Source organism: Dama dama, chromosome 15 (assembly GCF_033118175.1).
Source record: "Dama dama isolate Ldn47 chromosome 15, ASM3311817v1, whole genome shotgun sequence".
Lineage (NCBI taxonomy): Eukaryota > Metazoa > Chordata > Mammalia > Artiodactyla > Cervidae > Dama > Dama dama.
Genome location: NC_083695.1, coordinates 32,154,767 through 32,276,662, shown reverse-complemented (window position 1 = coordinate 32,276,662; position 121,896 = coordinate 32,154,767). Strand labels below are relative to the sequence as shown.

General features: G+C 36.7%; 1 protein-coding gene and 2 pseudogenes across 2 annotated transcripts; 2 read left to right on the top strand and 1 right to left on the bottom strand.

Moving 5' to 3' along the window:
• Nucleotides 1–592: 592 nt before the first annotated feature.
• Nucleotides 593–102,200, top strand: P4HA1 (prolyl 4-hydroxylase subunit alpha 1). 2 transcript variants are annotated; one of them, XM_061161778.1, is made up of 15 exons: nucleotides 593–771; nucleotides 23,761–23,868; nucleotides 25,074–25,170; nucleotides 28,288–28,439; nucleotides 32,660–32,797; nucleotides 55,435–55,674; nucleotides 58,555–58,748; nucleotides 61,105–61,281; nucleotides 69,814–69,884; nucleotides 79,996–80,099; nucleotides 92,211–92,260; nucleotides 94,805–94,870; nucleotides 99,127–99,195; nucleotides 99,695–99,791; nucleotides 101,097–102,200. In XM_061161778.1, the coding sequence occupies exons 2-15, from the start codon at nucleotides 23,793–23,795 to the stop codon at nucleotides 101,165–101,167; spliced, it is 1,602 nt and encodes a 533-aa protein (XP_061017761.1). In that variant the 5' UTR covers nucleotides 593–771; nucleotides 23,761–23,792; the 3' UTR covers nucleotides 101,168–102,200. The 2 variants fall into 2 exon arrangements, with proteins under 2 accessions (XP_061017761.1, XP_061017760.1); XM_061161777.1 differs by lacking the exon at nucleotides 69,814–69,884 and adding an exon at nucleotides 68,712–68,782 and having other exon boundaries at nucleotides 594–771.
• LOC133070564 (small ribosomal subunit protein bS18m-like) lies at nucleotides 40,061–41,826 on the bottom strand (annotated as a pseudogene).
• A 7,811-nt stretch (nucleotides 102,201–110,011) lies between the features above and the next one.
• On the top strand, nucleotides 110,012–110,988 carry LOC133070628 (transcription factor BTF3-like; annotated as a pseudogene).
• The last annotated feature ends 10,908 nt before the right edge of the window (nucleotides 110,989–121,896 follow it).

Genomic DNA, 121,896 nt, shown 5'->3' with positions numbered 1-121,896 from the left:
TTTTGCAGGAAACTGAGATACAGAGAGATCAATACCCATAGTTTTACGGGACTGAGCCAGAAATTGAACCCAGAAAATCTCCGGAGCGCGCAGTCCGTTATCTGCTGATTAAGTATAAAGATGTGCAATGGAACAAGATACAGATAAAATGAGTGTAGGTACAGAGGGAGCCTAAGGGCCAAGACAGAGAGACAGAATATACTGTGTTATTTCCCACCCGATACTTATTCTTTTCTGCTTTATTTTCTACGCTTCCATGTTCCTCTTCTCACATTTAAGACATTTTCTCGCTGGCGGTTTCGTCGCTCAGGCCTGATTGAGGGGCTGATCCCAAAATTCAGGCTCTAAACAACCTGTTGAAAGAAGCAGCGCAAATCCCAGGTAACCATGGAGACGGTGGCGTGGTGAGAGCCCCGCGCAGGCGCGTTACATCCCAGGCCCGCCCGCCGGTCCCTCCTCTCGGCCTCAGACTCCACCGGCTGGTGAGGAGTCCCGGGCGTGGGCCGTGGGCCACGGGTAGGGGCGGAGAGGGCCCGGGCTGGGCGCCTGCGCAGACGCCGGGCCGCTGGTGTGATCGAGCTCACGTAGCGAGGGTTGCAGTCGCCTCCTCCTCAGCGCAGCCGTCGCAGTCTCGAGGTTATAAAAGGGCTAACTGGCTCCCTCTGCTGCCGAGTCGCGCCGCCAGCGGGCTGAGGGAAAGGAGTAGGTAGCCGGCCGGGTGCAGGCGACCGGGTGCTGAAGAACGCGCGGCTCTCGCGTGCCACTTCCCAGGTGAGACGTTCCCCCGACCTTGGGGACTGAGGCTGCAGTCCTTGGGCAGCCGTGGCCTTTCTCGAATGACTCTGCTGGTCTGGTCCCTGCCCCCTCTCGTGGTATGGCTCGGGGGCGGGGGGGGGGGGGGGCGCTCCCCAGTTTACTACTGTTGCCTCAGTTCCTTCTCCTTTGGAGACTCGCCCTGAGCCCCGTTTCCTCTGGGAGCCCCAGAGGCCCTTTAGCAGTCCTCCGTGCTCCTCTTGCCACCGCCTCGCAGGTTGGCGCCCCCGGTCGTTGGGGCTGCGGGAGCCTCAGTCTCCGCCCCGGGGACCAGGACTTTCTTGAATATTCCTTCCTGGGGAGGAATCACCCTGTTGAGTTTTCCAAGCGCCTCGCCTACGTGAGTCCCTCCCGTCAAAACTGAGGGGTATGCAAGGGTTTTCGGCCTCCACAGCCGCAGATGGTTATCATGTGGCAACAGAGAGCGGTTTTTAAAGCTTAGACCTGACGCTGAAGCGCTCGAGCATTTTTATTCTGCCGGAGTCGTGGGGTCTGGGAAGCGGACCTACCCGGGAAAGTTCAGGTTTAACTCATCTGTTGCGCGCCGCGGGCTTATTGAGCAGCTGGAGGTAGCCCCGGGCGGCGAGTTTCGGGCAGCTAGGTTGAGGAAGTCGGCTGTCAGATCGTCCAGTGAACTGGGAAGCTAGTCTTCTTCCTTCCTTCTTCTGCCCCCAAATTTTTTTAAAGGCACATGAGCTTCTCCCCTCCCCCCCTGTTTCTCTCAGCCGAGTTTGCAGCTTTTAAAAGTCCACATCAGTAAATCAAATTCTGTGGCTCTGTGAGAAGTTTGAGTTGAGTTACATGGATGGCCCGCAGCTGCATGTTTTTAAGGGGTGGGGGGAATGGTTTCATAAGACCATTTCTTCTAAATAATCTTATATATTAAATGCAGTCAGGTCGTAGACGCTAGTAACTTAGGCGTTCCGAATAGAATGGACAGGACTTGGAATTTTGCACTGTTTGCTTTAAGAAAGGGATGAAGCAGAAGCTGGATCTCCTTTTAGGAAATTGATCTGAGAGGCCAAAGAGGCTTGCCAGTTTCAACTTAACTGTTTCTGGTTTCTCTTGAGAGCTGTGGCTCTTGGACTTTCCCTTGGAATGCACTCTGAAGGAATGGAATAGCCACTACTGAGCGGGGGAAGGGAAAGGACGTGGCAGCGGTGTTCTTTCATCAACTTTTGCCTCTTCTTCTTTTTTTTTTTTAATAGGTTCTGGCAAGAAACCTATTTCCCCTTTTAGATTTATATGTAGCTTATGAATGAGGCTAGTCTTTTCCTAAAATAATCTGATGAAATATTCAAGTCTTCATAGCGGGAATACTGGAATTTAATTTATGAAACACTTAAAAGGGATTTTTCTGATCAAATATCTATGGAAAAAATGGATATGATAAGCAAGAAATATTTAAGAAGCTGAAAGTGAACAACCTTGAATAAGGGTTTTTCCCTTGATTTAAAATTTAAGTAGACATTCAGTGATTTTTTTTTTAAACTTCTGACTTTTAGCCTGTGAATGTAATTCCTAATCTTAATGATGAACTTCATATTTTACCTTTCCCCCTCCCCGCCCCCATGGGAAGCGTACGTTTTATTACTTACCTTAAAACGTTTTTATTTATTTGTGGCTGTGCTGGCTCTCCCTTTCTGCCCATGGGCTTTTTTTTTTTTTTTTTTTTTTTAATGGGCTTTCTTTAGTTGTGGTGAGCAAGGACTACTCTCTAGTTGTCAGTACACAGGCTTTTTATAGCGGTGGCTTCTCTTGTAGAGCCCAGGGCTCTGCAGGGGTTTGAGTAGTTTGGCACAGGGGCCCAGTAGTTGTGGCACATGGGCTTAGTTACTCCTCCACACGTGAGATCTTTCCAGACCAGGGATCAAATCCGTGTCCCCTGCGTTGGTAATCAGATTCTCAACTACTGGACCACCAGGGAAGTCCTGTTACTTAGCTTTGAAAGTCCTGTCGGTTTTGGTTTTAGTACATTATGCCTTAAGTCCTGTCAGTATTTTAGATGGCTGATGGCAAATGATTCTTATAGATTTAACATAGTTACTAAGAAAAGGACTACTTTGTGTCTTTAGGTGAAGAATGCTATTTCCTTTGACAATGAGTTTTATTTTGAAGTACTGAAAATCAAGGATTTTGATAAGTGGATAATTATATTTGCCATTTTGGTAATTAAAATAGTGAAAAAAATGAAAATGTACTTTTAATTATTGCAGAAAAAATTAGTGTAAAAGACTAATGAAAAAAAAAAAGCTGTGTATACCAGAGTAGTGCAGGTTGTTGCAGGTGAATCTTGGCTTTTTGGTAAGGAGATGTTAACCTTTTCTATTACCTCGGAGTGGGTTGTATTCTGACAAGCAGTATCTTTCATAGGGCAGATAGGTTTGAGCTCCTGCTTTTATTTCTTGGATGCAGCCTAAAGCTTGTGAGCCTTCACTTTTGTGAATGGAATGCCCTATTTTACTTAGCAGTTATCAACTGGGAGAAATATAATTACATCACTTAGATTTGAAAAGTGTCCCTGTGGAATTCTCATAGTAGTAGTTCTCAACCTATTTTGTGGTCGTGAAGTCCATTGGAAATCTGATAGAAGGTGTGGACTCTGGGTCTGAAAATGCAAGTACACATATCAGTGTGGAGTTTTAATTACCATTTACAGAAATTCTCTCCCTCCGTAAGTGCATCTGTAAATTCTAAAAACCCTAACCCTGTTAAGAACTAAAAAGTAAAAAGAGATACAGAATAAAGGCATCTCGGTATCTTGAGAGAGGATTTCTTGAATATTTTTGAAAATAGATCTAGGCTTTTATGTCTGACTGGCCTTGACTGTATAGATTACTCTAATAAACCTTGGCTAAAAGAGTTTTTAGGGCTTCCTGGATGGCTCAATGGTAAAGAATCCGACTGCAGTGCAGGAGACAGGGGTTCATTTCCTGGGTTGGGAATGATACCCTGGAGGAGGAAATGGCAACCCGCTCCGGTATTCTGGCCTGAGAAATTCCCTGGACAGAGGAGCCTGGTGGGCTACAGTCCGAAGGGTCACGAAAAGTCTGACATGACTGAACAACTGTGCAGAGAAGAGTTTTAGCAAAGTGAATAAGTTGGTTGGAGAATTGTTGAATTGCTTAATTGCCTAGATAATTATACATCATGTCGGCCTCCCCTCACCCCCTTAAATATTATAACATATCTTTGGTTCTGCTCTAAAAGTGGAAAATGCTTGAAGGTAAAGAAAAGTGAATTGCATAGACCTTTGGCATTACACTTTATTGCTCTTCTTACAGTGAGATCTTGAATCTTTTAAAAAATATTTATGTATTTGACTGCACCAGGTCTTCATTGTACCATGCAAACTCTTAGTTGTGGTATGTGGGATCTAGTTCCCTGACCACGGATGGAACCCAGTGGGCCCCCTGCATTGGGAGCTTGGAGTCTTAGCCACTGGACCACCAGGGAAGTCCTAAGATCTTGAATCTTACAGTTACATTATAAGGTGCGAGTGTGTGTATGTATAGTAAATGAATATATGAGAGAACTCAAATAAAGTGCGTATGTGGTTTTGTGAAAGCTTCATTAGTTAAAGCTTTGTTTATGTTTCTACTCAATAAAATTTATTTGAATAAATTAAAGCTATTCTCTCATTAGTTTTTTCTAGCCAAATAATTGTGCTTCAGTAAAAACTAATGAAACTCAAAAGATTTCATTACATTTACTCCAACAGTTTTGAACTTGATATAATTAAAAACATTCCTTTTCCTGATGTTGTTTGACTGATCAGTGTGACTATTAGTACATTTGGTTGTGCACTGACAAAAGCAATAAAGTATAGAGATTCATGGTTCTTATATCGTTGTCATCAGTGAGCCTGGACTTCTTAAACTTCCTGCTTAGTGTGTTATATAAATGTCCATGTTTAGTGTCCATGTTTTGGTTTGCATATTTTTCATTTATATAGTGATATTATATCAAGTTAATATACTCAGTCTTTTTTTCTTGTTGGGCACTTGAGTTATTTCTTCATTGTAAATATTGTGAAGAGAAGCCTGAAATTTAGTGGTTTATTTTATTTTATCTACCTGTTTAGCAAAACCTTAACTAGTTTTCTTTCTACCTGTACTTTTTTTTATTTTGGAAAAGAAACACATGACAGTAAAAATTCTTATACCAGTAATTTTTTCTTCCCACTAAGAATTTTTTAGGGGATTGAATTGGGCTTTTTAAATCAGATTAAAGATTTTTAAGCAATCTGATAACAACTAAAGGACTTTCAGTTCAGTCACTCAGTCGTGTCCGACTGAGACCCCTCATATAGTATGTACTTGTGGTGGGGGGAGGATGTCTGGCTTCTTAAACTCAGTACTAGTGCTTTGAAATTCATCCATATTGTTATGTGTTCATGTCTTTTTATTGTTGGGTAATGTTATATTGTATGGATATACTGCAAAACTTTGTTTTTGTCCATGTTCTAATTGACGGCCATTTGGGTGGTTTTCAGCTTTTAACTATTATAAATAAAGCTACTGTGAGCATTCACATATAAGTCTTTGGAGGAATATATACTTTCTTTTCTCTTGCATAAATGTCTAAGAGTGGAATAGCTGCATATGTGATAGGGAAATATTTTTTCCCAGATTGTGGCTTGTTTTAATTCTTTTAACAGCATGTTTCAAAGGGCAGCAACTGGCTCTAATCATGGACAGAGTGTCTGTGCAGAAAATCTTTTTCTGTTCAGAAAGATTAAAAAAAACACCTCTATATCTAATAAGTGAATTCTGCAAGGTTGAAAGATAGAAAGTCAATATATAACAATCAGTTGTATTTCTATATAACAGCAAAGGACAACTGGAAAGAAAAATTTTAAAGTACCATCTCAATGGCACCAGAACTTATAAAATATTTAATATTAGCTTTACAAGACATGTGCAAGATTTGTATAATGAAAATTACAAGATACTAATGGAAGAAACCAAAGAAGACCTACATAAGTGGAGACAGACACCATATTCATGTATTGGAAGAGTTAATATTGTTAAGGTAACTGTTTGTCCTGAGCTCATCTACAGAGTCAGTGCAATTCCAGCCAGATCTCAGGAGGAGAGGATTTCTTATAGAAAGAAAGAAGCTGATTCTAAAATTGATATGGGAAAACAAAGGAACTAGAAGAAGGTAAAACAATTTTGAAAAAGACAAAAAAGTTGAAAAACTTGTGATTTCAACTTATTATATTACTGCAATACTCAAGAGTAAAGATAGAGAAAAGACAAACTTACAGATCAATGGAACAAAATAGAGAATTCAGACATGCAAAATGGTCAGTTTGTTTTGATGAGGGTATTAAGGCAATTAAGGATAATCTGGAATTGTTGGATGTTCATATATAAAAAACTCCATCTTATTTGGGCATCTAATATCCTCTGTTGGACACTGGGCAGCCCCTTGCTCAGGAATTCGTATAAATGTTGGAACAGATGACAGAAAGGCGCCAATGGATATGAAATAGGAAATAAGGTTTACTCACGGAGTCAACTGCAAAAGGATTCCTTAAGGAGAGGTCTTAGGTTTAGTCCAGACTGAAGCCAAAATGAAGGAGGGTGGTTGAGTTTAATTTTCATTGTGACTAGGAGTGTGATAGTTCCCATGTGTGGGATTTTCATGGTTTTAGCTTCCCATTGTTAGTGGAGAGAATGGACAGGCTTTCCTACTAACTTATCTAGATGTGGGGCAAAGGGAGAGGGAAGTGGGCTTTAAGGCAGTTAACCTTCAAACATCAAAATAGAAAATTTTTCTTTATTATAGCCTCAGCGCAAAAATTCCCCACTTTTGCCAGTCTATGCAAAAACTGGCTCAAAATGGTTCATAGATCTCAAAATAAGACCTAAAGCTAGAAAATAACTTGAAGAAAATGTAAGACAATCTTTTGGACCTTAGATTGAGCAAAGTTTTTTTTTTTTTTTTAATCAGCAAAAAAGTTAAACACCAAAAGCATGATCCATAAATGAATAAATCAGTACTATGTTCAACTTCATGAAAATTAAGAACTTATGCTGTCTGAAAGAGTGTTATGAGAGTGAAAAGAGAAGTCTCAGACTGGGAGTTAATGTTCTCCTATCACGTATCTAACAAAAAACTTGTATCCAGAATCTGGATACAAAAAACTTGTATCTACAGAACTCACAAAATTCAATAGTAAGTGAACAACCTAATTAAAAATTTGACAAAGGATTTAAGTAGAAACTTTACCAAAAAAGGAATATGGAGAGCAAGTAAATATACCAAAAGATATTAAACATCGTTGATAATTGAAGAATTTTAAGTTAAAACCACAATGAGAAACCAGTAGTGAGAAAGTTAAGACATTAAGAAAAATGAAGGAAGAAAGGAAAAATTAAAAAACCATACCAAATGCTGATGAGACCATGCAGCAGTTGGAGCTTTCATTTGTTGACACGGGCAATGAAAATAGTATAGTGACCTTAACATTTGGCAGTTTTTTATGAAGGTAAACGTATATATGGTTGGGCTTCTCTGGTGGCTTAACTGGCAAAGAATCTGCCTGCAATGTGGGAGACTGGGTTCGATCTCTAGGTTAGGAAGATCCCCTGGAGAAGGGAATGGCAGCCCACTCCAGTATCCTTGCCTGCAAAATCCCATGGACAGAGGAACCTGTCAGGCTACAGTCCATGGGATCACAAAATTCATGGCCAACAAAAGAGTTGGCCATGACTTAGCGACTAAACCACCACCACTATATATGCTTACCGTAGAACCTAGCATTCCTACTCCCAGATTTACCTAGTGAAATCAGAGTTTATGTCGATTTTTTAAAATAATTTTATTCATTGATTTTATTTTTGGCTGTGCTGGGTCTTTGCTTTGGGCAGGCTTACTCTGGTTGCTGTGAGCAGGGGCTACCCTCTAGTTGCAATGTGTGGTTTTCTTATTGCCGTGGCTTCTCTTGTTGCTTAGTTGCTCTGCAGCAGGTTTGATCTCGGACTAGGGATCAGACCTACACCCTCTACGTTGGCAGGCAGATTCTTATCCACTGTACCACCAAGGAAGTTCTTGATTTCTTTTTTTTTTAAACAGCTTTATTGAGCTATAATTCACATACCATATAATTTACCTCTTCAAGTGTACAATTCATGGATTTTAATACATCTACAGAGTTGTGTAACCATTATGACAGTCAGTTTTAATCCTTTTTAAAATAAATCACTCCAAAAAGAAACCCCAGATCTATTAGCAGTCACTCTCCTCTCCCTCCCCCAGCTCTAGGCAATCACTAATATGCTTTTTATGTCTGTAGATTTTTTTCATGTAACATAATGTTTTCAAGGTTTATTTGTGTTGTAGCATGTATCAGTACTTCATTTCCTTCTATGGGCAAATAAGATTCCATTGTATGGTTATATCAAATTTTGTTTATTCAGTCATCATTTGGACATTGGGTTGTTTCCACCTTTTTGCAATTATTAACAATGCTGCTATGAACATTTCTGTACAAATATTTCTGTGGATATGTGCTTTCATTTGGTTTGGGTATAGACCTAGTAGTGGAATTGTTGGGTCATATGGTAACTCCACGTTTAACTTTCTTAGGAACTGAAAAACTGTTTTCCAAAGTAGCCACACCATTTTACATTCCTATCAGTAATTTATGAGTATTCCAGTTTCTTCATATCCTTGTCAATACTTACTCTATTACTATAGCTATCCTAGGGGCTGTGAAGTGGTATCTCATAGTGGTATTTCATTTACATTTCCATAATGACATAACAGAACCTTGTGTGCACCAGGACCCTGGAGAAAGGAGCAGTGACCCCACAAGAGACTGACCCAGACTTGCCCAGAGTGTCCAGGAGTCTCCAGCCAAGGCATGGGTCAGTGGTGGCCTGCTGCAGGGTTGGGGGCACTGAGTGTAGCAGTACATGCATGGGATCTTTTGAGGGAGCTTGCCATTATCTTCATTACCTCCACCATAGTTTGGCCCCAGGTAAATACCAGGAAGGGAACACAGCTCTACTCATCAACAGAAAATTGTTAAAGATTTACTGAGCATAACCCCGGGCATCAGAACAAGACCCAGTATCCCCCTCAGTCAGTCTCTCCCATCAGGAAACTTCCATAAGCCTCTTATCCTTCTCCATCAGAGGGCAGACAGATTGAAAAGCACAATCATAGAAAACTAACCAATCTGATCACATGGATCACAGCCTTGTCTAACTCAATGAAACTATGAGCCATGCTGTGTAGGGCCACCCAAGATGGACAGGTCATGGTGGAGAGTTCTGACAAAATGTGGTCCACTGGAGAAGGGAATGGCAAACCACTTCAGTATTCTTGCTTTGAGAACCCCATGAACAGTATGAAAAGGCAAAATGATATGACACCGAAAGATGAACTCCCCAGGTCGGTAAGTGTTCAACATGCTACTGGAGATCAGTAGAGATATAACTCCAGAAAGAATGAAGAGACAGAGCCAAAGCAAAAACAACACCCAGTTGTGGATGTGACTGGTGATAGAAGCAAAGTCCAATTCTATAAAGAGCAATATTGCATAGGAACCTGGAATGTTAGGTCCATGAATCAAGGCAAATTGGAAATGGTCAAACTGGAGATGGCAAGAGTGAATGTCAGCATTTTAGGAATTAGCAAACTTAAATGGACCAGAATGGGTGAATTTAATTCAGATGACCATTATATTGACTACTGTGGGCAAGAATCCTTTAGAAGAAATGGAGTAGCCATCATAGTCAACAAGAGAGTCCAAAATGCAGTACTTGGGTGCAATCTCAAAAATGACAGAATGATCTCTGTTCATTTCCAAGGCAAGCCATTCAGTATCACAGTAATCCAAGTCTATTCCCTGGCCAGTAATGCTGAAGAAGCTGAAGTTGAATGGCTCTATGAAGACCTACAAGACCTTCTAGAACTAAGACCCCCAAAAGATGTCCTTTTCATTATTGGGGACTGGAATGCAAAAGTAGGAAGTCAAGAGATACCTGGAGTAACAGGGAAATTAGGCTTTGGAGTACAGAATGAAGCAGGGCAAAGGCTAATAGAGTTTTTCTAAAAGAATGCACTGGTCATAGCAAATACCCTCTTCTAACATCACAAGAGAAGACGTTACACATGGACACCACCAGATGGCCAACACTGAAATCAGATTGATTATATTCTTTGCAGCCAAAGATGGAGAAGCTCTATACAGTCAGCAAAAACAAGACGAGGAGCTGACTGTGTCTCAGATCATGAACTCCTTATTGCCAAATTCAGACTTAAAGTGAAGAAAGTAGGGAAAACCACTAGACCATTCAGGTATGACCAAAATCAAAACCTTTACAATTATACAGTGGAAGTGAGAAATAGATTCAAGGGATTAGATCTGATAGACAGAGTGCCTGAAGAACTATGGACGGAAGTTCATGACATTGTACAGGAGACATGGAGCAAGACCATCCCAAGAAAAAGAAATGCAAAAAAACTAAATGGCTGTCTGAGGAGGCCTTACAAATAAATAGCTGTGAGAAGAGGAGCAAAAAGCAAAGGAGAAAAGGAAAGATATACCTATTTGAATGTAGAGTTCCAAAGAATAGCAAGGAGAGATAAGAAAGCCTTCCTCAGTGATCAGTGCAGAGAAATAGAAGAAAACAATAGAATGGGAAAGACTAGAGATCTCTGTAAGAAAATTAGAGATACCAAGGGAACACTTCATGCAAAGTTGGGTTTGATAAAGGACGGAAATGGTATGGACCTAACAGAAGCAGAAAATATTGAGAAGAGGTGGCAAGAATACACAGAAGAACTATACAAAAAAGATCTTCACGACCCAGATAATCATGATGATGTGATCACTCACCTAGAGCCAGACATCCTGGAATGCAAAGTCAAGTGGGCCTTAGGAAGCATCACTATCAACAAAGCTAGTGGAAGTGATGGAATTCCAATTGGGTTATTTCCAATCCTAAAAGATGATGTTGTGAAAGTGCTGCCCTCAATATGCCAGCAAATTTGGAAAACTCAGCAGTGGCCACAGGACTGGAAAAGGTCAGTTTTCATTCCAATCCCAAAGAAAGGCAATGCCAAAGAATGCTGAAACGACTGCACAATTGCACTCATCTCACATGCTAGTAAAGTGATACTCAAAATTCTCCAAGCCAGGCTTCAACAGTATGTGAACCATGAACTTCTAGATATTCAAACTGGATTTAGAACAGGCAGAGGACCCAGAAATCAAGTTGCCAACATCTGTTGGATCATCAAAAAAGCAAGAGAATTCCAGAAAAACATCTACTTCTGCTTTATTGACTATGCCAAAGCCTTTGACTGTGTGGATCACAACAAACTGGAAAATTCTGAAAGAGATGGGAATACCAGACCCACTGACCTGCCTCCTGAGACATCTGTATGAAGATCAGGAAGCTACAGTTAGAACTGGACATTGAATGACAGACTGGTTCCAAATCAGGAAAGGAGTGTGTAATGGCTGTATATTGTCACCCTGCTTATTTAACTTAATGCAGAGTACATCATGAGAAACGCTGGGCTGGAGGAAGCACAAGCTGGAATCAAGATTGCTGGGAGAAATATCAATAACCTCAGATATGCAGATGATACCACCCTTATGGCAGAAAGTGAAAAAGAACTAAAGAGCCTTTTGATGAAAGTGAAAGAGGAGAGTGAAAAAGTTGGCTTAAAGTTCAACATTCAAAAACCTAATATCATGGCATCCAGTCCCATCACTTCATGGCAAATAGATGGGGAAACAATAGCTGACTTAATTTTTTTGGACTCCAAAATCACTGCAGGTGGTGACTGCAGCCATGAAATTAAAAGGCGCTTACTCCTTGGAAGGAGAGTTATGACCAACCTAGACAGCATATTAAAAAGCAGAGACATTACTTTGTCAACAAAGGTCCATCTAGTCAAGGCTATGGTTTTTCCAGTGGTCATGTATGGATGTGAGAGTGGGAGTATAAAGAAAGCTGAGCGCCGAAGAATTGATGCTTTTGAACTGTGGTGTTGGAGAAGACTCTTGAGAGTCCCTTGGACTGCAAGGAGATCCAATCAGTCCATCCTAAAGCAGATCAGTCCTGAGTGTTCATTGGAAGGGCTGATGTTGAAGCTGAAACTCCAATACTTTGGCCACCTGTTGAGCTGAAGAGCAAAGAGCTGACTCATTGGAAAAGACCCTGACGCTGGGAAAGATTGAAGGCAGGAGGAGAAGGGGATGACAGAGGATGAGATGGTTGGATGGCATCACTGAATCACTGGAGATGAGTTTGGGTAAACTCCGGGAATTGGTGATGGACAGGGAGGCCTAGCATGCTGTGGTCCTTGGGGTCACAAAGAGTCGCACATGATTGAGCAACTGAACTGAGCTGAACTAAATTGAAGCTCACCCTGGGACATTACTTGGATGTGCTGCCCCCTCATCAGGTATAATCTGTGCTGAAAGTCAAAGGACATCATTGGTTGACTGAGGAAGGTTAACAAGATACTAAGCCCTTCTAATGGACACACTGGACATTACCTTGGAGGTGTGCCATATCCTGACCCCAACAACTCTGCTCAGGGTTTGAGAGTGGAGACTTATTGCATCAGTCTATAGAGATCCTAGAACAAATTTACTTCAGTAGATCTAATCTTCTAGATGAGCTTCTTTACAGCCCTGAACTTGAATGATTCACTGATGGGACAAATTTTGTAGAAATAAGAACCCGACAGGCAAGGTATGGCACAGACAGTCTAGATGAAGTCACAGAAACCAAAGCCCTGCCACACCCCAGACATTAGCCCAAAGGCTGAACTAATTGCATTAATGTGAACTTTGCAATTCAGGAAGATAAAGAAATTTTTTTAATTGACTCTTAATATGGGTTCCACATACTACACAATCATACTGCCATTTGGAAAGAAAGAGAAATATTAACTGCTAGGGATAGGGTGGGAGGGATTTGAGAGGGGGGTTCAGGATGGGGGGACGCATGTGCACCCATGACTGATTTGTGTTGATGTATGGCAAAAATCACAATATTGTAAAGTAATTATCCTCCAATTAAAATAAGTTAATTAAAAAAATCAATCTTTAAGGAAGTTTCATTGAAAGCACTTCTTTTGGAATAGTTTGCTTTGCCACATGTTCCTTGTTGTTTTACTGGCTGTGCCGTGTCTGACTCTTTTGCAAACCATGGACTGTAGCCTGCCAGTCTCCCTTGTCCATGGGATTTCCTAGGCAAGAGTACTGGAGTGGATTGCCATTTCCTCCTCCAGCGGATCTTTCCCACCGTGGGATAAAATGCCAGTCTCCAGCATTGGCAGGTGGATTCTTTACCACTGAGCTACCTGGGAAACCCACATATTCCTTGTTTAAGTTTAATAAATCTAAAATGTGTATTGTACAAGATTTTATTTTCCACTTGTATCCTAAGGGTGGCAAAGACACTGATAAGTTGCCTTTTCAAGATTTTTTCTGTAAATCAGATATACATATGATTTATTTTTGAGCAGAAGGGATTGATGGTGGTATTATGCCCTAGTAGAGGTATGGAGTTGCTCATTTGAATTTTACTGACCCTATGATTTGACTTGATCATTCACTTCAGTGCTACTTTGACTTCATTTTTTAGCTTGCATATTTATTTATAGAAATACAAATTTTCTGTTAAAAATGTTTATTAAAATGCAGAAATGAATAAAGAGAATTGACTGTGATTCCCTCAGACAATTGTTAACATTTTTTGAATTCTTTTAATTACTGTATAAAGTTTTAAGCTTTTTACATGTATATCCAAGTATATTCTTTTTTTTTTTTTTTTCAAGTATATTCTTTAAACTTAGAAATTAGGCTTTAAACTTTCTCATGTTTATATTTAACACTCTCTAAACTAGAAAACAAAACTAAGGGTTTAAAAGTTTAAATTTCTAAAGAATTGCTATGTTTTATATTATTGCTGTTTTTAATATCCTAATCAGTATTTATTGATATTCATGTTATGAAACACATAGTTTCACTAACAGAGAAGTTACTGCAAATTTGTCAGATGAGAAATATATAGACTATGTTAATATTTGGAAATACCAGCATTTTTATAAGCCACAAGGAGAGCATGTATAATTTAAATTTTACTTCTTTTACTTCTTCCTTTCCACTGCCTCTGTCCACTTTTTTCTCCCACTCAGATTCCTAAATTATAAAGCCTGTGCATCTGTTTGCTAGTAGATTGGGCTTCTTGGTCCTTTTCACTGCCTTAGCCCAGGATTGAGGTTGCCTGGGCTCCCCACAATTCTCCAAGTCACCTCTTTTTCCATGTCCTTTGAGATACTCTTGGCAACAAATCCAGTTATTCTTGTGCTCTTGCCCCACATCTAAAAGTAACATTTCTTAAATGTCTTATAGGTGTCAAGCATTGTCCAAGGCACTTTCATCTGAAGTACTGCTGATTTTTTATTATTAGCTGGTGGTCAAGTTTGGCCTCATGAGATATCTTACCTTTTTGCTTATTCTGCTTCCTTTTAAAGGGACCACCAAATAAAAGTCAACATTACTGATGAAATTTTACTAAATTGCAGGACTCCTAGTCTTATGGTAATTTTTGTTTTTTTCCTGTTCTGAGAAAAAGAATCCTGATACTTTATCCTATATTGGGAAACGTATGCATTGCTAACTAAAGTGTTTGAAATAATTGAGAGGTATATTGTACAATTTAAAATACACAGTTTAAAAATCAGTGAAGAATGGCACCATTTTAATTATAAATAAGATTTGTTTCTTTCTCAAACTTTCCCCTCAGCCTACATTTATTATTAAAATGTTTCTGGTTTAGGGGAACTTGACTTTCCTAGTTGAAATAGAAACTTTAAATATTGAGCTTAGCTTCAATTGTGAATCCAGTTTAAATATTTTTTTTAAATGGATTAAAATTGTATTTATTCTTAAACTTTGTATCTCACATATATTCATTGAATTTCTAAAATTAAGAAAAACATTTAAAAGATCATTGAAAAATATTGCTTTTTGGTGATAGAGAATAGAGAGGAGTAAATATATGAGAATTACTTACCTTTTTTAGTTTGCCTTAAAGAAACAGGGTTGATGAGTGAAAGAGTGTGTGTGTGTGTGTGTGTGTGTGTGTTTTAGATCTGATGTCAGATCTTATTTATTTGTCACTCTTGGAACATCTCATTTTTGACTGGACTCAGAAGTTATCAGGATAGCCTCCATCTCTTGGTAATCTGTTATTGCCATTTTTTTTTTACTTCCTTCATTCTCTTGGCCAAAAGTTTAGCATATTCTGCAGCCTCTTCCTTATTTTTCTTAGTACACTGTTTCTTCAGAGCAATAGGCCAGCATATTTGAGTTGTAGAATACGTGGAGTAACATGATGCTGAATCTTGGGTGCTTTGGTAGTGGGTTCCTTACCTTCTTTGTTTAAGGGCTTTCTCACAATATATTGGTGGACATCTTTAGAGAGGAGAGAAAGTATATTAATTAGGACTCTGAGTTAAACAGAAATCTTAACTCATACTAGTCCATAATGGAATTTAAGAATTGTGGTGATAGGAAGTTGTCTTAGCAACAGAGATCAGGAGTATGATTAAATTTCAAGAATAATTGGAACATCAGCATGTTTTCTTCTGTCTCTTGTCTGTCTTCCTCTCTGTGTATGTGCATCATTTTAGAATCTTTCTAGATAAGCTTCATTCACTTGGTCCCTAACTTTTCCCTAGCTTTGTTTATAAAATAGTTCAGACATTCGAAGAGTGCCTGCCACCTCTTTTCTGAGTTTCATTTTCAAATTTTCTGACAAAGAACTTTGAATGGCCACTTGGTCAGGGAGAAGTATCATGCTATACAACATGACCGGTAAAACTATGGGAATGAATTAAAGGTGAACTGGGGCAGTTAAAAAGGTAGAAGGGGGCAATTTCCAGAAGAAAGTACGGATAATTGAGGTGCCATGTAGGGAAAAACAAGCGTGCGTTTTTGAAGTGATCTTATCTTCAGATTACTTCTGACAGGGAAGACTGAGCTTTGGAAGAACCTCTGAAAGACAGCCTACATAGCACTTTCAGTTAAGGGCAGTATCTTGGTTTAGAGGTCCTCTCCAATCATATCCTAACGTGCTGTTCCGTTGGAATGATGCCAAAGACTGGGCTCACTGCTCAAGTATAGAAAATTGTGGCAAAGAGGCTAACATGACTTCTGGGTTTTTAATTGAAAAGTTGGTCATACCATTGAAGCACTAATCCCAGATTTTATGTATGTACCAGAGATGCAGCTCACTCTCTTTGGGAGCAGAAGTATGACTGGGATTCTTAGAGTTAAGTTAAAGCAAATGGCAGTTCGCAGAGCGATTACAGGGAAGAACAGAAATATAACTGGTTCTATTAGCAATCACTCTTAGATGTCTTGGAAAATCCATCCTGCTTATATGAAAGAGACATTCTGTCTAGATGTATATACCACGTTGCAGTGGCCTGAATTAGCAGCTTGAATGTGTGTTGATCTTTTGCGCTGACCATAAAAACTGTCAGAAAGATTAAAGTCTAACACAGATGTCAGGAAAACCAACAGTTGAGTACGGAATTTGTATGAGGAAAAATAATCTTAAAGTTGGAACCCTCTAAAAGAAGGTTTGGAACAAGTTGTGGAAGATGTGGAGAGACTGTTAGAAGGAGCCCTGTGTAAAGTTTTTCATGTCAGAGAAAGATAAGAGTATCAAGCATTCTTTAGTCTGCCTAATTTTTGAGTGATTTGTTTGGGAAAGACAGACTTGTTAATGTTGCAGTTTTTTTTTTTTTTGGAAGAAAAATTTTAGACCAAAAGGCTAATAGAATTATTTGCCAGATGCCCTGTTATAGTAATCCATTGAATAACATACAATTCAGTGAATCCTGATAACTCAGAGTCATATTTACAATGTAGTAGAACTGTTTTAAAATCTATTCCCAGGTTTGGTTGATCTGTGAGTATGTGGGACTGGACTTTCCTAGAAGAAGGAATGTAGGAAAGTTTTAGATAAATAGTACACTTTGCATTTTATTTTTGTCCAGATCTACCAGAGAATATGTTTCCCAGGTTGTTGTTTCTTTATAGTTTTAAAAATATTTAAAATTATAAAAAATTTTTTAAATTTAAAAATATTCATGCATTTCAAAAATTATATGTAATATATATATAGATTATTTATAGATTAATAAACACTCATGAAACTGCCATCCAACCAAGAACCAAAATATTATGAGTAACTTATCCATACTGTTTCAGTAATAAATTTTATTCCTGTATAAATTTGTCTTTGTATCTGCCTCTTCTTTGTTTTTCTTTCCTTTCTTCCTTCCTCCCTTTTCTTCTTTTCAGTCTTTCTCTCATTGTGTCTTCTCTGGGATCTGAGATTTACCTTCTTTTGAAGAAGATTGCATCCTCTTTAACCCATTTAACTTCTATTTCAAGCTTGTTTGAGGATTTAGAACAGAAGGCATTTATGTCTTACTGTTTTTGATAATACCCTAATGTCTAAACTGAACTGAATGTCTTTTGGGATGCTTTACTCTTAGTTGTACATAATGATTGCTTTGCACGCTGCTAAATTAAAAGACGCTTACTCCTTGGAAGGAAAGTTATGACCAACCTAGATAGCACATTAAAAAGCAGAGACATTACTTTGCCAACAAAGGTCCTTCTAGGCAAGGCTATGGTTTTTGCAGTGGTCATGTATGGATGTGAGAGTTGGACTGTGAAGAAAGCTGAGCACTGAAAAATTGATGCTTTTGAACTATGGTGTTGGAGAAGACTCTTGAGAGTCCCTTGGATTGCAAGGAGATCCAACCAGTCCATCCTAAAGGAGATCAGTCCTGGGTGTTCATTGGAAGGACTGATGCTGAAGCTGAAACTCCAATACTTTGACCACCTCATGCGAAGAGTTGACTCATTGGAAAAGACCCTGATGCTGGGAGGCATTGGGGGCAGGAGGAGAAGGGGACGACAGAGGATGAGATGGCTGGATGGCATCACTGACTCGATGGACATGAATTTGAGTGAACTCCGGGAGTTGGTGATGGACAGGGAGGCCTGGCATGCTGTGATTCATGGGGTTGCAAAGAGTCGGACACGACTGAGTGACTGTACTGGATTAAACTGAACTGAAAAAAGGTGGTAATAAATGGAAGTGAGACATCGTAAGTAAAGAAACCATTACGTTTTAAAAACCTCTGATTGATAAGGATATGCTTGCCTATAAACATGCCACTTAAGGTTTCTGAAAGAATGTGCATGAGGCATAGTATTCAGACAGATTAGAGAAACCATTCCCTAGAGTAATTAGAAATTCCGTGACATGTTCTAAAAAGTAAATTGAAGTAAAATATATTTTAAAGGCAGAGAGCACCTTTTGTATGATTTCAAGAGGTAGTCATATCCTATGGTTCTCAAAGTGTGATCACCTGAGCAGCAGCAGCAGCATCACCTGAGAACTTGCATATATGATCTAGGTACTTCGACCTTTGGGTGACCTGATACAGCTAAAGTTTAGAACCACTGCTATGTAGGCTATCTTCATTTATATTAACTAGCTTAGGTTGGCATGGTAATTTGGAGTAATGCTGTGAGAGGGTCTGAATTTTCTATTGCAAGTGACAGAAATCCAGCTTAAACTAGTTTAAGAAAAAGGGAATTTACAGGCTCCCTCAGCTGAGTTGGAAGATTATTAGGGAAGTTCACAGGTTCAGAGCAGAAACTATAAGAATCAGGGCCATGGAGCTTGTAAAACTGCTTGTTTCTGCATAACTTTGTCATTTTTATAGGTTAGGTTCCTGTGTGTGCTTGTCAGGTGGCACAGATGGTCACAGGCAGCTCCTAATTCACGTCCTCTGAGCATAGCAATTCCAGAAAGAGCTGCTTTTTACCATTTCACAAGCCCACTCTTCAACAGTTAAATTCACAGGAATGAGGGTCAGTGACTGACTTAGCCTGGGTCATAAGTCTATTGCTGGGAGAAAGGAGCATAGAAAAGTGTGCCACTACATTGTCAGGAGTGGCACACTTTTGGGTTGCTTTCAAATAAGCTTAACAATCTTTGAAGCAGGGCAAGAAATCTAGAGGATTATAGAGTTAGAAAATGGAACATGCTCAAACATGTTAGCTACTTTATTGTATTAGAGTGTGGTTAACCACTTCATTAAAGGCTTACGGTGCCATAATATGGAAGTTGATATTTTAGGTGTCTTATTTTGTATAGAGTTAATTTGTGTCATTATAAAAGCAAATATAATTAGAGAAGTGCAAATGAAAACTACAGTGAGGTACCATCTCACACTGGTCATAATGGCCATCATTAAAAAGTCTACAAATAGAAAATGTTGCAGAGGGTGTATAGAAAAGGGAGCCCTTCTACACTGGTGGCAGGAATGTTGGTTGGTACAGCCACTGTGAAATACAGTGTGGCAGTTCCTCAGAAAACTAAAAACAGAATTGCCATATGATCCAGCAAACCCATTCCTGGGCATATACCCAGACAAAACTACAGTTCAAAAAGATACGTGCACCCCTGTGTTCATAGCAGCTTCATTCACAATAGCCAAAACATGGAAACATCCTAAATGTTCATTGCCAAATGAATGGATAACGGTGATGTGGTACCTATATAAAATATAGCATATTATTCAGTTATGAAAAAGAATGGAAGGCCATTTGCAGCAACATGGATGCAACTAGAGATTATCATACTGTGAAATAACTCAGAAAGAGAAAGACAAATATCCTATGATATCACTTATATGTGGAATCTAAAATATGACCCTAGTAAGCCTATCTACAAAACAGAAAAAGACTCACAGACAGAACAAACTTGTGGCTGCCGAGGGGGAAAGGGTGTAGGGGGAGAGAAAGACGGGGAGTTTGGGATTAGCAGATGTAAACTATTATATACAGGATGGTTAAACAACATGGTCCTACTCTGTAGCAGGGTACTGTATATACAGGGAACTATACTCAATATCCTGTGATAAACCATAATGGAAAAGAATATTTAAAAAAAAAGAATGTATGTATATACCTGAGTCACTTTGCTGTAAGCAGAGACTTGCACATTGTAAAACAACTATACTTCAATAAAAAATTAAATAATAAGAACCTATTACATGAGGAAAAAATAAGCCTTGAGTATAAAAGTAAATATACCCTGTGTTGTTGTTTAGTTGCTAAGTCGTGTCCAGCTCCTATGCGAGCTCATGGACGGTGGCCCACCCGGCTCCTCTGTCTGTGGGATGTCCCAGGCAAGAGTACTGGAGTGGGTTGCCATTTCCTTCTCCAGGGGTCTTCCTGACCCAGGGATCAAACTTGTGTCTCCTGTATTGATAGGTGGGTTCTTTACCACTGAACCACCAGGGATGCCTAAAAAATACACCTTTGACATCTGGAAAATACTGAGAAATAGGAAAAAAAAAAAAAAATCACCTAATGTTCTGCTCTCCAGAGACAACTACATTTTGGTGAATTTCCTCTGCATATTTTCTTGTAAAGTTATGATCATATTATAATGTTAAGTTTTTTCTTTGTTTTGATTAGTATTTATTTATAAATTTCTATCAGAGTATAGCAGAAACTTAATCATCTTCTTCAGTATAGATTCCACCAGGGTTGTATGGTGTTTATTTTTTTTAAGATTTAATTTTTTAGAGCAGTTTTAGCTTCATAACAAAATTAAGGGGATGGTATGGAAATGTCCCTTGTACTCCCTGCTCCCCATATGTGTTGCCCCCACCAGAATGGCATATTTTTTAAAATTAATGAATCTACATTGACACATCATAATTGCCCAAAGGCCATAGTTTAACATTACCCCTTCACACTTAGTGAAATTCAAATGTCAAATTCTGTGAAACTGAACAAATGTATAATGATATGTATTCATCATTATGATATTACACAGTATTTTTACTGCCCTAAAAATCCTCTGTGCTCCGTTTGTTCATTCCCCGTCGTCTTCTAGCAACTACTAATCTTTTTATTCTCTTCATAGTTTTACCTCTTCCAGAATATCATATAGTTGGAATTATACAGTATATAGCCTTTTCAGATTGACTTCTTTCACTTAGTAATATTTTTAATTCCTCCATGTTTTTTAATGGCTTGATAGCTCATTTCTTTTTTAGCATTGAATAATATTCTGTTGCCTAGATGTATCACAGTTTATCTGTTCACCTACTAAAGGACATCTTGGTTGCTTCCAAGTTTTGCCCATTATAAATAAAGTTGCTATAAAAATATCCATATGCAGGCTTTTGTGGACATAAATTTTCAACTCCTTTGAGTAAATACTAAACATAATTGCTGGATCATATGGTAAGAGTGTATTAAATTTTTTAAGAAACTGCCAAACTGTCTTCCAAATTGACTGTACCATTTTGCAATCCCACCAGCAATGAATGTTGTAGGATTGATGTTAATTTTTAAATCTTGTTTTTCATTTGAATTTACAAGTAAGGAATATGTTCATTTTAAGTTTCTTGACATATAGTACTATCATTAGGTATTTTAAATTTAGTTGTTAAATTTGTTTAATTGTTCATTTGATAGGCAAAAACTGGCTATCTTATTTCAACTTCTTGTGTCCTTGATTACTGATGAGTGAGTTTTTGTTTTGGTGGGTTTAGTTAACTATAGTTCCTCTTCTGTGGCTTTCTGGGTTCCTAACCCACTTATTGGGCTTCCCTGGTGGCTCAGATGGTAAACAATCTGCCTGCAATGCAGGAGACCTTAGTTCAATCCCTGGGTTGGGAAAATCCTCTCGGTAAGGGAACCCACTCCAGTATTCTGGCCTGGAGAATTCCATGGACAGAGGAGCCTGGTGAGCTACAGTCTATGGGGTCGCAAAGAGTTGGATGTGACTGAGTGACTTTCACTTTCAGCCCACCTATCTGCTGATGTCTTGGGTTTTTTATTGATTTGTAGGAGTTCCTTAAATGAGCTCTGTTTTCTTTAGTTTCCTAGTTTATAGTTTAGTTTTTATTAAAAAATATATAAACCTAAATTATTTTGTGTATTTTAATTCCATCTGGCTTTTGATAGATTGTCTTATTTTTAAGTTTAAAAATTCTCTTTTCAGAGGTCCAGTAACTTTTGTTGTTTTGTTTTTTGTTGATTATGACTCTTTATTTCATCTAGAATAAAGACATTTTCAAGCTTTTTTGTTAATTTCTGTAGGTGTTTCTTGATTCATTGTGAGGTTTAAGGACGATGAAAGATGACAGAGAAACTTTACTGACAAAGTACATTTTAGCAATGAAAAAAATGATAACTTCTTATCTGACAGATCTAAACTTTCTCATCAGAGTTAATGTTTAGACAACATTTCTGGTTAGCCTTCTCTTGGTACAGCAAAAGCATTTGTATTTGCCGGAAATAACATTCATTTATGAAGAAATTATGGCAGAAATCTGTTTAAACAGTGAGAAAATTCTAGACTGTTCAGACAGCCCAGGATTTTGAAAAAAGCTTGTGCGTTGGCAAGAGCACAGGAGAGGAAGTGTCTGCATCTGCCACATTCCAGAAGCCTTCCCAAAGAGTTACTGTGAGGCAGCCAAGAGAACAGTGCATTTCACTACTGTGTCGTTCTGGAGGAGGAAACTTAGGAGGACTTCCAGCATGTCAGCTTCTGTGGTGATCTATTTTTATTGATTCAAGTTAGGCGGAAAATGATGTGTGTGTGTGTGGTGTGTGTGTGTGCGCATGTGAGAGAGAGATTGGGAGTTTTCTAATGTGGCAAATGGTTGTGTGTGTGTGTGTGTGTGTGTGAGATAGGGAGTTTTCTAATGTGGACTTGAACCTGTTGCTTTCGGTGAAGTCTCTTGGGGAGAGTCAGAGGTGCCTGCACAAAGAGGAATAGGGTGACAAGTGAGAATAAGCAATGGGTGTCTGTTATTGGGGTAAACAGTATTGCAGGGTAACTTGTTTTCCTGTAAGGTAATAAAGAAGAACTTAAAAGTCCGTGTTTATGTGGTAAAGAAAGAGCAGGAGAAGAGTGCTAACAGGGCCTTTGGGAAAGCAGGGTAAAATCTGGTTAGTTGAAAATCTGCATCTGCCATGAAGAATCCATTCCAGAAAAGAAAGACAGACAGAGGGGCTTTGCTGCCAGTTTTTTTGTTTGTTTTTTTTTTTGCATGCTACAGCTGTGTACTGGGCTAAGGATTTTTTACATGGAACACAGTAGATAAGAGAAAAAACTCAACATTGGGTCCTTTGAGAGAGATTACTAGCCTAAATTGACAGCTTGCTGGCTTAAATACCACACTATTCACCTATTTAATGTTCATGATTGGTTGATTTTGAGTAGAGTCACAGTGTTCTTCAGCCATCAATCCCCACAGTATATTTTGGAACATATTCATCACCTCCAAATCTACAGCTTTTAATTGAACTTATTTTAAAATTTAAAGCCATTGTAGGGAAAAGATGGACCAAGTTAGGAATTAAGGGGATTAATCAGAAAGCTCTGAAACATTTTGTCCCTTTAAATATATTCTAGCATTCTAGAATGTATTTTGGTAGTATTTAAATTAAGTTGCTATAATAAAGTGGTATATTTTAATGGGAAATTCATGGCTTAGATCTAGATCAGAAAGTAAACAATGAAAAAGTGTACTATTATCCAGTTAATCTAACTGTAGTAGTACCTAAAGAGAAAACAAACAGCATTTTTAAGCATATATTATCATGGTGATAGCAAACATGTATATTTTTCTTTTAACATGAACTATCAAGTGAGTACTCGTCTATGAAAAATAAGATAGTAGCTCTTACTCAGTTATTAAGTCAGTTTACTGGAATTAACAATGTTCTATGGGCAGTCTTAAAGTCTGACTTAAACATTTTATTCACAGGGAAAATAGGTTAGGAAATTTTCCTATCCTTCCTTTTTTTAAATAATGGCCATATTTCTCTTGTAGGTGTGTGAGCCTGTAAAATTAAACCTTTGAAGATGATCTGGTATATTTTAGTTGTAGGGATTCTACTTCCCCAGTCTTTGGCCCATCCAGGCTTTTTTACTTCTATTGGTAAGTCTTAATTATTTTGTCATTGTTTTTGTATTTAAAAATTTCCTTTTTTTCCTTCTTTTTTTCCTTCTTTTAAATCAATAAAAACAAATACATTGTATTCACAGGGACTGATACATTACTTCAGTCCCTACCCCTCTGAAAGTCTTTCTTTTAAAGTCATTTTTTTCCTTCGTATTTAAATATTTAATTTTTTCTGATTGCCAAAACTTAGTAAAGCATACAAAAGAAAATTCTCTGGTAGAGTCTACCTGGCAAATCACTTAATGTATATACTTAGTCTTTTGTATTTTCCTATATGCGTACTCTATATGTTTTAAAAGAGGTGTTTTCCTACATCCTGTTGACGAGTTTTACCCTTATGTGATTGTGGAGCTAAATAAAACACAAGCAAGTATATTTATGACACTTAATTTTGGGATGTAAAATGATGAGTTTTCTCATCCTATTGGGGCTTCCCTAGTGGGAGGAGCCTGGTGGGCTGCTGTCTATAGGGCTGCACAGAGTCGGACACAACTAAAGTGACTTGGCAGCAGCAGAGGCTCAGACAGTAGAGGATCTGCCTGAAATACAGACCTGTGTTCGATCCCTGAGTAAGGAAGATCCCCTGGAGAAGGGAATGGCTACCCACTCCAGTGTTCTTGCCTGGAGAATCCCATGGACAGAGAAACCTCGTGAGCTACAGTCCGTGTGGTGGCAGAGAGACACAATTGTGCAACTTTTTTCTCTCATCCCATTAGGAGTAACTAAATATGGATATTTGAATTTCAGTTGTGAAGTATACTTTTTGTTAGTGTGGTCTTTGTCAAATTGAATAAAAATTTAATTCTCAGTACTCTCAAAACCCAAAAAAGATGAGGGGAGAGGTAGGGAAGAAGAAACGTTGATCCTTGGAAAGTAATGTTTTGAAATTAAAAAATAAATTCTTCCATGAAAAGACAATTTGTCGATGTGGTCCAAACTTGCAGAATTAAGTAGCTTTAAAATTAGAATTGGACCACATGCTTAGAAAAGTTTGGGGCTTAATTTTTATTTATTTGGTTTTAAAAAGAAAAAAAAAATGGTGCTCTCTCCAACATATCTGGTTCATGCCAGTTAAGTCCTTTCATTAAATGAAGCATTCTCAATCATTCTTAAATTATTCTAGAAAACTTGTTTTGACAGTATGGGTATTTGATAACTTTCTTCTCTTTTCCTCCTTCTAGGTCAGATGACTGATTTGATTCATACTGAAAAAGATCTGGTGACTTCCCTGAAAGACTATATAAAGGCAGAAGAGGACAAATTAGAACAAATAAAAAAGTAAGCCAAGTGTTTTACTTATTATGACTGACTCCACCTGGATGTTTTCTTCCTGGTTAAAACATTCTTTAAGTGAAAATGAAAGCCCTCTGTCAGTCTTAGAAGGCCAGATAAGGGCTAAAATAGGACCACAGAAAACAGAAGTTAGGCCCAATCAAAGACTTCACGTGGAAGAATATGGATTGAGATAAGAGTGTAAATGGATACAGGTAATTGACTGACTTCTTTTTTTAAATAGTTGCTAATATCTCTATCCTCCCTAATCAAGCAATTTTCCACTGCTATTTATCCTTTAGTTTTATGGTTGCATTCTAGAGATTACAGTGGTAAGTATAGTATTATTTAATTGATATGGTTTTTCTTCAAATGCTAATTTATCTTTAATTGACTCAGGTTCATAGTTAATCCTGACCTGAGAGTTCCTAGCCTTTGTTTAATGAGTAGCTAAGTAGTCAGGTTTTTTTTTTAATATTTATTTATTTATTTTTGGCTGTGCAGGGTCTTCATTGCATCACTCAGGCTGTCTCTAGTTGCAGTGCACAGGCTTCTCTTGTGTACCTGGGCTCTAGGTGCATGGGCTTCAGTAGTTGTGCATGGGCTTAGTTGCCATTCGGCATGTGGGATCTTCCTGGTGTAGGGATCGAACCTGTGTCTCCTGCTTTGGCAGGCAGATTCTCAACCACTGGACTATCAGGGAAGCCCCAGTTTTTCTGTTTTAAAATATAGTTTCTAAGTACTGAGTACAAAATTTTTCTGTAAGTGTGATTTAAATGAATATGTAAGTGAATTTGGATTGGGCTGATTTGTACTTTGTAATAATCAATTGTTTGGACTTGTAGGGAAATAAATTTTTAGATTCTTACAGAGGGGTCCAATCAACTTTTACTAAGATATGTTATATTTACTATAACCATTTGGGAGAAACAACAAACTAAAAAAGTCTTATGTTTTAATTTTGCCAAAAATATTTCACGCAAACGGAGACCAAAAGAAAGCAGGAGTCGCAATACTCATATCAGATAAAATAGACTTTCAAATAAAGGATGTGAAAAGAGACAAAGAAGGACACTACATAATGATCAAAGGATCAATCCAAGAAGAAGATATAACAATTATAAATATATATGCACCCAACATAGGAGCACCGCAATATGTACGGCAAACACTAACGAGTATGAAAGAGGAAATTAATAGTAACACAATAATAGTGGGAGACTTTAATACCCCACTCACAACTATGGATAGATTAACTAAACAGAAAATTAACAAGGAAACACAAACCTTAAATGACACAATGGACCAGCTAGACCTAATTGATATCTATAGGACATTTCACCCCAAAACAATCAACTTCACCTTTTTCTCAAGTGTACACGGAACCTTCTCCAGAATAGATCACATCCTGGGCCATAAATCTGGTCTTGGAAAATTCAAAAAAATTGAAATCATTCCAGTCATCTTTTCTGACCACAGTGCAGTAAGATTAGATCTCAATTACAGGAAAAAAATTGTTGAAAATTCAAACATATGGAGGCTAAATAACACGCTTCTGAATAACCAACAAATCGTAGAAGAAATCAAAAAAGAAATCAAAATATGTATAGAAATGAATGAAAATGAAAACACAACAACCCAAAACCTATGGGACACTGTAAAAGCAGTGCTAAGGGGAAGGTTCATAGCATTATAGGCTTACATCAAGAAACATGTAAAGAGTCTTGCTTTTTAAAAATAGGCAAAACACTCTCTGACATAAATCACAGCAAGATCCTCTATGACCCACCTCCCAGAATATTGGAAATAAAAGCAAAAATAAACAAATGGGACCTAATGAAACTTAAAAGCTTTTGCACAACAAAGGAAACTATAAGCAAGGTGAAAGGACAGCCTTCAGAATGGGAGGAAATAATAGCAAATGAATAAACAGACAAAGGATTAATCTCAAAAATATACAAGCAACTCCTGCAGCTCAATTCCAGAAAAATAAATGACCCAATCAAAAAATGGGCCAAAGATCTAAACAGACATTTCTCCAAAGAAGACATACAGATGGCTAACAAACACATGAAAAGATGCTCAACATCACTCATTATCAGAGAAATGCAAATCAAAACCACAATGAGGTACCATCACACGCCAGTCAGGATGGCTGCTATCGAAAAGTCTACAGGCAATAAATGCTGGAGAGGGTGTGGAGAAAAGGGAATCCTCTTACACTGTTGGTGGGAATGCAAACTAGTACAGCCACTATGGAGAACAGTGTGGAGATTTCTTAAAAAACTGGAAATAGAACTGCCATATGACCCAGCAATCCCACTTCTGGGCATACACACTGAGGAAACCAGATCTGAAAGAGACACGTGCACCCCAATGTTCATTGCAGCACTGTTTATAATAGCCAGGACATGGAAGCAACCTAGATGCCCATCAGCAGATGAATGGATAAGGAAGCTGTGGTACATATACACCATGGAATATTACTCAGCCGTTAAAAAGAATTCATTTGAATCAGTTCTAATGAGATGGATGAAACTGGAGCCCCTTATACAGAGTGAAGTAAGCCAGAAAGATAAACACCAATACAGTATACTAACGCATATATATGGAATTTAAGAAGATGGTAATGATAACCCAATATGCAAAACAGAAAAAGAGACACAGATGTACAGAACAGACTTTGGGACTCTGTGGGAGAAGGCAAGGGTGGGATGTTCTGAGAGAATAGCATTGAAACAAGTATACTATCAAGGATTAAACAGATCACCAGCCCAGGTGGGATGCATGAGACAAGTGCTCAGGGCTGGTGCACTGGGAAGACCTAGAGGGATGGGATGGGGAGGGAGGCAGGAGGGGGGATTGGGATGGGGAACACATGTAAATCCAAGGCTGATTCATGTCAATGTATGGCAAAAACCACTACAATATTGTAAAGTAATTAGCCTCCAACTAATAAAAATAAATGGAAAAAAAATCTTTATAATTTTGCTTAAAAAAAATTTTAGGTATAGTTTTAACTCAGAAATCTCCAATCTGTTTTGAGTGCTTTACTAAATTATGTTCTTCCTCATTAAGTGTGTATATACTTTATGTACATTCCATTTATGTCTTACATTTTAGATGGGCAGAGAAATTAGATCGGTTAACCAGCACAGCAACAAAAGATCCAGAAGGATTTGTTGGACACCCTGTAAATGCATTCAAATTAATGAAACGTCTGAACACTGAGTGGAGTGAATTGGAGAATCTGGTCCTTAAGGATATGTCAGATGGTAAGTCAGATGGTAAAACTAACGAGCCAAAAAAAAAAAAGCATTTTTGGTACAACCTGTAGAAATGCCAAAATAAGTGATAAATTCAGTTCCCAGAATATCAGGTGTTCAGTATTATAACTGAATTATTGCTGAAATGTGTTTCATTTGATTAGGGTTAATTTAGCCTAGATCCTGAATTCTTGATTTAAAAAAAAATGTGAGTAAAACTGAAAACAAAGAGAAATAAAATTTTATTCTTAAAAAAGTAATTTCTACTCTTCATTTGCTTAACACTGGTCCTTTTTACTTTGAAACATACTAAAGTGAATCTATTATTGGCATATAGCTTTATTTCTGATGATAATCATTTGCATTTTAGGATTACCTTCAGATTTTAAAAATTTATGGCTAGTTCTTTATCTTCTAATCAATTATTAATATACTGGGAGTGGTACTGATAAGGGAAAACATTAGCTGTGTTTTACCTAGTCCTTTGAAGCTTAGGATTGTTTTGTTTAACATAAACTATAAATTTAAAACTGAGACTGCAAACAGTCGTAATGAATGTCCTTCTCAATGAAACAATAAAATTATAGTTGGAGTAATGAGATGTTTTAGATATTTAAGTAACATATGCAGAAAACTAAATCTGAAGTTTAAGGAAGTAAAGGTATTATTATGTTTAGTACATAGTATTTATTTGTTGAATGATTGAAGATGGCAGAAAAAAAAAAAAAAAAAGAACTGAGCCAGCTGTGTAGGTGAAATACTCCAAGGGGGCTTTCAAGTGTTTGTGAGCAGTAAACCAAACTATTATGCATAGGACAGGAAAACCTTGCTAAGAAATTTAAGGCAAGCACTTATAAATATTTTGACATGAGAAGGAAATACCTGTGGTCATTTGCTCTCATATAACACCATGAGAATATTTTTAAGGTCATATATATTCATATATATGTGCGTTTGTATACATATATACATGTTTATTTATTATTTAAAAAAAACCTCAAGTAACGACCTGTATGACCTAAGTGTTTTTAAAATAAGATAAGCCCTAAGACTTTGGTATTTTAATCCATGGTAGTACCCCATAATGCCATAGTAGATATACATTTTCTCTTATTGGAGAGGATTTTAAGCAACTTCTAGGAGATTTTTTTTGAGGCATAAAAAACATTACAGTTCTCTATAAAACTTGCTTGTAAAAATTGTGTGGATTTTGTGACTTAAAACTAAAGAATATGCTTAATATGAACTTAGACCTCTTCAACTAGTTGTTTGTTTATACATTTCAATTAACATAAAAATACCTGGCCTTTTGATGATCAGAGTATGTGCATAGTTGATTATAAGTAAATGAGAATGGAGGGAAGTCTCATACCTAACTTTGATCTGCAGATGATGACACATATATTATTCACATTTTAAATCACTTTTTGTTTCTGTCGTATTGGTTTATTAAGAGAGTATTTAGCACCCATTTTCCTTCGGAGTTATGTGTATGTCCTTGTGCTTAGTTTCCCAGTTGTGTGGGACTCTTTACAACCCTTTGGACTGTAGCCTGCCAGGCTCCTCCGTTCATGGGATTTTTTTCCTTAATATATATATTTTATTGAATTATGGTTGATTTACAGTTTTTTAGATACACAGCAAGGTGATTCATTTATATGTATGCATATATTATTTTTGGAATTATTTTCCATTATAGATTTTTACAAGATATTGACTATAGTTCCTTGTGTTATACAGTAAACCTTTGTTGCTTGTTGTATATCTGTATTTTTTAATTAGAAATTAAGCGTTTTATTCATAGTAATGAAAAGTATAATCAAAATGTCATATATTTTTTAATTAGGCAAAATTTCATAAGTTTTCTTAAAATATGTATATTATACATATGTATACAAAAACTTTACTACTATACTTGATAAAGCCTTGAGAATATTAAAAAAAAAAAAAAAGAGATGGGGAAATTGGAAAACATAATCTAAGTGAAATGGGAGCACTGAATATAAAATAGAAAAAGTGAAACAAACTAAATAAAAGTAAAAGATCATCACATAGTTCCATGGAATGTTTTTTAGGCAAGAATGCTGGAGGAGTTGCCATTTTCCTCCTCCAGGGGATCTTGCTGATCAGGGATCAAATCTCCTGTGTCTCCTCCTTTGAAGGCAAATTCTTAACCTGCTGAGCCATCAGGGGAGACCTAGGAGTTACATAGTTATCAGTAATTAGTTTCTGAATTTGATTTTTGCTATATTTTATGTAAAACATTTAAAAATTAATATTAGGATTTATGTAGAGCAAACCTTGATTGATGAACACTATATTTAATAAATGAGCTTAAAGAATTCCACCAAACTATATATTTACACATTTATGTGATATGTGGCACATGGAAGAAGAAAATAGAACTTTAAGAGCATACATTTTATCTGAAAATCTAATTTGTTGCCAGTAAATATGGTTTTCAAGTCTTTAAATCTGTTTGCTTGTCAAGCTTCAAGCTTAGCAGAGGCTATACTGTATAACTAAAACCTGTTCATATTGATATAATTTATGCAGTGACCTCAGATTACATAAAGTGAAGTCGCTCAGTTGTGTCTGATTCTGCGATCCCATGGACTGTAGTCTACCAGGCTCCTCTGTCCATGGGATTTTCTAGGAAAGAGTGCTAGAGTGGGTTGCCATTTCCTTCTCCAGGGATCTTCCTGACCCAGGGATCGAACCCAGGTCTCCTGCATTGCAGGCAGACGCTTTACCCTCTGAGCCACCAGGGAAGCCCTGTTGCCAGATTACATAAGCAACATTAAAAATGGTCTGGGGCCATATGACCCAGCAATCCCACTTCTGGGCATACACACAGAGGAAACCAGATCTGAAAGAGACACGTGCACCCAAATGTTCATCGCGGCACTGTTTATAATAGCCAGGACATGGAAGCAACCTAGATGCCCATCAGCAGACAAATGGATAAGAAAGCTGTGGTACATATACACAATGGAATATTACTCAGCCGTTAAAAAGAATTCATTTGAATCAGTCCTAATGAGATGGATGAAACTGGAGCCCATTATACAGAGTGAAGTAAGCCAGAAAGATAAAGAATATTACAGCATACTAACACACATATATGGAATTTAGAAAGATGGTAATGATAACCCTATACGCAAAACAGAAAAAGAGACACAGATGTACAGAACAGACTTTTGAACTCTGTGGGAGAAGGTGAGGGTGGGATGTTTGGAGAGAACAGCATGTATATTATCTATAGTGAAACAGATCACCAGCCCAGGTGGGATGCATGAGACAAGTGCTCGGGCCTGGTGCACTGGGAAGCCCCAGAGGAATCGGGTGGAGAGGGAGGTGGGAGGGGGGATCGGGATGGGGAATACATGTAACTCCATGGCTGATTCATGTCAATGTATGACAAAACCCACTGCAATGTTGTGAAGTAATTAGCCTCCAACTAATAAAAATAAATGAAAAAAAAAATGGTTTGGGAAGATATAACAAGTTAGAGGTATATGAAGTCTCATTCAGTGTATTTAATTTTTTCTTGTTACACATGATATAGTGGAAAATTATAATAATATAGATTAAAAAATCTTTATAAGACTTATGTTGGAAATTAAGTCTGTGAGGGTCTAGAGTCTTTTTTCTTCCTATTTTATTGAGATATAATTGACATATGGTACTATAGAAGTTTAAAGTGTACAGTACACTGATTTGACTTACACACATTATGGAATGATTATCACAGTTAATTAGTGAACATTCATCATCCCATGTAGTTATAAAATTTAAAAAATGGAAAAAAATGTTTTTCCTTGTAATGAGAACTCTCAGGATGTACTTTTTTAATGTAGCAGTGTTAATTATATTTATCATGTTGTACATTACATCCTCTGTACTTATTTATCTTATACCTGAAGCTTTGTGCCTTTTGCCTGCCTTCCTCCAAATCCCCTATACCCCTACCACCTGCCTCTGATAACCACAATCATGATCTCTTTTTGTATGAGTTTTATTTTGAAATATAACTGACCTACAACACTATGTTAGTTCCTGTTATACAACATATTGATCCTATATTTCTGTGTATTTCAAAATGATCACCATGAGAAGTCTAGGTATGAAATGTCATTACCGTTCAAATATATTACATATCAACTATATTCCCTACATTGTACATTTCAAACTTGTGTCTAAATCTTTTTTTGCTCCTCTGCTTTAAGGTTTTATCTCTAACCTAACCATTCAGAGACAGTACTTCCCTAATGATGAAGATCAGGTTGGGGCAGCCAAAGCTCTGTTGCGTCTCCAGGACACCTACAATTTGGATACAGATACCATCTCAAAGGGTGATCTCCCAGGTAAGAATTCTTGTAACCTATGAAAAAAATCCATCTCCTGGCTGCTCTGTTCAGTCCATTAGGACACTATTAATATAAGGAGACTCTAACTTTAGTTTGTTTCATAGCCTTTGAGGTCAAAACAACGTTTTCTCTTGTTCTTAATAGTTGTAGATAAGCTGCTAGCTTATTACTGTGAAAGCCTGTGTTTTAGGGACTAACTTAAGCAATTTTAGCATGAAAGAAACTATTTTTCTAAATGTCTTTCTTTAGAATACCAAAGTTTGTATGTAAAGTTATAAGGGAATTAATAAAGTTTGTATGTTTAATAATTTAAAACCAAGGCATGTTGAGTGTGCTGATTTTTAGTATTCTATAGTATGAAACATCCTGCTTTCTGACTTCTTTTTCACAAACACTTTTTAAAATACTTTATTTTTGGCTGTACTGGGTGTTTGTTGCTTCATGTGGGATTTCTGTAGTTGCAGAGAGTGGAAGCTGCTCTAGTTGCGGTATGCTAGCTTCTCATTGCAGTGGCTTCTCTTGTTGCAGAGCACAGGCTCTAGAGCACTCAGGCTTGAGCAGTTATGGAGAGTGGAATGAGTAGTTGCGGCTTTCGGGCTCTAGAGTGTGGGCTCAGTATTTGGCACACACACTTAGTTGCCTCATGGCATGTGGGATCCTCCTGGGCCAGGGATTAAACTGGTGTCTGTGCATTGCAAGGTGGAATGTCAACCACTGGACCACCAGGGAAGCCCCCAGACCCTCTTTTTTTAAGTTACAGCTGATTTCACAATAATCCATTTACATTTTTTATTGTGAAAAGAACATAAAAACAAAATTTACCATGTTAACCAATTTTAAATATGCAGTTTATGGCATTAGGTGCATTTGCATTTTTATGCAACTATTATTACCATCCATCTGCTTAGCTCTCTTCATCTCATAAAACTGAAGCTCTGTACTCATTAAACAATAACTCCCCAACCCCCACTTTCCCAGCCCCAAGCAACTGTCATTCTACTTTTTGTCTCTGATTTTGACTACTCTGAGTACATCATGTAAGTAGAATCATACAGTGTTTGCCTTTTTGTGACTGGCTTATTTCACTTAAGATGATGTCCTTCAAGGGTCATCCATGTTGTTGTATATGTTGAAACTTCCTTCATTTTAAAGACTGAATAATATTCCATTGTATATATCCATATTTTGTTATGCATTCATCCATCAGTGGACACTTGGGCTCCTTCCACATGTCAGCTATTGTGAATAATGCTGCTGTGAACAAGGGTATGCAAATAGCTCTTCAAGACACTGCCTTTCATTCTTGAGTATATACCCAGGAGTGGAATTGCTGGATTAGATGGTATTAATTTTTGAGAAGACACCATACTCTTTTTCATAGTAGATAAAGCATTACATTCCCACCAACAGTGCACAAGGGTTCCAGTTTCTCTAGACTGTTGCCTACACTGGTTATTTTCTTTTTTTAAGTTAATTTATTTACACAAATTTCATATATACAGAGAAGTATAGAGAATAACTTTCATGAACCTGCCACCTAGCATGCATATTAATATTGTACCTTATTTGCCACATAATTATGTATTTATTTATTTATGTTTAATTGGAGGATAATTACTTTACAATTGAAGAAGGAAATGGCAACCCACTCCAATATTCTTGCCTGGAGAATCCCCATGAACAGAGGGGTCTGATGGGCTACAGTCCATGGGGTCTCAAAGGGACGAACATGACTGAGCGACTTAAGCACAATTACTTTACAATACTGTGATGGTTTTTGCCATAAATCAGCATGAATTGGCCATAGGTACACATGTCCCCTCCCTTTTGATACTCCCTCCCTTCTCCCTTCCACTCCATGCATCTAGGTTTTCACAGAGCACTGGCTTTGGGTCCCCTGCATCAAATATCAAACTCCCACTGACTGTCTGTTTTACATATGGAAATGTATATGTTTCAATGCTATTCTCTCAAATCATCCCACCCTCTCCTTCCCCAACTGTGTCCAAAAGTCTGTTCTTTATGTCTGTGTCTCCTCAGATGCCCTGTACATAGGATCATTGGTACTAACTTTCTAGATTCCATATGTATGTGTTAATGTACAATATTTGTCTTTCTCTTTCTTATTTACTTCACTCTGTATGATACACTCTATGTTTATTTATCTCATTAGAATTGACTCAAATGCATTCCTTTTTATAGCTGAGGAATATTCCATTGTGTAATGTACCAGTTTCCTTATCCATTCACCTGTCTATGGACATATGGGTTGCTTCCACGTTCAGTTCAGTTGCTCAGTCATGTCTGACTCTGCAATGCTATGGATTGCAGCAAGCCAAGCTTCCCTGTCCATCACCAAACTCCCGGAGTTTGCTCAAACTCATGTCCATCGAGTTGGTGATGCTATCCAACCATCTCATCCTTTGTTGTCCCCTTCTCCTCCCACCTTCAATCTTTCCCTACATCAGGGTCTTTTTCAGTGAGTCAGCTCTTTGCGTCAGGTGGCCAAAGTATTGGAGTTTCTGCTTCAGCATCAGTCCTTCCAATGAATATTCAGGATTGATTTCCTTTAGGATTGACTGGTTTGATCTCTTTGCAGTCCAAGGGACTCACCAGAGTCTTCTCCAATACCACAGTTCAAAAGCATCAATTCTTCAGCACTCAACTTTCTTTATAGTCCAACTCTAACAGCCATACATGACTACTGGAAAAATCATAGCTTTGACTAGACGGACCTTTGTCGGCAAAGTAATGTCTCTGCTTTTTAATATGCTATCTAATTTGGTCATAGCTTTTCTTCCAGAGAGCAAGCGTCTTTTAATTTCAGAGCTGCAGTCACCATCTGCAGTGATTTTGGAGCCCCCAAAAATAGTCTCTCACTGTTTCCATTGTTTCTCCATCTATTTGCCATGAATTGATGGGACCGGATGCCATAATCTTAGTATTTTGAATGTTGAGTTTTAAGCCAACATTTTCACTCTCCTCTTTCACTTTCAAGAGGCTCTTTAGTTCCTCTTTGCTTTCTGTCATAAGGGTGGTGTCATCTGCATATCTGAGCTTAATGTTATTTCTCCTAGCAATCTTGATTCCAGCTAGTGCTTCATCCAGCTTGGCATTTCGTATGATATACTCTGCATATAAGTTAAATAAGCAGGGTGAACAATAAACAGCTTTGACGTACTCCTTTCCCGACTTGGAACCAGTCCGTTGTTCGATGTCCGGTTTTAACTGTTGCTTCTTGACCTGCATAAGATTTCTCAGGAGGCAGGTCAGGTGGTCTGGTATTCCCGTATTACCACAGTATGTTGTGGTCCACACAGTCAAAGGCTTTGGCATAGTCAATAAAGCAGAAGTAGATGTTTTTCTGGATCTTTCTTGCCTTTTTGATGATCCAACAGATGTTGGCAATTTGATCTCTGGTTCCTCTCCCTTTTCTAAAACCAGCTTGAACATCTGGAAGTTCACGGTTCATGTACTGTTGAAGCCTGCCTTGGAGAATTTTGAGCATTCCTTTGCTAGTGTGTGAGATGAGTGCAATTGTGTGGTAGTTTGAGCGTTCTTTGGCATTGCCTTTCTTTGCAATTGGAATGAAAACTGACCTTTTCCAATCCTGTGGCCACTGCTGAGTTTTCCAGATTTGCTGGCATATTGAGGGCAGCACTTTCACAGCATCATCTTTTAGGATTTGAAATAGCTCAGCTGTGATTCCATCACCTCCACTAGCTTTGTTCATAGTGATGCTTCCTAAGGCCCACTTGACTTCGTGTTCCAACATGTCTGGCTCTAGGTGAGTGATCACACCATTGTGGTTATCTGGGTCATTAAGATCTATTTTTGTATAGTTCTTCTGTGTATTCTTGCCACCTCTTCTTAATATCTTCTGTTTCTGTTAGGTCCATACCATTTCTGTCCTTTATTGAGCCCATCTTTGCATGAAATGTTCCCTTGGTCTCTAATTTTCTTGTAGAGATCTCTAGTCTTTCCCATTCTATTGTTCTCCTCTATTTCTTTGCATTAATCACTGAGGAAGTGTTTCTTATCTCTCCTTGCTGTTCCTTGGAACTTTGCGTTCCGATAGGTATATCTTTCCTTTTCTCCTTTGCCTTTTGCTTCTCTTCTTTTCTCAGCTATTTGTAAGACCTCCTCAGACAACCATTTTGCCTTATTGTATTTCTTTTTCTTGGGAATGGTCTTGATCACTGCCTCCTGTACAATGTCACAAACCTCCGTTCATAGTTCTTAAGGCACTCTGTCTATTAGATCTAATCCCTTGAATCTATTTGTCACTTCCACTGCATAATTGTAAGGGATTTGATATAAGTCATACCTGAATGGCCTAGTGGTTTCCCCTACTTTTTACTTAAGTCTGAATTTGGCAATAAGGAGTTCGTGGTCTGAGCCACAGTCAGCTCCTGGTCTTGTTTTTCTGACTGTATAGAGTTTCTCCATCTTTGGCTGCAAAGAATATAATCAGTCTGATTTCAGTATTCACCATCTGGTGATGTCCACGTGTAGAGTCGTCTCTGGTGTTGTTGGAAGAGGGTGTTTGCTATGACCAGTGTGTTCTTTTGGCAAAACCCTGTTAGCCTTTGCCCTGCTTCTTTTTGGATTCCCAAGGCCAAATTTGCCTTGTTACTCCAGGTATCTCTTGACTTCCTACTTTTGCATTCCAGTCCCCTATGATGCAAAGGACATCTTTTTTTGGTATTAGTTCTAGAAGTTCTTGTAGGTCTTCATAGAACCGTTCAGCTTCTTCAGCATTACTGGTCGGGAGTAGACTTGGATTATTGTGATATTGAATAGTTTGCCTTGGAAACAAATGGCGATCATTCTGTTGTTTTTGAGATTGTACCCAATGCAGTCCAAGTACTGCATTTTGGACTCTCTTGTTGACTATGAGGACTACTCCATTTCTTCTAAGGGATTCTTGCCTACAGTAGTAGATATAATGGTCTTCTGAGTTAAATTCACCCATTCCAGTCCATTTTAGTTCGGATTCCTAAAATGCCAATGTTCACTCTTGTTGTCTCCTGTTTGACCACTTCCAATTTGCCTTGATTCATGGACCTAATATTCCAGGTTCCTATGCAATGTTGTTCTTTATAGCATCAGACTTTACTTCCATCGCCAGTCCCATCCACAACTGGGTGTTGTTTTGCTTTGGCTCCATGTGTTTGTTCTCTCTGGGGTTATTTCTCCACTCTTCTCCAGTAGCATATTGGGCACCTACCAACCTGGGGAGTTCATCTTTCAGTGTCCTATCTTTCAGTGTATATCCATGTCATCTTTCAATGTCACACCCATGTCCTAGCTATTGTAAACAGTGCTGCAGTGAACACTGGGGTACATGTGTCCTTTTCAATTATGGTTTCCTTAGGGTAAATGCCCAGTATTGGGATTGCTGGGTCGTATGTTAGTTTTTTCCTAGTTTTTAAAGGAATCTCTGTACTGTTCTCCGTAGTGGTTATATCAATTTGTTTTCCCACCAGGAGTATAACAGGGTTCCCTTTTCTCTACATCAAACAACATTTATTGTTTGTAGATATTTTGATAGCCATTCTGACCAATGAGAGGTGATACCTCGTTATAATTTTAATTTGCATTCCTCTAATAATGAGCAGTGTCGAGCATCTTTCATGTGTTTATTAGTCATCTGTATGTCTTCTTTGGAGAAATGTCTGTTTAGGCCTTCTGCCTGCTTTTTGATTGGATTGTTTGTTTTTCTGGTATTGAGCTGCATGAACTGCTTGTATATTTTGGAGATTAAATCTTTGTCAGTCATTAAGTTTGCTGTTATTTTCTCCCATTCTGAGGGTGGGTTGTCTTTTCACCTTGCTTATAATTTCCTTTGTTGTGCAAAATTTTTAAGTTTAATTAGGTCCCAATTGTTTATTTTTGTTTTTATTTCCTTTCCTCTAGGAGGCAGGTCATAGAGGATCTTGCTGTGATTTATGTTAGAGAGTGCTCTGCCTGTGTTTTCCTCTAAGATTTTTATAGTTTCTGGTCTTACATTTAGGTCTTTAATCTATTTTGAGTTTATTTTTGTGTATGGAGTTAGGAAGTGTTCTAATTTCATTCTTTTAGTAACGTAGTTGACCAGTTTTCCCTGAACTACTTGTTGAAGAGACAGTTTTCTCCATTGTATATTTTTGCCTCCTTTGTCAAAGATAAGGTCCACTGGGGCATGGATTTATCTCCAGGCTTTATATCTTGTTCCATTGGTCTGTATTTCTGTTTTTGTGCCAGTACCATACTGTCTTGATGACTGTAGCTTTGTAGTATAGTGTGAAGTCAGGATGGTTGATTCCTGCAGTTCCATTCTTCTTTCTCAAGTTTACTTTGGCTGTTCAGCATCGCTTGTGTTTCCATACAAATTGTGAAATTATTTGTTCTAGTTCTGTGAAAAATACCATTGGTAGTTTGATAGTGATTACATTGAATCTATAGATTGCTTTGGGTCATATAGTCATTTATACTATATTGATTCTTTTTTTTTTTTCCATTTATTTTTATTAGTTGGAGGCTAATTACTTTACAATATTGTAGTGGGTTTTGTCATACATTGACATCAATCTAACAACATTGTATATCTTTCCATCTTCCGGTGTCATCTTTGATTTCTTTCATCAGTATCTTATAGTTTTCTGCATACAGATCTTTTGTCTCTTTAGGTAAATTTATTCCTAGGTATTTTATTCTTTTTATTGCAATGGTGAGTGGGATTGTTTCCTTAATTTCTCTTTCTGATTTTTCATTATTAGTATATAGGAATTCCAGGGATTTCTGTGTATTAATTTTATATCCTGTGACTTTACTATATTCATTGATTAGCTCTAATAGTTTTCTGATGGCATCTATAGGATTTTCTATGTAGAGAATCATGTCATCTGCAAACAGTGAGAGTTTTTCTTTTTCTTTTCCAATCTGGATTCCTTTTATTTCTTTTCTCTGATTGCTGTGGCTAGGACTTCCAAAACTATGTTGAATAATAGTAGTGAGAGTGGGTATCCTTGTCTTGTTCCTGATTTTAGAAGAAATGCTTTCAGTTTTTCACCATTGAGGATATTTGCTGTGGGTTTGTTGTATATGGCCTTTATTATGTTGAGCTATGTTTCTTCTGGTTTTGAATTTTGTCAAAGGATTTCTTTGTATCTATTGAAATGATCATATGATTTTTGTCTTTCAATTTGTTAATGTGGTGTATCACATTTATTTGTATATTGAAGAATATTTGCATCCCTGGGATAAAGCTAACTTGTTCATGATGTATGATCTTTTAAGGGTATTATTGCATTCTGTTCACTAGAATTTTGTTGAGGACTTCTGCATCCATGTTCGTTAGTGATTTTGGCCTGTAATTTTCTTTTATTTTGACATCTTTGTCTGGTTTTGGTGTCAGGGTGATGGTGGCCTTATAGAATGAATTTGGGAGTTTTCCTTCCTCTGCATTTTTCTGGAAGAGTTTGATCAGGATAAGTGTTAGCTCTTCTCTAGACTTTTGATAGAATTCACCTATGAAGCTATCTGGCCCTTGGCTTTTGTTTGTTGGAGATTTTTGATTTCAGTTTTGATTTCCAGGCTAGTGATTGATCTGTCCATATTTTATTTCTTCCTGGTTGAGGTTTGGAAGGTTATACTATTCTAAGAATTTGTCCATTACTTTCAAGTTGTCCATTTATTGGCATATAGTTGCTCATAGTAGTCTCTCAGGATCCTTTGTATTTCTGTGTTGTCTGTTGTAACTTCTCCTTTTTCATTCCTGATTTTATTGATTTGAGTTTTGATTTTTAATCCCTCTTTTTCTTGATGAGTCTGGCTAACGGTTTGTCAATTTTATCTTCTTAAAGAACCAGCTTTGCTATAGTCTTTCATTTCTTTTTCATTTATTTCTGCTCTGATCTTTATGATTTCTTTCCTTCTACTAACTTAGGGGTTTTTTTCTTGTTGTTCTTTTTCTAGTTGCTTTAGCTGTAAGTTTAGGTTGTGTGTTTGATGTCTCTCTTGTTTCTTGAGGTAGACTTATATTGCTGTAAACTTCCCTCTTTGCACTGCTTTTACTGCATCCCATAGATTTTGAGTTGTCATGATTTCTGTCATTTGTTTTTAGGCATGATTTCTTTAGTTATCTCTTGGTTATTCAGAAGTGTGTTGTTTAGCAACCACGTGTTTGTGTTTTTTTTACTGTTTCCTGTAGTTGATATCTAATCTTACAGTGTTGTGATCAGAAAAGATGCTTGGAATGATTTCAATTTTAAATAAATTTACCAAGGCTTGGTTTGTGGCCCAGGATGTGATCTAGCCTGGAGAATGTTCCATGTGCACTTGGGAAAATAATTAAATCTATTGCTTTTGGATGAAATGCCCTGTAGATATCATTTAGGTCCAGTGGGTACAATGTATAATTTTTAAATGTTTTTACTTTTTTTTTGTTTGTTTGTTTTTACCTGTGTTTACTTATTAATTTTCTGTCTAGATGATTTTTTTTTTAATTGCAAAATACGTTTATTGGTAATAACTTTATGTAATTTACTCCCTATATTTGATGTTACAAACTTTAGGGTCTTTGAGATAGGCAGGATCCTTGTATGTAACTGGCATAAACCCCAATATTTGCGCTCTCTTAATTGCTTTTGTGATTTCTTTTTGTTTCTTCCCACAAAGACCTGTTATGTGCCTTCCATAAATGCATCCAGTAAATGGAGAAATAAACTGGGATAAAAGCTGTACATTCTTATAATCTACACGTTTTTCACACAAGATACATTTTTTTCAGAGGCTCCTTATAAGGATTTTCCATTGGAATAGGCAGGTCCTCATTGCTGGTTACCTGTTCATATTGTGAACAACTTCTCCACAGCACTGCATGAGTCCCGGGATTTGTGAGGCAGACAAAAGCCACTGGGAAACGCGTAAACTTTCTCTTCCCTAGCTCCACTGCAGAGAGCTACCAGAGAAGCCAGGGTTCCTTGCTCCTCCCCTTCCTTTCCTCTTTCCAAAAACCTAGATGATTTTTCCAGTGGAAAAATCCCCCACTATTATTGTGTTACTATTTGCCTTATTTTTTGAGGTGCTCCTGTGTTGAGTGCATATGTATTTGTAATCATTATGTCTTCTTGAATTGATCCCCTGATCATTATGTAGTGTCCTTCTTTGTCTCTTCTAACGTTCTTTATTTTAAAGTCTATTCTGTCTGATATGAGCATTGCTATTTCCTCTTTCTTTTGGTCTCTATTTGCGTGGAATATCTTTTTCCAGTTCCTCACTTTCAGTTTGTTCATGTCCCTAGGTTTGAGGTGGATCTCCAGTAGACAGTATATATAGGGGTCTTGTTTTGGTATACATTCAGCCAATCTGTGTCTTTTGGTTGAAGCATTTAGCTCATTTACATTCAGGGTAACTATTGATGAGTATGATCCTGTTACCACTTACTTTATTGTTTTGGGTTTGTTTTTATAGGCCTTTTCTGTGTTTCTTGTGTAGAGAAGTTCCTTTAGCATTTGTTGAAAGGCTGGTTTGGTGGTGCTGAATTCTCTTAGCTTTTGCTTGTCTGTAAAGCTTTTGATTTCTCCTTTGAATGAGATTCTTGCTGGATAGAGTAATCTCAGTTGTAGGTTTTTGCTTTTTATCACTTTAAATATATCCTGCTATTCTGTTCTGGCCCGTATGAAAGTGGAAGTCGCTCAGTCGTGTCCGGCTCTTTGTGACCCCGTGGACTATACAGTCCATGGAATTCTTCAGGGCGGAATACTGGAGTAGGTAACCTTTCCTTTGTCCAGGGGATCTTCCCAATCCAGAGATTGAACCCAGGTCTCCTGTATTGCATGCAGATTTTTTACCAGCTGAGCCACAAGGGAAGGCCAGGAATACTGGAGTGGGTAGCCTATCCCTTCTGCAGGGGATCTTCCTGACCCAGGAATTGAACCAGGATCTCCTGCATTGCAGGTGGATTCTTTACCAATAGTTTCTGTTTAAAGATCAGCTGTTAGCCTTATGGGGATCCCCTGGTATGTTATTTGTTGCTTTTCCCTTTCTGCTTTTAATATTTGCTCTTTGTGTTTAATTTTTGTTAGTTTGATTAACATGTGTCTTGTTGTTTTGCCTTGGGTTTGTCTTGTATGGGACTCTCTGGGCTTCCTGGTCTTGGGTGGCTATTTCGTTTCCCATTTATTTTATTTTTTTTGGTAGTAGCCAACCTAGTACATGTGAGGTGGTATCTCACTGCAGTTTTGCATTTCCCTAATCACTGATGTTGAGCATCTTTTCATGTACTTATTAGCAGCTGTCTGTATGTCTTCTTTGAAGAAATATCTGTTCAAGTCCTTTGCCTATTATTTAATTGGGTTATTCATTTTTTTGTTGTTGAGTTTTAGAGATTCTCTACATATTCTGAATATTAATTCCTTATGAGATACATGATTTGCAAATATTTTCTCCTGTTTTATGGGTTGCCTTTTTACTCCATTGATAACTATATTTTGTATCCAAATTTTTTAATTTTTACAAAGTCCAGTTTTTTTCTTTTGTTGCCTGTGCCTTTAGGGTCATGTACAAGAAATCATTGCCCAATCCAGTGTTATGAAGCTTTTGTCCTATGGTTTCTTCTAAGAGTTTTACTGTTTTAGGTCTTATATTTAGGTCCTTGATTTATTTAGAGTTAATTTTTACATGTGGTATTTGGTAAGGGTTCAGCTTCATGCTTTTGCGTGTAAATATTTGGTTTTCCTGGCACCATTTGTTGAAAAGATTATCATTTTCCCATTGAATGGTCTTGCCACACTTGTCAAAAATCATTTGACAATTATACAAGGTTTTATTTCTGGCTCTCTATTGCGGTTGGTCTCTTAAGTCTGTTTTTATGCTGGTCTATAAGTTGGTTTTTTATGCACTACTTTATTATTGTAGCTTTGTATTAAGTTTTGAAATCAGGAAGTATGAGTTCTCCAGTTTTGTTCTTTTTTAACATTGTTTTGACTATTCTGGGTTCCTTGAGATTCTGTAAGAATTCTAGGATGGAGTTTTCTATTTCTGTGTTCTGCATTGAATCTGCAGATCAGTTTGGGTAGTATTGACATTTTAATAATGTTGTCTTCCAATCCATGAACATGGCATGTGTTTTTCATTTATTTATGTTGTCTTTCAGTAGCTTTTTGTAGTTTTCACTGCATGTCTTTCACCTCCTTGGTTAAGTTAATTCCTAAGTACTTTATGCTTAGATTTGTTTTTGTAATTTTTTATATTGTTCATTACTGGTACATAGAAATGCAACTCATTTTTGTGTGTTTTCTGTGCATCCTGCAACTTGACTGAATTAATTTATTAGTTCTAACAAGTGTTTTTGCGGGAGGATTCTTAGGATTTTCTAGTATAAGATAATGTTATCTGTGGGGAGTATCCTGATGGGAAAGGGGCTAGGACTCTGAGCTTTCACTGCTAAGGGTGCAGGTTCAATCCCTGGTTGGGGAACTAAAATCCCACAAGCTGTGTGGTGTGGCAAAAACAAAAAACTGTTATCTGCAAATAGAGATCAGTTTACTTCTTCTTTTCCAATTTGGGTACCTTTAAGCTTGTTCTTGCCTATTTGCTCTGGCTAGAACTTCAAGTACTAAGTTGAATACAGTGGCAAAAGTGGGCATCCTTGTTCTCATTCTCAAAGGAGAAGCTTTCAGTCTCTTACCATTGAGTGGGTTTTTCAAATATGTCTTTTATTATGTTAAAATATTGATAGTTCAACTTCTATTCCTAGTTTTTTGAGTGTTTTTATTATGAAAGAATACTGAATTTTGTCAGTTGCTTTTTTTGCATCAGTTGAGATGATCATATGTATGTTTTTTCCCCTTCATTCCATTAATGTGATGTGTTACACTGATCAATATTCATATGTTCAAACATCCTTGCATTACAGGAGTAAGTTCCACTTGGTCATGATGTGTAACCATGTAATCATGGTGTATAATCATATGCTGCTGGATTCTGTGTGCTAGCATTTTTTAAGAAATATTTATTTGACTTTGCTGGATCTGAGTTGCAGCACATGGGCTCTTTAGTTGCGGCATGTTGGATCTAGTTTCCTGACCAGGGGTTGAATCTGGGACTCCTGCATTAGCGGGGGGCAGAGTTGTAACCACTGTACCATCAGGGAAGTCCCTGGTTTTTAGTATTTTGTTGAAAATTTTTGCATCAGTGCTCATAAATGATGTTGGTCTGTAGTTTTCTTGTAGTGTCTTTTTCTGGCTTCGGTATGAGGATGATTCTGGCCTCATAGAATGGAGATAAGAAGTGTTCTTTCATGTCTTTTTGAAAAGTTTGAGAAGGACTGGTATTAGTTTTTTTAATGTGTGATAGAATTCTCCAGTGAAGCTAATAGTCTTCCAATCCATGAACAAATAAATGTTTTCCATTTATTTGTGTTAATAACAGAGCTTTTCTTTTGTCAGAAGACTGTTGATAACTGATTCAGTTTCCTTACTTCAGTTCAGTTCAGTCGCTCAGTCATGTCCGACTCTTTGCAACCCCATGAACTGCAGCACGCCAGGCCTCCCTGTCCAGCACCAACTGCCAGAGTCTACCCAAACCCATGTCCATTGAGTTGGTGATGCCATCCAACTATCGCATCCTCTATCGTCCCCTTCTCCTCCTGCCTGCCATCTTTCCCAGCATCAGGGTCTTTTCAAATGAGTCAGCTCTTTGCGTCAGCAGTTTCCTTACTAGTTAAAGGTCTATTCAGATTTTCTATTTTTTTCTTAGTCTTGGTAGGTTTTGTGCTTTTAGGAATTTGTCCATTTCATCTGGGTTATTCAGTTTGTTGGTGTGCAATTTTTCATAGAATTCTTATAATCCTTTGTTTTTCTACAGAATCTACTTTTTTTTTTTGATCCATGTAGCTAAAAGATTGTCAGTTTCATTGACAAAATTCTTTTCAGAGAACCAACTTTTGGTTTCATTAATTTTATCTATTATTTTCTATTCTGTGCTTTGATATTTCTTTTCTTCTGCTAGCTTTCGGTTGTTTCTTCTTGTTTTTCTAGTTTCTTAAGTTGTAAAATTAGGTTGTTGATTCGAGATCTTGTTTTTTTAATGCAAGAGTTATAACTATAAATTTCACCCTTAACACTGCTTTCATTGTGTCCTCTAAGTTTTGGTACATTGTAATTTCATTTTCATTTGTCTTTTAAGTATTTTCTAATTTTCCCTGTGATTTCTTTTCTTTCTTTCCTTTTTTTCTGTTAGCTGTTAAAGAGTGTGGAGTGTGTTGTTTACTTTTTTCAAAATTTGAAATTTTCCAGTTTTACTTGTGTTACTGCTATCTACCTTCACGTGATAGTTTACTATTGCCATCTTCATTTATTCTGTGAATATACATACCGTTACTATCTTCTTGTCCTTATCAATTGGAAAAATAAAATATGTTACCTTGTCTTCATACTGAAATTGACTTTCTCAGTGAGAAAATACAGTGGGATGAATGACTTAAGATGTTTTTCTTGCTTATCTTTTTAAATTTGGAATGAAGTAGCAAGTGGAAAAACTAACCATTAAACTGTAATGTAATTCCATTAAGTTGGACTTCCAAAAAAGTATACATTTGCAAATTTTATTTTCTATTTCTACTGTTGTAACAAGATCACAGCCTTGTTTTTTAATTTGCTTCTGGTTTAAAACATAATTTGTTTAATAGATATAAGCCATTTAGTATCTATTTAATATCTCTTTAACATAATAACCATTGTGTATAAGTATTAGAGATGCAATAATGAATAACACTGTTTTTGCTCTTAGGGTACTTATATTCTTATGCTATGGTATGATGAATGCCTAGCTGGAGATAGCTTAGGAGACCATGGAACACATAGACAGAAATCTAATTCCGAACCTGATAAATGAGAGGTGTAAAGTAAGACTTCCTGGAAGACAGAATATGTTAAAAAATTGAGATATAACAGACAAGGAATTAGTCAGGAAATAGGGCGTATGAAAAAAGTACTCCAAACAGAACATGTATATAGGCCAGAGAGGAGAGAATGTTTAAATCAGATAGCTAACAAGTAGTTTGTTTAAGAGCTAGGGGCATGAACTAGGGGCATGGGATGGTGTGAGAATAGTGAGAGATGATGATATATAGGTGAAGCTGAAGCCATCTCTTGAGGGACTTTGTAAGTTATGTAGAGAAGTTTGAACCAATTCTGAGTATAATGTGTAGTTATTGAAAAGTTTTAAACAGGGAAATCATACGATTTTCATTTTAGAGATATCATTCTGGCTACAGAATGGTTTGAGACCTGAAGGTAGAAACAAAGAAATCAGGGAGGAGGCTGTTGTAAAAATTTAAGAGATGACAGTGGTAGCTTAGGTTATTTCCAATTTTTGCAGGGCCAAGGTTTCAACAAACATTTTCATTATGTTTTCTTGTGTCCATTGCACACATGCAAGAGTTTCTCTGGAATATAAGGTTCTCAGACTTTACTAGATGTAGCCAGATTGTTCTCCAGAGCAGATGTACCCAATTACAGTAATATTCCCTCCAGCAATGTATGGGAGTTCTCTTTCTTAATGTCCTTGCTAACACTTGGTTTTGTCAGATTTAAAATTGTAGCAGTTGAGATGTGAAACCTCAAGGGTGAGGACTGGAGGGAAGGATGACTTGCCTTTTTAAATTGCCTCACCCCCCCCCCCCCAAAATCAGAGAAATGCTTTTCTCAGTGGATTTATATTGATGCGATGTTACTCCTTGATTAATTTTGTCTGTTTCTCCTTTTTGAGCCTACCCTTTGAAATGCTTTCTTGATGTTTTAATATAAAATCTGATAAGTTATATGTATTTTGGCATCGATGATGCCTTTACAGTTCATATGGACTGTTCCTTTAGTTTCAGGTTGTTCCTAACCCTAATTTGTTTAATAGATTCATAGCTTCCAGAGATATTACACTTTTGAGGGGGAGGTGGTAAAGTAGAAAAGAATGGTGGTATTGCTTTGATAGGCAAAGGGGACAACAGGGAGCTAATGCCCTCAAAACTGTGTGTCCTCTACACTTTTTTTGTGTGTAGAATATATCATATATAAAATCTGAGTTACTTCGGGTAGAAGTTGAATGTTCTTGTCGGTCATTTGCATCATTATCTTGGTGAACTGATAAGCTTACTACACCAAGCAGTAGATTCTCTGTACATCTCTGGAGTGCACTCAGCTATGAGTGTACCATATTGCCCCTGATGCAAGACATCAGCTTCCCAGGTATGTGCATTTTAAATGTATTTGTTCCTTACAAATCAAGTTTTTATCCAGTAAGTGTTCCTATAAAGTGTAAGAATTTTAAAATTAAACCTTGCAGTTTAAGGGTGAGCCAAAAATTTCTAAGTAAATTTTCCTATACTGTCTACTGTCACATATTATTATAGTTTATACTGTGATAGTAAATTTAAAGGACTTTTGTGTTTTAACTGTAAATTTGGGTTACTACATTCAGTTTTTTTTAATTGGAAGATAACTGCTTTACAGTGTTGTGATAGTTTCCGCTGCACAACATGGTGAATCATCTATAAGGATCCATATAGCACTTCCCTCTTTAGTCTCCCGCCCACCCCCGACCCCCGACTGCTAGGTCATCACAGGGCACCGAACCAAGCTCCTCTGTATTTACAGCAGCTTCTCACTAGTTATCTATTTTACACACGGTAGTGTATGTATATGTCGGTGCTATTCTCTCCAATTCATCCTATCCTCTCCTTCACTGCATTCAGTTTGACATGCTAATGTCAATCATCTGTGCCATTTCCTTTTTACCGAAAGAATTTGCCTTTTTTTGTCATCAAATTCTAACTGTTCATGCTTTGTATGAACACTTTTTATGGTTTTTTTCTGCCAACATCACTTCCTTTATGTCATTTTATTTGTCTTCTTGTCCATTACTTTTCCTTCTCATGTTCTCTACTTTGGAAGCAGCCTTCCCTTTCAAATGCTACATCACTTCTCTTTCATTTTCATTTTCTTTAATATAGTTCCCAGACATTTTGCCTTTGATAATTGTGAAGAGATCAATAGGTAAAATAACCAGAGATACTTTACCAAGGCAGAATAGCTCAAGATCCTCTACTGTCTCCACTATGCTTTCAAATAATATTGCCAGGATATAAGGTCATGTGAAAAATTTTACTGGTGCTGTCTACATTTATTAATAGCATACTGTCCTCTTGTGTCTTTTGTATGTCCCTGAGAAAAGACATTCTTAATTTCTGCATTGTAAAGCTCATCTTAGAACTATATTCCAGTTCTCGTAACTGAAAAATAACAGTCAAAATTCAGTATGTTTCTTTTGTTTCTGAAATTGCATCGTGTTAAACTATTAATAAGTTAGTTTGTTGGTATCCTTTTCTAGATTAGAGTGTTAAGTAGAGAGTAACTGTCACAATATGGATCTTTATCTTCATTTTAGTAATACACTGATAATCAGTTATGGACTTCACAGGTGGCACAGTGGTAAAGAATCCACATGCCAACGCAGGAGATGGAAGAGACTCGAGTTTGATTCCTAGGTTGGGAAGATGTCCTGGAGGAGGAAATGGCAACCCTCTCTAGTATTCCTGCCTGGAAAACTCCATGGACAGAAGAGCCTGGTGGGCTATAGTCCATTGGGTTGCGGAGTCAGACATGACTGAGGGACTGAGCATGCAACCATGATAATCAGTTACTATCCATAAGTGACTAGTAGGAGGCAAAAAATTATATAGTAAATGGAGGTAGTTGTATGATTTGAATATTTGATTGTATTGGTCCACGTGATCCTCCAGTACGTATACCTCCGTATTAGGACTCTGCTTTGTACTGAAATCTAACATCTTCAGAGCCTGTTATCGCCTAGACAAAGAATCACTAGCAAAATGTGTCCTTGATTTTATTTCTTCTTAATTTTTCATGAACCTTTTCTGCTAGCACTGAAAAAAAAATGTTGACATCATTGGGTAGATTAGAACTAAGTCTGATTCTAGTCAATATACTGATTTGTTGAAGTATATTCAATCAGAAGTTTTTAAGGAAAACACCGTTGTGTTCCTTTTTCTATCTATTTCCTTCGTGCTGTCTTCAGACATATTAGGCATGTGTTTCTTTTGGTTAAATACTTAGAAGTGAATTGGCTGGGTTGCATGGTAGGTATATATCTTATTTTTAAAGTAAAATAATTGGTAGGTATATATTTGATTTTTAAGAAACTAACAGATGGTTGTACCATTTTATACTCTTGTCATTAGTATATGAGCATTTCAGTACCTCCACGTACTTGGAAACACTTGTGAATAAGTCCTTTAATTATGTTCCTTGTTAAAATTGCTTTGACTATTCTAGATTCTTTGAATTTCCATATAAATCTTAGAATTTCCTTGGTAGTTTCTACAGAAATGTCTGTAGGAGTTTTAATTAGGTTTATTTTGAATCTTGGGGAAAATTTGGGCAACATTTTCATTTTAACAAGACAATTTTCTAATCCATGGACATGCTATATCTTTTTGTTTTGGTATAGGAGGTAAGATATTTTGACATTAACATTAAACCACTGAGAGCTTCACATTTATTGTTTGAACATTGGTATCAAAAGTTGGAAAATACTCCCCTCCTTTTCTTTCTCCCCTTCCGTTTTTCTTCTTCTTCTATATCTTTTTCACTAAAAGCAAATTTATCACCGGATTTTTTTTTTTTTAGATTTTTTTATTTACTTGGCTGTGGTGGGTCTTTGTGGCTGCACATGGGCTTTCTCTAGTTGTGGTGAGCAGGGCCTCGTCTTTGTTTGGTACACAGGCTTCTCACTGCAGTGGCTTCTCGTTGCAGAGCACAGGCTCTCGGGGCGTGGGCGCAGAAGTTGCAGCTCACAGGCTCTAGAGCATCGGCTCGGTAGTTGTGGTGCATGGGCTTAGTTGCTCTGTGTCTTGTGGGGTCTTCCTGGACCAGGGACTGAACCAGTGTCTCTTGCATTGAACTGGTGTCCCTTGCATTGCAAGGCGGATCCTTAACCACTGGACAACCAGGAAAACCCCACAGGCTCAGTTTTTAATTTATATCCTATCTTTGTCCTCTTCTATTATTAAAAAATTTAATGTTTTTATTTAAAAGAGGTGCCCAAATAAACTTTTTAAAAATTGAGATGTGATTGATATATAACTTTGCATTAGTTTTGGGTGTGCAATATGACTTGGATATGTATGTGTTGCGAGATGATCACCGCAATATGTTTAGTTAACATGCACCATCACATCATATCACATAGTTACAAAAATTTTTTTCTTTTAAAATATATCTACTCTTCCAGCAACTTTAAATATACAATACAGCATTATTAACTATAGTTAACATGCTGTACATTACATCCCCAGGACTTATCATATAATTGGGAGTTTGTACCTTTTGACCACCATCACCACGTCTCTTGTATTAGTTTTAGTTATACAGAATTTTTTTGTTCATTCAAAGTCCAAGTTGTATTAATAAGGTCCCCTTATAGAAGGTTGACTATTAACTATTTCTGTACTTCCCAGCCTGTTGCTTTCTTCTTCTATATGAACTACCACTTGATTCGGTTTTTCATTTCCACTGTTTCTTTAAAATAGAAGCAAATGTGTATATATATTCCTATTTCCTCTCAGCCTCAGCAGGGAAGGCAGCATAGTATACTTTCTGTATTTTGGTATTTTAATTTATTGATATGCTCTAGATATTACCTCATATGCTATGTAGAAATCCTCATTTCTTTTTACAGCTACCTGTTACTCTATTTTGTGAATTTACTATAGTTTATTTAACTGGGGCCCCATTGATATGGATACTTGTTTTGTTTGTAGTCTTTTACTATTATAAAAATAATATTGCCAATAACCTTGTGCATATTTTTTTTTTTTTTTTTTGCCAAGTGATCTTTGGGATATTTTTTCTAGAATGATGCCACTGATTCAGAGTAGATGTATAAGACATTTTGCTAATATTGTTCCAGTTTCCCTCCATAGTGGTTGTATCATTTTTCCTTCCAGTGATACATGAGAGTGCCTATTTCCCCACAGCATCACAAAAAAAATTTCAGACTTTGAAATTTTTGCCAATCTTTTCTCACTTTTGCTCACTTTTCTTTAAATATATACCAATTTCTTTATCTATTTTTTTTTTTTGGTACCTCAGACTTTTCTTTTGGAATTATTTTCCTCCTCCTGGTTGAAATAAATCCTTGAGAATCCCTTGCATGTACTTGGCTTAGGATTCTCTGTGCTTCCTGAATCTTTGGTTTCATGCATTCTAATTCGAGAAAATTGTTCACTGTTATTTCCTTAAATAGTGCCTTTTCCACATTCTGTTGTCTTCCTGGTTTTTCTTCCTTACCTTTTAACTAGCACTTTTTATGTATTCCTCCTCTCTGCTACATTCTGAGGAGTTTATCCCATGGTAATTTATTCAGTTCTTTCTTCTAGGTATGTTATTCTCTTTTTTGTTGTGTCTAACTTGCTGTTTAACTTGAGCAATGCATGTTTGTCTCATTGATAATATTTATAATTTCTGAAAGTTCTATTGTTCCTCCTACTCACATCTTCCTGGTCCTTTTAGGGTATCTAACATGTTCATATTTTCTTTTTTTAGAAATTCTTTAAACATTTGAATCATAGTTATTTTGTATTCTTAATCTGATAACATCTGAATATATTGGGTGATGTCTGATACTGTTTTTGAATAGTTTCTGCTGATTTTGCTCATAGTGGCTTGTTTCATCGTGTGCTTTGTGATTTTGAATTGTGTGCATTTCTTCAGATTGTGTGTGGGAATATTGCAAAACCTGAGGTGAGGGTGCATTTTGCAGAGTATAAATGTTGCTTCTGCCAGGTGTCTTTTGACCTTACCAGCCTCCAACCACTTTAAGTTAAATTCTTGGCTTTAGTTTCCCAGACTGTGGAGATAGCGTATATTTGAAATCGAAACCTCCCAGAAGGCATGCCCGGGGAATTCTTAAGAGATTGTTTCCTTACCTACATGCAGAATGAGAAAAATAAGTTCTTTTGTTGTTTCTCTTTGCCAGCTGACAAGAGTTTTTTCTAGCTCATTTTTTTATTCAAGATGTAGTCTTTCAAGGGTCTGTTCTGTCATTTTGCATGGGCCTGAGGCTTTATCTCCTATCCCTTTCTTTTTTTAAAAAAAAAATTATTTACTTATTTGACTGTGCTGGGTCTTCATTTCTGTGCAGGCTTTTCTTTAGCTATGGCAAGCAGGGCTACTCTCCAGTTGCAGTGCACAGGCTTCTCATTGAGGCGGCTTCTCCTGTTGCGAGCTCTAGAGCATTGGGGCTTCAGTAGTTGCAGCACATGGGCTCAGTAGTTGTGGCTCGCAGACTCTAGAGCACAGACTCAGTTATGGCATACGGGCTTAGTTGTCCCTCAGCATGTGAGATCTTCCCGGACCAGGGATTGAACCCATGTCTCCCACATTGGCAGGCAGAGTCTTTACCACTGAGCCATTAGGAAAGCCCTCTTTTATCCCTTTATCCCTTTCTTGATGGTTAAAAATCATGCTTCTAGTTTTCTCATCTGACAACTGCCTCCAGAGGAGATGCAGCTTCATCCTCTACTTACCTCTCTAGGTTTCAAGTTCCTTTTTGGTTTTGACCTCAAAAAATTTGCTTAATTCCTGTAAATCTGGTCATCATATAGATGGATAAATGGATAACTGTTACATTTTATCCAGCATTTCTAGGTAGAGTTAATCCTTCAAAAATGCTGGTGTTACAGCTGCTGAGCTCCTGAGCAGTTGAAAATCAGCATATAAATTTTGACTCTCCCTAGACTTAACTACTAACAGCCTACTGTTGACCAGGAGCCTTACTGATATCTTAAACAGTTGCTTATTAACACAATTTGTATGTTGTATGTGTTGTATGCTACATTTTTGCAATACAGTAAGCTAGAGAAAAGAAAATGTTATTTAGAGAAGCATAAAGAAAAGAAAATACATTTATAATACATACATGCATTTATTGAAAAAAATGCACATGTAAGTGGACCCATGCAATGCAAACTTTGTTGTTCACGGATCACCTGTGTTTTATATCAGAAGCAGTTCCCTTCCCCACTCCACTCCCAGAATATGTGGTCCAGATGTAATTTTCTCACTATTGCTTACTTAACATGCTATAAACAAAGAACAGCATAAAATACTCAGGCTCTTAAAGTCTCTACTTAACTCATCTGATTTGCTGTTTATAAAATGGAATGTTATATGGTTGCTATCATTCAGAGAATATTTTTTACATTTATTTCTTTCTGTAGTTCTTCATCTTTTCCTTATTCTTATAAAAGTAATGGTGATTATACAACATTTGAAACATAATTAGTCAGTAAAAAGACAACCAAGTTTTTAAATGGACAAAGGATTTGAACAGGCATTTTTCCAAAGATGATATATAGATGGACAATAGGCATGTAGAAACATGTTTAACATCATCAGTAGAGAAATAAAATTTAAAAACCATAATGAAATGCTACTTCATACCCTCAGTGGCTATAATCAAAAAGATGAGCAGTAGCAAGTATTGGTGACAATGTAGAGAAATTGGAACCCTCATACATTGCTTTATGTATGAGCATACATATAGGATTGTAAAATTGTAAAATGGTGCAGCCACTTTGGAAAACAGTTTGGCAGTTTCTGAACATGGTAAGCATAGTGTTGCCATAAGACCCAGCAATTTCACTGCTATGTATATACTCAAGAGTAATGAAAAAATATTTCCACACAAAAACTTGTACATGAGTGTTTATAGTAACATTATTCATAGAAGTCAGAAAAGTGGAAACAACTCAAATGTCTATCAACTGATAAGCAAAATGTAGTCTGTCCTACAGTGGGCTGGTATTTGGCAATAAAAGAAGACGTTATGAAGACATTGAAGACATTATGCTGAGTAAAGCAGTCCAGTCACGAAAGACTACCTGTTGTCCAATTCCATTTATGTATAATAGCCAGAATAGACAAGTAGATACAGAAAGTAGATTAGTGGTATCTAGGGATAGGGCAGGAAAGGGGAGATATAATGGGTAGGGACTGCTTATGGTTACAGTGTTTCTTTTTGGGGTAATGAAAATGTTCTAAAATCATATTATGGTAATGGTTGTACAGCTCTGCGAATATAGTGAAAAACTATTGAATTCTTTAACTGGGTGAACTTTATGATATGTAAATTACATATTATTAATATTTTTGAAAAGGGGAATGGTAGGGGAAGGAGTCAATAGACAGGTTTGTCTCTTTTCCATGTATCCCTTTATCCTAAGTTGTTGGTTAATAGTTAGATATATCTCACATGGTGATTCCCACTGTGTTGGAAAATGGCATACTTCAGCTTAATTGGTGCGTCTTTTTGGTATGATGACTGATAATTGAAATCTTGGATTCTCTAGGTCCTACGTCACCTATTAGCTGTATGATCCTTGCCATGTTTCATTACCTTGTACTTTGTTCCTTTGTTTATAAATCTAGGGTAATTCCTGCTTTTCCTACCTCAGAAGGTTGTTGTGAGGTTCAGATGAGAGTGACATAGTACTTTGAAAGCAGTATAGTCCTAAATAAACATATAATAGTATTAAGATTCCTAAAGTTCTCTGTATTTTCTTTCCATAGGAGTAAAACACAAATCTTTTCTAACAGTTGAGGACTGTTTTGAGTTGGGCAAAGTGGCCTACACAGAAGCAGATTATTACCATACAGAACTGTGGATGGAACAAGCACTGAGGCAGCTGGATGAAGGCGAGGTTTCTACCATTGATAAAGTCTCTGTTCTAGATTATTTGAGCTATGCAGTATACCAGCAGGGAGACCTGGATAAGGCGCTTTTGCTCACAAAGAAACTTCTTGAACTAGGTATGTTAGTTTGGCCTAATTCAAGGTTAAGGATATATTGGGGGATATATAGATATACTAATTATAATTGTGTGTGAGTATGTATATTTGTCATATAGTTTTGGTACTTTTTGTCACAAGTCAAGAGCTCATCTGTCAGACATACTTTATCTTTCTATTCATCCTCTAAATAAATGGCAACTGATTTTTCTCACCTAATAGTACTATAAGAGTAGCTGTGTTTCTCTGCTCTGTACTTCTTAGGAACTTCAAAATTGAATCGAACATAGCTAACTCAGTCAAAAATGTTTATTTGCCATGTTGCCATATTAAATATTAACCAGTATCCTTTGAAGGAAATTTTTGGTTTACTGAATTTCCTATTTGGAAATTTGAAAGTGATTTGAAATGTCAACCTAAATAAAAAGGTAAAATGAAGCAAACTCATAATTGTCAAAAAGATGAGTTTATTCAGGAATAGCAGAGGAACTGCATTTGGGACATGCAAGCTGTAGGAAGCTACAGGTAAGTCCGTTGAGGGTTTGGAGTAGGGCGGGGAATATAAAGAAGTGAGAGTTCAGTTAGAGTTTGTTGAAATCAGAAACAAATGGGGTCAGCCATTAAAAAGAGTTCATTTGAATCAGTCCTAATGAGATGGATGAAACTGGAGCCCCTTATACAGAGTGAAGTAAGCCAGAAAGATAAAGAACATTACAGCATACTAACACATATATATGAAATTTAGAAAGATGGTAACGATAACCCTATATGCAAAACAGAAAAAGAGATACAGAAATACAAAACAGACTTTTGAACTCTGTGGGAGAAGGTGAGGGTGGGATATTTCAAAAGAACAGCATGTATACTATCTATGGTGAAACAGATCACCAGCCCAGGTGGGATGCATGAGACAAGTGCTCGGGCCTGGTGCACTGGGAAGACCCAGAGGAATCGGGTGGAGAGGGAGGTGGGAGGGGGGATCGGGATGGGGAATACGTGTAAATCTATGGCTGATTCATATCAATGTATGACAAAACCCACTGAAATGTTGTGAAGTAATTAGCCTCCAACTAATAAAAAAAATAAAATAAAATAAAAATATTAAAAAAAAAAAAGAAACAAATGGGGACCAGCATTGAACATTTCCTAGGCAGACAAAACCCTCCAGTCATACAAACAAAGCTCGATTTAATTTACTTTGTAAGACCGTCTCAACCTGGGTCATTTCTTGTTCATGCCCCTGGAAACTGTAAGCAAAATTTCCCAAGATTGATATGAGGCCAACCCCTGACCAATTCCCTGAAATTTAAGAAAATTCCAATATTGTCAGTTTTCTGAAAATCAGGCCATTATGGGAAATCAGTCTCTCAGTCTTTAAGTTTTGTGTTCCTCAGGGCACATGCATGAGATTTTCCATTTAATATCTTCCAGTTCCATCGGAGATTGAAATTCTTTCACAGAAATAAATAGAATGAAAATATATTTGATTGTCATATTTAAATATTAGGAAAATGTGATACGAAGATTTTACCACTAGTATTTTTAACAGGGATGTAGTGTTTCTCCAAGTATGATCCAAAGGCCAATGATCAGAATTACTTGGATGCTTATTAGAAATGAAAATTCCTTGATCTCACCCCAAACCTACTAACTTAGAATCTGTGGTGGTGGAATTGTATGCTAAAAAAAGTCATGTGGCCTTTGGTATATAATGAAGCTTTAAAACTTAAATTCTTTTTATGAATAGGTAAATATGTGTATGTTAGGAGTCAAACAATTCAAAAGGATTGATCATCTGAAATAAGCTTTTGAAATTAGCTTATTTCTTAGTTGAATGAATTGATAAATTGAGATATTCATTTAGCCCTTTCCCCCCAGTATTTTAAGTGATTTTTTTCCTCCTGACTTAAAAATACTTCATTCATTTTAGAAAAAATTTTAAAAGTAGAAAAGGATACAGAAGAGTCACCATAAACCAATCACTCAGAGATACCTACCAATTTTTTTGTTTCCTTGTAGCATACCCTCTTCTCCCCCCATTTTTCCATTTCTTTTACAAAATTAGCCTCATATTCTGTACATCACAACATATTATAATTAGTTTCTCAAAGACAAGAAGTATTTTACAAATCTAAGGCTGGATTTTTTAAAAACACTTCAATTAATGTCACAAGTGAACTTCTGTGTCCTAGTCTGTCTTCTTCATTTGTGTGTGTGTGTGTGGTGGTTTATATTTTTTTCCTCCCAGATGGGTGGAGTAGTCTTCCTTCCCCCTACTAAAAGATAGCTAAAAGTTATGACTAGCAATTCTGAGGCAGTTAGTGGATTCTGGCTTATTTGAAAATTATATTTTTAGTTTCTCTTTTCTGTCTCACTTAGAATTTTGGGACTGAAATGCACTCAGCCCTCAGAAGTAGACTGTGTTCAGCATTTATAATATTATCTGTGGTCTTTAAAGGTTACCTTTGAACTGTATACCCTGTCTTCCCCATGGTCGTTACATTTCAATCTTCGAAAAATCTTTTCTCTTGTTTAAAATAAGTTTTATCAGTAATACTTTAAAATTCATTTGACATCAAATTGATCATAGTTCCTTTGGCTGCTTAGTAACTTGTCACATGGAACATTCTCAAAGTAAAGGCAATAGTTACTACTTCGAAATAGATGGCTGATTCCATCTCCAGAACTCTCTTTATATGTGGCAACTGTACATCTTGATTTGCTTGGGGCAGTACTGATTCACACCTGTTGTTTTGATATAATTTTCATTAATGCCTCCTTGCACTCTCATAAAGCAACCTGGTTTGGAAGGTAAATTACATGTTCCTCCACTGTATCTTACGCTCATGCTTGAACGATTGTAAACTTACTCATGGACATGCTTTCTTTCTTTTGTAATAGATCCTGAACATCAGAGAGCTAACGGTAACTTAAAATACTTTGAGTATATAATGGCTAAAGAAAAAGATGCCAATAAGTCTTCAGATGACCAATCTGATCAGAAAACCACACTGAAGAAAAAAGGTGCTGCTGTGGATTACCTGCCAGAGAGACAGAAGTACGAAATGCTGTGCCGTGGGGAGGGTATCAAAATGGTAAAGTGGAAAAGCCAATTGTGTGTGTGTGAATGTGCATGTGTGTTTGTACATAGTTCTGGAGAGATTCAGAATTCTTTTAAACTTTTGTGGTAAAAATCAGATTTATTCCTAAAGTATTACATTATGTCACATCACTTCATTGTTGGTATTGCACTTTATGTGTTCCAACTTCTAGTAAAGTAGCTTTAAAATAAAACTTGTGACTCATATACCATTACATGCATTTTTGGTAATTATTACCCTTTTCATAGATTAGAAGAGGCTTTGTAAGGTGAGGGATCAGATTATTTAAGAGAAGTGATACAGTTTTGTTTTTTTTTTTTGTGATACAGTTTTTTCTTATATCTTAATGCAAAAGAGATTTCAGCAGTCTTACATAGAAATAATATACCATTCTAACTTATCCTATGAAATGATGGATTTATCTATACAGTGATATCTTGTGGTTTTGCCCCTAGTCAGCCTGGGTAAGACTGCCTAATGTAATGTTTTAGTCTCTTTAAGAAATATTAAAAATGCATAAAGACTTTAAATAGATTTTGGCTTTATAACATTTTAAAAAATACTAAAATGTGTCTGTAAATATCCCTTTGTTTATTGTATATCTATATCATATATTTATACTCAGTTTACCAGAATACTAAAAAGGTAATAGGCCAAAAATAGTACAGTTCAAGCCTTGGGATCATAGGTCTTTTGTTCAGCTTTAGGACTTTTCAGATCCTTTTTATGATGATTATGAATGTGATATACTTTGTTTCTCAACATTAATTGATCATAGAACCCTTTTTATTTTTTTATTTTTTCTTTTTTTTATTTTTTTTTTATTTATTTATTTTTATTCTGCATTTTTTTTTTATTATTATTATTATTTTTTTTTTTTTTTTCCAGTGGGTTTTGTCATACCATAGAACCCTTTTTAAAGGAGTATCATGTGGTACTAGTGTTCAGTTGAATGCTAGTGTATATAGAAGGATTTAGTGAAGTTTTGGAATAATTTTAAGTGAAAGCATTTGAATAGTGTTTAATTTTTCTCTACTACTGATAAACTCAGGCTGGGTTTTATGTTTTGATATTGATGACTTCTTGATATTTGGTGATTTACTGTTGACAGCCTAACCTCTACCAGCAAATAAGTAGATCTTATCTATGTTGACACTTTTGGTAAGTTCATGGATTCCCAGAGAACATGTTTACTTTTGTTTTGATCTAATGAGTAAATACAAATTAGACTCATGAAACATTTTTTTAAAAATTTCACATGTAAATATTTTAGTGTGTATCATTTAAAGATAAGAACTTTTAAATGACCACAATACCATTATCATGATATTTCCAGTATCGTTAGTAGTTCCATAATATCATTAAGTACCTAGTCAGTGTTCAGATTTCCAGTATTGAGTGAATATTTTTTACTGCCCTTAGAAACTCTTAAATAAGAGAGCAAAATAGAACTATAGGTATATAACAGAAGTCTGTTAATTTGCCCGTTTGTTGATGTGAAACACATGTAAACTCAGCCCAAAATCAAAGGAGCATCCTTTTTCTCAGAATAGTTAAATTGGTCTTATCATCATATAAAAGATATATTTAAAACCTTGGATTTGATTCTTCATAAATAAAGAACAAGAATAAACATATATCATTATTAGTTCTACTTCATAATATGAAATATTTGTTTAATCAAGAGAAGAATCAGCAATGGCATAACATTGGATTGGCCAAAACATCCATGTGGAGTGTTTTTTTTTTTTTGGTAAGATCTTTTTGGCCACCCCCATATTTAGTTAATATGATACATAGGTGATTGAAAAGTACATTTGTTGATTTTTGCTGACTTTAATATCTGCTACTAAAAGCACCTGGCTTCTTTAATAACTAATTTTTTCTTTTTCAGAGCTACTGATTTTCATCTTCAAAAAAAAAAATCACTTAAATTTTTTAAAATTGGGAGGCACTTGGGAAAACCTGGTTAGGTTTTTTCCTTTAAGAAACTTTCCTAGGTTCTTCCCAGTTACTTGGTGAGGTTTGGAGCAGGGCTGGTCATTCATTTCGTATTTCTATAATCATTTTATTATTTTTTTTCATATTTACAAGGCCTGAACTTTATTTTGATGAGAGAAGGGTTAAAGAGAAACCTCACCATCTCTTCCAGAAAAGAATCATTAATAAAACTTTTAAAATTCTGAAGGTCCTGTTTGATGCAGAATATTTGCAGAGTACTATTTCTTTTGCACGTTCTTCCTCAAGTACTCTGTCTATACACCAGCATGATTATTGCTTCTTCATAGGAACAAGCATTAAAAATATTATTATTCTAATATATTTACAATTTTTTAAACTTTTTGTTCAGACTCCTCGGAGACAGAAAAAACTCTTCTGTCGCTACCATGATGGAAACCGCAATCCTAAATTTATTCTGGCTCCAGCCAAACAGGAGGATGAATGGGACAAGCCTCGTATTATCCGCTTCCATGATATTATTTCTGATGCAGAAATTGAAATTGTTAAAGATCTAGCAAAACCAAGGGTAAATAATTTTTTTCTTTTTTTCTCTCCTCAATTTACTTGTGTTTCAGCTTTTCCTTTGCAAGATTATAAAAATGATAATTGACATGACAATAACCCCATAGATAGTTTTAGATAGTATTGTTGCAAACTAATGGAATTAACTAAGCTCTATTTATACCAGTTTTTCTGTTTTTGTTATCAACACATATTGCGTACCTTGTATGTAACCTTGCAACTAGGTTTTAAGCACTGAATTATGAAAATCATAGGTGATATTTTTATTGACACTTAACAGATTTGTGTTTCAGCATCTTCCTGAAAAAGTTTCTATGTACTTTGGAGCCCTGTAATCTCAGAGACTAATCAAAGGCCAACTTTTTATATATAACTTCTATAGTTTTATCTGAAATAATACTTATCTGCCTAGGTACATTATTACTTAACTGGAGGATATCATTGGGCATGAACATCTTGCTAATCTGAAATAATGACATCATAGTTTTCTGGCTTCAATCTACATCATTTATCTTAATAAGAAAGACAATTTATTATAAACACAATCCTATAAGCTTTAGTGGTTAGCATAGAAATTCATCTTTGGTGAGCAAGAATGACCTTTATGCTCTTGCCTTTTTCCCCATCAGCTTGTTCTTAAAATCTGTTTGCTCTTATTGACAGCAAAATAAAAACTATGATTATTTTCATAAAGAGGCTGTTAAATAAACACTAGAAATATTTTTGCTCACTTACTATACAGGAGCTGGAAAATTTTTCTGTAAAGGTCCAGATAGTAAATCTTTTTAGGTTTTGCAGGCTATACAGTTTGTTATAACTACTCACCTCTGGTGTTGTAATGCAAAAGCAGTCATAGAAAATACATAAATGAGTATGGCTATATTCCAGTAAAACTTTTATTTCTAGAAGCAAGTGACTGGATGAATTCGGCCCATGGCCCATAGTTTGCTGTTCCTTGTCTGGATATCTGTACTGCAGAATAAACTTGAAGTCAGAATTTTTGTTGCTGTTAAGTTTTACTGCTTTTCCAAATGGGTACTTTTTGTTTTTTTACTAAAGATTATGAGCTTCTCTGGTGGCTCAGATAGTAAAGAAGTTGCCTGCAATGCAGGAGACTCAGGTTCAACCCCTGGGCCCAGAAGATCTCCTGGAGAAGGGCATGGCAACCCACTCCAGTATTTTAAATGAAAATGGATGTTGTCCAAGGGAGCACTTATAAATCTATTAAACAGATAAAAGATAGTGAGGTCATATTGTGTCTTTTTTTTTTTTTTTTTTGGATTTTAGTCTTTTATTTGTGTCAGTAAACCAAAATTATTGTGGTAGAATATTAATTAGGAATTCATTTCAGGTTGGAGACTGTCTTATATCTCTGAGTTTGGAGACCTCAGTCTTAAAAGGGATGCCTCAATTAGATTATTTGATCAAAAAACACAATGACAATGAAAATTTTATATTCTTGTTAACCTCCGAACCATCTTTCATTTTTAGAAAAAAGTTTAAAATCATTATCTTGGCTGTCGTCTCTTTCTGTGTTTTTTTTTTTTTTTTTAAATAACATTTATGAGTTCATCAGTCTTTGTGCTCAGTCTAAGATTTTTTCACTGTTTATTTGAAATATATGAGCAAATATCTTGAAGGAAGAAAAGATTGACCTTGAAACTGATTTTTTTCTTTTTATTTTTTTATTGAAGGATAATTGCTTTATAGAATTTTGTTGTATTCTGTCAAACCTCAACATGAATCAGCCATAGGTATACATATATGCCCTCCCTTTTGAACCTCCCTCCCATCTCCCACACCATCCCACCCCTCTAGATTGATACACAGCTCCTGTTTGAGTTTCCTGAGACATACAGCAAATTCCCATTGGCTATCTATTTTACATATGGTAATGTAAGTTTCCAGGTTACTCTTTCCATACATCTCATCTTCTCCTCCCCTCTCCCCATGTTCATAAGTCTATTCTCTATGTCTGTTTCTCCATTGCTGCTCTGTAAATAAATTCTTCAGAACCTTTTTTCTAGATTCCATATATATGCATTAGAATGTGATATTTATCTTCTCTTTCTGACTCACTTCATACTGGAAAATAGGTTCTAGGTTCATTCACCTCATCAGAACTGACTCAAATGTGTTCCTTTTATGGCTGAGTAATATTCCATTGTGTATATGTACCACAACTTTATCCATTCATCTGTCGATAGACATCTAGATTGCTTCCATGTTCTGGCTATTGTAAATAGTGTTGCAGTGAACAGTGGGATACATGTGTCTTTTTCAGCTTTGGTTTCCTCAGGGTATATGCCTAAGAGTGGGATTGCTGGGTCATATGGGTGGTTTTATTCCTAGTTTTTTAAGGAATCTCCATACCGTCTTCCATAGTGGCTGTGTCAATTTACATTCCCACCAACAGTGCAAGAACATTCCCTTTTCTCCACACCCTCTCCAGCATTTATTGTTTCTAGACTTTTTGATGATGGCCATTCTGACCAGTGTGAGGTGATATCTCATTATAGTTTTGATTTGCATTTCTCTAATAATGAGTGATGTTGAACATCTTTTCATGTGTTTGTTAGCCATCTGTATGTCATCTTTGGGGAAATGTCTGTTTAGGTCTTTTTCCCACGTTTTGATTGGGTTGTTTGTTTTTCTGACATTGACTTGTATGAGCTGCTTGTATATTTTGGAAATTAATACTTCATCAGTTGTTTCATTTGCTATTATTTTCTCTTATACGGAGGGTTGTCTTTTCACCTTGCTTATAGTTTCCTTTGTTGTGCAGAAGATTTTAAGTTTAATCAGGTCCCACTTGTTTACTTTTGTTTTTATTTCCTTTCTGCTAGGAGGTGGGTCATAGAGGATCTTGCTTTGATTTATGTCATTGGGTGTTCTGCCTGTGTTTTCCTTTAAGAGTTTTATAGTTTCTGGTCTATCTTTGTGTATGGTTTTAGGAAGTGTTCTAATTTAATTCTTTTACATGTAGCTGTACTGTTTCCCCAGCACCATTTATTGAAGAGGCTGTCTTTGCCCCATTGTATATTCTTGCCTCCTTTGTCAAAAATAAGGTACCCATAGGTGCATGGGTTTATTTCTCGGATTTCTATCTTGTTCCATTGGTCTGTATTTCTGTTTTTGTGCCAGTACCTTACTGTCTTGATGACTGTAGCTTTGTAGTATAATCTGAAGTCAGGAAGATTGATTCCTCCAGCTCCATTCTTCTTTCTCAAGACTGCTTTGGCTATTCGGGGTCTTCTGTGTTTCCATATGAATTGTGAAATTTTTTGTTCTAGTTTTGTGAAAACTGTCATTGGTAATTTGATAGGGATCACATTGAATCTGTAGATTGCATTTGGTAGTATAGTCATTTTCACAATATTGATTCTTCCTACCCAGGAACATATTTATGTTTTCTTTCATCAGTGTCTTACAGTTTTCTGTGTACAGTTCTTTTGTCTCCTTAGGTAAGCTTAATTTCTCTTTCTGATTTTTCATTGTTAGTATATAGAAATGCAGGTGATTTCTGTCTATTGATTTTGTGTCCTACAACTTTGCTAAATTCACTGATTAGCTCTAGTTATTTTCTGATACTATCTTTAGCGTTTTCTATGTACAGTATCATGTCATCTGCAGACAGTGAGAGCTTTACTTCTTCTGTTCTGATCTGGATGCCTTTTATTTCTTTTTCTTCTCTAATTGCTGTACTTAGGACTTCCAGAACTATGTTGAATAATAGTGGTGAAAGTGGGCACCCTTGTCTTGTTCCTTATCTTAGGGGGAGTGATTTTAGTTTTTCACCACTGAGAATAATGTTTGCTATAGACTTATCAAATATGGCCTTTACTATGTTGAGGTGGGTTCCTTCTGTGCCCATTATTTGAAGAGTTTTAATCATAAATGGGTACTGAATTTTGTCAGAGGCTTTTTCTGAATCTATTGAGATTATCATATGGTTTTTATCTTTCAATTTGTTAATATGGTGTATCACATTGATTGATTTGCATATATTGAAGAATCCTTGCATTCCTGGAATAAACCCAACTTGATCATGGTGTATGAACTTTTGGATGTATTGCTGAATTCTCTTTGCTAAAATTTTGTTGAGGATTTTTGCATCTATATTCATCAGTGATATTGACCTGTAGTTTTCTTTTTTGTGTGTTGTCCTTGTCTGGTTTTGGTATCAGAGTGATGGTGGCCTAGTAGAATGAGTTTGGAGGTGTTCCTTCCTCTGCAATTTTTTGAAAGTTTTAGAAGGATAGGCATTAGCTCTTCTCTAAATGTTTGATAGAATTCTCCTGTGAAGCCACCTGATCCTGGGCTTTTGTTTTTTGGGAGATTTTTGATCACAGCTTCAATTTCAGTGCTTGTAATTGGATTGTTGATAATTTCTATTTCTTCTTGGTTCAGTCTTGGAAGATTGAACTTTTCTAAGAATCCATCCATTTCTTCCAGGTTATCCATTTTATTGCCATATAGTTGTTCATAATAGTCTCTTATAATCCTTTGTATTTCTACATTGTCTGTTGTAACATCTCCTTTTTTTGTTTCTAATTTTGTTGATTTGATTCTTCTCTCTTTTTTTCTTGATGAGTCTGGCTAAAGTTTTGTCAATTTTGTTTATCTTCTCAAAGAACCAGCTTTTAGTTTTTATTAATCTTTACTATTGTATCTTTCATTTCTTTTTCATTTATTTCTGCTCAGATCTTTATGATTTCTTTTCTTCTACTAATTTTGGTGTTTTTTTATTCTTTTTCCAGCCATTTTAGGTGTAAAGTTAGGTTGTTTATTTGATCTTTTTCTTATTTCTTGAGGTAGGATTGTATTGCTTTAAACTTCCCTCTTAGAACTGCTTTTGCTGCATCCCATAGGTTTTGAGTTGTCATGTTTTCATTGTCATTTGTTTTTAGAAATTTTTTTATTTCCCTTTAGATTTCTTCAGTAACCTGTTGGTTATTTAGAAGTGTGTTGTTTAATCTCCATGTGTTTGTGTTTCTTACAGTTTCTTTTTTTTGTAATTGATATCTAGTCTCTTAACATTATGGTTGGAGAAGATGCCTGATACTCTTTCAGTTTTCTTAAATTTACTGAGGTTTGATTTGTGACCCAAGATGTGGTCTATCCTGGAGAATGTTCCATGTGCACTTGAGAAGAAGGTGTATTCTTCTGCATTTGGATGGAATGTCCCAAAAGTATTGATGAGATTCATCTCATCTAATATATCATTTAAGACTTGTCTTTCCTTATTAATTTTCTGTTTTGATGACCTGTCCATTGGTGTGAGTGGGGTGTTAAAGTCTCCTGCTATTATTGTGTTACTGTCAGTTTCTCCTTTTGTGTCTGTTATTGTTTGTCTTATGTATTGAGGTGCTCCTATGTTGGGTGCATAGATATTTACAATTGTTATGTCTTTCTCTTGATCGATCCCTTGATCATTATGTAGCGTCCTTCCTTATCTCTTGTAATATTCTTTATTTTAAGGTCTATTTTGTCTGATATGAGGATTGCTACTTCGGCTTCCTTAGTAGTTTGGGGTTGATCTTGTAGATCTTTTTCCTTCTCTTGTTTTTTTGACTATTAAGTCTGTTTAACATTTGTTGTGAAGCTGGTTTGGTGGTACTGAATTCCCTTAACTTTTGCTTGTCTGGAAAGCTTTTTATTTCTCTATCAGTTTTGAATGAGATCCTTGCTGGGTACAGTAATCTTGGTTGTAGATTTTTCCCTTTCAGTACTTAAAATATACCCTGCCATTCCCTTCTGGCCTGCAGAGTTCCTGAAGCATATGGGGTTTCCTTCATATGTTACTTGTTGCTTCTCCCTTGCTGCTTTTAATATTCTTTCTTTGTGTTTAGTCTTTGTTAGCTTGATTAGTATGTGTCTTGGCATGTTTCTCCTTGAGTTTATCCTGTACGGGACTCTTTGTGCCGTTTGGACTTGATTGACTATTTCCTTTTCCATACTGGGGAAATTTTCAACTGTAATCTCTTCAAAAATTATCTCATACTCTTTCATTTTCTCTTCTTTTTCTGGGACCCCTATAATTCAAATGTTGGTGCTTTTGATACTGTCCCAGATGTCTCTGAGACTATCCTCAGTTCTTTTTGTTCTTCTTACTTTATTCCGTTCTTCAGAAGTTACTTCCTTTCTTTTATCTTCCAGCTCACTAATTCATTCTTCTGCTTCAGATATTCTTCTATTGATTCCTTCTAGAGTATTTTTAATTTCAGTAATTGTGTTGTTTGTCTCTGAATATTTATTCTTTAATTCTTCTAGGTCTTTGTTAATTGATTCTTGCATTTTCTCCATTTTGTTTTCAAGGTTTTTAATCATCTTTACTATCATTATTCTGAATTGTTTTTCAGGGAGTTTGCCTGTTTCCTTTTCATTTATTTGGACTTCTGTGTTTCTCATTTGTTCCTTCATTTGTGTAGTATTTCTCTGCCTTTTCTTTATTTTTAAACTTATTGTGTTTGAGGTCTCCTTTTCCCAGACTTCAAGGTTGAATTCTTTCTTCCTTTTGGATTCTGCCCTCCTAAGGTCAGTCCAGTGGTTTGTGTAAGCTTTATACAGGGTGAGATTTATGCTGAGTTTTTGTTTGTTTGTTTTTCCTGTGATGGGCAAGGCTGAGTGAAGTGGTAATTCTGTCTGCTGATGATTGGGTTTGTATTTTTGTTTTGTTTGTTGTTTAGATGAGGCATCCTGCACAGGGTGCTACTGGTGGTTGGGTGATGCCAGGTCTTGTATTCAGGTGGTTTCCACTGTGTGAGTTCTCACTATTTGATACTCCCTAGGGTTAGTTCTCTGGTAGTCTAGGGTCTTGGAGTCAGTGCTCCTACTCCATAGGCTCAGGGCTTGATCTTGAGTTTTGTGTGGGTCTATATATTCTTTTCATCTGATCAGGTACTCCTGTCCACTCTCAGCTGGTGTTCTGCATGCACTTCTGTGTCTGAAGGTGTATTCCTGATTTATTCATGGAGAGAGATGTACTCCACGTCCACCTACTCTGCCATCTTGTCTTCAAACTGATTTTGAACATTAGCTTTGCAAACATTTCCGTCACTGAAAAAAATTAAAGCAAAAAGTTTGTAATGAGTTATTGAATTTATATAGCCATTCTTGTAACTATAAATTTACTTCAAATTTTAGAAATTTCTTTTCTTCATTTCACATCCTGTAACCTTTCAAGGAAATTTAGTTTCCAGTCTGTTTTGTTTGTGTACCCTCCATTCATGAAAAAAAAGTTTTTTTTTAAATATAAAAAATTTAAAAATTAACTGGCTTTCAGGGTTCAACACAGGTGACTGGAAGTTTATGGAGTTATTTTCTCTTTTTAGCCTCCTTTATAAAAATCCCAGATTTCTGACTGATTGGATAAATGTGATTCCTTTTTTTTTTTGTTTTGTAATGCAACTATTTTGATGGTTGGCTTCACAGCTGAGGCGAGCCACCATTTCAAACCCAATAACAGGAGACTTGGAGACGGTACATTACAGAATTAGCAAAAGGTAAGAGATGTGTATGCTGCATATTTTGCCCTCTAATGAGTGTTTTGTACATCCTACAGGAATCATTCATTTAAGGGAAGTAGGTCATTTTCAGTCTCCAGTCAAGTCACCGCCTATTTTTAAGCATGGAAAAACTGCTTTGTGTTTCACAGGTCTTTCTCTCTAACTAGAAGTTCTGTTTTTAATATTTAATTGATCTATTATTTTTAGGGAGTTAATATACTTTTCATCTCTCTTCAGGTTAGGAATCAAATGTCCAGGAACTGGCCTAATACTTGTTTTCTTATTCCTTTTTCTTTTTTCTTGCCAAAGATGGAAAAAAAAAAAAAAGGCAGCAGCCTGGATTAATCTGGGAGTAGTCTTTGTTTATGTAGTTCTCTCATATTCATAAATATGCTGCAGTGAATTCACATCATTCTTCATGATGATTGTGTTGGCATTTGTTCATGCATCTTATAAAATAACATTGTCATTATGGAGTAATCTGTATTTCTCCTGTTGGAGTTTTTATTTTAAAAAACTTGCTGACTTAAACGTTGGCAATGGAAAGAACAGAGTTATGCTTCAGATCTCAGTCTTCCAAATGCTATTATTTATGAGCTTAGTTGCCTTTTACTTTACCAGAGAGATTTAACAACAGTTATAGCTTGGTGAGAGTTTTAAAAAATGAATTTAAAGAGACTACTAATTATTCTTTTGCCAAATAATTTGGAGAACATTAAACTTCTAGATCTGAGAAAGCACCTGTGAAACCCAGTGCTATAAATCATTTACATACAGCTTCAAATGATTTAAAAAAAAAAAAGTGAAAGGACAATCTGCAACAAAAATCTGTCAACCCATTTTTTTCTTGATTTGGACGTGGCTTTTCTTATCGCCACTTTTCTAAATGTTTCTGCTGATTTGAAACCATTGCCTACCATCCAGACCAATCTGAACCCTTCCAATCACCTGTGGCTTGGCAAAACAAAACAAAAGCCCCAAATTGCCCGCTACGTGAGTAAGCCCTTGTCCTTTCTCTTTTTTTGTAGCTGAGCCGAGCTACAGTACATGACCCTGAGACTGGAAAATTGACCACAGCCCAGTACAGAGTATCTAAGAGGTAAGGGAGTAATGGGAAGAATTTTAGTCATATTTGGACTATTTTCTTTCTTGAGAGTCTAGTTTTCACAAAACCCATCTTATGGTTTCTAAGACCTCGGCTATTAGGCATAGGTATTTGATAGCTGTGCATGACTTTTCATGATGGACATGGTTATGGGGAAGTTGATAGAGGTTTTTCAAAGTGACTTGCTAGGTTTTAAAATGCCTGCTGAGATAGCCCACACACCCTACCTGGTAAGTGAAGTTGTGTTCTCATATTAAAGTAACAGAAGTTCCCAAAGACTCTCCATAGAACAAGGCCTAATTTAATTTGTAGTAAAGCAGGGGCTTAAAAATCTCAGGGTGACTCAGTAGCTATAGGTAGTGAGAATGACACCTTGAAAGGTTACCTAGAAAGTCCTCGTAAGTCAGTTGGTTTCAAATTCTTTGTTTTTAACAATATTTAAGAGAATCTTAAGTTATTGGCTGATAGGTCACCAAAATAATTTTTAATAAAAGATCACTATGAAACTTGTAACTATATATAACTTAATAGAAGCTCACAAAATAAATGATGTTATTTCAACAGAACTCTTTTTCCATCTACTTATTTGTATAAATAAAGTTTCTCAGCTCTCATGGAAATAGAAGTGTCATTGAGCTGAATTCTATCTCATTGTAGCAACAAGTAATCTTTATTCACATATAATACTTAATTGAAAATAAACTAAGCTTCATCTCCTTAGGAATATTTTAATATATTTTCATTTTTTACATTTGATGATGATTGTTTAATTATGCTCTTTAGATTGCTGTTGTTCAGTCGCTAAGTCATGTCCGACTCTCTGGAACCCCATGGACTGCAGCATGTCAGGCCTCCCTGCTCTTCACTATCTCCCAGAGTTTGCTCAAATTCATGTCCATTGAGTCAGTGATGCTATCTTACCGTCTCATCCTCTGCCGTCCCCTTTTCTTCTTGCCCTCAAATCTTTCCCAGCATCAGGGGCTTTTCCAGTGAATTGGCTCTTCACATTAGGTGGCCAGAGTGTTGGAGCTTCAGCTTCCAATGAATATTCAGGGTTGATTTCCTTTAGGATTGATTGATTTGACTTTATTGCTGTCCAAGGGACTCTCAAGAATCTTCTCCAGCACCACAATTCAAAAGCATTGTAATAACCCATTCTAGGAGACATGTTTTTTTTTTTTTTTTAAACAGTTAAGCCTTTATGTTACAGGAAATTTATCAGTTTACATAAATATTTTGTTGTGGAGAAGTATAATGTGGTGAATAAGGCCTTTAGTCATAAAAATATATCCCTCTTGGAGAGGGCTTCTCAGCCTCAGCACTGTTGACATTTTGGATCGGATGATTGTTGTTTGTTGACTGACCTGAGGCTTGTAGGATATTTAGCAGCATCTCTAGTGCCCGCTGAGCGCCAGCACCCTTCTGTCACCAGTTGTGGCAATCAAAAATGTCTTCAGACATTGTCACATGTCTCCTGGTAGGCAAAATTTCCACCACCATTCCTGGGAATTCTACCTCTCTACCCTTGTTAAGAACCACTGTTTTAAGATAGGAATGGAATGAAAATGCAAGTTCAAGGAAAAAAAGGGAAGACTGATGTAAAATTTTCAAGCATTTAAAAAATGCTTCATTCATGTATTTTCTTAAGTGGATGATGATGGGCATAAAATCATGGTATTTAGAGTCCACTGGATACATAAAAAAATAATCATTTTTCAGAAATTACCACTGTTTTCAGTATGACAGAATTAAATTTTTTGAAACTCTTGGGATGAAAAATTTCATTTGTCAGCTATAAATTGTGCAAAGGAGTACATAGATTTTAACAACTAATTTGGGAGGCAAACAAAAAATAGCATTGCTCTGTAAGTCATAGCAAAAGTACTATAAAGACTATACAGAATGCATTGATTTGTTTTCTTAATTACTTTTTTAAGGCAAAGCTTTATGTTCTTTATGTATTAACCTTCAGCATCCCCACATACATATTCTGGTATACTGTCTGTCCTATACCACTAGCTATCCCCTTACCCCAATCACATTCCTGTAATGTGATTTTGATGTTTGTTAGTACTAATACAAGGTAAGGATTTGCAATAATTAATTTGGATAAACATGTTAAACTATGATTATAATGCTTCTGTGCATTGTATAATAATTAACCCTCATTTGAAGTTAAGTACACTAATTTTCCATTTATAGAAACTTTTCATGTCTAAAAAGAGAGCTCATCTATTTTTTAAAAAATATAAATCCATTATATATTTTATTAGAGATTATTACATGGTTTTAGGCTTTTTTTTTTAAGTGTCATAAAGCTAGTAAGTATCTAAATTCTCCAGATTTGGATGTTTTTAGGAAGCACTTAAAACAAAATTTTATGAACTTAGTGTTTTCGAAGTCATTTTTGGAAATTTTCTATATATACAATGGACTTTTTGACAAAATATTCAGCCCACAGAGTCACTGGACTCTTACCAAAAGTCAAATTACTCTTGGAAAGGTGATCCAAACCTTTTTTTCCTGTCTTTGGAGCTAAATATTTCTAAACATTCTGAGCTTATTTTTGAAAATATTATAATTTCATAGCTCTGGATTTTTGAGAAAGGTATAGCCATACTTTATATTATATTTAACAACAGAAGATACTTAGCCAGTAACATTAGACACATTGAAAGAGTGAATAACACCACAGTAAATTCATGCAGACTTGGCAACGTATGCAGCATGAGTGTGTGTTTGTGTTCAAAACAACCTAGTAAAAAAAGAATTCCATAGCACAGTGGTTTTCATTTTTACTCTAAAGGAAAAATTTTCATCAGCCCTTTTTAAAAAATAAAATCTTTAAAGTGAGAGAGAGGTCTTAATAGTCAAGGAAGGAATTTGCTCCTGGAAATGTCCAGTACATTTCATATTTTAACAAATAAAAAGCTTTTACTATTTTGAAAATTTAATATCTATTGAGAGATTTTCTACCCATCACTGTAAATCTGAAATTTAGAGATTTCACAAGTGAAATAAGTGAGTGTTTTATGTTTCCTTCATATTTTATACCTCTGAAGAAGGCATCTCCAAAGCAAAATAGCAGAAAGAGTTTGTGTGTACTGATGTCAGTTAAAGAGGTCCCTTTTTCTCTGGGAACATCTGTATTTTGAAAGAGTCAGAAGGGAATTTCAAATATCTGTATTCTGAGACATTTCTAAATGATTGCATCATCATCTGTGGAAGTGAAAATATGTTCATGTTCTAGCAAATAGAATTTTCTTTGGGCAGAGTACGTGTGGAAATCCACTACTGTTTAAAAAACAAAATATTTCCTTTATTGACTACATGTGAACTTTTGGCAAATCATTTTTTGTCTTTCCAGTATATATATATATATATTAAAAAAAAAACACCCTAAAGTTTTACTGTGTGTGTGTGTGCTCAGCTGTGTCTGACTCTTTGCAACCTCGTAGACTGTAGCCTCCAGGCTCCTCTCTCCATGAAATTTTCCAGGCAAGAATACTGGAATGGGTTGCCATTTCCTCCTCCAGGGGATCTTCCCAACTCAGGGATTGAACCTGTGTCTCCTGCATTGGCAGGCAAATTCTTTACCACCGGTCCACCTCAGCTTGTTACTGGAGAAGCTAATAGTTTGGCTAAATCAAAGTAATGGAATTTTAGTTTTTGAGAGGTAATCATTCAGTTATAGGTGGTGCAGTGATAAAAGAATCTATTTGTCAATGAAGGAGATACAAGAGATGCAGGTTTGATCCCTGGGTCAGGAAGATCTCTTGGAGAAGGAAATGGCAACCCACTCCAAGTCTTCTTGCCTAGAAAATTTCATGGATAGAGGAGCCTGGTGAGCTACAGTCCGTGGGGTCACAAAGAGTTGGACACAATTGAGTGACTGAGCACACATATGCCCATACACATTCAGTTGTCTACTCAGAGAAGGCAGTTATATGAGTTCATAAGTCCAGTTAAAGTAATATATGCAAATAAACAGTTTATTGAGTGTGGTATTCTTTAATTCTGGTGGAATCTATCACTTCTTGGAAGTGATTTCATTTTTTACTTTGAAATACAGATTTCCTATAATATGATATCTTATTATGCTTAACATTTAATTTATCCCATGTTAAAAAGGAGCAAATGGAGTGTAAAAATGTATTAATATTTTTACAGTTTAGAGGCTAATGCAGACAGCCTTGAGTGATACCATTTTTTTTTTTTTAATTGGCATAGCTTGTAACAACAACATCCCCTTCTATTGGCTAGAACAGTCGTTCTCAGATTGAGATAACTGAAATGGATAGATCTAGATAGATCTATAGTGTTTTTGTATAATTGTCCCACTGAGAACCAAAGGGACTAGATAAATTCCAAGTCTAGATGATTAGCCTTTTTTTGTTAATTGTGAAGCACATAGGGAAGAGTTATTGAAAGTTTTGCCCTCTGTAACTTTGGGCCCTGAATTATATTTTGCCTTTGCTAAAAAAATCACATAGTGGTATGCAGATTACATTAATCATGTTTTCTTTTGGCAGTTTTGTAACATTCTTAACCTTCCCTTGTATCTCAGCTGGTAAAGAATCTGCCTATAGTGCAGGAGACCTGAGTTTGATCCCTGGGTTGGGAAGATCACCTGGGGAAGAGAAAGGCTACCCACTCCAGTATTCTGGCCTGGAGAATTAATTCCACAAACTGTACAGTCCTTGGGGTTGCAAAGAGTTGGACATGACTGAGTGACTTTCACTTAAAAACCTCCAGAGTGATGGTGTCTGTTTACTTGAGCATGTGTTCCTTAGTATTAGAAATATAGTCATGCAACATCAGACTGTTTCTTCTTACTTAAATAAAGCATTCCAGTAATGTTTTTTAAAGTATATATTAAAAGGATAATGAACTTTTTTACAGCAGAAACTCTTTAGAAATGAAAAAATATTAATGTTACTCTGCATGTACAACTTAACTCTCAGTTCCTGTCATTAAGACCAAAAGAAATATATTTTGGGTTATCTAATTATTAATGAAAAAAGAAGACACATAAAAAGAGTTCTGTTTTTCTCCTAGTGCTGAACTATTTTTTGTGGAAAAAACACTGTATAACTTAGTTGACATTTTCAATTATAATTGTACAAAAGATAAAGAATGTTCTTCAAATGATTTTTTTCCAGGTTACAGTAAATGCTATAATTTTACATTCTAACTTAGTTAAAGCACTGAATACTAGAAGAATGTTGATACCTGATTTATTTAATTTAATGTAGGAGTAAGACTTCTAGATCCTAAAGAACAGTTAACATATTACAGTATCATTTTCTTGTCATTTTTAGTAGCATTAAAACAACTCAGCTAATTTAAACTATCCAATAAGTCTACAATAATGTTCCTGAAGACAGATTAGCAGTATTGCTTTTAAGGATGGGATGAGTAAAATGTTTTAAATGTGTTCTCCAGCCTAGGAGAATCTTACTATATTTTGGAGAGGTTTCATATAAAAGTCAAATTAAGTGAAATAACCTCCTATGTAGAACTCATTTTCCTCTGCAGTGACTATAGCAGTTTCTTTTAAAGCTGTGGTTATCAGTGACTGTCTCTCATCTGAGGCTTAATTTCTAAACCTTCTATTAAGATAGTTTATGATATAGCAAGAAGTGCAAATTAAAACTTTTTAAAAATGTAAACAATTAAAATATTTTTGCCTCTAAGATTGGCAAAGATTAAAAAGATTGATACTGTCAAGGATTTTATGAAATGGGCACTCATAAACAGTTGACAGAAGTATAAGTCACAAATACTTTTGGAAGGCAATTTGATATCATTTATCAAAATGTAGAACTCATGTAGTATTTCCACATCTAGGAAATTATCCTACAGAGATACTTGCAGAAGTATGCAAAATGTATACAGATATTTGTTACAATATTGTTTGTAATAGAGAAAAATTAGAAACACACTTTTTAAACCAGTGCTTTATTGACCTTTGTGGTCATCTTGGAATTAAAGATATTTTAATATTAAAAATAAAAAACAGTAATTAAAAAGTGACGAATTGAAATGTAAGTGGTATAGTTGCTGTGGAAAACAGGCTGGCAGTTCCTCACAAAGTCGAACATGGGATTATGATATGATCTAGAAATTCCACTTCTAGGTATATATCCCCCCAAATTGAAAAGAGGTCTCGAACTGATTACTTGTACATCCATATTCATAACAGCCTTATTCATGATAGTCAACAGGTAGAGGCAACCCAAATATCAATTAGTGGATGAATGGATAAATAAAATGTGGTATAAATTCAACCTTTAAAAGGATTGAAATTCTGATACATGCTGTAACATGGATGAACCTTGAGGATATTTACTAAGTGAATAAGCCAGGCACAAAAGAACAAATATGGTATGATTCCACTTATAGGAGGTATCTAGAATAGGCAAATTCATACAGACAAAAAGTGGACTAGAGGTTACCCAGGACTGGGAGGAGAAGGAAATGGCAAATTGTTGTTTCAGAGTATACAGAATTTCAGTGTGGGATGGAGAAAAAGTTTTGGAAATAGAGAGTTGGTGATGCTTGTGCAACTTTGTGAATGTATTTAACACCCCTGAATTGCACTCTTAAAAATGGTTAAAATGGTTAATTTTATGTTGTATATTTTTTACCACAGTAATTTTAAAAAAATGAGGTAGCATTATGTGTATTAACTAGGAAATGTCAGAAGTATTTTTAGGGAGAAAAAAGTATATGTGTATGTTAAGGTGAAAGGTTGAAGGGTGGATTCTTCTTTTTTTTTTTTTTTAAATTCTCTCAGTAAGTTTGTTTACACACAGGGAAAAGCTATTGAGAGGATATATATCTATTTCTTAATAGTGTTTTGAGACTAGGAAAGGGACTTCATGTACTTTTATACTCTTTGAAATTTTTATAATAAGTATTTCTTTTAAAAATAGCTTTATTGAGGGACTTGCCTTGCAGTTCAGTGGTTAAGACTTCGAGCTCCCAATGCAGGGGGCATGGGTTCAGCCCCTGGTTGGAAAACTAAGATCCTGCAAGCTGCTTGGTGTGGCCAAAAAAAAGCTTTATTGAACTATATACCATACAGTTCACCCATTTGAAGTGTATAGGTCAGTGGTTATTAGTATAGTTAGAGAATTGTGCCTCCATCACCACAATTAATTTTAGAACATTTTTATTACCCCAAAGAGAAGTTTTACACTCCTCAGCCATAACTACCCAATCCTTAATCCCCTACCTGCCCCAACCCTGGGCAACCACTAATCTACTTTCTGTTTTTAATGGATTTGCCTATCCTGAATATTTTGTGTACATGGAATCATATACGTGACCTTTTAGTGTCTGGCTTCTTTTGCTTAGCATGTTTTCAGGGTATGGTTGAGCAATATTCTTTTGTATAGATATGCCACATTTTATCTATCTTTTGATAGATATTTGAGTTATTTCTACTTTTTGACTATTATGAATAATGCTGTTCTGAAATTCATGTCTTTTGAAATACAGTTTATTGTGATGATGTCCTGTTTGTTTTTGTTGTTGTTGTTTCTACTTTTGATGTCATAGCTAAAGCAATGACTAATCTAAGGTCACAGAGATATATATCATATTTTTTTTCCAAAAAGTTTTTTAATTTTAGCTCTTATATTTAGATCTTTAATCCCTTCTGAGTTAATTTTTTTATTATAATGTGAATGAGGTAGGGGGTTCATCTTCTTTCTTTTGCACATGGTTATCCTGTGTCCCAGAACCATTTGTTGAATATAACAAGCATTTGTGATAGTCTTGTTAAATAAACAAGCATATTATAATGTTGAATATAACAAGCTTTTATAATTTTAAAACTATACAGTGAAAGATTAGACTGATAATTTCCTAAAATGGTAAAAGTGAAGGTGTTCTTGATAACAGGAGACTTCAGGCTAAAGAGTTAGTAAGCAAGGAATACCTGGAGAATGCATGAGTGAGGAGGAGAGTTTCAAGAGGGATGAACATTGTGAAATGTTACTAAAAGAACAAATAACTGTGAGAAAAATCAGAAAATCTTGTTAGATTTAATAACAGTAGGAATATGGGTGATATTAGCAAGAGTGGTTTTGATGGAGTGATAGAGATTAAAGCTAGATTGGAATGGATTGAGAAGTGAGGAGTCTCTGAAAAGGTTGACTTGAAGAGGGAGGAGAAAGAAGTTGATAGCTGGAGAGAGAAAGAATTGAGGGAAAGAATTTGAAATTTTTGCTCATTTGTTTAATGGGAGAGTCTTAAGCCCTGTTAAAAGCTGTGGGAGGAATTATTGAGAATGGGTGTTGATTATGTAAGAGAGAGAAGGGCTAATCAGTGATTCATGATTCCTGAAATGGCAGGAGATAATAGAATCTAAGGCAGAGGATTGGCCTCAGATAATGGAGAGAAATCTCCTCTTGGAACTGGAATGAACTAGAGTGAACTGTGTATCAGGAATAGATTGTATGGTTTCTGTTTTGTCTTCTAAGTAGGAGATATGTTGTCCACTGAGTGAAGGAATCATGGGTGGGCTGGTGTTCAGAATAAAGGAGAGGGTAAGGCCCACTTAGAGTTAGTGTTCATGAATTTTTAGTGGAATGTATTTGCCTTATTTCGTTATTTTCTCCAGTAGAATTTGGTAATACAGGTATAAGCTTGGAGAAAAGAAATTCATTCAGGAATGTCTTTTTGCCAGAGAGTTGAATTTAGGCTTTTATCAAGAATGCTGTTGAAGGACTTCCCTGGTGGTCCAGTGGTTAGGACACCACGCTTCCATTGCAGGTGGCATGGGTTCAATCCCTGTTTGGGAAACTAAGATCTTGCAGCCATGGCACTACTAAAAAAAATTGCTGATGCTGTAGAAATGATGGACCATAGCTTGATGAGAGAAGTGAAGAAAGAAAAAGTCTATTAGACTGGGAAAAAGCATACATAAAGGAGAGAGTTGAATTTTGCAGTACCATTTTATGGACCTATAGTTTCCATACCATAAAATTCATCCTTTAAAGTATACGGTTCAGTGGTTTTCAGTCTTCTTAGCTGTGCAGTCATCACCATTATCTAATTCCAGAACATTTTCGCCACCAAAAGGAAATCCTGTACCCATTAGCAACCATTCCTTAATTCCCCCTTCCCCTGGCAACCACTAATCTACTGTCTCTATCGATTTACCTGGACATTCCATGTAAATAGAATCATAATGGGTGACCTTTTGTATCTGATTTATCTTTAGCATAATGGTTTCAAGGTTCATCCATGTTGTGGTATGTATTAGTACTTCCTTTTCATGACACAATAATCCATCTTATGGATGTATTACATTTTATGTATCTGTCCATCAGTTGATGGACATTTGGATTATTTCCACTTTTTGTCCATTAACAATGCTACTGTGAACATTTGTGCACAAGTTTTGCTATGAACACACATTTTAATTTCTCTTGGATATACATACCTAGGCATGGAATTACTAGGTCACTGTATGTTTAACAATTTGAGGAACTGCCAGTGTTTTCCAGAGAGACCGCACTAGTTTACATTCCTACCAGCAATATATGAGGGTTCTGATTACGTCACATTATCACCAACACTTGTTATTGTCCATCTTTTTGATTATAGCCATCCTACTGTGTGTGTTGGCTATCTTTTAAAAACTTTTTTATTTATACAATCAGTACATGAATTCTTTTCCTTATAAAATATTAGCATTATATAAATCAAGCTAAAATCCCTAACCTCCACCCTGGCCAGTTTCTATACCTTACCTAAAAGGAACAGTTGTTTTCAGTTTGATGTATATGTATGTTTGATATATATATATATTTTTCAAAATTAACAAGAAATTCTCAGTGTAGAAGTCCTTTATAGCCTTCCTACATTAACCTACCTGCTTTCATGAAAACTCTGTAATAAATGATATTAATGTTTTCCCTTTCCAACCTCCAGCTGTTGAATGTAACATCCTTTAACATCAGTAAAAATCATATCAAAGCAACAAATCAACTAAATGCTTATAGATAAAGCCATAATATTATGGCTTTTAAAATGGCCTTTATGTATTGAAACTTAATCAGTAAAACTAATATTTTCTTCATATTTTTAGTGCCTGGCTGTCTGGCTATGAAAACCCTGTGGTGTCGCGAATTAATATGAGAATCCAAGATCTAACAGGACTAGATGTCTCCACAGCAGAGGAATTACAGGTAGGTAATCACATTATTCTTCTACTTCTTCAAAAGATGCTTCACATAGAGAACTCTCCTCAATGTTATGTGGCAGCCTGGATGGGAGGGGAGTTTGGGGGAGAATGGATACATGTATATGCATGGCTGAGTCCCTTTGCTATCCATCTCAAATTATCACAACACTATTAATTGGCTATATTCCAATACAAAATAAAAAGTTAAAGTTTTTTTTTAAAGATGCTTCAGATGAGATTTTTCTGTCACTGTACAGAGAGTATTCAATTTGCAATATACTTTGTGACTGTAAAAGTGAATATATAGGCTGAAACCGTGTACACTGATCTTAATAATCAGTGGGAAAACTTAAAATTGTTCTGGGACCTTTAAAATTTTTTCTCAAAACATTAAAAACTCTTACTGTTGAGTATAAATTTCTAGGGAAATTAAAAATATGTAATACTAATATTTATTAGTACAGTTTTTCATAAATAATTTTTTCTTTCTGTTTTTTATTCATATAACATAAAATTTACCCTGGTTTTAGTATTTACATGGTTGTACAATCATCACCACTATTTTCATCACACCAAAAGAAACCTCATTTAAGTAATCACTCTCCATTCCCTGCTCTAGTGCCCCTGGCAAATGCTTCTCTACTTTCTATCAATTTGCCTATTCTAGATATTTCATGTAAATGGAGTAATACAATATGTGGCTTGGTATATTTGGGTTATTTCACTTAACAATGTTTTTAAGCTATATATGTGTTGTAGCATGAATCAGTACTTCATGCTTTTTCGTGTCTGAATAATACTCTCTTGTTGGATATACCACATTTTATTTATCAGTTGAAGAATATTTGTTTCCACTCTTTGGATATTATGACTAATGCTGTGAACATTTGTCTACAAATTTTTGAACAGACAACATTTAAATTCCTCTTGGGTATATATCTACTTAAGGAAGTGTGCTGGGTCATGTGTTATCTTTGATATTTGAGGAGCTGACAAACTGTTTTCCCAAATGGCCACATGATTTTACGTTTTCCCAAATGGCCACATGATTTTATGATCCCACTGGCAATGTACAAGGGTTCCATTTTTGTCACATCTTTGCCAACACCTGTTCTTGCCTGGTTTTTTAAATTAAGATTAATATGTTTGAAATGCTATTTCATTATGGTTTTTATTTGCATTTCCCTGGAAAACCACTAGACCATTCAGGTATGACCTAAATCAAATCCCTTATGATTATACAGTGAAAGTGAGAAATAGATTTAAGGGATTAGATCTGATAGAGTGCCTGATGAACTATGGACAGAAGTTCGTGACATTGTACAGGAGACAGGGAGCAAGACCATCCCCAAGAAAAAGAAATGCAAAAAAGCAAAATGGCTGTCTGAGGAGGCCTTACAAATAGCTGTGAAAAGAAGAGAAGTGAAAAGCAAAGGAGAAAAGCAAAGATATACCCATTTGAATGCAGAGTTCCAAAGACTAGCAAGGAGAGATAAGTAAGCCTTCCTCAATGATCAATGCAAAAAAATAGAGAAAAACAATAGAATGGGACAGACTAGAGATCTCTTCAAGAAAATTAGAGATACCAAGGGAACATTTCATGCAAAGATGGGCTCAATAAAGGACAGAAATGGTATTGTCCTAACAGAAACAGAGATATTAAGAAGAGGTGGCAAGAATACAAAGAAGAACTGTACAAAAAAGATCTTCATGACCCAGATAATCATGATGGTGTGATCACTCACCTAGAGCCAGACATCCTGGAATGCGAAGTCAAGGAAGCATCACTACGAACAAAGCCAGTGGAGGTGATGGAATTCCAGTTGAGCTATTTCAAATCCTAAAAGATGATGCCGTGAAAATGCTGCAGTCAGTATGTCAGCAAATTTGGAAAACTCAGCAGTGGCCACAGGACTGGAAAAGGTCAGTTTTCATTCCAATCCCAAAGAAAGGCAATGCCAAAGAATGCTCAAACTACCTCACAATTGCACTCATCTCACACGCTAGTAAAGTAATGCTCTAAATTCTCCAAGCCAGGCTTCAGCAATACGTGAACCGTGAACTTCCAGATGTTCAAGCTGGTTTTAGAAAAGGCAGAGGAACCAGAGATCAAATCGCCAACATCTGCTGGATCATCGAAGAAGCAAGAGTGTTCCAGAAAAACATATATTTCTGCTTTATTGACTATGCCAAAGCCTTTGACTGTGTGGATCACAATAAACTGTGGAAAATTCTGAAAGAGATGGGAATACCAGACCATCTCACCTGCCTCTTGAGAAACCTGTATGCAGGTCAGGAAGCAACAGTTAGATCTAGACACAGAACAACAGACTGGTTCCAAATAGGAAAAGGAGTACATCAAGGCTGTATATTGTCACCCTGCTTATTTAACTTATACACAGAGTACATCATGAGAAACGCTGGGCTGGAAGAATCACAAGCTGGAATCAAGATTGTTGGGGGAAATATCAATAACCTCAGATATGCAGATGATACCACCCTTAAGGCAGAAAGTGAAGAAGAACTAACGAGTGAAAAAGTTGGCTTAAAGCTCAACATTCAGAAAACTAAGATCATGGCATCTGGTCCCATCACTTCATGGCAAATAGATGAGGAAACAGTGGCTGACTTTATTTTTGGGGGCTCCAAAATCACTGCAGATGGTGATTGCAGCCATGAAATTAAAAGACGCTTACTCCTTGGAAGGAAAGTTATGACCAACCTAGACAGCATATTAAAAAGCAGAGACATCACTTTGTCAACAAAGATCCATCTAGTCAAGGCTATGGTTTTTCCAGTAGTCATGTATGGATGTGAGAGTTGGACTGTAAAGAAAGCTGAGCGCTGAAGAATTGACGCTTTTGAACTGTGGTGTTGGAGAAGACTCTTGAGAGTCCCTTGGATTGAAAGGAGATCCAACCAGTCCATCCTGAAGGAGATCAGTCCTGGGTGTTCATTGGAAGGACTGATGTTGAAGCTGAAACTCCAATACCTTGGCCACCTGATTGGAAGAGCTGACTTATTTGAAAAGACCCTGATGCTCGGAAAGATTGAGGGCAGGAGGAGAAGGGGGTGACAGAGGATGAGATGGTTGGATGGCATCACCGACTCAATGGACAAACCCAATGGAGTTTGGGTAAACTCTGGGAGTTGGTGCTGGACAGGGAGGCCTGGCATGCTGCGGTTCATGGGGTCGCAGAGAGTCAGACACGACTGAGTGACTGAACTGAACTGATTGCTGTTGAGTATCTTTTCATGAGCTTATTAGCTATTTTTATATCTATGAAAAAAATTTGTATTTAAATCCTTTGCCTGTTTTTTAAATGGGATTATTTGTCTTTTATTGAGTTATATGTGTTGTTCATATGTTCTGAATACTGGACCCATATTAAGTATATGGTTTGCAAATATTTTCTCCGATTCTCTGGGGTGTCTTTTACTTTCTTGATGGTGTCCTTTGGCAAAAATTTTTAATTTCTATGGAGTCTGATGTGATTTTTTTGGTTGCTTTTGCGTAAGGTGTCTTAAGAAACCCTTGCCTAATCCAAGGACATAAAGATTTACACCTGTGGTTTTTCCTATAACTTTCATGGTTCTATTTCTTACATTCAGGTCTTTGATCCATCTTGAGTCATTTTTATATATGATGTAATGTATAGGCCCAACTTCATTCTTTTCATGTGGTTATATAGGCAATTGTCCCAGCATCGTTTGTTGAAAGCTAGTCTTTACTATTGAATTGTCTCAGTAATTTAAAATATTAGAAATATTGAGGATTACCGTGTTTTAAATCTTTGTAAGCACTTATCAACAGTAGTTTTCTTTCTTCTCATTGTGAAACTTATGGTACAGAGCGAGCATCTTTTCTCTTTCTTTGTAAATTGTCCTGCTTCTAAGTTTGGTTCAGCTTTTAGTGTTTTATCCTTTTGCTTTTAATGTTGTTAAATATCTCTGAGAGATCTTTTTTTTTTTAATTAATTAATTAATTAATTTATTTTTTCAGTGGGTTTTTTTCATACATTGACATGAATCAGCAATAGATTTACACGTATTCCCCATCCCGATCCCCCCTCCCACCTCCCTCTCCACCCAATTCCTCTGGGTCTTCCCAGTGCACCAGGCTCGAGCACTTGTCTCATGCATCCCACCTGGGCTGGTGACCTGTTTCACCATAGATAATATACATGCTGTTCTTTCGCAACATCCCACCCTCACCTTCTCCCACAGAGTTCACAAGTCTGTTCTGTACTTCTCTGTCTCTTTTTCTGTTTTGCATATAGGGTTGTCGTTACCATCTTTCTAAATTCCATATATATGTGTTAGTATGCTGTAATGTTCTTTATCTTTCTGGCTTACTTCACTCTGTATAATGGGCTCCAGTTTCATCCATCTTATTAGAACTGGTTCAAATGAATTCTTTTTAATGGCTGAGTAATATTCCATGGTGTATATGTACCACAGCTTCCTTATCCATTCATCTGCTGATGGGCATCTAGGTTGCTTCCATGTCCTGGCTATTATAAACAGTGCTGCGATGAACATTGGGGTGCACGTGTCTCTTTCAGATCTGGTTTCCTCGGTGTGTATGCCCAGAAGTGGGATTGCTGGGTCATATGGCAGTTCTATTTCCAGTTTTTTAAGAAATCTCCACACTGTTTTCCATAGCGGCTGTACTAGTTTGCATTCCCACCAACAGTGTAAGAGGGTTCCCTTTTCTCCACACCCTCTCCAGCATTTATTGCTTGTAGACTTTTGGATAGCAGCCATCCTGACTGGCGTGTAATGGTACCTCATTGTGGTTTTGATTTGCATTTCTCTGATAATGAGTGATGTTGAGCATCTTTTCATGTGTTTGTTAGCCATCTGTATGTCTTCTTTGGAGAAATGTCTGTTTAGTTCTTTGGCCCATTTTTTGATTGGGTCATTTATTTGTCTGGAATTGAGCTGCAGGAGTTGCTTGTATATTTTTGAGATTAATCCTTTGTCTGTTGCTTCATTTGCTATTATTTTCTCCCAATCTGAGGGCTGTCTTTTCACCTTACTTATAGTTTCTTTTGTTGTGCAAAAGCTTTTAAGTTTCATTAGGTCCCATTTGTTTATTTTTGCTTTTATTTCCAATATTCTGGGAGGTGGGTCATAGAGGATCTTGCTGTGATTTATGTCGGAGAGTGTTTTGCCTGTGTTCTCCTCTAGGAGTTTTATAGTTTCTGGTCTTCCATTTAGATCTTTAATCCATTTTGAGTTTATTTTTGTGTATGGTGTTAGAAAGTGTTCTAGTTTCATTCTTTTACAGTGGTTGACCAGCTTTCCCAGCACCACTTGTTAAAGAGGTTGTCTTTTTTCCATTGTATATCCTTGCCTCCTTTGTCAAAGATAAGGTGTCCATAAGTTCGTGGATTTATCTCTGGGCTTTCTATTCTGTTCCATTGATCTATATTTCTGTCTTTGTGCCAGTACCATACTGTCTTGATGACTGTGGCTTTGTAGTATAGTCTGAAGTCAGGCAGGTTGATTCCTCCAGTTCCATTCTTCTTTCTCAAGATTACTTTGGCTATTCGAGGTTTTTTGTATTTCCATACAAATTGTGAAATTATTTGTTCTAGTTCTGTGAAAAATACCGTTGGTAGCTTGATAGGGATTGCATTGAATCTATAGATTGCTTTGGGTAGAATAGCCATTTTGACAATATTGATTCTTCCAATCCATGAGCATGGTATGTTTCTCCATCTGTTTGTGTCCTCTTTGATTTCTTTCATCAGTGTTTTATAGTTTTCTATGTATAGGTCTTTTGTTTCTTTAGGTAGATATATTCCTAAGTATTTTATTCTTTTTGTTGCAATGGTGAATGGTATTCTTTCCTTAATTTCTCTTTCTGTTTTTTCATTGTTAGTATATAGGAATGCAAGGGATTTTTGTGTGTTAATTTTATATCCTGCAACTTTACTATATTCATTGATTAGCTCTAGTAATTTTCTATATAGAGGATCATGTCATCTACAAACAGTGAGAGTTTCACTTCTTCTTTTCCTATCTGGATTCCTTTTACTTCTTTTTCTGCTCTGATTGCTGTGGCCAGAACTTCCAACACTATGTTGAATAGTAGTGGTGAGAGTGGGCATCCTTGTCTTGTTCCTGATTTCAGGGGAAATGCTTTTAATTTTTCACCATTGAGGGTGATGCTTGCTGTGGGTTTGTCATATATAGCTTTTATTATGTTGAGGTATGTTCCTTCTATTCCTGCTTTCTGGAGAGTTTTAATCATGAATGGGTGTTGAATTTTGTCAAAGGCTTTCTCTGCATCTATTGAGATAATCATATGGTTTTTATCTTTCAATTTGTTCATGTGGTGTATTACATTGATTGATTTGCGGATATTAAAGAATCCTTGCATTCCTGGGATAAAGCCCACTTGGTCGTGGTGTATGATTTTTTTAATATGTTGTTGGATTCTGTTTGCTAGAATTTTGTTAAGGATTTTTGCATCTATGTTCATCAGTGATATTGGCCTGTAGTTTTCTTTTTTGGTGGCATCTTTGTCTGGTTTTGGAATTAGGGTGATGTTGGCCTCATAGAATGAGTTTGGAAGTTTACCTTCCTCTGCAATTTTCTGGAAGAGTTTGAGTAAGATAGGTGTTAGCTCTTCTCTAAATTTTTGGTAGAATTCAGCTGTGAAGCCATCTGGTCCTGGGCTTTTGTTTGCTGGAAGATTTTTGATGACAGTTTCGATTTCCTTGCTTGTGATGGGTCTGTTAAGATCTATTTCTTCCTGGTTCAGTTTTGGAAGGTTATACTTTTCTAAGAATTTGTCCATTTCATCCAAGTTGTCCATTTTATTGGCATAGAGCTGCTGGTAGTAGTCTCTTATGATCCTTTGTATTTCAGTGTTGTCTGTTGTGATCTCTCCATTTTCATTTCTAGTTTTGTTAATTTGGTTCTTCTCTCTTTGCTTCTTAATGAGTCTTGCTAATGGTTTGTCAATTTTGTTTATTTTTTCAAAAAACCAGCTTTTAGCTTTGTTGATTTTTGCTATGGCCCCTTTAGTTTCTTTTGCATTTATTTCTGCCCTAATTTTTAAGATTTCTTTCCTTCTGCTAACCCTGGGGTTCTTCATTTCTTCCTTCTCTAATTGCTTTAGGTGTAGAGTTAGGTTATTTATTTGGCTTTTTTCTTGTTTCTTGATGTGAGCCTGTAATGCTATGAACCTTCCCCTTAGCACTGCTTTTACAGTGTCCCATAGGTTTTGGGTTGTTGTGTTTTCATTTTCATTCATTTCTATACATATTTTGATTTCTTTTTTGATTTCTTCTATGATTTGTTGGTTATTCAGAAGCGTGTTATTTAGCCTCCATATGTTTGAATTTTTAACAATTTTTTTCCTGTAATTGAGATCTAATCTTACTGCACTGTGGTCAGAAAAGATGACTGGAATGATTTCAATTTTTTTGAATTTTTCAAGACCAGATTTATGGCCCAGGATGTGATCTATTCTGGAGGAGGTTCCGTGTTCACTTGAGAAAAAGGTGAAGTTGATTGTTTTGGGGTGAAATGTCCTATAGATATCAATTAGGTCTAGCTGGTCCATTGTGTCATTTAAGGTTTGTGTTTCCTTGTTAATTTTCTGTTTAGTTGATCTATCCATAGTTGTGAGTGGGATATTAAAGTCTCCCACTATTATTGTGTTACTATTAATTTCCTCTTTCATACTTGTTAGCGTTTGCCGTACATATTGCGGTGCTGCTATGTTGGGTGCATATATATTTATAATTGTTATATCTTCTTCTTGCATTAATCCTTTGATCATTATGTAGTGTCCCTCTTTGTCTCTCTTCACATCCTTTATTTGAAAGTCTATTTTATCTGATATGAGTATTGCGACTCCTGCTTTCTTTTGGTCTCCGTTTGCGTGAAATATTTTTTTCCAGCCCTTCACTTTTAGTCTGTATGTGTCTCTTGCTTTGAGGTGGGTCTCTTGTAGACAGCATATATAGGGGTCTTGTTTTTGTATCCATTCAGCCAATCTTTGTCTTTTGGTTGGGGCATTCAGCCCATTTACATTTAAGGTAATTATTGATAGGTGTGGTCCCGTTGCCATTTACTTTGTTGTTTTGGGTTCACATTTATACAACCTTTCTGCATTTCCTATCTAGAGAAGATCCTTTAGCATTTGTTGAAGAGCTGGTTTGGTGGTGCTGAATTCTCTCAGCTTTTGCTTGTCTGTAAAGCTTTTGAATTCTCCTTCATATCTGAATGAGATCCTTGCTGGGTACAGTAATCTAGGTTTTAGGTTATTCTCTTTCATTACTTTCAGTATGTCTTGCCATTCCCTTCTGGCCTGGAGGGTTTCTATTGATAGATCAGCTGTTATCCTTATGGGAATCCCTTTGTGTGTTATTTGTTGTTTCTCTGAGAGATCTTTTATTGATGATTTTTTTCCAGAGTCACTTCCTCCAAGATATCTTCATTCTTTTCATCATGATCACTTTCTTTATGTTAATAAGTTTACTGTCAACAAAATTCCTCTGACCTTCACCAGATTCCTCTGACTGCATATCTAGAGTTTCTCAAACAGCAAAAGTTGGAAACATTTTCCTTGTCAGCCTTTTATTCTTCATCTCCATTTTAGTTTGATTTGTGGGGGGATCAGCATGAGTTTTCTTTTTAATATTGAAGTATAGTTGATTTACAATGTTGTGTTAGTTTCAGGCATACTGCAAAGTGATTTAGTTACACATACCTATATATATGTATTCTTTTTCAGATTCTTTTCCCCTGTAGGTTATTACAGAGTATTGAGTAGAGTTCCTTGTGCTATATAGTAAGTCTTTATTAGTTATCTATTTTATATATAGTGGTGTGTGTGTGTACACACTGCTTGGTCATAAATCCCCTAGGCGGATTCTTTACCACTGCGCCACCTGGGAAGCCTCATATTAACTAGTATGTGTATGTTAATCCCAAGTTCCTAATTTATCCCTTCCTGCCACCTTTCTGCTTTGGTAACCATGTCTGTTTTGTTTTGTTTTTGTTTTTCAATTTTGTAGTTTGTATTGGAGTATAGCTGATTAACAGTGTTGTGATGGTTTTAGGTGAACAGTGAAGGGACTCAGCTATACATACACATGTATCCATTCTCCCCTAGATGGCACAGTGATAAAGAATCTGCCTGCCTGTGTAGGAGATGTGGGTTCAGTTCCTGGGTTGGGCAGATCCCCTGGAAGAGGAAATGACAACCCATTCCAGTATTCTTTCCTGGAAGATTCCATGGACAAAAGAGCCTGGTGGGCTACAGTCCATGAGATCACAAAGTGTCAGACACAACTAAGTGCGTGCACACACACACTCTCCCCCAAACTCCCCTCCCATCTTGGTCCTTATTGGTTATCCATTTTGAATATAGCAGTGTGTTTATGTCCATCCCAAACTCCCTATCTATCCCTTTCCCTTAGTCATTCCCCCACCCCCAACCATAAGCTTGTTCTGAGAGTCTCATTTTTGTTTTGTAAGTAAGTTCATTTGTATCAGTTTTTTAGATTCCACATATAAGTGATCAAATGATATTTGTGTTTGTCTGACTTACTTGGTATGACAATCTCTATGTTGTTGCAAGTGGAATTATTTCATTCCTTTTTATGGCTGAGTAATAGTCTATTGACAAGTATATACCACATCCTTGTCTATTCCTCTGTCAGTGGACATTTAGGTTGCTTCTTAAATGTCTTAGCTGTTGCAAATAGTGCTGAAGTGAACATTGGGGTGCATGTATCTTTTAGAATTATGGTTTTCTCTGGTTATAGGCCCAGGAGTGGGATTGCTGAATTATTTGAAAGCTCTGTTTTTCGTTTTTTAAGGAAGCTCCATACTGTTCTCTGTAGTGGCTCTGTCAGTTTACATTCCCACCAAGAGTGTAGGAAGGTTCTCCTTTCTGCACACCCTCTCCAGCATTTTTTGTTTCTAGACTTTTTTATGATGGTCATTCTGACCCTTGTGAGGTAATACCTCATAGTTTTGATTTGCATTTCTCCAATAATTAGTGATGTTGAACATTTTTTTCATGTGCTTTTTGGTCATCTGTACGTCGTCTTTGGAGAAACATCTATTTAGATCTTCTGCCCATTTTTTGTTAGGGTTTCTTTTTTGATACTGAGTTGTGTGAGCTCTTTGTGTATTTTGGAGATTAATCCCTTTTATCAGTCGCATTGTGAGAGAAGTTAGCTCAGGTCCTACTCATCTTTTCCCATCTTGTCCCAGGACCGAGTCCATTTCAGTTTGATTTCAATTTCAGTTACAGCATTATTGCTTTCCATTTCTCTGCTGCAGTTGCCTTTGTTGGGCAATTTCTTCTAATTGTCTATTATTGCAAAATATCACATAGATTTTTACTGGGGAATAAGGAGGCATATGCTTTGCTGTCTGTACAAGAACTGAATAACAGATACGCAGTGGCCAATCATTGATACTTTAGAGAAATGGTTGGTCATTGGTCATGTTGTGTAGCTATTATGTAGTAATTTGTGGATTGAAGAGCTGGTAGCAATATTTGCTAGTATATATAGTAATTACTGTGGTCTTGTATATAATTACTCACAGTTAATGTATCATGGTAACTGAAATGTCCACTGTGCTGTTGGGGGTCTAGTGTTAATGGTTACCTTTGAACTGTGGTGTTGGAGAAGACTCTTGAGAGTCCCTTGGACTGCAAGGAGATCCAACCAGTCCATCCTAAAGGAGATCAGTTCCAGGCATTCATTGGAAGGACTGATGCTGAAGCTGAAACACCAATACTTTGGCCACCTCATGAGAAGAGTTGACTCATTAGAAAAGACCCTGATGCTGGGGGGGATTGGGGGCAGGAGGAGAAGGGGACGACAGAGGATGAGATGGCTGGATGGCATCACTGACTCGATGAACATGAGTTTAAGTAAGCTCTGGGAGTTGGTGATGGACAGGGAGGCCTGGCGTGCTATGATTCATGGGGTCGCAGAGAGTTGGACATGACTGAGCGACTGAACTGAACTAAAACCATGATATCTGAGATTTGTGCATTTTAGAACTGTGGAAAACAGGACTTGCCTATATTTAAGTTTGCCTAAGTAAGTTATCATACTCCATGGTCATCTACAACTTCCTTGGTACTCATTTGATTATTAAAAAAATAAAAGCTATGATGTGTCTTTTTCTTTTCTAATTTGTATTTACTCTTACCTGCTTAACCTTCACAGGCTCTTTCAGGCTACTTTATATATTTCTGACTGAATAGTCTGATCCAAACCAAGGCATCTACAACATATGAAGTAAATTATCCACAGTAATAATAATTTACATGAGACTTGGACTTTGCTGTGGGCAACAGTTTTAATTATGTACTCATTTTAAGAGCAGTGCTCTTTAAAAAGCTTATATTTTCCTTTCATTTTGTTAGCATTTTGTCATATTGAGGTGAAAAGAGGTAGTTAACATTATCTTTATTTTACCAACAAGAAAACTGATTGTATCCAAAGTTACATATGCTGTATTATAACTAAGAAATCTGGACGATGAACTCAGACCAAATATTTTTCTTACTTTCTTTTGCTGCTTCACACTGGGGCATTGTCACATCCAAATGAAGTTGTCAGGGCCTTCCAACAGGAATAATTAAATTGGTGTTAACTTCTTCCCTTTCTTTACTTAAGTAGGGGAAAAAAAAATACATATTCCAAGGGGGATTTCATTAAAGCAGATTGGGAATTTGCCAATATTTTGAGCTTTGGGAAACATGAATCTTGATTTAAATTCTTAAGGAAAGTGTTTAGTGACAATAATAAAAATTGTGAAATTCTAATTTTAGAAAACTAATTCTAAAAATCAAAGTTTGTTATGTATTAGGAAAATCATGTGCTCCAAACATTTGCTAAAGAAAAGCATATTAACTAAGATTCTAAAATAGCATATAACAGCTGTTAGTTTTTCATCCTTGATTTCTTAGAAACTCTCACTGATTAAAAAAAAAAAATCCTTTGCTTCTCATTTATTTAGAAGTACCTAACTGTGATATATAAGACATCAAAATGGGACTCAGATTTTTTTGAATAGTAATCTTGATAGTTCTTTCATTCATGCCTTGTTTCTTATGCAGGTAGCAAATTATGGAGTTGGAGGACAGTATGAACCTCATTTTGATTTTGCACGGGTAAGTAAAAAAAAAATGGAGAATGTAGGACCCTATTTTGATTTTGCATGGGTAAGTTAAAAAAAAAAAAAATGGAGAATGTAGAAGTTCCACTGAAACTTAGGCATGACATGTTAATTCTGTTCTTTTAGTATTATAAATTCATAGCTCATTTTGGAATAGATTTGTAGCTCATTTGTGGAAGCATAGTGGGATAGATATTCTGTACATTTTAGAAGTAAGAAACAACTAGAGACATGGTAAAAGGATTTAGGATACTTTTAAATGCATTGCTGAGCTTGGGGGAAAGTATAGGAAGTTCTCAAAGGCAAACTGAACAAAGAAAATCTAGAGACTAAAATTAGAGTTAAAAGGAAGCAAAAAGGCTGAGGCTGAAGGCATATACCTCCAGGAATGTAGAGCTTTGGAGATTAACAGCTCTGTGAGAGGACCTGCATAAATGTAGGCTACTGACCTGAGATCCCTGCATAAAACCTAAATTTCTAAAGGCTTACACCTTCAGAGAAAAAAAAGATGGCCTAGAAAATCATCTGCTTTGAGTCAGGACACTTCAGGAGTTTCCTTTTGCATCCTGGCTTGAGTAAGATGTATTATGGGGAGTTTCTTTGGGCAGTTTGAAAGCATAGGCCTGCCAACAGCTATAGGTGCTGTTGATATAGGGTGTTGATATCTCAGTGATCAGATACAGAATATAAAATAACTATACGATACTTTAAAAATAAAAGATAAGACAAAAATGAATAAATTCTCAAAATGATTTAACTGAAATAAACAGAATCTTCAGGTTGAAAATTTTTTTGAAATTTTAAATTTAGTGGATAAACAGATTAGACAGCTAAAGTGAATTAGTGAATTGGCCAGTAAATCTGTAGGAATTACAGGAATACATTTTGAAAGAAAAAAAATATAAAATAGATGCGGAGACTGGAGGAGAAATAATATAAAGCAGTTTGTTAAAAAGCCATCCTTGCCCAAGTACTCTTGCTTAAGTGTTTAACCTTTTAAATAAAAGTAATTTTAACATGTTGAGCTATGAATTATGTCATTACCAAATCTTAATTTAAGCTTTATTATAATTACATGAATTCTAAGAAATGTGCCAAGTATTCAATAAACTTCTTGATCTATTACCATTTTTAAATAAGAGTATATTCTTTGGAAAGGAAACACAGTCTGTTAACATATTGTGTTATATTCCTTGACTGACTTAATCCTAAAATCCTAGATACTTTCTGTGTATAGGCTAGCAAAGAATATATTTTTAGTCTATTTTCCTTCTATTTTCAATTACTGAAAAATGTCTTAGGATCTTGGATGACGTGAAAGACTGCAGTTTAAGTTCTGACATTAATGTAACTAAACTTTTTTTCTTAGATTTGTATTTTGAAATAATTAGAGACTCCTAGGAAGTTCCCCCCAAAAAATGTACAGGAAGAGCCCATGCACCCTTCACTCAGCCTTCTTCAGTGTTAACATCTTGAATAACTATAGTACATCATTAAAACCAGAAAACTGGCACTGGCACAAGCAACAGAGCTTATTCATGTTTCACCAGTTATACTGGCTCTCGTGTGTGTATGTGTATAGTTTTGTTACATGTGCAGCTTTGTGTGACCACCAGCCCAGGTCAGGGTACATAACTGCACCATCACTGTCACACTCCCTTGTATACCACTCTAGCTCCACATACCCTTCTGCTATCCCTCACTGCTGGTAGTCATCAATCTGTTCTTTACGATAATTGTTATTTCATAAATGTCATGTAAATGTTATGTACAGCATGCATCCTTTTAAGATGGTTTCTTTTCACTCAGCATAATTCCCTTGAGATTCATCCATGTTTTTGCAGAACATATTGATAGGGTGTTTCTTTTTATTGCTGAGTAGTCTCTCATGGTATGGAAATACCAGTTTGTTTAGTCATTCATCTTTTGAAGGATATTAAGGGACATTGAGAATATGACAAAGGAATGTGTATAAATTTCTGTATGAAAAATAAAATACTTTTTTTTTTTTGAGAAAATACAAAGAGACTATTCTGTATTTTAATTAGCTTTAAATAGCCAGATGTAAATTCTCCAGCCACGTTAAAGTGCTGACAGTCCAAAAGACAGGAATAGTAGCAGTGTGAACATTTGAATGGATCATGAGTTCAAAGTAAATCTCAAAGTTATTTTTTTTACCCACAGAGAATTGATTTAATGAATGTGGCTGAAAGTCTCTCATGTCTTGCTTGTTTGGAAGCTAAAAACTATCGGTGTTAATTTTTAAAACAATCTGTGGATAGTAGATATTGGTTTTCATTGTATAGACTAACACATCTGTTTCTCTCCCCAAATGCTCTTATCAGAAGTATTCAGTGTACTAGTTGAATCAACAGTCAACAAATATTTGAGAGACTTTTGTATATAGTGCACTGGATATTACAAAGGAACCTTTAGGGGCTATTTTTAGCATACTGTTCAGCATGTTACTGATGTTTAGTTGCCTGTGGAGAACTTGCATTACTGAATTTTACATCACTGAATTGTATTTTATTCACAGAAAGATGAGCCAGATGCTTTCAAAGAGCTGGGGACAGGAAACAGAATTGCTACGTGGCTGTTTTATGTAAGTTATAGCTAAAATTTTCATTTTAAATGGGATTTGATCACATGCCTTATTTTAATGTGTTTAGATGTTTGCTTTGGTTAGCTCTTAACATCTTAGTTGAATGTTTCTTACAACTGAGTAAAGAGAGTTAAGATTTTTTTTTCATTTATCACTTTTTCAGGTTGTACTTACTACAGCCTGAGAAAGAAAGTTAAAATCATCATATCAGAAAAGTGTACAAATCATAGGTATTAACTTGATAAATTTTCACAAAGGGAATATATCTAGTGTATTCGGCACTCAGACTAAGAAATGGTAAATTACAGCACCCTGGAAGCCCTTTCCTCAAGGGTAACCATTCTCCCATGTTAATTACTTTCAACACAGTATGATGTTTTTAAAAATTATTTATCTATTGATATATATATAGAAAAAACCAAGCTTTGATCATATAATATTTGCCCCAGTTATCTATTGCTGCATAACAAATCACACCAAAACTGAATGGTTTAAATTAATAATTTGATTTTTACCTTTCATGGTGGTGAGATTGGCCTTTATTCATGGTTCTTGCTCTGAATCTCTCATGATGGCTGGCACTTGGGGTCACCTTGAAGGCTGAGATTGAAGCTAACCAAACCAAAATACTGACTTGTGACCTGGGCTTCCTCACAGCATGGTGACTGGCTTCTAAGAGCAAGCATCCTCCCACAAAAGGCAGTACATGACATTTTTATTAGCCATGCTCCAAAGTCAAATACTATCACTTCTGCTCTTTTATTAATTGAGGCCATTATAGATGTCTTCCATGCTTCAAGAGGGAAGGAACATAGACTCTACCACTCAAGAAGGATGTCCATGTCACGTAAAAAGAACACAGGGGTCAGGACATATTGGGATATATTAGATTGAGCAAGTACAATCTCCTACAGTGTTGTAACCTTCATTAACTTTAAAAGATTTACTTTATATTGATTTAGTTTTGCTTATTTCATTGTTATTTCCATCCCCTATCCTCCTTTGATTTATATGAAATGGAATCTTTTTGTGACCTGTTTTACTTCACCCCCTACTAGATCTGTGTCTCCCTACTCTGTCTGGTTTCTTTCTTCCTTGCTCCCTGCTACCTTCTGTTTGTCTTCTGCCCAGTTTTTTCCCATTCTTCTTTCCCTCCTTTTTTTTCTTCAAGCAGACCTCTCTCCCTGTATCCAACCTACCTTGTCACTCTCCTGATTTCTCTTCCTCATCCCTCTCTCTCTTTCCCTCTCACAACTCCATCTGGTTTGCAGAAGGATCTTAAGACACTATAAAAAAAAGGATTTAAGATGTATAAGATAAATTAAAAATGAGAATTATCACAAAGGGAAAACCAGGGGAGAAGTTGATAACACTATGCAAAAATTCATGTTGTGAAGTCTTTGTATATTTTCTAGAGGTGAGATCTGTAGACTTGTACTAATTTATATACCATCTTTTAAGTGTGATGCTTGTCAAACTTTTGATCTGTACATCTTTTACTTTATCAGATTAGCAGTTACTGTGGTGTTTTTTTTTTCATTTATTTTTATTAGTTGGAGGCTAATTACTTTACAATATTGTAGTGGTTTTTGTCATACATTGACAAGAATCAGCCTTGGATTTACACGTGTTCCCCATCCTGAACCCCCTCCCACCTCCCTCTCCACCCGATTCCTCTGGGTCTTCCCAGTGCACCAGGCCCGAGCACTCGTCTCGTGCATCCAACCTGGACTGGCGATCTATTTCACACTTGATAATATACATGTTTCGATGCTGTTCTCTCAGATCATCCCACCTTCGCCTTCTTCCATAGAGTCCAAAAGTCTGTTCTATACATCTGCGTCTCTTTTTCTGTCTTGCATATAGGGTTATTGTTACCATCTTTCTAAATTCCATATATATGTGTTAGTATACTGTAATGGTCTTTATCTTTCTGGCTTACTTCACTCTGTATAATGGGCTCCAGTTTCATCCATCTTATTAGAACTGATTCAAATGAATTCTTTTTAATGGCTGAGTAATATTCCATGGTGTATATATACCACAGCTTCCTTATCCATTTGTCTGCTGATGGGCATCTAGGTTGCTTCCATGTCCTGGCTATTATAAACAGTGTTGCGATGAACATTGGGGTGCACGTGTCTCTTTCAGATCTGGTTTCCTCGGTGTGTATGCCCAGTATTGTGGTTTTAATTTGCATTTCTCTTATTAGAGAGGTTGAACATCTTTTCAGATATTTAAGAGCCATTAAGCATTTGCTTTTGGCTGTATTTGATTCATAAAAGCAGACATACATGATGCTGTATTATTTGGTCCAGTATTCATAAATGTTAGATTATTTGTAACTATTAGACTACATATTAATTATGTCCCCCTTTAGTTATATATTGGAGAAGGAAATGGCAACCCACTCCAGTATTCTTGCCTGGAAAATCCCATGGACTGAGGATCCTGGTAGTCCATGGGGTCACAAAGAGTCGGATACGACTGAGCTACTTCACTTTCACTTTAGTTATATACAGCATTTTTATTAATTAGTTTTCATTTTTTCCCACTATTTGAATGCTCTTCCCAGATAGGCCCATAGCACAAAGTTTAAATTTCTCTAAAGTTAATTTTTCATTGCTTAAGAGCGATCAGGTCTTTGATACTGGTTATACGTGTATCACAGTAAAATACACATCTTTATATCACTCAGTGCCTTTAACTTTAAACTGTTTGATATTAAGGTCAGACTGTTTTGTTTGGTACAGCTTCCCTGGTGCCTTGGTGCAGCATTTGCCGATATATCACTGATTATAGCATATAGATGGATTTTGCTTGATGATACACTACATTATACTTATATTTTTGGAAAAAATCTGCACTCTGATCTCTGTTTCCTTTGCCTCATTTTGTGCACGTGCTGCTTCAATTTATTTGGAAGATTTGTGTTTTTATTCTGATTTACCTTTAAGACTATAAGATTTATAAAGTTAATTTTCTAATTTTTAGTTACTATGTGTTGATACCCTACATGAGAAATGACAAAACTGGTTGTAGTTTGTTACTTTTCTCTTAGTGTTTATTTCTATTTTGTTTGAATTCACCTATTTAAATATTTATTGAATACCTACTATTTTGAGGTTATCATTTTAGACACTGAAGTTCAGCAACAAAACAGGTGAAAATTCCTACCCCCATGGAGGTGATATTCTAGTGCTATATAATACATATTTATACCCTTATGTTACTCAATTTGTCAGTTTTAAATCCTCTCTTTTTACCTCTTGGCTATAAAAGAAATAGCTATCTTCCAAATCCTTTTCCAATCTCCCTTGCTGACTTTATCTTTCCTTTGCTTTTATCTATGTATGTAAACCCAAATGGCATCTTGTTTTTTAAAAACTGATCAGCATGCACCAACCCATCTATGTAAATAGAAGTCCAGGTATTCTCATTCTAGTTTTCAGTATCTTATCTGTCTCACAGCATGTTTAAATTTTTTTTTTTAAATATCTGACAGTTTATTAACCAGTGGAGCATACTGAACAACAAACTCTTACATCTTTCAGGAAGAAAAAACACTAAATTTGAAAACACATCACCCACTGAATTTGGACACAACACCTCTGCTCAATTAAGAGAAACATTTATACAGTCCAGATCTTTATTTTTACACCCATCAATCTATGAATTCATAGGGAATGGGCTCCAACAGTTCGGGTTCCTTTGCATTGGTCCTCATGAAGTGTGCTTCTCTGGGTGGAGCAGGCTGGCACTTCAGCTGAACTCAAGTTCCTTTCTCTCTGGTTTCCTTCTTTTTTGATCATTGTCCTTCACACGTTTCAGGAATCTATCTCAGCACATTAATTCTTTTGGCAAGAATCTTGTTCTTGTTTGTTTACAGTGATGCCAACAGCATGCTGGGTAACACTGTAGACTCTCCTAGTTTTGCCATGGTAACATTTGTGGGGTATTCCTTTACCCATTCCCTTGATATCTATAATATCACCCTTCTTGTAGATTCGCACATATGTGGCCAAAGGAACAACTCCATGTTTTCTAAAAGGCCTAGAGAACACGTAGTGGGTGCCCCTCCTCTTGCCCTTTGTGTTGGTCATTTTGGCGAATTACCCTGAGGGGCCACGGGAGAGATGGAAAGCAGCTGGAGACGCGCATGGGCCTTAGCTAGAAGACGGAGGTTCCGGCCAAAAGGGGCATGTTTAATTTTATTCTACCAGCACTTTTGATAATACTCTGTCATCTCTTATTAGATGAGTGATGTGTTAGCAGGAGGAGCCACTGTTTTTCCTGAAGTAGGAGCCAGTGTTTGGCCCAAAAAGGTAAGTTTGATTTGTCATTTTAACTGGGGGTGTTTCTCTGTATTTTTTTCCCCTCAGGAAGAGAGATACCTTTAGTTATTTATCTATAAAAATAAATAACATTTTAAAAGGTAGTATACTTAAGGAATACATTATCTATAGGAAAATCCTTACATTTTTTTTTTTTTTTTGGTACAATTTACCATGGGTACCCAGAGGTATGAACAACCAGGGATTAGTATTTAGAAGTTTTCATTTTTAAAATGGGTTCCATATGATGCTTGCTATTTATAAGATGTGTTAGCTTTGGCAGACATACTTCTTTGTTAAGCAACTCTGATGTTAATGTTTTCAGGTCATTGCCAAAATTTTGTAAGTTATGTCATACTTTCAGAATTCTATTAGAGGAAGATATAGTGCTGCCATGGAGAATTATTTCCACAAAACAGGAAAATTTAATTACTGTAAAAGTGATAACCTGATACTTTATTTGGGGATAATTTTGTATTGTTCTCCTTAGGGAACTGCTGTTTTCTGGTATAATCTATTTGCCAGTGGAGAAGGAGATTATAGTACACGGCATGCAGCCTGTCCAGTGCTGGTTGGAAACAAATGGGGTAAATATTTCCTGTACTCTCTGAATAGAATTTATGATTTTGGCCTCTTATTTTGGAATTATTTTTTATGACAATTTAAACACTATTTCCACTTGTTACTCTGAGAAACACTAATTGACTCAAAGTTGAGTTAGACAATATCTTCCTCTCATGGGATCCACAGTTGTCTCAGACACATTAGTGGGTAGAGTATAATGTATTATATAATAATACAAAGATGTAAACAGAAGACAGTAACTACTTACATTTAGGGAGGCTTCTTTGAAGTTTTGATTTTTCTGTTTGGTCTTGAAGATAAGCAGTTGTTTTCCAAGCATGTTAGGGACCAGGGCCAGGACTCGTATGAGGCTGGAGAGCTCTCAAGGGTCATGCAAGTATAGAACTGGCCAAGTTTAAAAAAGGGAATAGAAATGGGTAAGATTATTTTAATAAAGATTCATTTAACCCCATAACTATTTTAGTATGTGTCACTTGGCCACACTTCAAAGATTTAAAAAGAAGTGATGTTTATATTTGTGAACCACTGGACTAGAATAAAGAGAGGCTAGCACAGGAGAGAGGAGTTTAGAAGGCTGTTTCCTGTTTTCTAAGTGGGTGATGATAAAGGCTGGACTAAGGCAGCTGCAGAAGATTTGGAGAGCAGGGAACAGATTGAAGAGATCAAAGAAGGAAAAATGACAGGGTTTAATGAATGAAAGGTTGGCTACACAGGTTAAGAAAGGTAACAGACTAGTTAAGAATTAGTAAGAGTTAGTTTAAGTATCTTATACATGTTGATGCCATGTTCTATAATATAGGAGAAGAAGGAAATTAATTCCTTTTGGGGTGTATTAAACAGTATCTTGGAACACAGGAAGCTTAATGAGCACATAATAGAGATTAATCACAGAGTTGCTCCTTTAGCGTGGAGACACCTTGGAGAAGGAAATGGCTATCCACTCCAGTATTCTTGCCTGGAGAATTCCATGGACAGAGGAGCCTGGTGGGCTACAGTTTATGGTGTCGCAAAGTCAGACATGACTGGGCGACTAACACATATGCACATCACAAGCCTTAGATTGAACATTAGAAACTTTAGGAAGTGTACATTTACAGATTCTCAAATGTACATACATATAAAATCTTCTGTGTCTCCATCATTTAGTGAAGTTCTTGAAAGACAACCTCAGTAGCATGCATATTTGTCTGGTTTTGGTCTTGGGTTAAAAAATCCATGTTGAAACTTCACTATAGAGCTATATCTCATAAGTTAATTCAATACTAGTTAGATAGCAGGATACATTAATATATTTTGTTCTTTCACAGTATCCAATAAATGGCTCCATGAACGTGGACAGGAATTTCGAAGACCATGCACCTTGTCAGAATTGGAATGACAAATGAACTTTCTTTCTCTCCTGTTGTACTCTAATGTGTCTGATACACACAATTCCCAGTCTTAACTTTCAAGAGTTTACAATTGACTAACACTCCGTGATTGATTCAGTCATGAACCTCATCCCATGTTTCATCTGTGGACAATCACTAACTTTGTGGGGTTTTTTTCTTTTAAAAATAACACTAAATCACCACATTGTACATATAAAAACCTTAAAGTTCAGTTAGTATCACAGAGGACAAAAAGGCAGGGTTAAAAATGAGGAACTTTTACTTTTATATTTTAAAAACTTTTTTTGGTTGGAAAAAAAAATACACGTTAAGCATCTGGTTGTAATATTTCAGTATATCTCTGTTGGTTGGTGGTGGACTAAAATGGTCCATCTGATTAAGGAACAGATGCCTTACAGTGTATACCTAGGTACTATGTTTACCTAGTCTTAACTTTCTTCTGGATCTGCCTGACAACTAGGAATAAATTAGCCCTCTAAACTCGGTTCCATTTAACGTTTGCCCCTATGTTTTCTAAGTAGATTTTTTCTTCTCCCAAGTCCTTTTTTTTTTTTTTTTTTTCCCAAGTCCTTTTTAAAGTATTCTTTATTTTTACCAATCTGCTCCTTTCATAGCTCCTCTGTGGTGAATTAAATTTGAGTTAAAAAAATTTAACAGAAGGTCCTACATTAAAAAGTTTTGGCCTTCTTAACAGAAATGATCATGACTTAGCCTGTTTCTTCTTTTTCTTAAATGACTCATGATTTTGTCCAAAAATTTTTGTTGTTTTCCTTAGCTCTAATTCCTTGCCTCTTATTCCAGCTACAGACAGCAGGGGATGATGATGTTGGCATTCAGATTAAATAAATATTGTGCCTTAGGAGACTGGAAGTTTTAAAATGTACAAGTTCTTTCAATGATGAGGGAATTGATAAAAAAAAAAAAAAGTTTTTCCTAAACAGTCAAAATGTTTGTTTCTTCAATTCTGAAATGTGTTGTGACAATAACCTATTTATGATCTTAAACCTTTTTTTAAAAATGTTTCCGTTTTCTGTGTGGTATTTTTCATATTTGAATGTGAATATATGCTATTGCAATAACAGGTTATTTCTTTATATTTAGGACCTAAATTTATTCTCAATGTTCATTCATTCTAAAGTCTCATTGTATGGTAGAAAATGTAGTCTCTCCAAACCTTCAGATAGTTAATCAAAATACATTACCTTTAAAGGGAGCTCCAATCTTTAATACTATGGTTATGGAATTTTTACAATAATGTTATATAAGACTTTATTTTCTTCAGATATATGGTGTGGTAGTAGAAAGCTCTGAACCTAAGGAAGTATGTTACTTGACCCTTTAAGCTAACCTTTACATTTCTTATGGTGAATCCTAGTTCATAATAAGTCTCTTTATCCTTCACATAGTATTCAAATAGGAATTTGGTTAATTCTCTGGGAAAGAGGGTATTCAAAAACAATTGGTAAAAAGTTAACTGAAGTTTCTTTCTTCCACCTATCCTTTGTTCCACTACAAAGTCGGTGATGCCATCCAACCATCTCATCCTCTGTTGTCCCCTTCTCCTCTTGCCCTCAATCTTTCCCAGCATCAGGGTCTTTTCCAGTGAGTTAGCTCTTGGCATCAGGTGGCCAAAGTATTGGAGTTTCAGCTTCAGCATCAGTCCTTCCAATGAACACCCAGGACTGACCACCTTTACGATGGACTGGTTGGACCTCCTTGCAGTCCAAGGGACTCTCAAGAGTCTTCTCCGACACCACAGTTGAAAAGCATCAATTCTTCGGCGCTCAGCTTTCTTTATAGTCCAACTCTCACATCTATACATTACTGGAAAAACCATAACCCTGACTAGACGTCTGGACCTTTGTTGGCAAAGTAATATCTCTGCTTTTTAATATGCTGTCTAGGTTGGTCATAACTTTCCTTCCAAGGAGTAAGCGTCTTTTCATTTCATGGCTGCAGTCACTATCTGCAGTGACTTTGGAGCCCCCCAAAATAAAGTCTGCCACTGTTTCCCCATCTATTTGCTGTGAAGTGATGGGATCAGATGCCATGATCTTAGTTTACTGAATGTTGAGCTTTAAGCCAACTTTTTCACTCTCCTCTCATTTTCATCAAGAGGCTGTTTAGTTCTTCTTCACTTTCTACCATAAGGGTGGTATCCTCTGCATATCTGAGGTTATTGATATTTCTCCCGACAATCTTGATTCCAGCTTGTGCTTCCTCCAGCCCAGTGTTTCTCATGATGTACTCTGCATATCAGTTAAGTAAGCAAGGTGACAATATACAGGGTTGACATACTCCTTTTCCTATTTTGAACCAGTCTGTTGTTCCATGTCCAGTTCTAACTGTTGCTTCCTGACCTGCATACAGGTTTCTCAAGAGGCAGGTCAGGTGGTCTCTTTCAGAATTTTCCAGTTTGTTGTGATCCACACAAAGACTTTGGCATAGTCAATAAAGTAGAAATAGATGTTTTTCTGGAACTCTATTGCTTTTTCGATGATCCAGCAGATGTTGGCAATTGATCTCTGGTTCCCCTGCTTTTTCAAAAACCAGCTTGAACATCTGGAAGTTCATGGTTCACATATTGCTGAAGCTTGGCTTGGAGAATTTTGAGCATTACTTTACTAGCGCGTGAGATGAGTACAATTGTGTGGTAGTTTTAGCATTCTTTGGCATTGCCTTTCTTTGGGATTGGAATGAAAACTGACCTTTTCCAGTCCTGCGGCCACTGCTGAGTTTTCCAAATTTGCTGGTATACTGAGGGCAACACTTTCACAGCATCATCTTTCAGGATTTGAAATAGCTCAACTGGAATTCCATCACCTCCACTAGCTTTGTTCATAGTGATGCTTCTTTGACTTCGCATTCCAGGATGTCTGGCTCTAGGTGAGTCTAACTTCTAGATGGTCTAACTTCATGACCATTGTGATTATCTGGGTCATGAAGTTCTTTTTTGTATAGTTCTTCTTTGTATTCTTGCCACCTCTTCTTAACATCTTCTGCTTCTGTTAGGACAATACCATTTCTGTCCTTTATTGAGCCCATCTTTGCATGAAATGTTCCCTTGGTATCTCTAGTCTGTCCCATTCTATTGTTTTCCTCTATTTCTTTGCACTGATCATTGAGGAAGACTCCCCTTGCTAGTCTTTGGAACTCTGCATTCAAATAGGTATATCTTTCCTTTTCTCCTCTGCTTTTTGTTTCTCTTCTTTTCACAGCTATTTGTAAGGCCTCCTCAGACAGACAGCCATTTTGCTTTTTTGCATTTCTTTTTCTTGGGGATGGTCTTGCTCCCTATCTCCTGTACAATGTCACAAACTTCCCTCCATAGTCCATCAGGTTTTCTGTCTATCAGATCTAGTCCCTTAAATCTGTTTCCCACTTCCACTGTATAACCGTAAGGGATTTGATTTAGGTCATACCTGAATGGTCTAGTGGTTTTCCCTACTTTCTTCAATTTAAGTCTGAATTTAGCAATAAGGAGTTCATGATTGGAGCCACAGTCTGCTCCTGGTCTTGTTTTTGCTGACTGTATAGACCTTCTCCATCTTTGGCTGCAAAGAATATAATCAATCTGATTTCGGTGTTGGCCGTCTGGTGATGTCCATGTGTAGAGCTGTCTCTTGTGTTGTTGGAAGAGGTTGTTTGCTATGATCAGTGTGTTCTCTTGGCAAAACTCTATTAGCCTTTACCCTGCTTCATTCTGTACCCCAAAGGCTAATAGAGTTACTCCAGGTGTTTCTTGACTTCCTACTTTTGCATTCCAGTCCCCTATGATGAAAAGGACATCATTTTTGAGTGTTAGTTCTAAAAGGACTTGTAGGTCTTCATAGAACTGTTCAATTTCAGCTTCTTCAGCATTACTGGTCAGGACATAGACTTGAATTACCATGCTATTGAACGACTTGCCTTGGAAACAGACAGAGATCCTTCTGTTGTTTTTGAGATTACATCCAAGTCCTGCATTTCGGACTTTCTTGTTGACTATGATGGCTACTCCATTTCTTCTAAGGGATTCTTGTCCACAGTAGTAGATATGATGGTCATCTGAGTTAAATGCACCCATTCCATTCCATTTTAGTTTGCTGATTCCTAAAATGTCGACATTCACTCTTGCCATCTCCTGTTTGACCACTTCCAATTTGCCTTGATTCATGGACCTAACATTCCAGGTTCCTATGCAATATTGCTCTTTACAGTTCAGTCCTTGCTCCCATCACCAGTAACAGCCGCAACTGGGGGTTGTTGTTTTTGCTTTGGCTCCATCTCTTTCTTTCTGGAGTTATTTCTCCACTGATCTCCAGTAGCATATTGGGCACCTACCAACCTGGGGAGTTCATCTTTCAGTGTCCTATCTTTTTGCCTTTTTATACTGGGGTTCTCAAGGAAAGAATACTGAAGTGGTTTGCCATTCCCTTCTCCACTGGACCACATTTCACTCTGGTAGAAGTGTATTATTTAGCAGGAATGGTACTGGATAACATAGAGAAATAAGAATGAATTATCAGTACTAGAGAGTACCATTTGTTTAATTACAAGATTTATCAGAATGAAATAGATTTCATAGTCCAATTTCCTAATGTCTTTGGATATTATTCTACCACACTAATGAGTTTTGCAAAAGTAACTGTAGTGGAACAGTTAAGTTCTTGAGTGCCTGTTTTATTAACTTGTATTTGAGGACTTCGAAGTTTCCTTTGTGTGTGAATGTAGCCGTCAGTTAAATATATATTTTGATGCAGGAAGACTAAGTTATAAAAAATTAATAGGCAGTCTTATCAAATATAAAAGTTTATATTCTGCTTTTTGAAGACTTGTTGAGTTCCTATTGCAGCACTATACAGCTAAGATTAGTTGTACAAAAAAATAATCACAGGTAAAATGAGCTCTAAAATCTGAAAAGTATACCCTTAGATTTTTGTCATTTGGTTGTTCCAGTTCCTACCAGATTTATTTGTAATACAGATCTGTTTTAGGCTAAGCACTTTAAAAGATTCAGAACAGAACATCTTAAAGAGAAGATGTAGAGTGATGTGCACATTTCATGACTTTTTAGAGAGATGAATTTTCTCTTTAGTCAGTTGTAGATAAGGCATTCACTTAAGCCTACAAAGAGTCAAAATTATTATTTTAATATCTTCCTTAAAACCATAAATGTGCTCCATTGCAATTTAGGCTTTATGTGAGTTTGGATATATCAAGGGTTAAATCATATTATGTATAATAACCCTGTAGTTGTTAACTCATAGATGAAGAAATACTTAAATTTACCTGTGTATTCGATTCTATTTTTTACTTTACATTTAAAAGGCAGAGAAGTTTAAGGCTCTGTAACATGAAACACTTTCGGATTTTTATCATGAAATGGAAAAAAGTCCTTATTAAAAATAATGTGGTATCTTTCCCACAATCCCTTACAACAACGTGAATCAGTCATAAGTATACATATATCTCTTCCCTTTCAAGCCTCCCTCCTGCCCTACAACACCTGTTCCAAATATGCTGAAGGAGCTGAAGGAGAGCATGGGCAAAGAACTAAGTCGGCAGGTGATACATGAACAAGATGAAAATCAGTTTAAAAGAACCAATTCTGGAACTGAAAAATACACTAGAGGGGTTCAACAGCAGGTTCAAGTAGGCAGAGGAATAAACCAGGCAACTTGAAGACAAGTCATTACAAATGATCAAGTCTGAGGAGCAGAAAGAGTATAGAAAAGTGAACAGAGCCAAAGGGACTTTACGTGACACCATCAAATAGCCTAGTGCATGACATTATATGAACTCTTGAGGAAGAAGATTTCTGGGAGATAATTTGAAAAAATAATGGTCAGTAACTTCCCAAATTTGTAGTCTTGTCAGCCAATAATCTGACAAATTTAAGAAGCTTAAAGAATTCCAAGTAGGATAAACTCAAGAGAATGACCCTGAGATATACTATAATCAAACTCTTGAAAGACAAGCAGCAAGAGAGTACTGAATTAGTGTCCAAGGAATCCTGAATAAGATTATCAGTGGGTTTATTAGCAGAAACCTGGGAAGTCAGAAGGCAGTGCTTTACATTTAAAGCACTGACAGTCAAGAACTATGTACATAGTAAATCTGTTGTACAAAAATAAGGGAGAAATTAAGACATTTGCAGATAGACAAAAGCTGAAGGAGTTCATTACCACTAGACCTGCCCTATCAGAAATGCTTCTAGTTGAAAAGACTCTAGACATTGACTTGAAGCCATAAGAAGACATAAAAATCTATAATAAAAGTAAATGTATGGACAATAGAAAAATTAACATTGTGATTTTGGTTTATATCTCTTTTCCTAGAGAATTTAGAAGACAGCTGCATAAAAATAAATCTGTTAATGGGTACAATATATAAAGTTATAACTTGTGACTTCACTAACAAATGGGAGTGGATCTATATGGGGTAGAGTTTTCATTTGTGGTTACAGAAACTGTTATTAATTCAGAGTATTATAACTTTAGGATGTTATATGTAGTCCACATGGTAACCACCAAGAAAATAGCTAAAGAACATATGCAAATAGAAATGAAAAGGAATCAAAATGTGTCATTACAAAGAAAAGGCAGTAATAGAGGAAAGGAGAGGGGAAAGTTCTTAAGATACAAAGAAAAGAATAGCAAAATTAGTTTTGCCATCCCTAGCAAAGAATGTTCACACATTGGTGGTGGGAATGTAAAATCGTTTAGTCACTATACATTCCTCTTTTGAGTATGTTTCCAAAAGTAATGAAACTAAATGCTCAAAGAGATATTTATTTGTACAGTCACTTTAACAGCAGCTGTATTTACAATAGAACGGAAGAAATCCAAGTGTCCATCAATAGACACTTGGATAAGTAAAAGGTAAAGAGGACAGTTTTTAAAATAAAAATAAGTAAAAAGAAAATGACGCTGAAAATAAGCAAAGAAGATCTAACAGAGAAGAGATGATGAGAATCCCTAAATAACAAAACCAAGTAAAGAGAATCGTGCTTAAAAATTATATTTCAAGAAAACTTTCTGTAGTGTGAGTGCCTGACAAGAAGCTGTTAATTGCTGACACATCTATTTCAAAGGCATCCTTTTTTTTTTTTTTTAAGGCATCCATCTTAAACATGCAGCCAGCTGTATGACACGGCTGCAAGCAAAACAAATAGATAACCAATCAGGCTGTCCCACCCCTGCAGGTCCCCTTTTATTAACAGAGTCCTGTGTCCTAGATCAGCTGTCCCCAACCTTTTTGGCAGCAGAGACTGGTTTTGTGGAAGATTATTTTCCCATAGACCCGGGGCAGGGGGATAGTTTGGGGATAATTCAAGAGCATTACATTTATTGTGTACTTTATTTCTGTTATTATTACACTGTGATATATAATGAAATAATTCTACAACTCACCATAATGCAGAATCAGAGGGAACCCTGAGCTTGTTTTCCTGCAACTAGATGACCCTGTCTAAGGGTGATGGAAGAGTGATGGGAGTGGCAGATGAAGCTTCACTCTCTCTCACCTCTCACCTCCTGTAGTGCAGCCTAGTTCCTAACAGGTGGCTGGGGACCTCTGTCCTAGATAAATGACCATTCTACCATATCTGTTTTTCCCTTCCCTTGCCCAGGTCCCACTCTTATACTTGAAATTCGCCAATACTGAGGCAGGCACAAAATCTCAGGCACCCTATCCTGGGAACTTAATAAAGGCAGAATCCTCCAGATCTGTGCTACCCCCTACTCTACCCATGACCAACTCTGTGGCCCCTGTAGGATCTTTGAGTAATCTTGTTCTTTAAAGTTCTCTGATGGTTTTTGCTGAGGTGCTCCCTGCAGTCATAGTTAAGAACCACAGGGCTGTTGCGGCCACAACATTGACTCTGGTCCAGGAAATGTCTGGGGTCGGGGGTGGGGGGGGCTCTCCACAAGTAATAGGAACCCAGTCAAGTGTCTCAGGCATTCCTATCTAACAGTATCACTAGGAGTAGGCTGAGATGGACACAACACTTTGCTAAAATTGTTTAAAAGTATATATTGAAAGAGCAGAGACTTGTGTGCCAGAAAATAACAACTCAGAATAACCAACATCAATACGTACTTGTAAAATTACCTGATTTTAAAGAGGGAAAAAAATTCCTTTGAGCATTTTGGCAAAAAGACCACATTACTTGTAATTTACAAGGAGAGAGAATTAGATCATTATTAGATGTTGACAGCAACACCTTATTCTAGAAGAAAACGGATATAAAATATATTTAAGATAGTCAAGGAAAGAAAATGTGAACAAAACGTTTTGTCTCTAGCATAACTAACCTTTAAGTATAAAGGCACAGACAAATCTATCAACATGCAGGAACTCAGAAAATATTGTTCCTATGACACCTTCCTAAGAAATCTAGAGAATGCGCTTTTGATACCAGAATGGAAAGTATGAAATAGATATGAAAGATGATGAAAATACTAATTATCAAACCCATAGGATAGAGCAGCAGCTACAGAAAAAAAAAATTAACTTTTATAGTATAAAATTTAAAAAAAGATTTAAAATTAGTGTACTTATGGAGTAGCTACTCTGAAAAACAGTGTAAAGTTTCTTCAAAATGTTAAAAACAGAACAATGATCCAGCAATTCCACTTCTGGATTTTTATCTGCAGAAATGAAAGCACTAACTTGAAAATACACATGCACCCCCATGTTCTTTGCAGCACTGAACATGGAAGCAACCTAAGTGTCCATTGATGAATGAATAAAGAAAATGTGATATATACACACAATAGAATATTAGTCATCCATAAAAAAGAAATTTTGTCATTTGTGACACCATGAGTGGACCTTGAAGATTATCATGCCAAGTGAAATAAGTTGGACAGAGAAAGGTAACTATTGAGTACTATATGATCTTACTTGTATGTGGAATCTAAAAAGACAAAATGGTAGCAAAAACCTAAAAACATAGATAAAAAATCTAGTGGTTTCCAAAGGTAAAGGGTTAGGGTAAAGGGTAAAAAGAGTGAAGGTGATCAAGAAGTACAAACTACCAGTTATAAAATAAATAAATCACATCTAGCTGCCATCTTGCATCCCCACATGTGTGCGCCTAATCTCAGATGGTCTGCCGGAGACCACCTGAGCACCAAACCTAGTCCCCAGCGCAGCCCCATTTCCACTCCAGCAAGATGAAAGAAACTATCATGAACCAGGAGAAAGTTGCCCGCACAAGTGTGCATTGGTGGGAAAGGAACTGCTTGCAGAAAGAAGAAGGTGGTTCATAGAACAACCACGGCAGATGACAAAAAACTTCAGTTCTCTTTAAAGAAGTTAGGGGTAGACAGTATCCCTGGTATTGAAGAGGTGAGTAGGTTCACAAATTAAGGAACACTGTTCCACTTTAACAACGCTAAAGTTCCGGCATCTCTGGCAGCAAATACTTCCACCATTACAGGCAATGCTGAGACACAGCAGCTGACAGAAATGTTACCCAGCATCTTAAACCAACTTGGTGCAGATAGTGTGACTAGTTTGAGGAGACTCGTCAGGCTCTGCCCAAACAATCTGTGTACAGAGGAGCACCACTTGCCAGAGAAGATGATGATGATGAAGGTACAGATCTAGTGGATAATTTTGATGAGGTTTCCAAGAATGCAGCAAACTGAATTGAGTCAACCTCTGAAGAAGATAAATCTTGAAGTTACTGAGAGCTGCTATTTTATATTATGACTGCTTTTAAAATTTTGTTTATGGATCTGATAAAATCTAGATCTCTAATGTTTTTAAGCCCAGCCACTGGACACTGCAGCTCTTTTCAGTTTTTACTTATATACAATTCATTCTTTGCAGCTAATTAAGATGAAAAACCTAAGAATAAAGTTTGGAATAAAGATTAATAAAGTTCTTTGCCTAATAAAAAAAAGCCACAAGGAAAAAATGTAACTATGTGTGGTGATGGATGTTAATGATTATTGTGATGATCATTCTGCAATATATATAAATATTGAAGCATTATATACCTGAAACTAATACAGTGTTATGTGAATTATAACTAAAAAAAAATTATCACTCCCAAATGTCAGTGGTGCAAAGGTTGAGAAACCCTGATTTCAGTCATTTGATTAAAAATAGCTGAAAGAAATGTACTAATTGTGGTGAAGTGCTTGTTTGAAGAATCTGCCTTTAAAGTTTTCAGGTTGTATTATAGTTGAGCCTGACAGATATATTGATCAGATATCATGTTCTTCATCCTATTCATTTTTTCTTGAAACATTAAAGGGCATTATAAAAACCATAATAATCTGGTTTCCACCTTAAGAAGCTGGAAAACTATACAATAGAGAATATTAGCAATAAAAATAAATGAAGTAGTTATACATACCACAAGGTAGAGGAGCCAAGATGGCGGAAGAATAGGACAGGGAGACCACTTTCTGTCCTACAAATTCATCGAAAGTACAACTGAACGCTGAGCAAACTTCACAAAACAACTTCTGATAGCTAGCTGAGGACATCAGGCGCCCAGGAAAGCAGCCCATTGTCTTTGAAAGGAGGTAGGACAAAATATAAAAGATAAAAAGAGAGACAAAAGAGCTAGGGATGGAGACCCATCCCGGGAAGGGAGTCTTAATAGAGGAAGTTTTCAAACACCAGGAAACCCTCGCACTGGCGGATCTGGGGGAAGTTTTCGAATCTCGGAGGGCAATCTAACTGAGAGGAAAAATAAATAAAACCCACAGATTACGTGCCTAATAGCAACTCCCAGCAGAAAAGTATCCCAGACGCCAGCATCCGCCACCAGCAAGTGGGGGCGGAACAGAGAGGAGCGGGCGGCATTGCTTAGGGTACATACTACAAGGTAGATGAACCTTAAAATATACTAAGCAAAAGAAATTACTCACCAGGGGCTGTATATTGGTAATACGATGCCATGTATATGAAATGCCCAGAATCAGTCAGTCAGTTCAGTCGCTCAGTTGTGTCCAACTCTTTGCAACCCCATGGACTGCAGCACTCCAGGCTTCCCTGTCCATCACCAACTCCCGGAGTTTACTCAAACTCATGTCCATCGAGTTAGTGATGCCATCCAACCATCTCATCCTCTGTCATCCCCTTCTCCTCCCGCCTTCAATCTTTCCCAGCATCAGGGTCTTTTTGAATGAGTCAGCTCTTTCCATCAGGTGGCCAAAGTACTGGAGTTTCAGCTTCAGCATCAGTCCTTTCAATGAATATTTAGGACTGATTTCCTTTAGAACTTGACTGGTTGGATCTCCTTGTAGTCCAAGGGACTCGCAAGAGTTTTCTTGAACACAATTCAAAAGCATCAGAACAGGCAAATCTAAAAAGAAAGCAGATTAGTGGTTGCCTGGGGATGGGGGTATTAGAGAGTGATGGTATTAGATTTCTTTTTGGATTAATGAAAATGTCCCCAAGTTGATTGTGATGATGAATACACAATTCTTTGAATATACTAAAAGTCATCAAGTAGTACATTTTAAGCTATAGAATTGTATGATGTGTGAATTCTGTTTTAGTAGAAGTGTATTTTTTTTTCTGTTTAAGGCAAGAAAAGAACAAATTAAACCAAAAGGAAGCAGAAGAAAACTAAGAGCAGAAATAAATGATATAAAAACAGGCAAATCATAGAGAAATTCAGTAAAGCCAAAAAATATTTTCTTGAATACATCAATAAAAATTGATAAGTCCTTAGCTAGACTGATAGAGTCAAGAGAAAAGAAACAAATTACCAATATAAGGCATCAAAAGAGGGACATTACAATAGTTTTTACAAGTATAAGAATAATGGAATATTATGAACATTTTTATGTCAATAAATTTTAGACAATTCATATGAAATTGACAAATTTCTTAGAGACAAATTACCAAAATTTACTCAAGAAGAAATATCCTGGACAACCCCATATCAAGTAAAGAAACTGAGTTAATAATTAAAACCATTACCACATAATCCCAAGAAATAAAAATAGTTCAATATTTTAAAAATCTGATGGCTAAAAAGCAGATGGAAAGATGTTTAACATTACTAATTATCAGAGAAATGCAAATCAAAACTACAATGAGGTATCACCTCACACTGGTCAAATGGCCATCATGAAAATGTCTACAAACAATAAATGCTGGCGAGGGCATGGAGAAAAGAGAACTCTCCTACACTGTAGAGGAAACGTAAATTGGTATAACCATTATGGAGAAGAGTGTGGGTGTTCCTTAAAAAGTTAAAAACATAACTACCATATGATCCAGCTATCCCACTGTAGGACATAGATCCAGAGAAACCATAGCTAAAAGATACACCCCAATAATCACTGTGGAACTGTTTACAGTAGCCAAGACAAGGAAGCAACCTAAATGTCGATTGACAGAGGAATGAATAAAGAAGATGCAGAATATAATGGAATATTACTGACCTATTAAAAAGAATGAAGTAATGCCATTTGCAACAATATGGATAAACACAGAGATTATCATATTAAGTGAAGTCAGGCAGAGAAAGATGATTTCACTCAAATGTGGAATCTAGTTCTTTAAAAATGATATAAATGAACTTATTTACAAAATAGAAACAGGCTCACAGATTAAAAAAAAACACCACAACTTAGGAACTCCTTATTGCAAAATTCAGACTTAAATTGGCCATTCAGGTATGACCTAAATCAAATCCCTTATGATTATACAGTGGAAGTGAGAAATAGATGCAAGGGATTAGATCTAACAGAGTCCCTGAAGAACAATGGACAGAGTTTCATAACATTGTACATGAGGCAGTGACCAAAACCATCCCCAAGAAAAAGAAATGCAAGAAGGCAAAATGGTTGTCTGAGAAGGCTTTACAAATAGCTGAGAAAAGAGAAGTGAAAGGCAAAGGAGGAAAGGAAAGGTATACCCATCTGAATGCAGAGTTCCAAAGAACAGCAAGTAGAGATAAGAAAGCCTTCTTAAGTGAGCAATGAAAAGAAATAGAGGAAAACAACAGAATGGGAAAGACTAGAAATCTCTTTAAAAAAATTAGAGATACCAAGGGAACATCTCATGCAAAGACGGGTACAATAAAGGACAGAAACGGTATGGACCTTACAGAAGCATAAGATATTAAGAAGAGGCGGCAAGAATATACAGAAGAACAGTACAAAAAAGGTCTTAATAACCCAAATAACCATGATGATGTGGTCACTATAGATATCCTGGGATGTGAAGTCTAGTGGGCCTGAGGAAGCATCACCGTGAACAAAGCTAGTGGAGGTAATGGAATTCCAGCTGAGCTATTTCAAATCCTAAAAGATGATGCTGTGAAAGTGCTGCACTCAGTATGCCAGCAAATTTGGAAAACTCAGCGGTGGCCACAGGACTGGAAAAGATCAGTTTTCATTCCAATCCCAAAGAAGGGCAATGCCAAAGAATGCTCAAACTAGAGCACAATTGTGCTCATTTCACATGCAAGCAAGGTAATACTTAAAATCCGTCAAGCTAGGCCTCAACAGTACATGAACCAAGAACTTCCAGATGTACAAGCTGGATTTAGAAAAGGCAGAGGCACCAGAGATCAAATTGCCAACATCCTTTGAATCACAGAAAAAGCAAGAGAGTTCCAGAAAAACATCTACTTCTGCTTCACTGACTATGTTAAAGTCTTTGAGTGTGTGGATCACAACAAACTGTGGGAACTTTTTCAAGAGACGGGAATACCAAACCACCTTACCTGCCTCCTAAGAAACCTGTATGCGGGTCAAGAAGCAACAGTTAACAGAACATAGAACAACAGAATCATTCATAATTGGGGCAGGAGTACCTCAAGGCTGTATATAGTCACCCTGCTTATTTAACTTATATGCAGAGTACATCATACAAAATGCTGGGCTGGATGAATCCCAAGTTGGAAGCAAGATGGCTGGGAGAAATAGCAACAACTTCAGATATGCAGATGATACCACTTTAATGGCAGAAAGCAAAGAGGAACTAAAGAATGTCTTGATGAAGGTGAAAGAGGAGAGTGAAAAGGCTGGCTTAAAACTCAACATTCAAAAACTAAGATCACAGCATCCAGTCCCATCACTTCATGGCAAATAGATGGGGAAAAAATGGAAACAGTGACAGACTTTTCTTTTCTTGGGCTCCAAAGTCACTGCAGACAGTGACTGCAGCCATGAAATTAAAAACTTTCCTTCCAAGGAGCAAGCATCTGTGACAAACCTAGACAGTGTATCAAAAAGCAGAAACATCACTTTCCTGACAAAGGCCCATATAGTCAAAGCTATGGTTTTTACAGCAGTCATGAATGATGTGAGAGTTGGGCCACAAAAAAGGCTGAGCGCCAAAGAATTGATGCCTTCCAATGGTAGTGCTGGAGAAGAACTCTTGTGAGTCCCTTGGACAGCAAAGAGATCAAGCCAGTCCATCCTAAAGGAAATCAATCCTGAATCTTCACTGGAAGGACTGATGCTGAAGCCGAAGCTCCAATACTTGCGCCACCTGGTGTGAAGAGCCAATTCATTGGAAAAGACCCTGATGCTGAGAAGGTTGAGGGCAGGAGGAGAAGGGGATGACAGAAGATGAGATGGTTGGATGGCATCACCAGCTCGATGGACATGAGTTTGAGCAAACTTGGGGAGGTAGTGAAGGCAGGGAAGCCTGGCATGCTGCAGTCCAGGGGATCACAAAGAGTCGGATACGACTTAGCGACTGAACAACAACAGAAATAGTTAACAAAGGGGAAATGGGGCGGGGGAGGATAAATGAGGAGCTTGGGATATATACAGACTACTGTACATAAAATAGATAACCTACCAGGACTTGCTATACAGCCCAGGGAACTCTACTGAATATTCCTTTCCTTATATGGAAAAAGAACCTAAAAAAGTATGAATATATGTATATGCATAACTCGGTCACTTCGCTGTACACTTGAAGCTAACATATTAGAAATCAACTATACTCTAGTAAAATTAAAAAATATAAAATAAAATTGACTAAATCCACAGCTTTAATAAATATAATATTAATTGCTTGAGAAGGTGTTTGACATCCACATGATTAAAAAACAAATTGGAAACTAAAAGTAGTAGGGAACCTCCTTAATCTGTAACAGGTAGCTACTATAAACTTCTAGTAAATATCACACTTGCTTGCGAAATTTGTTTTTAAGAATTTCAGTTAACACCAGAAGAAAGGTCAAATGCTTGCTGGTACTTCTTCCATTCAAAATAGTGTCAAGCATAAATCACAGCAAGATCTTTTTTTTATCCACCTCCTTCAGTAATGAAAATAAAAACAAATGGGACCTAATGAAACTTAAAAACATTCACACAACAAAGGAAACTACAAACAATGAAAAGGCAACGCTCACAATGGGAGAAAATATTTGCAAGCAAAGTAACTGACAAAGGATTCATCTCAAAACTCTATAGGCAGCTAATGCAGCTCAACATCAAACAAATAATTCAATCAAATAATGGACAAAATTCCTAGACAGAAATTTCTCCAAAGACGACCTGCAGATGGGCAACAAGCAATGAAAAAGATGCTCAATGTCTTAATTATCAGAGAAATGCAAATCAAAACTACAATGAAGTGTCACCTCACACCAGTCAGAATGAATGACCATCAAAAAGTCTACAAACAGCCTGTGAGCCACAACTGTTGAGCCTGTGCTCTAGAGCCCAGGAACACAGCTACTGAGCCTTCATGTTGAGACTCCTGAAGCCCGCGTGCCCTAGAGCCTGTGCTCAGCAACAAGAGAAGCCACAACAGTGAGGAGCCTGCACACCATAACTAGAGAGTGGCCCCCACTTGCCACAACTAGAGAAAAGTCCACTCAGAAATGAAGATTCAGCACAGTCAAAAATAAATAATGTTTAAAACTCTACAAACAATAAATGCTAGGGAGGACATGGAGAAAAGGGAACCAACCCTTCTACACTGTTGATGGGAATGTGAATTGGTACAGCCACTAAGGAGATTTCTTAAAAAACTAAAAACAGAACTACTATCTGACCCAGCAATCCCACTCCTGGGCATATACCTGGAGAAAACCATAATCCAAAAAGATATATGCACCCCAAATGTTCACTGCAGCACTATTTACAATAGTCAAGACATAGAAACAACCTGAATGTCAATCAACAGAGGAATGGATAAAGAAGATGTACAAATGTACAATAGAATATTACTCACCCATAATAGGAAGAAAATTGTGCCATTTGTAGACATGGATGAACTGTCATACAGGGTGAATAAGTCAGAAAAAGACAAATATCATATATTAATGTATATATGTGGAATCTAAGAAAATGGTATAGATGAACTTATCTGCAAGGCAGAAATAGACACATAGACATAGAGAATAAATGTATGGATACCAAGTGGGGGAGAGGGAGGAACGGATTGGAAGATTGGGATTGGCATATATACACTGTTCTGTATAAAATACATAACTAATGAGAACTGACTATATAGCACAGGGGACCCTACTAAATGCTCTATGGTTACCTAAATGGGAAGGAAATCCAAGGAAGAGGAGATCCGTGTGTACGTGTGGTTGATTCACTTTGCTGTACAACAGAAACTAACGCATGGTAAAGCAACTAAACTATAAGTTTAAGAAAATGGAATTAAGGTCCTTGTAAATAAAACACGAAAAATAAGAGGTACATGGCAGACAGTTTAGAAAGACTCACTCTACCCATTCCAATTCTTATGTTGCCACACTAAATAGACTGAAAGCTACAACAATTTTAAGACTTCTTGTCTGTTGGAATCCACTTAGGTTTTACCACAAACACACTGGAGAGCAATGTATGGCATCATTTGTACATTTGAAGACTGGATCTTTCTGCAAGCCTCATGATGGTGGCAACTAGCTTTCCTGGGCCTTCTATGGCAGAGTTTCTGGCATCTATTCACAAATATTGAGTGGAGACTCCCCTACCCTCACCCCACTAAGGAACAAGCTCAATCCCTCGTTTTTGGAGCTGATTGTTCTCCTTTTCCCAAGCTACAGCAGAGGCCCCAATAAGGCCTTATCTGGATTTCTTTTCCGGGCTCTGATTAATTTCTATTGACTGGGAAAGGACAAGAACAGTGGTCAGTAACAAACTTTGTGGTGCCCAACACAGGGCAGTTGTCTCTGTCTGGGGAGAGGATATGGATGCCTCCATGATCACCATACGCACCTTCCTGGTGGGTGACAAATGTCCACCTCAACTTCTTGATGCTTCAGCATCACCATGTTTGCTAAGTCTGCCTTCCAGTCCCCTGGGGCCTCAGTCCCCTCACTATGACAATGCTTTCCCCCTCTTCCCTTGTCCTTTTTCCTTCATCATTTTCCCTCTGTCCTTTTGGGGCTTCCCTGGTGGCGCAGATGGTAAAGAATCAGCCTGAAATCACCCTGAAATCAAATCAGGGTTTGATCCCTGGGTGGGGAAGATCCCCTGGAGAAGAAAATGGTAAGCCACTACAGTTTTCTTGCCTGGAGAATGCCATGGACAGGGGAGCCTGGTGGGCTACAGTCCATGGGGTCACAAAGAGTCAAACACAACTGAGCGACTAACATTTTAACTTTGTCCTTTTTCACTCATCACTTTCCCTTTGTTCCTTTCCCTCTCCTGAAATCCACTTCTTCTCTCTCTGTCCTTTCCATCTGAGAGTGTGGACGTCGGGCAGCTACAGCATCACTCCTCTTGGCTTGTGAGACCTGCTCCCTCTGGCCGGCAATGGCGCACCTTGATGGGTGACGAGCAGAGGGGAGAGAGACTCACCTCATACCCGGCAGGCCTTCATCCAGGGGGCTCCCCGCTGGCCAGAGGCTGAGGAGACAGATCGAGGTGAAACCTCATATCATGTAGTGGCTAGAAGTCTGATCGTCCCAATATTCTCACCTTTATTTTCTTGTCTCCAGGAGAAGTCCCATGCGGGTGGGCTGAAGTGACAGATTTCTAAATACTGGTGTACATGTGGGTGAGAGTTCCACTTGTGGGTTGCAGTCCCACACATGATTACAACAGATTGCTTTCCAGGCTTGATCACCCTGGTGGACAGTGGACAGGGTGCTGTCTCCTTAACGGGCCCTCTCTGGAAGCGTACACCCCCACAGTGGATGGGTGGAAATGGCAATCTCTCTGTCTCTGTCTCATTTTCAGTCCTTTCTGTCCCTCCTCCTTTTACCTCTCCCTTGGTCCTCATTTCTATACTCCAGTCCTCTTTATCCTGAAAACTCTTGTTCGTGTCTTTAAGTTTTGTCATTGGTATCTTTGTATGTGGTGTAGTTTTGTCTGTCCTACTGCTCCTGCAAGCCTCCACAGATATTGTGGACACAGTGGAGCACTGAAACCTTGAAAAACAAACAAGTCCCCATTGCCTGAGATTCCAACTTTGGGTTACTAAGTGGGATTTTAAGAGCAGAAAGAAAAAACAAGAGCTTGCATTTTCCCCTCCTCTGTTCTTGCAATGTAACTAGCCTGCGGGGCTCTCAGGAACTACTTGAATCATCTGTAGTCTACCAGACTGAGGGGGAAAAGGGCCATTTTAAATACAAGTGGGAAAAATATGAGATTTCTGGTTCTGTCTTTGTGTAAAGATTAACTTCTAAATTTCTGGTTCTGCCTTTGTGTAAAAATTAACTTTTTCAGTAGTCACGTATGGATGTGAGAGCTGAACCATAAAAAAGGTTGAGCACTGAATAATTGATGCTTTTGAACTGTGGTATTAGAGAAGATTCTTGAGAGTCCCTTGGACTGCAAAGAGATCAAATGAGTCAATCCTAAAGGAAATCAGTCCTGAATATTCATTGGAAGGACTGCTCCTGAAGCTGAAGCTCCAATATTTTGGCCACTTGATGCGAAAAGCTGACACATTAGAAAAGACCCTGATGCTGGGAAAGACTGAAGGCAGAAGGAGAAGGGGACGACAGAGCATAAGATGGTTGATGGCATCACCAACTCAATGGACATGAGTTTGAGCAAGCTCTGGGAGACGGTGAAGCCTGGAGTGCTGCAGTCCATGGGGTCGCAAAGAGTTTGACACAACTGAGCAACTGAATAACAACAACAAACTTGTAAATGAGCTGTATTTAATTGGCTTAAAGGAAATCGAGTGCTTATACACATTCTCAGAAATTTAGAAGAGGTTCACCAAAGCTGAGAAAAGAAGTTAAGTAAAGAGAAAGTCGCTTTGCAACTGTATAGTCCATGGAATTCTCCAGATCACAACACTGGAGTGGGTAGCCTTTCCCTTCTCCAGGGGATCTTCCCAGTGCAGGGATCAAACCCAGGTCTCCCGCAAGCAAAAGGCAAAGGAGACAGGGAAAGATATACCCAACTAAATGCAGAGCTCCAGAGAATAGCAAGGAGAGATAAGAAGACCTTCTTAAATAAACAGTGCAAAGAAGTAGAGGAAAAGAGTAGAATGGAAAACATGAGATCTTGTTAAGAAAATTGGAGATATCAAGGGAACATTTCATGCAAGGATGGGCACAATAAAGGACAGAAATAGTAAGGACCTAACAGAAACAGACAAGATTAAAAAGAGGTGGCAATAATACACAGCAGAACTATACAAAAAAGGTCTTAATGACTGAGGTAAGCACAATGACGTGAGTGACATCACCTAGAGTCTGACATCCTGAAGTGCAAAGTCAAGTGGGCCTTAGGAAGCATCACTACAAACAAGGCTAGTAGAGGTGATGGAATTCCAGTTGAGCTATTTAAAATCATAAAAGATGATGCTGTTAAAGTGCTGCACTCTATATGTCAGCAAATTTGGGAACTCAGCAAAACTCAGCAGTGGCCAAAGGACTGGAAAAGGACAGTTTTCATTCCAATCTCAAAGAAGGGTGGTGCCAAAGAATGTACAAACTACTACACAGTTGTTGCTCATTTCAAATGTTAGTAAGATTATGTTCAAAATCCTTCAAGCTAGGCTTCCACAGAACGTGAACTGAGAACTTCCAGATGCACAAACTGGGTTTAAAAAGGCAGAGGAACCAGAGATCACATTGCCAACATTCACTGGATCATAGAGAAAGCAATGGAATTGCAGAAAACATCTACTTCTGCTTCACTGACTACACTAAATCCTTTGATTGTGTGGATCACAACAAAATGTGGAAAATTATTAAAGAGATGGGAATACCAGATCACCTTACCTGTTTCTTGAGAAATCTATATGTGGGTCAAGAAGCAACAGTTAGAACCTTACATGGAACAACTGACTGGTTCAAAATTGGGAAAAAAGAGTGTGAACAGGCTGTATGTTATCACTCTGTTTACTTAACAGATATGCAGACTACATCAGGTGAAATGCCAGGCTAGATGAATCACAAGTTGGAATCAAGATTGCCAGGAGAAATACCAACAACCTCAGATATGCAGATGATACCACTCTAAAGGCAGAAAGCTAAGAGGAACTAAAGAGCCTCTTAATGAGGGTGAAAGAGGAGAGTGAAAAAGCTGGCTTAAGGCTCAACATTTCAAAAACTAAGGTCACGGCATCCAAACCCATCACTTCATGGCAAATAGAAGGGGAAAAGTTGAAGCAGTGACAGATTTTATATTCTTGGGCTCCAAAATCACTGCAGACAGTGACTGCAGCCATGAAATTAACTTGGTCCTTGGAAGGAAAGCTATGACAAACCTAGACAGTGCATTATAAAGCAGACATCACTTTGTTGACAGAGGTCTATATAGTCAAAACGATGGTTTTTCCATTTGTCGTGTATGGATGTGAGAGTTAG

Excerpts from the sequence above, each read along its gene's own strand:
- P4HA1 (XM_061161778.1), top strand. The coding sequence starts at position 23,793 with ATGATCTGGTATATTTTAGTTGTAGGGATTCTACTTCCCCAGTCTTTG. Across the intron at positions 25,171-28,287 it reads AAATTAGAACAAATAAAAAA|ATGGGCAGAGAAATTAGATC; the intron begins GTAAGCCAAGTG and ends CTTACATTTTAG. Across the intron at positions 99,196-99,694 it reads CCAGTGTTTGGCCCAAAAAG|GGAACTGCTGTTTTCTGGTA; the intron begins GTAAGTTTGATT and ends TGTTCTCCTTAG.